Here is a 144,179-nt window from a genome sequence, read left to right on the forward strand (position 1 = left end):
ATTCACCCCATTCTGGGCATTCGCCTATGTCTTTCTCCTATGACTTTCTCTATAAATACTTACTTCAAATCAAATCAAAATATCTGTATTTGCAAATGAGGTGTCTATCTCGGTGGCAAATGGTACACTAAAATTGTCAAGCACTAAATTTTAAATTAACAGGAGAAGATGAACATTTTCCTAGAATACAAACAAAGTTCACTCATATACAGTATGTGGAATTACTTAAAATGATACTATACAACTTGTATAAGATTAAAATGTTCATTGCATTTATTTACTTATTTGTTTCTTTACCTATTTTGGAAACTATGTAGCATAACGACCTGCTGCGTCTTAACCAGAGCCCCTTTTGCCACCACTTTTCAGTGTTCCTGAAGTGTCTTCACAGCTACCGTAGCGGCCCCAGGGCCCTTGAAGTCCCCACTGTACTTTACCCCTACAGGCAATCCGCTACTTCGGCTGTCCAAACTCCACAGACCCGGGGGTGGAATTAATTTATTCACACAAATTTTTAATTTAAAATAACCTGCACTGGTCGAATGCCCTCTAACATTTCATTTTGTTGCTGTTTATTCTCTTCTTGAATATCTGTACAGATTTTGGAAAAGGATCAAACACTACCCCTGGTACACTGTTCCACTCCCTCACGCCCTTCCCATTGAATGAAAATTTACCCCAATCGCTTCTGCTAAAATTCCTTCAAATTTTATACTTGTGGTCAGTTCTGCCATTATAATTATTTTCCAACCAAAGCCTCTCACGGGTTTCTCCCCATGCTTCTTCTCTTGTACGGGCTCTATATAATTCTCTAAGTCTAGTTTTCTCCCTTCTCTTAATGTTTTCCTCCCAAGTTCCTGTAACATTTCTGATACACCACTTTTTCTCCTGAAATCCCCTGTTACAAGTCTTGCTGCTTTCCTCTGCACACTATCTATTTCTTTTATTAGGTATTCTTGGTGAGGATCCCAAACACTGTTTGCATATTCCAATAATGGACAAACCATACTTATATGACTTTTTCCTTTTAATTCTTTGTTGCATCTTTTAACTAGCCTCATTATGACATGTAACAATCTGTGTGCTTTCCGAACAATGTCATCAACATGACCCTCCAAGTGCAAATTACTTTCAAATCTCACACCTAAGTATTTGCACTTGCCATCTTTTGGGATAACTACCTCATCCAAAGGATATTCAAATTCAGTTTTAAAGCTCATGTTTGTAAATGTTGTAACAGTTGATTTGCCTCCATTAACCTTCATATTATTTTCTTCAACGCATTGTTGGATACCCTCAAGGTCCGTTTGTAATTCTGAATAATCCTCAATGTTATTTATTTCCCTATAATCAATTATGTCATCTGCATACAATCTTATTTATGATGTTATATTATTCCCTAAATCATTTGCGTATATTAAGAAAAGTAACAGACTGATTATACTACCCTGTGCGATTCCCTTCCAAACTTTCCCTTTCTGTGATATATTATTTCCTACTTTGACTTTCTGAACCCTTGAATTTAGAAATGTTTTTTCCAATGTATAACTCTTACATCCAATCCTATTCCCTCCAATTCCTTTAATAATATTCCATGTTCCACTCTATCAAAGGCTTTGGAAAGATCTATGCCTATGCAATCTAACTGGCCTCCTGAATCCAACTGATCTGACATGTCATGCTAAAATCCCACCAGTTGTGCCTCACAAGAAAATTTCTTTCTAAATCCGTGCTGGCTCCTCATGAACCAATTTTTATCATCACATATCCCTCTGATGTACTTAGCTATTAAACTCTCCAATATTTTACAAACTATACTGGTCAGGCAGATTGGTCTGTTGTTCTCTGGTTTCCTTTTATCACCCTTTGCTTTATAAATTGGTATTATTATAAATTCCTTCCATACTTTTGGTATTACACTATTATTTTTAACATAGTCAACGTGAAATTTTAAATAAGGCATTATGTACCACCCCATTGTCTTCAATACCTCCCCAGTAATTTGTTCAGTTCCTGCTGCTTTTCCTTGCTGAAGCAGTTGGATTTCTCTGAAAATATCTTAATTTGTGAATGAGAAGCTTCTTGTTTACCTATGTGTGTCGCCCTCTCTATCTTCTGTTACAGTTTCCAAGTCCTGACAAACTTCTATTGAATCTCTGAATTACTTTGGAACTCCCTCTTCTTCCATTTTCATCATGTGTCCATACCATTTCAGTTTACTGGTCTCTGTCTTGCCTTTCAGCTCAGGGAATCCCATTCTCTTCCTAATTTCTATGTTTCTGACTTTATCCCTTCATGCCCTCCCTATTATTTCACTGAGGAATTTCATCTTGGCCTCTTGCATTCTGCTTTCATCATGTTCTGTTGTTATCCATGTTCCTGATGCATATGTCAAAATTGGGGTGTAATACATTGGGTGCAAAATTTTCTTGCATTCCTTTGGGATGACCCAGTTACAGACTATACATCTCACACATTGATAAAACTCATTGTCTTGTTCAATACTCTTTCCAATTTCTTAATTTATTTTCCCATCTTCTGCAATTATTCACCATGAATATTTGAAGCTTTAGGTCTTCCATTTACTCTTCAATATTTCCACTTCCTTCTCCTTTACCTCTCGTCACCACTACTATCGTACACTTTTCCATACTTATTTTCATTTTTATGTTCCTTATCTCCTGATTCCATACAGTATCTTGTTCCTGTGCTTCCATTTCATCTTCTCCACATATTATTGTGTCATCTGCGAGGAGTGACGCCTTTGCCTCCTTTTTTCCCATTTTGTGTTGAATACTTTTGTGGATTTCATCCATGATTGTAATGAAGATTGGAGGGGATGAAACACATCCTTTTTGAATTCCTGTTTCTACTTTGAACCAGTTTGTTTGTCCTATCAGGGTATTCATACTACTTACTCACTTTTCGTTCATGGGTTTTATAACTGGTTCTGCTCCTCTCCCTGCCTTCTTTTTTACCAATGCATCTGAGAGCACTTGCCTTGGTACACTGACATATGCTTCCTCAGTATCGATAAATATCATCACTGAAACCTACCTAAATTCCCATCTCTTCTCCATCACATTTTTTAGGTTCAACAGATTGAAAAATTTAAAAATTATGTTTACACAGAGTAAGGAGTACAACTCCATATGAAAGTGAAATATAGTTAATAACTTGTGCCAAGAAAGAAAAGAGTTGAAGCCTTTGAAAGGCCATGTTATCAGAGGTTATTGAAGATCATATTGATAGAACATGTCTCAAATACAGAGATAGTGTATCAGCTTGTCGAGAGGAGAATGGTTTGAGAGAATTTGATCCTGGGAAGGAAAATTTCTGATAGAACAAACCTCAAGAACTGTGAACACGTTCAGTTAGTTTTGAAGCTGATTGCAAAGGATATAAATTGGTAGGAAGATTCCAAGGTATGGGCCCGGGTGATCAGAGTGATATGCAAACAGAATAGTGACTGAATTTTCAAGAAGTTTTGTGCATTTTGATCACAAGCGATGTGCGTTGAATTTTTAACAAGAAAGGTCATCTTGTTGTGGTTTCAGTTCCATATAAAACTGTATGTTTTATAGCTATTAATGCGATATGTGTCGTGTAATACTAAGGGTCCTTTGGCTTTAATCTTCATATCGACAGATATGTTAACTTATATTCCTATGGAAGTGATCATTGTTTCAGAAGTCATGTAAAACTGGAGGTCCTTAGCTTTGACCAAAGTATCAGTCATGGTCATAGTCATAGGTATGATCACAATATCAACAATCATGTAAAATTTCAAGTTTTTCAGTGTGATCACAATATTCACGGTCATATAAAATTATAAGCTTGTTGCTTAGTCTGTTGACAAACCACATAAGTAGCAATGACAGCAATAAGGTAATATATTTTTCTGGCTTATGTTTCAGTGTAAGCTCATTGTAAGTAATCAACAATCCCAGTACCTTCTGACTACTTCAGTTTTAGTGCAAAATGGACCTTGAAGTAAAGATCAAAGAGGAACCAGCCTGGCTTGAAGGAACAACAACTGCATCACTTGTAAGCTCATTCTAGATAACTTTATAGAGGTCAGAAATTAACCCTTAATAGCTGAATAAGTTTGGCAGCGGAATAAATTTCTGTGTGCTTCCACCATTTGCTGCATGAGCATCTATGCGTGATATGACTCTCTTTTGTTTCTTTGTCTGGGAATACACCACCAAGCTTTACACAAAGCTGCCAATATTTAGGAACTTAAGGTTGGCACTGGATTAGTCTGCACTTTTTACTGTCAGTGTCAAAATTACTTTGGTTTAAGGGTTGCACCTCTTCTGTTCTTCCTCCCTGATTATAATAGAAAATGGTTGGCCCAATCACAAATATTTCGTTAGTGTTTTTGAGGCTGGATACACCAGTCTGCTACATAAACTGCCAACACAGGTGTGATTATTCTGGGTTAACCTCGCATCCTCAATGTGCTGGAATATGTGTGTGTTAAGGAAAGAGCAGATTTGCCTATGGCATACGAGGGATAAAATAGCTCAAAATCTGAATGCATGTTTTCTCAAAATAAGTATTTTGCTCAGACGTTGAACTCATTTAGAAGACAGAATAGTGATTAGTTTATTTTATTCCTAATTAAATGCAGGTCAGATTCTATGTTATGTACAGTACCTTATCTAAGGGGTCTAGAATACATGATTTCTGAGAAAAATGTGCTTAATATGCCCCTTTATAGTGGGCTCTGACACTTCAAGGACTCATGCCACATTAAACAAAAAAATTTCTTTCCTCTTTGTCATTACTTCCCTCTTCTTTTTGTGTATCCATTTCATCCATTCCATAGTTCCAGCTACTGTTCTCTTCTATATTGAATGGGTTAAGTCAGTATATTCTAGAACTTGATACTTAAATCCACTTTTATTAGTAAGTTAACTTATATTAGAACATAAGCTTTTGATCACAGTCCCTCCTCCCATTTAGTGCCGAAAAGGTTTTATGAATCCAAGTGAGGAATTTAAATATTTTGTAGTAGATCATAAAAGTTCTTCTGAAACAGTAGATGCACACACCAACACTGCTCACCCTCCACTGACAGTGTCCTCATCCCCATATACCTTCACAGAGCACTACATTACATGCTTGTAGTAGTGAAATATTTCATTTCTAGTTGCTTTGACTTCAGGCTTTGTCACATCTTTTGCTGGTATAAGGCTGTGATAAGCCTGCTCCTTTCATTTTTATTTTTATATTTTACAATTGGAAGCATTGAAATATGCTGTTTGAAACAGAAGTGTCTTAGTGCTTTTTGTAGTGCCTGTGATCTCGGCAAAACCAGAGTAGAGAATGTGATTCCATTATTTCTGTCTGTAAAGAAACTCTATGCTGAGAACAAAAAATTATTTAGAAGAGTTGTAACATTTTTAATTTGTTCAAACAACTTTTAATATTTGACTGATATGATTGTGCATATGAAAACAGTCATACAATTTTGTGTTTATGGCTATAGCTGCTTCCTTCCAAATTCTGTGTGAGATGGCCTCAATTCCATCCCTGGTAGTATATCTTCTGATATGGCTAGAAAATGTTTCGTATTTTATATTTTGTTCTCAGTCTCATCCTTTCCCTGACATAAGGAGTGAGCAATAATTGTAACACAATTCTCAGTACATCATTTGGTACCGAGCTCGATAGCTGCAGTCGCTTAAGTGCGGCCAGTATCCAGTATGGAATAATATCAATAAGTTAATTTATTGAATTTACCACCTAATCAATACAAAATGTCATACTTTAGTTGGTTTACTTTGGCATATTAACAAAAATGGTACATGTTTCGCCTTGAATTCAGGCATCATCAGCCATTATCTTAACTTTAAAATAGAAACAGGCATCTGATTTATATATACATGAAATAAAATTAAAAAACCTTGGAGAGACTAAAATTACAATTAACATATAGTAAAAGAATTAAAGTTAAGTTTGTTATAAAGATATTACAATGAGTCAGTAATAATTACAATTGGTGAAAGTAATGGTGATATGACATTAGAAGGTTTCTATTATAATTAAAAAGAAAGAACAAAGCAACAGTCTGTCATAAACGAGTGATAGGATTGCTAAAAATTATGTTGGCCGACCAGCGGTTACAACGAAAATGACAAAGATGGTCGTGTTTAATAAAAATGTAGCATAAGATAATAGTGAAATATGGTCATGTGACCGTCAATACTTGTTGACTAGAGATAAATCGAAAGTCAATGGCATATGGTGATATGGTTCAGTTTAATAAAAATACAAAGTTGAATAACGATGTTTAAATAGGGCCTTTATGGACCATCTCGATTTGTTGCAAATACTGCAATGTTCTTAAGAACGTGTGGATGATTGACATTTGAGTCGAAACAGAAGTGTTACAGTTGAATCTGTAAAAGGAAACAAAAAACGTGGTGTTAATTGAGTGAAAAATCGTAATTGAATGTTAATGTGAAGATTGTGTACACTTACCATTAGACTAAGAGAGGGTAGTTTGTTACGTTATTACGTTATTAACTGAGCGTTATTGTCGACTGTCTGCTTCTTACTGCGAGTGTTGTAACAGTATGTTTGAGTTGGAGGTGGAACTGTTTGCGAAGGTGTGGCTATGGGCTTGTTTGTAGTGCTTGGAGGGGAGTTGCTATTGGCAGAAGAGAGAGGGGGAAGTGTGCTTCTGCGCGGGTTGTAATAATGAGATGCCGTTGGAGGGAGCGAAAATACAGTGGGTGTGGCTCACGGTCTATTGGTTGCATTTGAATTAGAGGTAATGGCGGTGAGGGGAAGGGGGGATTGTGTTAGTTGTAGAGGAGGTAGGGGGGGCTTATTGAATTGATGTTGAAAACTTTTAGGAATATATTGGTGAGGGGAATTGAATCTTGTAATAGACATAAAGTCTGTTCGTACAAGGGGCTTTTTTTTATCAATGATATCGTTTAAGTTCTTATCTTTGTTGAAATGTTGGTCTAGGAAAATGAATAAATTTTCATACTCAGTCGTACCATGGAGGCCACTGCGTAGGCTAATTGTAGCTACCGGCAGTGCCAATGCACTATCCAGCGTCTTGGTAGGTGTGCTAGGTACCAACTGATGAGCCCAGCCTAGCACATGGGGGCGAAACGCTGGCAACAAGAATGAGTTAGCTGGAAAATTTATAATGTCCAATAACGGACCATTTATATTGGTATTATAAATTTACTCATTTGGAACAAATATTTCAGATTCCCTATGGGAATCAACATCTATAACATCTGATGGCCAAGCAGGCATCAATTTTTGATAATGAGACAAAGTCTCTCATAGTGCATTGGCACTGCCGGTAGCTACAATTAGCCTACGCAGTGGCCTCCATCGTATGCACTATCCAGCGTCTTGGTAGGTGTGCTAGGTACCAACTGATGAGCCCAGCCTAGCACATGGGGGCAAACACTGGCAACAAGAATGAGTTAGCTGGAAAATTTATAATGTCCAATAACGGACCATTTATATTGGTATTATAAATTTACTCATTCGGAACAAATATTTCAGATTCCCTATGGGAATCAACATCTATAACATCTGATGGCCAAGCAGGCATCAATTTTTGATAATGAGACAAAGTCTCTCATAGTGCATTGGCACTGCCGGTAGCTACAATTAGCCTACGCAGTGGCCTCCATCGTATGCACTATCCAGCGTCTTGGTAGGTGTGCTAGGTACCAACTGATGAGCCCAGCCTAGCACATGGGGGCGAAACACTGGCAACAAGAATGAGTTAGCTGGAAAATTTATAATGTCCAATAACGGACCATTTATATTGGTATTATAAATTTACTCATTCGGAACAAATATTTCAGATTCCCTATGGGAATCAACATCTATAACATCTGATGGCCAAGCAGGCATCAATTTTTGATAATGAGACAAAGTCTCTCATAGTGCATTGGCACTGCCGGTAGCTACAATTAGCCTACGCAGTGGCCTCCATGGTATGCACTATCCGGCGTCTTGGTAGGTGTGCTAGGTACCAACTGATGAGCCCAGCCTAGCACATGGGGGCAAAACGCTGGCAGCAAGAATGAGTTAGCTGGAAAATTTATAATGTCCAATAACGGACCATTTATATTGGTATTATAAATTTACTCATTCGGAACAAATATTTCAGATTCCCTGTGGGAATCAACATCTATAACATCTGATGGCCAAGCAGGCATCAATTTTTAATAATGAGACAAAGTCTCTCATAGTGCATTGGCACTGCCGGTAGCTACAATTAGCCTACGCAGTGGCCTCCATGGTATGCACTATCCAGCGTCTTGGTAGGTGTGCTAGGTACCAACTGATGAGCCCAGCCTAGCACATGGGGGCGAAACGCTGGCAACAAGAACGAGTTAGGTGGAAAATTTATAATGTCCAATAACGGACCATTTATAAAGGTTCTTTAAGTCGCGCTGTATTTTGTTTGTTGGATCTTTATTAATTATAGTATAGGTTTTGTCTGATAGAAAGGTTTCTGTTTTATCTATGTAATATTCTTTATTCATTATTACTATGGTGTTGCCTTTATCTGCTTTGGTTATTACTACATTACTATTATGGATTTTAGATTTCAGATTTAGGATTTGTTTTGAGATGTTGTAGTTGTTGTTAGATGTTATCTCATTAAACAATGTTGGGAGTCTCTTTTTTACTTCATAACGTACGTCCTTTTGCTTCTCAATCGGAATTTGTTTATCAATATTAGTTTCGGTTTCTGCGATGGTAGTAATTATGTCGTCTGCTTTTTTGTGATTAGGCAAATTATATTTAATACCCTTATCCAATAGATTCATCTCTTGTTTGGAGAAGGCAGTATTAGAAAGATTGACAGTAGTGGAAATGTTAGTCAAATGGGAAGGGGGCACTTTGTTAGTTGTGTTATGGTCGGAAGTTTTGCGTTTGTTTTCTTGTAAACAAGATAATTTATGGTTTAGGGTTTTCTGTTTCGTGTCTAATATGTAAGATAGTTTAAGGTCAGTGTGCCTTAAAAATGAATTCCATTCGAATGGAGATAGTTTTTGAGAGATGGTCAAAAGTGTCTTATATAATTGTAAATTCAATAGAGATTTCTTCCTGTATAATAGCTTGATTTCATTTTTTAACCATATGCTGTTTACCTTCTTTTGAGTGACATTAGATTTTGAATGGGGATGACCTTTTTGTTGCAAAGATTTGAGAAACTTAGGAACCAACTCTAATTTCAAGCAATCTTTAAGAAACTTAATATCTCTAGAAATCTTGCTTATTTTAATTCTTAGGTTCAAATACTTATTAGGTTTTATCATTGCCTGGTTGGCATTAATATTACATGTGATAAATATCATTCTTGATCCGTATTGATGATACTTGAATGGAATAATATCAATAAGTTAATTTATTGAATTTACCACCTAATCAATACAAAATGTCATACTTTGGTTGGTTTACTTTGGCATATTAACTAAAATGGTACAAGTTTCGCCTTGAATTCAGGCATCATCAGCCATTATCTTAACTTTAAAATAGAAACAGGCATCTGATTTATATATACATGAAATAAAATTAAAAACCTTGGAGAGACTAAAATTACAATTAACATATAGTAAAAAAATTAAAGTTAAGTTTGTTATAAAGATATTACAATGAGTCAGTAATAATTACAATTGGTGAAAGTAATGGTGATATGACATTAGAAGGTTTCTATTATAATTAAAAAGAAAGAACAAAGCAACAGTCTGTCATAAACGAGTGATAGGATTGCTAAAAATTATGTTGGCCGACCAGCGGTAACAACGAAAATGACAAAGATGGTCGTATTTAATAAAAATGTAGCATAAGATAATAGTGAAATATGGTCATGTGACCATCAATACTTGTTGACTAGAGATCATCAATACGGATCAAGAATATTTATCACATGTAAGCAGTATCCAGTAATCGGGAGATAGTGGGTTCGAGTCCCCCTGTCAGCAGCCCTGAAGATGGTTTTCCGTGGTTTCCCATTTTCACACCAGGCAAATGCTGGGGCTGTACCTTAAATAAGGCCACAGCCACTTCCTTCCCATTCCTATACCTTTCCTATCCCATCGTCGCGATAAGACCTATCTCTGTCGGTGCGACGTAAAATAAATAGCAAAAAAAACATCCTTTGGTTATATTATAACAATCCTCTGCTGGTAGAAATCTTCCTTAAACATTAGTGAAATTCTGAAAGTAACTGTAATACTGGAAATTAATGAATTAACATACACATTTGTTGGTGACTATATTTGTAGATATGTGCTATGAGCATACCTAATATATCTTATTTTCCACAGGAAAATATTGAACATGTATCAGAAGTGATAGCTCTGAAGGAAGAAGTTAAATCAGAGTTAACAGAGCCAGAGTCAACGCAGGAAAACTCTCTTGAGGTAATGTACATAACTTGATAAGCCATTGTCAGGTAATGGAAATGGTTAGAAAATTGCTCAACAGATATCAGTGTTTGATCCTTCATTTCATTGCACATGAATGATAGTCCTACAGAAAATATACTTTTTTATGAGATTGACTGTTTACTTAGCTATTTTCACTTTTCCTTCAAGTTGTTCCACAATCTTGCATTGTGAATTGTGCAGTAGTTAGGATTATTCCAAAGACCTCTACTCTATATCATTTGGGAGATGGTATCAATCCTACTAGTACTTTTGAATTTGTAAATAGTTTTGAACACAAAGTAATTATAAGGTGCATTGTTTTCTTACTGTTACAGGATATTTTACTAGTTGCTTCCAAATGAAACACCTTTTTTATCTTATTCCTTATATTAGTTATTGATTTCTGGATAATACTGTAATTTGTTGATACAAGTTGCAGGTGATATCCTTGTTTACTCTGAGTGTTTGCTTATATACTACACACATTTTAGCCATCTTTTGGCAAGTGAAAAATATTCTTATTCTTCCTAATGTGGTCTATGGTGATACTTGCCCATTGTGACTGATAATATTAATTAACCCATATCTGCCCAAATTATTTTTTTGTGGAATATTGTGATGTATTTCATAAATATAGTTGTTTGTAACCTAAGTGAAAGGGTTATGATGATTTTAGGTTTCATTACCATATTTTTGCGGAGATTTGCTGTGTTGACATATGTCGACAGTGAGCATGGATGGGTAGGATAAAGGACATGCTCAATAAAGGAACATTTCTTCGCATTTTAAGTTCATGTAAATGTAATAATTAATCACTTAGTAAATATTAGTCACATAAGTATTGAATAAGCACAAAATATTACAAAATATACTTTTCAAAACATAAATGAGGAACAGTTTTGTCTCAATATAGAATGCACGCTGTTTCAAAATGAAAGGACAATATTTGTGTGTTTGTAGTACTTGTTATACACTTAATACCAAATTTTGAGCAAGTATGATCACTCTGAAAATAGCAAAAGAGGAAAACTACGAGTAGTACTTTAAAACAGTTAAATTTGTGTTCTGAGGTTACACTCTGCTTTTTATCATCCAGTCTGGTTTAGCGTGAGTGAAATGCCTCGAAACAAAGGACGTGGCAGCCAATATTACATTTTTTGCACTGTTTCCTGGCAGTTTTACCACATTGAGCACACCGCACTTGATTCTCTCTTGTTTCGTGTTAGTGGGATACAGCATCGAAACGCACTTCTGGCAACACGCATGAAGATACTTTTGTACTTGGTCTTTCTGCATTAGAACGCGTAGCGGCACAAGATCGGATATATGCCGTAACAATGTACCGTGTGAAGCTGAGAAGGTCTAAATTTTCCTGTTTGCAATTTGGGGTCAAACGGTAAAGTTGCCATGCATTGTTCATGCAGACGTTCAGAAGGAACGCAGTTAGAGGCCAGTACCATTTCTTGTTTTTGATGCTGATGCGGTAACAGGATATATTTTGATCCAAACGATCGATTTCCTCCATGTGCATATTATACAAAATTATACATGCTAGATGAATTACTGTTATGTATTTCTTTTCAGCATTACCATTGTACCATTTTCACTTATTTTTGTGCACACTAGTTCAGCACAAGCCCGGAGTTGATTACCAGAGAGTCTGTTTATATCTGCACGACTCATCATCATCCCTATCTCCGTCACTATCTAAAGCATTTTGGGGTGGTTCTATGTTTGTATTAGCATCTAGGATGTCTTGTGAATCCTCCAGGATGCTTACGATCTGCTTGATGGTCAATCTGAGAAGGATAAATGAAAATTCTATATCAGTACTGAGGCAGTCCCATTCGTGCCCGCTGTTGACATATGTCGACGTGGAACTTTTGTGTTCTGCTAGACAAAAGCAACTATATATCAGCCATGAATGAATTCAAAATCTGTTAAAGGCATGTTTCATTATTACGTTTAACACAACAGTCCGATCTTATTTTCAACTGTAACAATATTATAAGAAAATATTTCTCACCGTGACAGAAGCTTCATCCCCTTGTGTGTATATGATCTTTTTTACGCAGCCACGCGATAAGGGGTGAAACCAAGTGTTTCTTGTTTTCGTGCAGTGCAGTAAGTATCAAACAATGAACGGTAAATAATGCACCTCAAAAATATTCTTCCGGTTTACCGATATAAGTTCAACAGTATTCAGATATTAACGTCGGCAAATGTCGACAGTGGGCACATATGGGTTAAACATGCAATGGAATAAATAAGCCATTCAAGAGTTATCTTGCCTTTCCGTTTCATACTTCATAAGGGATAATGTTTGTGATAGGCCTTGTAAGTTCATCGTTACTCACCTGAAAATTCGTTGCGTGAATGAATTCTTCATTACCACTGTCATTGTCCACTTCATAGCTTGAGTATCATCTTCTTTCAGTATGACTATGTTGCTATGGGGTCTTTCATTGCCCGTTTATTGAGATACTCATTTCACCATCTCTTCCAGGAGTTCTTGGTTATCTGCTGAAAATATAGCCATGTGGGCAAGGTTGTGATGAGAGCGGAAGTATAATCATGATCAAGGAGTTTTGTAATTGGCTCTCCTATGAGGAAATGGGATGTAGTTAGGTAAGAAGTGTCAAAACGATCATCATTTAGCTTTGGTGAAATAATGTATATGTTGTAAGAACGGTCCATTCTTTGTTGGTGAAGCGAGAAGAATCCATCACTCATCTGAGGTGTTATAACAGACTCTTGACAGCTGCTTCCCAGATTCCACCAAGGTGTGTTTTTGCACAAGGGATGAAATGCCATGTCAGTCCCATGCCTGCAGTTGTGTGCAAAGTTGATTTTCTGTGGATTTTTTTTGCAGGAAGGCCTTATTTTCTGTACCTGATCCGAAGAAGTTTGTGCCTTAATTGCTGTAAATGTTGAGGGTTTGACCTCTATGATACCTAAGTTGATAAAGTGCAGAGAGAAAATTTGTCGTGGTGAGATCAGGTATCATATCTATATAGACAGCCTTGGTAGCTAGGCAGTCTGGTCTTGTTCGATTTCACATGATTTTTTATTAGAATTTGGCTAGCAGTTTTAAGGAATGGGTAATTGTGGGTTACAGGCAACATAGGTGTATTTCGCATTAATTGTTCAGAGGTGTCTGCATTCAACTTAGAACACTTGAGACGTGTATGAGTGTGGCTTCTATCGGTCCCCCTTGCTGATGAGATCCTAATCTTGTCTCTCAGAGAGTTGAGTGTCAGGATGAAGTGGACGAAGGTGTTCCGCCATCATAATTATATTTGTGACATGAAACGGTATTTCTGATGTTTCCACTCCATTAGTGTTGGAGTATTGTACAGTCTTCCGTTAACAAGAAGATGGCCTTCTTGATCTATGATTGGATTTATAGTCTTTAGTTTCCTACACAACATTAATCTAACATTTGTATACAGGGTTCAACTCCAATACGAACAGTGGACTCTGTTTCACTCTGTGGGTTGTTTACGACAATTCTAGATAATTATATGTTACAATTCTCATGACTTGTCCGTATTGAAATGTACATTAATTCAACAATGTAACAAAAGCTTATTGAAATCCACATATTGAATACACATTGGGTTCTTAAAATTAAGATTTATCTCTCGTAATACTAATTTAAGGGGACATGTTTCGCCTATTGCGTGGGCATCATCAGTCGTGATCTCATGCCTGAGGGGTAAAAATCAGGATCCTGATTACTTTGGTCAACTTGTTACGTAGAGGAATGTATGTTATAAAAATGAGGAAACTCTGTAAGTCAACAAACGACAATTTACACAATTAAGACACGTCTAAAAAATATTTGGTGAGAGGATGTGAGTATGTGTTATAAGGGTGGTCCATTCATTGTTGGGGAAGCGATAAGATTATTTCACTCTTCTGAGGTGATATATCAGACTCTTGACAGCTGCTTTCCAGATTCCACCAAAGTGTGGTGCTGCAGGAGGGATGAAATGTCATGTGAGTCCCATGACTGCAGTTGTGTGAAGAGTTGGTTTTCTGAGGGTTGTTTTGCAGAAAGGCGTTGATTTCTTTAGCCGTCTCGCAGGAGAAGAATTATAATAAGAAAGTATCATGGGTTAAAGAATAGAAGGGACAACAACTCTAGCAGAAGATTTAGGGGTGGGTTTAAAAAGAAGAAGACCTTTGGAAAACAAAAAGGGACCGCAATAGGAGGGGTCAGAAACTGAAGTATTCGTCTGAATGCAGAAATCATCCTGATGTTGATGAGTTTGGAAAGAATGAAAAGATAATGGGAAATCAATTAAAGTACAAATTAAATTATCCAATGAGGCTGAATTAGAGGTGGTAAACGACTGGAAAACGGTGGGAGGAAGAGAAGCATCGGATGAAGAGGGATGAAATAAACGAGATAGAACATCCGCAACGCAATTATGGGTACTAGAAATGAATTTGGTGGAAAATTTAAACCGAGAAAGACGGAGCAACCAGCGGTCAGTTTTGCCAATCTTAGGAGCATTAGAAGGAAGCCAGGAGAGGGCTTGGTTATCGGTTTTAACAATAAATTTTTTGTGATTGAGGTACTCAGAAAAATGTTCAAGGGTGGTCACTAAGGCTAGGGCTTCTCGTTCATAGAGGGAATAATCACGTTCATTGGGAGAAAGCAGTTTACTAGAATAAGCAATAGGCAAAGGGGTACCCTCAACAACTGGATTAAGAACTCCACAAATAGCATAATCGGAGGCGTCAGTGTGTATATCGAAGGGTAAAGAAAAATCAGAGAACTGCAGAATGGGGGCATTGATAAGAAGAGTCTTAAGAGTAGAGAAAGCATACTGTTGAGTAGGGGTCCAAACAAATTTAACATTTTTATGCTTGAGATATTGCAATGGTTCAGCAATATGAGATAAATTTGGAACAAATCAGTTAAAAAAGAAACCATTCTAAGAAAGGTATGCAGTTGTTTAATATTTTTAGTGGGGGAGAGTTGCATAATAGCGGCAATATGATCAGGATTAACAGAAAAACCTTGGGAAGAAATGATATGGCCAAAGAATTTAACAGAAGTTTGAGCATGAGAATGTTTGAAAGGGCTGGTAGTAAGACCTGCCGTACGAAGACGAGAAAGTACTTCGGTAAGTTGAATAATATGGGAGTCAGAATCAGGAGAAAAAGTCAATAAATCATCTACATATGGAGTTTGGTAAATTGATAGAGACCATTAGGCATGGTGAACTAGCAGAATCTAAGGGAATTTGGTGAAAAGCGCAATTACAGTCAAATATGGAAAAATATTTAGCATTAGTAAAAAAATTTATTGCGTTTTTCAGCTTGGGAAGAGGATGAGCATCATATTTAATTTTGCTATTGAGATGACGATAGTCTATGACAAAATGCATGGAATGATCAGGCTTATTGACAAGAAAGGCAGGTGAAGCATAATTCGATGTAGAAGGGATAATTAAACCATCAGCAAACATCTGAGATATGTGCTGCTCTTGAAGTTGCATACGAGCTGGTCTAAGATGATAAGGTGGAGATCTGACGGGAGAAACATCGAAGAGATCAGTACAAGCTTCATAATTGCGGACAGTACCAGTAACAATGTCAGAAAATTGGTTGAATAGCAAGCTTAAAACTTCCTGCTGAGACTCAGTAACATAAACATGTGAGTTAGAAAGATGTAATAAATTGGGGTAAACAGAAGGGTTAATCAAAGGAATGCTAGTCACAGAATCAAAACAAAAAGAAATAGAAGAGGTTTGAGTGTGGAGAATTAAGCCGTTATTTGAGAAAAAATCATATCCGAGTATCAGGGGTATAGGAACATCTTGAGCGACGTAGAAGGGAAAAGACCATGAAAATTTAGAAATCTTTACAGTAAGAGTAAGTTGACCAAGAATATTTAAAGGGTGATGTGACACTGAAGAACACAGTAAGTCCGAAAAACGTAATTGAAAGTGTGGATGAAATTGAAGTAATTGCTGAAAGAAAGTGGGACTGAGAAGTGAAATAGAAGCTCCGGAGTCCAATAAGGCATGGGAGTGAATATTGTATAATACAGTAAGAATATAAGCAGATCGAGCCTGACACGTTGGTAAGAAAAACAGAGAGACGGATGGCAGATTTTGCCCCACAGACCGAATGCTGTCTACATATGGCGGGAGAAAGAGTTTATCGGTCATAATTGTAAAAGCAATAGCTGACAGATACTCTATTGAAGACTTTCATGCCCATCTTTTCCCTAAATTTATTCCAGGTAGAGCAATGTCATCCTTAATACAGAAGTACTACTTCTGAGTACAGAGGTTGGACGGGAATTTGGCCGATTTTATTCAGGATATAAAATTTTATACGCGGGTATTCGCTCTCCATTTTCCCGAAGATAAAATTGTGCAAACCATTGTCGAAGAAATGTCACCAGCTTATAGTTCGTACTTAGTTTTGCTTCTCGACGTCAAACCTTCTCCGAATGGCATTGTCAGCCGAGGGAGTGAGGTACGCTGACACCTTACGAGTAGGCAGGGAGCCCCCTCCGTCATCTAACAGTTCTCGGCCACTCCCTTTTCGAACCTTTCCCACACGCAAGTATTATGCGTGCAGATTGACTGAACACCTCAGGAATAAGTGTCCTTTGCTAGAATCTAGTGGAACTAGGAAACGAGCAGGTCCGTCCCAAGGTTGTTTTAAGTGCAGGTCGTTTTCCCATTGAGCAAAAAAATTGCACTTCACTTAACAGCACAACTTCCTGTTCTTCTTCTGGTAATGCCTCCAATAACTCAGGCGATAGGAAGCGACTAGGGTCGTCGGCTGAGTCACAAGGTTCATCTTCTCCAGGCTCAGCGCCCGTTAAATCAGGCAACGAATCCTTCAAGGAAGAAACCCCTTCTAATTTATCATTTGAAGGCCCTAGAGAATGCCTTACAATTGCTTTTGAGACCCCGGGGTACGTGCCATTTCTGAAAATTGAGGTAAATAAGGAACCTGTCAGTGTACTATTAGATTTCTGATGAGTGGTACTCTAAATTGACAGCCTTTTTTTAAATTTCCAGACTATTGTTTGTCTTCTATTATATGCATTTCGGCAAATTCTTCACCATTAGAAATTTTAGATTTTATTTTTAATAAAGTTCGTATCTCAAAATTGACATGGAAAATTATGTTGTTTGGGGCTAAACAGTTGTCTTGCCCTGTAATATTGGGTGCCGATTTCATGTCTCATTCTGGACATTTGCTCGACCTTCAGAGCAAGTCGTGCACATTCATATTTGATAGTAACGTTAATATCTCCTTTTGAAATCTAATCCTTTGTCATTTTCATCTATTTCGCCTAGCCAGAGTGAGATGTCGTTAGATCTTAGGCATCTACCTGAGGTCCAGGCTGAAACTATTTGAACATTGGGTCAGACCTTTCCTGACGTATTTCCAGAAACCCTTGGTGTTACTGACCTGATTGAGTATAAGACTGAGGTAACGGATTCCATTCCTGAAAGGTTTCCTCCATATAGGCCATCTTCCGCATAAAATGAAGGCTCTTAACTCTTTCGCTGTGCTATTTTTAAACAGAACACATACAGAAAGATGTAATCTTTTTGTATTGCTAAATAAACTGAAACTTTATCTTTTTAAAGTTAGTGACATTCAACACCATTGCACCATTTTTAACTCAACTTTGGCAAACTAGCAATGACATTTGACCTTGAAACGCACATTACTCTGATACATTCGAAACATGGAACTAGGCACGTTGCTGGCTGTCCTGGGCAAGTCTTACAAAAAATATTGTCTGTTTTCTCTTGCAGGGTCCCTTTCTTTTCTTTGAACATTTAGCTGGTAATATGGAGCAAACAACACACTTAGGTTTTTGACTCTTGTCCTGCTGCTCCTCAAGGAAGTTCCCATCCATCAGGCGCGCTTGAGGTATGTAATCAGAAGGTCTTCCTCGTTTCGCCGCCGGACTGCGCTGATACTCTCGTAGAAGTCCCATTATGACAGAATTTCTGAAGTAAGGAGCACTCTTTTTGGAAGCTTATTGTACAATATTCTTCCATTTTTAATGCAGTTTCAATGAGAAAATACCACAAGACCTGATACCACTTGAGTTTCTTGTGTAGAAATGCATAGTTAGTTTTCAGTTAATCAATTTTTATCAACTCCGTTCATTTCATGGTTGTAATTTACAACTAACTTGAGTTTTTCAACAGTCACATAGCCACTTTCACCTTTTTTGACATCTTATGAATCTTCACGATCTCAGATGTGAACGATCGATAACATGTTTACCCGGCCAGTATCTTGCCACGCGCATGCTAGCATTTCTTTGGATGGAATATGCCAGAGCTTAGGTTTTTGCCCTTTCGTCATTTTCAGGATTTTCATCTCTTGAGCTAGTCCTTTGCGGTTACATCTCACTGTCCTGGAGGCACCTATGTTCTTCTCAGAAAGCTGGGTGAAAAGAGCTGGGCTTGATAAATAATTGTCCGCATTCACAATTCTGCCAGTATTCTCAAAACCCTCTCTCAGGCTTTTTACCACTTTCTCTCCCAAAGTTTCCCCGGAAACTGACTCATCGCTGTCCTCTCTTACCTAAGTCTGAAACTTGCAAATGTAACCACTTTTACTGTCGCATAGTGACCACAATTTTACACCCCATTTTGTCGATGGCTGTGAAGAAAAGTGTTGCTTACACCACAGCCTTCCCGTAAACTTCAGCATACTGAAGACTCATCAACTGATATGCATTTTTCAGGTGTAGCATGCTCCAGGTACGTATTTTCTACAATAGGTATGACAGGTCTTACCTTGAATAATGGACCATAACCTGGCGACCCCTTAGCAATGTGGTTTTCATTGTTATTGATATGTATTGTACCGGAAACGCAGCTACGCGAAAGCAAATTCGAAGTATGAGAGTTAAACTTCACGTGAGGGAAAGGGTAGGCAATACGGCTGATCTCGCTGACGTAGACGTGGCCGCCTCGGGCTGACCTCACGCCCCAAGGCATGATGTTCTGACCCATCTGTAAAGTCTATTTGGAGTTACTGTAGGATACAATTATTTTTGCACTGCCAACGTTAAGGCCATAATAACAGATGCAAACTAGCAGGTTCTTGAGCAAATCTACCATGTACTTTAGGAGTTACAGGGGTGGATAATATCCATGTTTCGAGATACTTAGTCGGCTCCAGGTATAAAAGCATGGCGATCTAGGCTACTGGATCAATAATACTCCACCGTCTCTGCGATACGGGAGATAGGTGGAGCCCTGCAAGTGCGGCAAACCGAATCTATGTCCAGTCGGGACTCTGCATCTCTGGTGCTCGGTTCCAGTGGAAGCGGAACATACTGTAGTATTTTTCTTCAAGTGCCATATTAGGACTCATGTTTTCTATACTAACAGTAGCGTTCTAAAGGAACATAGAATTTGTCTTGTGAGTGTTATAATTTTTCCAAGTGTCATGTTTGAACTTGTGTTTTGTAACAAATTGTAGGAACTTAGAATATTTCTGAGTGCCACATTTAAACTGGTGTTTTTGTAACAAACTGTGGGAACCTAGAATATTAATGCCATATTTGAACTTCTGTTTTCTTCTCGTGAAGTTCCGAGGGAACATAGAATGTTTTGGTGCCACATTTAAACTTATAATTTATACTTAGTAATAATTATCCATGGACAGTGTTAAACACTCTTCAAGTGCAGGTAAACTTTTATAATGATTTAAAGACAGTGCTGAACAGTCTTCAAGTGCACGTGAATTTAATAATTAATTACAGACAGTATAGAACATTCTCCGAGAGGTATTAAATTTAATTTAATACTTATATGTCCTGAACTTGCACGAACTGTAAATATTACGTTCAACATTGTGTTCCAATCATAAAATTGACAAAGGCAGTCAATTAGGAACAGTAATGATAAAAGTTAGTGAACTAATAGACTCAGACTGTCGTGCCATTATCAGCGGATTTACATCGCGAATTTGACATTGTAAATTTGTACATAATTTTCACAAGTGTCAATTTGGCTGGGGGCCGATGACCTCGATGTTAGGCCCCTTTAAACAACAAGCAACAAGCAAGCAATTTGGCTGGCATGCAACGTGTGATCAGTTACTCAGTTTAATTGTTTTCTATTCAAGTATTAACTTCATGAATCTTTGTGATTCAGCGAGGTGTTTTAGTCATAGATTCAAGTGTCATTTTCATTAACATTTGACGTATCTACATGCAATGAATTAATGCAGTATTCAAAGGTCAATGTTAATTTATTCGATTGTGCTAAAAGTGAGTTGAATGCCATACAGGGGACTTGTGTGCTTGGCACGCCTGACCTCTCAGTATTGCCGTGTGAGATCGGACCCTGCAACTTGTGCACTTAGAAATTCGAGAACTTCCAGATATTCCAGAAATTCGAGAAATTCAAGAACGTCGAGAACTTCGCATCAAGGATGGGCGTGGTCCCCGTCCAGACCGTGCGTAGTAACCATCCCGAAGTCTGGAGATTCCCGCCTGCAACAACGCATCAAATCAGCTTGTGTAAAAGGTGATATGAATTTGTTTCCAATGAACAATAAAACCACATTTTCAAAAGAATATAAATTCAATGAACTAATATTCCTCTCTGTTGCAAGTTCAGTGCTTACGTACCACCACCTTAGAAACATTCCATGCTCTTCAAGCTAGCCAGACAGACTTTTTTCCTGGTACAGCATGGAGCTTCGAAGAAGGCGACACCACTTGGCGTAGCAGTGAGCCAATATTGTTCGGAAAAGTAAGTCTGTTTTTTTTTTTTTTGTTAGTTGCTTTACGGCGCACCGACACAGATAGGTGTTATGGCGACGATGGGACAGGGAAGAGCTAGGAGTGGGAGGGAAGCGGCCGTGGCCTTAATTAAGGTACAGCCCCGGCATTTGCCTGGTGTGAAAATGGGAAACCACGGAAAACCATCTTCAGGGCTGCCGACAGTGGGGTTCGAACCTACTATCTCCTGAATACTGGGTACCGGCCGCACTTAAGCGACTGCAGCTATCGAGCTCGGTAAGTAGGTCTGTAATGTTGATTTATGTTACAATACTATCCCAATATCAATAGCCACCATTGCCTGATTACCTTCTGTTGTGCATTCAGTCCATCGATTATACCTTGAACGTGGATGAAAATCATTTTTTTAATCTAAGCACTGCTCAGCATATCTATTTGTTTCCATTACTGTATGCTCAAACACTGAGCGCATCATAAATTGAAGTAATGCCTTGTATGGGTCATCAAATTAGAAACATTGCTTTTCACTGTTATATCAAAATTAGCCCCGTCACATAATTTCATTTTTGTCATTCTTATTTCATCACTGATATCCCGCCAGACCGATACAACTTGAACATCTTCCTCGTTGGCACTTTCTTCCGAACAGTCACTATGCGCATCATCACCTGTTCCATTGTCCAAATTTACTGAACAGTCTGAATCAGAATCTGCCACTAAAAGATTGAAGATTTCTTCACTGTTGTTCCGCGCCCTCATAGCTGCTGAGTGAAGCCTGCTATCAGCCAGACAGCTGACAGGAATGTTGTCGGGCAGGCTGGTGAAAAATAAATAAACATAGGTTCAGTATTAGCAGCAATGTTTGTATTATTAAATGTGCCTTTTTTAAAGAAGCACGCTAAACTATAGCAGGAAATTACCAAGTTGACAAAAGTCTATTACAGCAGCGAAAGTGTTTAATGTTAAAGGATGGTATTATTCGACTTTCAGAGTCGGCGTATTCATCACCCATTTTTCTTGTACCGATACCCCAAGGTGGTTTCAGGCCTGTCATCGATTACAGAACTTTAAACTGTAAGGTTGTATTATAATCAGTGCCCCTTCCTGACTTTCATTCTTGTTTTTAATGATTTCATAAGGCTAAGTTCTTTTCCATATTGGATCTTAACCAAGCATATAATCAGATTCCGATGGCGGAAAAATCCAAACATTTGACGGCTTTCACCACTGATTGGAAATTGTATGAATACAACCGTTTGCCTTTTGGGCTCCCTACGGGCGCGGCTGTCCTTACTAGACTGCTGGATAGGGTCTTCTCCGACATCAAATTTATCTTTGTCATTACCTCGACGATGCCGTGGTGTTTTCTGAGACCTTTGAAGAACACCTAGATCATCTTAAGGAGGTTCTAAATCGCCTTCGTAAGGATGGTTTGACAGTTAAGTTATCTAAGGTAGATTTTTCTAAGCCTTGTGTCATTCTTAGTTCATATTGTGTCGCCCGATGGTGTTGTTATCTACCATTCCAGAACGCAGGCTAACCGCAACTTCAAGTGGCTTAAGGACGTCAGAGGAATTGCTAGGTTCATAGGCATGGTGAATTTCTTCAGGAAATTTACTTCCAACTTCGCTAATAGGGCGGCGCCCCTAAACCTACTTCGTAGGAAAGGTGTCGTGATCGAATGGGGACCCTCGCAGCAAGATGCATTTGAAGATCTTATATTAGCTCTTTGTAATGCCCCAGTATTAGCCATGCCTGATTTCTCTAAGAAATTCATAGTTCAAACCGATGCCTCTTCATCTGCCGTTGCTGCTGTCCTCCGTCAAGAAACCGAACTCGGAAGGCGGCCTATTGCGTATGCGTCTACGACCTTGTCGGTTTAAGAAGCCAAGTACTACATCTATGAATTAGAAGGTCTGGCAGTTCTGTTTGCCTTAGAGAATTTCTGCCTTTATCTAAAGCATGGTAAATATGAATGAGAAACTGACAATCAGGCTTTGAGTTGGGTTTTGGCTAGGCCTCGCCGTACTGGGCGTATCACTTGTTGCGCTATCAGAAATTCAGCTTTTCAATTCAACGTGCAACACTTTACAGGATCAGAGAAAATGGTCGTAGATGGACTAAGTCGCATGTTTTCTAGTGACATTGAGTCCAATGAACAGGACGATAATTAATCTCCTCCCATGCCCATACCTTCTTGTGTTAATGCTATTTTGATGGATGCCCCTATGTTGTTTTGTGATATCCGGAAATATCAACGGGAAGATCCATTGCTGGCTCCTAGTATTTAAACCCTTTCTTCTGGGGAACATCTTGTCCCTAATGTGCTGAGGATTGGGGTTTTGTGCTGCCGTTCGAAGCCCGATCACAAGATGAAAGTAGTTGTTCCAGCTGTTATTGTGCCCATGATATTCAAGTACTATCAAAAGACCCCATTAGGGGGGCTCTTAGGCATCTTTAAAACTAGAGAGAAAATTAGGGAACTGTTTATCTGGAAGAGTATGGACAGTGAAATCAGAGAAATGGTTAAATAATGTAAATCTTGCTTACTTAGTGATCCCATATAATCTACCTAGCTAGGGCTATTTTCATCATTCAAGCGTCTCGCCCTATGGAGCATTTCTACATAGACTACGTTGGATCCTACGGGAATAAGTTCATCCATCTATGTGTAGATGGCTTCACTAGATTTTTATGGTCATTTCCGACTAAGCTGGCTACTGCTCAGATGACCATTTCTTGCCTTAATACTATCTTTGATTCATTTGGTCCTTGTCAGTATATAGTTTACGATAATGGAAGGACTTTGACATCTATCTTATTCCGAAAATTCTGTTTTGATTTGTCCATGTCACATGTAACTACTTCTCCTTATTACCCTCAGCCACCTCTGGTTGAGCGGGTCAGTCATAATCTTCGATCTGCTTTTATAGTCTTTCACCAAGAAGATTATTTTATGTAGGATACTTCCTTGCATTGGTTAGCCTTTTCACTAAATTCAGCTGTTCACGAGTCACATAATTTTACGCCTGCCTCTCTCGTGTTCAAGTTTGTACCTAACATGCCATTGTCAAATGAGGTATTGCCAGAGAGCATAGATCCCGATAGCATCAGGGACCTGTGGAAGAAGGCTAACAGTAACCTCAAGGCTTAAAATGAGATGGTTAAAGGGAGACATGATCGTGGACGGAGACCCACCAATCTAAAGTTTGGAGTTCAGGTAATGGTTAAGAATTTTGTGCCGGCAGGCAAGCTTGCCTCCAGATTTCTCGGGCCATGCATTCTTTTGGATTTCTTAACACCGGTCACTCTTTTGGTGAGCAACCCAGCCACTGAAAGATTATTAGAGTGCACCTCTCTCAGATAAAACCTGTAAAATCTCTTTGTTTGCAATATAGGCCACTAAGTTATGACAGTGAGAAAGTAGTTATATTCCTTTCCTTAACAGCTCAGAGACTTAAAATTTTAAGTTGGAAAGTGGAGACCTTCTGCCCCACTAATATGCCGCTTGTGTATTGCGTTTTCTTGTTCCACCTGTGTACAAACCTTCCTCTCTAAAATAATTCTTTTTCCTCCGTTGCTCGGCTGCGATTACTTTCCCCCTGCCTCCAAAACCTAGCTTGCATTCCACACACTCATCATCGATGCCGCCCACCTCATCTGAACCTGCAGCTTAAAAATAAACATACTCTCGCTGTCCATAAGAACAATCTCTGTCACCAAGTTAATTACTCTTTCAATGCCCTCTCTGCAATCTGCGTCCGAGTTACATCTGGCGAGTGATGCTGGCATGGGGTAAGGGCCCACCCCGCTCTGGCCCAGTCTCCTTCATGACAGCATACTTGAGTACCATCCTTGCCGGCAAAGGGCTGAGGTGCGGTAACACTACTGTCTACATTATTTCGGAGCAGTGTCTCAATATCTGGCCTTGGGTGCATCTAACCTTCTCACGGTAGTGGGAGAGATGTATCTGAGTGTACTTGGTGATTCGGGGGACCCTACCCAGGTATCGGCATTGGCAGCCGCTCTTGTTGTCAATCGTGAACTGTGCATCTTGGACTTTTATGGCTTCAGGAAGACTTCAACACTTGTATTCGACATAATTACTTACAAATGAACTTTCATCAGCCAATTTTCCGACTACCAACTCAATTTCAAATTTTTCAAAAAAGCAAAATTTTCTAAAACGTGTCACCTGAGGGAGGACGTTTGTGGGGAGGTCTGTACCGGAGGTAGATCTGCCCGGTTTATTTAATTTAAGTGCCTTCGCTAAGGCCCTCGTTAAAGTAAAGTTTGAAACAACTATTACAAGAAGTTTGAACATTTCTCAACAGATGTCTCTACTATAAACTTTACGATGTGCCCTCTGATGTGAAGATGAACTATTAAAATTTTTGATACATTTTGTATATGAAGGTTTCCTAAACTAGAATGTTCTCTTTTGTTTTTTCATGTCCACATTTTTTTAACACTTCTATCTCTTCCCACCAACTTAGGATGTTGGCCAATGAAAAATTGTGTATATCTTTCTACCAATCAAAATTTCCTGGTGTTTATTGGATTATCCTATAAAAATTGGGGGTGTGTCGAGTCTTAGCCCAGAATTTTCTGGAGCTTTCCCTCTACTATAAAATCTGGAACTTTTATACCACTTCAAGAGGTCCACCAGCTTAAGGTAATGGAAGATCCTGCTTAAAATCAAGTGGTCTTCCAAAGCTAGCTCCAGGGGAAGGTTTCATATATTTAGTAATGTAACTTCATTTTCTAAAAATGGAAATTTCAACTTAACCGAAATCAGGGAACAGAACGTGGTGTACCCTCTTATGTTCCCTCTCAACGTGATTGTAAGGTGACTATGATTTTGTGACCTTTCCTGTTTTGTAAATTCTGTAACTTGAACATTTTTCTCCTTGTCACCTCCGTAATATAGGCTTAGCCTCTGTAACGTTGGGCCGTAAGCTCAAATATGGTTTTATGCATGTAATGTAAAATTCTAGGAGATCCAGAGTTCGCATCCTTACCTGTTTGGTTTATGGACCAGTAAATTAACCTTTTTTAACCATAGGCTTTGTAGAATGGGTACTTGTTACCCCTGTTTAACTCCATTTATTTCATATTAAAATTATCAGACAGTTGAGCAGGATGTACATAGGTAAAATACAAGTATACATGTACAAAAGGGGTCCTCTACCTGTTCTAAGTGTATACATTGCAACGGTAGAGTCTACGAAAACCGTTAGTTCATCACAAATCAAGTTCCTTTCAAGGATATGGTCTACCACTGTGCTTGCGGCGTACAGGGCCGCCGCTGTTTCAGCTACATTAATCCGGGTTGGCACTTGGAAAGGTTGGGCCCAAGCCAAGTTCAATTGAGGCAAAAAGTAAGCTATACTGTGCGGAGTGGCGTCCGCATAAACACTAATTACATGGTTATTCACACGCACAGAACAAACACTTGCAAGAGTTACTGGGTTGAATAATTGTCGTGGCCAGAACCATTCTCTTGATAGAATGTGTCGCACTGGAAATAGAGGCCATGACATGACATAGCATAGCCAAGCCAAATACCCGGCAATGCGTGCGAGGTCATCCGTTTGCACTCTTGGGAGCACTGTCAAGTAGGAAGTCACTCTTCTCTGCACATCCTGCATCAGTTGAAGAGTCTGCCTATTGGTGTTGATAACCATGCTGAGGAAGGTGAGTTCATTCGTTGGCTGGAGATGTGATTTCTGTTTGTTGAGCGTAATTCCTAATACCCATTCCAAGTACATTATTGTATCGTCCACAAGGATCTCGTTGCCGTAGATCAGCCAATCATCTAAATAGCAAATAGTGTCAACGTTAAACTGTGCCTTCAGTATCCCAGAGACCGCTATTGCCACCTTTGCATAATAGATGGGATTAGCGTGTGCCCCATCGGGAGGCGCGTCATGGCATATGACTGTCCTCGGTAATATACACCGTAGAACCTTCGGTGGTGGTAGTGAAGAGGCACTTGGTAAAATCCGGATTTTAAATCCACTTTTATCATGAGTGAAAAGGGAGGTATACGTTGAAGTGCCCATGCAGGGCTGTGAAGAGAGAACTTTGGAATATTATAATACTGTGTCCATCGCGACAAGTCGTGTATGACTCGTGCGGAGCGGTCAGGCTTAGTGACGAGAAATAAAGAGTGAGCGTTAGTGATCTCCTGTCGTTCCGAGAGTCCCGTTGCCTGCATATCGTTGATTACCTGGTCCATGAGAGGAGATGCCTTTCTGGGTACGAAGACCGGTGGAGCCGCTGTGAGTCGTGGAAGGCGGGCGCCTTCCCCGATGAGTTGTTCCGCAAAACGTCCAAGGGGGGTGTCCATATAGGGCACTGGAAGCACAGCAGGCACTGCTACTGAGTGATAATGTGTCGGACGGTGTGCTGCTTGTTGAAACTCTGGTATCGGTGGAAGCGGTTGGCTTTGTTAAATGTAGTGTGTGCCTTTGATAGTCCTTGAAAGTGTGAATTTTCGTAGAGGGATCCTTAGGTGTAAATTGATGGAGCAAGGGTGCTCTTCCTAGTAAAGTTATTGATGTAAAGGTTGAATGGTGTCTAGTTAGGCTGTAATGGTGTAATGTGTGGATAGTAGTCTCCTAGCTAGATTCGTTGAGCAAATATGCTCTTACTGATGGTGTAAAAGCAATTGGGAGAGCTGTCTCCTTGACTATTGATTGAAAGGGAGCAGCTGTGCTTCAAGCTCATGTTGTAAATAGTTGTTCTTTTTTCTAATTTTGTCGCACAAGATTACGGGCTAGCCTCGTTGCTAGTCTATTGTTATTTGCTCAGCAAAGTGTGAATATTTAAGATTTGGAAAAAGATAGAGGTCAAGAAAAGAAATTAAATGGCCAAAATAATGTTGCCAACTTTAAGAGTTTAAATTAATCTATCGATTTTCGTATATCCGCCCATTCATGCCCGCACTTTATTTCAATTCTGTATACCACGGTATCCCCGTAACAATTATTATTATTATTATTATTATTATTATTATTATTATGATTATTATTTATTTTCCTTAAATTGTACACATACACGGCTTCCATCCCCATATGTATGTGTACATATACTCTGCTGAAATTCACAAATAAGTAGGCAAATTTAAATTTACATATTTACAAATGTTCCTCCTTTTCTATGCTACCTTGTGTACTGCTATCCTACAGTGTGTTCCTTTTCATCTTCTTTTCTCTCTTATCAGTTGTCCAAGAAGCAGTGGCAAAAGGGACTCAGGTTAAGACACAGCAGGTTGTTATGCAAGTTACGTTCCAAAGAGGGTAAAAAAATTAATGTAATGTAAATTTTAATCCAATAACTGTTGTAAAGTATTATTTGAAGTAATTCCACATGTTATATATGAGTTGATTATGTTTGCAAATACAGACAATATTATAAGTAGAATTTTGTAAATAATATAAATTTATTAAGGATGAGCTTTGTGTTAATAAAAAAAATGTGTAAATTGTATAATGCTGAATTGTGTGAAATTGTCTTCTTCTCTGTACATTTAAAATGTAGTGTTGGACAATGTATTTTTGTGTACCATTTGCCACCAAGGTAGACACCTCTTTTGCATTTAAAGTGATTTTGATTTGATTGTTCCTTTCCATTCTTATATATTTTAAATGGGAAATAAATTAATTATACTCTTTTTTGCCACTATGAAATTTATTTTCTCAGCTGTTTATTGTTTAGGCTTATATATTTTTATTCCTTTACTTTTCTTATTTGTTACTTACAGACGTCCAATGATATTAAGGAGGAAATATTCATAGAAGAACATACTGATGATCAGTTGTTGCCATACATCAAAGCAGAAACAAAGTACGTACACTCCAGATCCTATACAATATGGAATATGTTGTACCTATTCTCAGTTGTGTCCAGTAGCAGTTGGTTTATCTCCAAAAACTGCCCATTTTCATCAGTTTAATCCTTTTTTTACAAGGTTACATTTACACACTAGTATCTTAAAATTCTATTTGTTAAAATTGTTTAAAACCTTCAGAAATTTTAAGATCGTATTTAATGTTCTGTCCTGTAGTTTTATTGAATATATATCTACAAAAATAATCTCTGCTAAACCTAGATATTATTGAAATATATTTGTTTACAATACCGTTAAGCAACCATGAAAAATGTGTTCTTCCTTTCACTTTTACCACATCATTTGTTCATCACATTCTTATCATCTGAAATGCCATCTTTAGCTATTAACCCCAGATATTCTCAGTATTTGTGTACTTTCATACCAACAGTGACACACAGAAACAATCATGTTTGTAGGTTATCAACTAAATCTACAAATTCAAAATGGTTAAGTTTGATGAACATTGTAAACAATATAATATTTTCAAACTAATGTAATAATTTTCATGTTATCTTACTATATATAAAAATGGATGTATGTATGTAAATGACACATCCCCTCCTAAACCACTGGAGCAATTTGAATCAAATTTTGAACACTTATTATTTACTATCTGGAGATGAGCACTGTGGGGGTAAGCCACCTCTAGCCCCCTTAGGAGTGGGGGTTAGGGGGGTCAGGTAAAAAAATTAATCGAAAATAGTGTCAAATCCATAGTTCATGGGGTGAATAGTGACACTCCCGATTTTTTAGAAGTCAAATTTCTGCTCCCATTTGGGTGGGGGGCTAGGGGGCCTGATGATGGATGTATGTGTGTAACTGACACATCTCCTCCTTAACCACTGGAGCAATTTCAATCAATTTTGAACACATATTATTTGCTATCTGAAGAGAGCACTGTGGGGGAAGCCACCACTAGCCCCCTTAGGGGAGGGGTTATGGGGTTCAGGTAAGAACATAATCGAAAATAGTGTGGAATCCATAGCTTTTGGTGTCGCTGAGGTGAATAGTGGCACTCCCGATTTTTAAAAGTCAAATTTCTGCTCACATTTGGATGGGGGGGAGGGGGGACTGATGATGGATGTATGTGTGTAAATGACACACCTCCTCTTAAACCACTGGCGCAATTTCAGTCAAATTTTGAAACTTATTCTTTGCTATCTGGAGACGAGCACTGTGGGTTAAGCCACCTCTAGCCCCCTTAGGGTTGGGGGGTTAGTGGGTCAGGTAAAAAATAATTGATAATAGTGACGAATACATAGTTTTTGGGTTGTCGAGGTGAATTGAACACTCCGGATTTTTAGTATCAGGAGACGAACCACGTGGGGGTAAGACAGCCCAGGAAAACTTAGGGGCAGGGTGGGCAAGGGGGTCATATATACAAATAAATGAAAATAGTGTCGAATCCATACGTTTCGTGGTCGCTGAGATGAATAGTCACACTCCGGAATTTTTTTAAGTCCAACTTAGAGCCCCCTTAGTAGTAGGGGGCGATGGGAGAGTGTTACATGAAAATAATCAAAAAGAGTGTCGAATGCATAGTTGTCGGGGTCGCTGAGATGAATAGTGAGACTCCGGATATTTTATAAGTTCTTTCCCTTTTGGGGTGGGGCGAGGGGGGAGTGATATATAAAATAAATAGAAAATAGTGTCGAATATGTATAGTTTTCGGGGTCGCCGGGGTTAATTGTATGCTTCGGATTTTTAATATCAGGAGACAAACCACGTGGGGGTAATACACCCCAGGAAACATTAGGGGCGAGGTGCTGAGTTACACAAATCATCAAATGTAGTGTCGAATCCATATTTTTGGGGGTTGCTGAGGTGAATAGTGACACTCCCAGAAATTTTTAAAGTCCAATTTGAGCCCCCTTCATAGTGGAGGAGATGGGAGAATGATATATAAAAATAATCGAAAGTGTCAAATCCATAGTTGTCAGGGTTGCTGAGATGAATAGTGAGACTCCGGTTATTTATAAGCCGAAGTTCATCCCCCTTTGGGATTGGGAGCGAGGGGGGAGTGATATATAAAATTAATCAAAAATAGTGTCGAATACATAGTTTTCGATTTTGCCGAGGTGAATTGTACACTTCGAAATGTTAGTATCAGGAGACAAACCACGTGGGGGTAGGACACCCCAGGAACCCTTACGGGCAGTGGGGGGCGCGAAGGGGCTGTGATATAAAATAATCGAAATTAGTGTCGAATCCATACTTTTCGGGGTCACTGAGATGAATAATGGCACTCCGGAATTTTTTAAAGTTCAGCCCCCTTCGTGGTGGGTGGCAATTGGAGAGTGATATATAAAAATAAACGAAAATAATGTTGACTCCATAGTTGTCCGTGTCGTTGAGATGAATGGTGAGACTCCGGATATTTTACGAGTCCAAGTTCATCCCCCTTTCTGGTGGGGGTGAGGGGATTCAGATTTTAAAATAATTGAAAATAGTGTCGAAGCCATAGTTTTCGGGGTCGCTGAGATGAATAGCAACACTCCCGATTTTTAAAACTCAATGTTTAACCACCTTTTGGGGGAAGTGAGATATAATAATAATTGAATATTCTGCCTAATCCATAGATTTCCAGGTCGCTGAGGTAAATAGTAACATTCCGGATTTTTTAAGTCCAGTTTCAAAAATGCCCCCCTTTGGCATAGAGGCTGAGAAAGGGTGAAAAAATAAATGGCCAAGAATGCCCAAGGTAATAGATGTGTGTACGTTCCAGTATGACTTTCAAGTATGACTTTCTACCTGGAAAACATACTGTGGGAGTAAGACGCCCCTAGAACCACTTCGGAAGCGGGTGAAATATATAATCCATATTAATAAATAGAAGTCAGTTTGGCCCGATCTATATATACTGTACTATATATATATAAATTAAGGCATAAAAATGAATACAGACGTGAATTAATGAGACCATTCTAGGCATCTTAAAAACTTAAAACTGGTAGCAGACAAACTGATGACTTCAGGATCCCTAGAAAAATCTAAAATTCTCAAAATTCTCTGAGAGGGACACGTTGGGATTTTCAAATCTGCATAGGAACACAGTCGGTGATATTTATCCTGAACGATAAACTATAGGTTTCATGAGCTTAAAAGTTTCCTGAAAGTCCTAATGTTTAACCCCCTCCCCCATATCAAGATGGCACCACAACCTCCCAGACGAGTTCGAAAATAGAAATTTGGCAAAATTATAACTCTTTGCCTGTAACCGATGGAAATTTTACGAGATGTTAAAAAAATTTATTTTTTAACCCCCCCAAAATATCGGAATATGGAGGCAATTTTATGATGGTGCAGAGCTTCCTTTTGAAGTATTTGGTGGCTAAATGGTAAGTCGTATCACAAAACGGATGGCACAATCTCTGTTCAATTTGGAGTGATCTACAACATTGGTCCTATGACTTTTTGTAGTATCTCTATCCCTTATGTTAAATTTGTCTCTATTTCTGGATTTACCTAAATTTTGCACTTTGTACACATATAATTGATGATTTGAGTCAGTTATAGGAAAGATGTGATCATCAATTTGTACATGAATATTGGCCCACCCAGCCAAATTCTATGTTTGAAGCTGTCGCATAAGTATCTGAAAAGTAATTCACTGTGTGAAAACCTTACACAAATTTCGCCCTATTGAACGATTCTAAAATAATCTTGCCTTTAATAGATGAGATACGAGGAAATATCATAGGGCCAGCCATTTAGATAGCTAAATGAGGCCAGAATCATCTTTTTATACAATCCGTTTTTCCAATATGAATACACCGTTTAGCAGCAGTCATTCTGTAACTGAAGGTGAACATGCATATACTTCTGTATGTCGATCTACATTTATTAATTTAAGTCGATTTGTGGTGATCTAGAAAGGGGTGTGTCTTACATTGTAATTAATACTTTATAAATCAGTAGTGACTCTCAGCAGGAGGGCATCTGCTGTTGTAATCAGTACTCCGCATATCGACGAAATAGAGCTAGGAATGGCTGTGGAAGTAAGGAGAAATTGAAGGAACTTACTAGAAAATTGAAGGCAGCTAAGGATAACATGATGGCAAACTTAATTGGCAGTCATACAAATTTTAGTGAAAAATGGAAGGGTTTGTATAGGTATTTTAAGGCAGAAACAGGTTCCAAGGAGGACATTCCAGAAATAATTAATGAACAAGGGGAGTGTGTATGTGAGGATATTCAAAAGGCAGAAGTATTCAGTCAGCAGTATGTAAAGATTGTTGGTTACATGGATAATGTCCAAATAAAGAAGGAGACTAAGGCTAAAGAAGTATTAAAATTTACATATGATAACAATGACATTTACAATAAGGTACAAAAGTTGAAAAAATAGAAAAGCAGCTGGAATTGATAAGATTTCTGGGGATACACTAAAGACAATGGGTTGAGATATAGTACCGTATCTGAAGTACTTATTTGATTATTGTTTGGTTGGAGGAGCTATACCAGATGAGTGGAGAGTTGCTATAGTAGTGCCTGTGTATAAAGGAAAGGGTGATAGACATAAAGCTGAAAATTACAGGCCAGTAAGTTTGACATGCATTGTATGTAAGCTTTGGGAAGGCATTCTTTCTGATTATATTTGTGAAATTAATAACTGGTTCGATAGAAGGCAGGTCGGTTTTAAGGAAGGTTATTCCACTGAAGCTCAACTTGTAGTATTCCAGATATCTTGGATTCAGGAGGTCAAATAGACTGTATCGCGATTGACCTGTCTAAAGCATTTGATAGGGTGGATCATGGTAGACTACTGGCAAAAATGAGTGCAATTGGACTAGACAAAAGAGTGACTGAATGGGTTGCTATATTTCTAGAAAACAGATCTCAGAGAATTAGAGTAGGTGAAGCTTTATGTGACCCTGTAATAATTAAGAGGGGATATCCTCAAGTCATTATTATTGGACCTTTATGTTTTCTTATTTATATAAATGATATGATTAAGGAGTGGAATCAGAGGTAAGGCTTTTTGCAGTGATGTTATTCTGTATAGAGTAATAAATAAGTTACAAGATCGTGAGCAACTGCAACGTGACCTCAAAAATGTTGTGAGATGGACAGCAGGCAATGGTATGTTAGTAAACGTGGTTAAAAGTCAGGTTGTGTGTTTCACAAATAGGGAAAGTTCTCTCTGTTTTAATTACTGCGTTGATGGGGTGAAAGTTCCTTTTGGGGATCATTGTAAGTATCTAGGTGTTAATATAAGGAAAGATCTTTTTTTTTTTTGCTAGGGGCTCTACGTCGCACCAATACAGATAGGTCTGATGGCCACGATAGGAAAGGGGTAATCACATACATGGGATTGTAAATAAATGTACAAATCTCTGTACATGGTTATGAGGGTGTTTAGGGGTTATAGTAAAGATATAAAGGAGAGGGCATATATGTCTCTAGTACGACCCCAACTAGAGTATGGTTCAAGTGTATGGGACCCTCACCAGGATTACCTGATTCAAGAACTGGAAAAAATCTAAAGAAAAGCAGCTCGATTTTTTTCTGGGTGATTTCCGACAAAAGAGTAGTGTTATAAAAATGTTGCAAAGTTTGGGCTGGGAAGAGGTGAGGGAAAGAAGAAGAGCTGCTTGACTAAGTGGTATGTTCCAAGCTGTGAGCGGAGAGATGGCATGGAATGACATTAGTAGACGAATAACTTTGAGTGGTGTTTATAAAAGTAGGAAAGATCACAATATGAAGATAAAGTTGGAATTCATTTATAGGAAGGGGAGTGAGGGATTGGAATAACTTACCAAGGGAGATGTTCAATTAATTTCCAATTTCTTTCAAATCATTTAAGAAAAGGCTAGGAAAACAACAGATAGGGAATCTGACCTACGTGCAGATCAGTATCGATTGATTTAACTAGCAATAGGAGTGGGGTAGTTTTCCAATGCCTGTGTACCACTGTAATGCATAATTCCCTTCTTGATGTGACTAGCAGAAGGCAAGGGAGCGTGCATTTTTTTTTAAACTCCTTTACCAGGTTCTCTTTATCATTATGTGTAGGTGCTCCCGATTATAAACAAATTTACCCATCAAAATGTGACTGACGTTACGCATAGGGAATTGCGGCAGTCAAGTCGACCTGTCGTTATCATCACAACTCTGCAACTCGCACTTCACATTGGAAACAACGTCTGCGGACCGCCCTATGCTTTTTGTCGGATAACGCCAAGGGACATACAATTAAATTTTTTTATTCACTTCATGTGCAGCAATTTACTTTGATATCCGTATACATTGTAGAATACCATAGCGAAGCACGGGTACATTTGCTAGTTAATCAGTATAATGCTGGCTGAGTTCATTAGTGCGATAAATTAAATATGTCATTTTAAATTATTTATTTGGTTAGATTCCTTTTCTGTTCTCTTGTGTGTTAAGTCAGATTCCTCCATTTGTGGATGCATAAGCAGATAATGTTTTGTAGTAATGAAATGTTCAGATCGATAGTGCTACATCTTAGATATCATAGTTATCAAGCAGTACTTCCACATTGTTGTAAGCATTAAAAATTTTGGTACCCGGTATTGAATTTATGTTTGCTCCAGTGTTGTGCTCACACTTGCTGATTGTCACCAATTCCCACTTTTCATTTTAGTCAAGTGCTTATAGTGTGTTGATTGCAAACACATTTACGCAATTAGTATAAACTAATAAAATGGGCAGCTACAAGTGAAGTTTCAAATTTGTGCAGGTTCCCTAAAAAATTCCAAATTCTTCAAGTAAGTGAATTTATTATCTCGTAAAGTTAGATAAATAATTAGGTAATGATATTATTTCAAAATTGTTATCTTAATCACTGATGTTACAAAGTAGCACAAGTGCATATCCTGTTTTCAAACATTTAATGCAGTAGTGATTTTTGAACTGTAGGTTACCTTAGCTGGCTACTATGTGAAACGATCTTTGATAATCCTTGGAAAATAATTGTATAATCTTGGATTGGTGCTCTTAACCGAGCCCTTGTATCGGCAGGATCTGCAATTGCTCGCCATAGCCTAAGGTTTGACTCACAAACATGATTTGTGATGGAAACTATGAATTCTGAAAGTTTTATTTGATTTTGTAGGTGGTTAGAGTCATGTCTTCTGTTATGTGATGCATTGACATGTTCCTACTCTATATTCACAACTAATGGCAAGAAATATTCATTTCAGTCCTCAGAACTACCCAGTACCTGCTTACACTCTCTCATTAGTCAGAGTAGAACCATGCACACAACTGAGAATTGCTCAAATTCGTTAACTCTTTGAGGTTCAAATTTTGCTGTTTGCAATTCTTGACTAATAGGACACAATAGGCTACTTTACAGTACAATCTTGTATTATGATCACCATATAAATGTTGCTTATAAATACTTTTCACACACTAAATGCATGTTTCTATTTTTGGATGGAGTTTATATTAGCTTTCTTCTTCCTAAACATGTCTTGTGCAGAGACACTCTCAAACCAGCAAAAGCCTTTTGTGTGTATTCCTTTTTCCGTGGCATAGGGCAGTCCATTGTCTATGTAGCTTAGTCCATTGTATATCATAGATTTTAGATGCTTCTGTAGGATTCAGTCGGCCAGATCTTATCTACTGCTTCCCACTTTGATCTTACCTCAGGCACTATGTTATACTGATTGTCATTTCAGCAGTCTACAAATATCACGCAGCAACTTAAATGACTTCTTTTAAAATGTCTAAGAGAATTGCCGTGTCAATTTGGTACTGAATTACATAAGAAGAGGTTTTAATATTCATAAAATTTCCTAATTGCTGACTTGTGCAAAGACACATATTTCTGATCTTACCAATTAGTGATGAGATTACCTGCCATTTGTGGAGAGACACATCACCCTGTGTTAAATAATTAGTGATGCGGTTTCCTTCCTCTTGTAGAGTGTCATATGGCCCTGAGCTGACCACTTTGTGCAACTCCTCCATGGTTTTCATATTTATAGACATGATCGGGGTGAAAATAACAATTATTATGGTCGTCTGCCATCTGCGACTGATGTAAGCAGAAATATGAATTGCAAAATTCCATTCAGGCTAGATTTCACTTACGAACTCCCCACTTGTGGATACTAGTAAAAATTTTACCGGATATTCAATCTGTCACTCCCGATTAACACAGATAATCCTGAAATTTCTATTTTGTTGAGTTATATATTTTTATTTATAATGCATTTTTACGAGTTACTTAAACATGAAATCCAGAAGCGTTCTGTCCTTCAAATACTATTTTGCAAAAATAATGCTTTATTGGTGTAGGACAAAGGCTTTAAGAGAGAGAATTGAGACACAGGAAGTTAAATGACAGGATATGTAAAATATCCATTGTATCCCATTTTTATAACAGAATATTCATCAGTCTGCTACTTGTTATTCTGCTTCTTTAGTGTTAGTCCTGCCTGGTCCATTGTTGTGATTCATTGTCTCCTGTTAGTTCAGTCTCGGGCCATGTCTGTATGTAGTCTCACAGCTTTCAGGTCGTTGTGCACTTTATCTGTCTTATGCTCTCTTGTTCGTCCCTTGCGCCTCTTTTCACCGACTATCTGTGTATATTCTGACTGTCCCAATATATTGTCCTCTGCAATCAACACATGCCCAAACCAGTGCACAGGCCTTTCCTCAATTTTCTTCTGGATCAGTGCAATACCAAAATATTTTCTTAAAACATCATTTGAAATGTGATCCAGCTCTAGTTATGCCAGCCTTCCACCTAAGCATCATTGTATCCATGATGCTTAGTTGGCACTGTACCTCCTCTTTAGCTGGCCAGCATTCATTGCTGTAGAAAACCACACAATGAATAACAGTTCAGTAGATCTTAGATTTCAGATGGTCCTTCATCTGAGCGTCGCAAGGGCGCACGTCATTCTCAGCTTCAGCCAGGCTTTGTTTATCCTTAAGTTGACCTCTTCAGTAAAGTTGGCCTTCATCAGAGATTGTGGAACCAAGATACTCGTGCTATACATTCACTGTCAACATGCATTGCTCCAACTTCTCGACGATGTAATGTCAGGTATTCTGTCTTCTTTTTGTTGAAGCGTGGGACATATTGCTTAAGTCGATTGTTCCAGTCTTCTTTTTGGCGCCTATTGTCTGCAGCCAGAATTATATCATTTGCATAGAGAAATGTCCATGGCATTGGACTGTGCATGTCTGATGTAATGGTGTCAGTCACAAGAATGAACAGCAGTGGTGATAAGGCATGGCCTTGGTGGAATTCTGCAATTATGCGGAAGTCATCAGACGCTACTGCGGCAGCTTGAACATAACTCCTTGGTTCTTCGCAGAGCAATTATACCCTCTCAGCAAGATGCTCTGGAATGCCATGTTCTTATAGCGCTGACTGATAAGCTTATGAGGTACCTGATGGAAGTTCTTCTCAGGGTACAGAAAGTCGTGATGAAGCCTCTTATTGTTTTCACACTGTTTTTTAAATAATAGCCATGCAGCGTGGGTTGCTCCTGTTGCGCCACAGTTTTACACAAATCCAGTTTGGCCTGTTGTATGATGGGCTAAATCGCTAATCCTTTTGTGGAAGATTTGTTTGAAATCTGTCATTACGTGGTTCAAAAGCATGATTGGCGGTAATTTGAAATCGGCAGGGCATCCCTTATTTTTGAATGGATACTCCATCACCAATTTGTTGGTTTGGACCTTTTTTTGATTTAATGATTGGAAAGCTTGCTTTAGCCACACTGCTACATCCCCCCATTGAGAGAAACAAAACTCTGCCGGAAGATAAGCAGGACTGATGGCTTTCCCTGGTTTCATTTCCGTCAGCATAGCCTGGATTTCGGTGACGTCAAATTTCTACATTGGTCCTTCAACAGCGGAGGGGTTTGGGATTGGGAGATACGGAGATTCCTAGATAGATAATTTGACGAAGTAGTTCTGCCAGTTAAATGTAACAAAGGCTTTTCAGTCTGTCAAACACACAGCAAATACAATGTAAATTATAACACTATCAACATAGCTGTAAAATACACACTAACATACAAAGAATGACATGTTTCGTTCTACAAGATCATCCTCAGATTCTATCAAATCACTTAATTCGGCCTGTCAGGCAAATTACGAAGCCAACAACCTCAAATCACTTAAAATCAAAATCATGAACATTGACAGATCAATTACTTTCAATAATAAATGTCTAGAATTGAAGCTCGTTCCTAAGTACATGCCCATAAAAGCTAAACCCACAACAACTTCGGCTAAAATATCAACATCTCAATCACAATTACTATGGATCAGAAACGAACTCAAATTCGCGTACATAAAGAAACAGGAAATCAATAAACAAATTCTACACATCCATTTAAAGTTAAGCTACTTCCGGCACCACACACAATGGACGTCCTACTTTAACTTTTTACACGATTACATTAAAAATGAAGCAATCCGGAAACAGAAGGTCATTGACAATAAAATACGTAACCTAATGATTAAACAGAAAAATCCAGAAAACGCTAAGCACAACAAACTCGCGAATTTTCACCCTAGATGAATTAACAGATCAGACACTACCTTTTCAAAGAATGAAATAAATCTGCTAGAGAAAGGTCTCAAATTCAACTGCCAGGAACGTCATAACGAAAACAACATAAAACAGCTCATCACTAACTTAGAAATTGCTTGCAACAAAATACCCTCTCCACAAAGAGAAATAATAAAAAACGTAGCCACCTACGAAGCCCTAAAAATAATCGCACCTGAAAATTTCACCAAACAACCGAATTACGCCACACAATACTTGACATTGAAAACGGTTAAGAACAAAATTAAAAACGACAACCTTATCATCACGAAAGCGGATAAAGGTAACACATAATGAAGGAAGACGATTACATAGAAAAAACGATAGTATTTATCAACAACAGCGGTATTCAAGAACTGCAACGCGACCCTAAAAATAAAGCAAGCTATCAAGAAAACGGTCTTCGTTTTCACAAACCAATGAAAAGAAAGCCTCACCATCAAAAATCCTAAACTCCCCACACTAAGAGCCCTGCCCAAAATACACAAAGAGCCGTGTCCCATTAGACTAACAGTAAATTTTAAAGATGCGCCAAGTTACAATTTAAGCAAACAACTGAACCTAATTCTAAAAGAGAAAATTTCACTTAAAGGAGACAGATCAATTAAAAACAGCCTAGAACTACTTAAAGACCTAAATAAACTTAAAATAACAGAGAGCACACATATGATATCTTTTGACATCACTAACATGTACACCAACATACCAATAGATGAATCCATTAAAATTATCGAAAAACTTCTTAAAGAAAACACCTCTCTACAAGAAATCAAAGAAGTTATTAACCTTCTTAGAACAACACTACACCAAAATTGCTTTGCATTCAACAACAAAATATATTGCCAAAAATAAGGGTTAGCCATGGGCTCACCGTTATCAGGTATAATAGCAAACATTTTTCTGAATAACTTCGAAAACATCTTCTTAATGGGCCAGCTTTCGAAAGGAATCTTACATTGGAGCAGATACGTGGATGACGTCATATGCATATATAATAAAGTAGCTAACATTTTCAAGAAACAAGGTGTAATGTAGCCTTTCGAACGAATAACACACTAAAGAGACACATCAGCAGGTGCAACCTAAACAAAAAGGACCCTTTCTCAAAGTCAGGAATATATGAACTCAAGTGCCAAGAACCTAACTGCAACGCCACATATATAGGTCAAACAAAATGTAATTTCCGTACAAGATACAAAGAACACAAATACGCGATCAGATATAATCGGCATTCAGCCTTCGGGGAGCACATATACGACTGTTCACACCATTTCACAGACATCAACACTGATCTAAAAATGTTACACTTCGAAAATAAAAGTAAATCTTTGAATATAAAAGAAGCAATAGATGTTTACGTCGCAAAAAATGCTAATGCAAATAACCTGAATGAGCATTTACATTTAAATAATCTCCCCTATTCGCTCTATATCTGGCAACACCTACTCATTAAATTGCGTTTATAATAATAATAATAATAATACCGTACCTTACTTTATTCACCTAAGTTATTAATTTGCATTCATCCATAGTCCATAAAAGTACATTTAACATGAAGTAGGTCAGTAACCTCCCTCCCCTCTCCAATGTTGATGGAACGTTCCACAGCGCTCCAGCCGCTCCGCCCTACTTCTCTCTCCCTTCTCCGCTGTACAGTATACTCGACTTAATCATCCAATAGGAGAGATCCACATCGCTCTACAAGGCCCCTCCCATAACCATCTATTATTCGCTCTGCGAGTCTATCCCACTCTGTATCGGCTCCAAAACCAAGTTCCACTCCCTGAGGTCCTACTCATGCCCTTTACCCAAGAACTTTTCCCGGTACAGAGAGGATAGAATATATAATAGATGGCGCCCAACGTGGGGCTCGATTTGGAGCCGTGCCATAATAATAGATGATGCGCCAGTAATAATAGATATAACCGCAACATTCAGGGTTCGATTCAAGTCATAATAAATTGCAATTTGAGTACAGGATTCGACTGCAACTATTACGAACACGAAGAACTTGTATTTGACTTATTCGAATATTCCGGAAACATAGATAACTTACTTGCAGCAATCGAAGCTCTTAGGCTTAGCATTAATGATCAGAATGCTAAGATCGGTAGGTCTAACAGCCAGATAGCACAAATGAATACGCAAATGGTAGAGTCTAATAACCAATTGCAGACTCAAATGAATATACAAATAACCGCACTACAGTCATAGATAGTTGACTCTAATTCCCAATTGCAGGCTCAAATAATAAATTCTAATACTCAACTACAAACGCAGTTAAATGAGTCAAGCAGCAAGGTCGAAGACTTAACTTATAAAATTCACCGGACCTTGAACACTAAGTTTGCAGAGGCCGATAAAGTCATTAATAAAAGGCTCACTGAATCCAGTGCCCTTATCGAGCAACGATTCCGTGAAGCTGGAACTCGCCTCGAAAAGAAACTTACTGATTCTAGTGCACAAGTCGAAGCCACATTGAAAAACATGCGGGATCAGTTTGTTGAAAACTTAGAGTCTATCAAGGAAGACATAAAGACAGAGGTCGTCAAGTCTTTAGACAAAGATCTTAGAAATGTTCTTCCTTCCGTTCAAGCATTTTCCACCGAACTCAAAGATTTACGGACTGAATTTCAAGAATCCCATGGTAACATCTCACAAGCTCAAGTAAAGCTAGCTCAGGTGCAGGAAAACTTGCGAGATGCATTAAAGAACGACGTGGGCAAATTACGAAACGAGATAGGATTAATTAAGAGCACGCAAGGAGAACTCGACAAGCGTATTACAGGACAGCTAGACAGCACGAATACCCAGATAGCTGCTTTCTGTAAAGACGTACAAGTCATTAAAACTGACTTGAGAAATGAAATAAAAGATTTAGACGCCTCAATTAATTCCAAAATTTAAAACTTGTCTGAAGAAGTGAATCAAATTAAACTCAAAGAACATACGACTGACTTCACAATCCCTGGTTCGTCGAGGGAAGTACACAACATAACAACCCTCATTAAAGTACCAGATGACAAACCAGTCAAATTTTCAGGACGTGGCGAGTATACTGCTCGAGAATTTTTGTTAAATGTCGACGATTACCTGGAAGAGAATAGGTTAGATGACGATGGAAAACTTAGAGTAGTATCCAAGCTTCTAGAAGGACGAGCCTTGTCATGGTCGATAGCTTTTAAGAGCAACTTTAAAAACTATGACGACTTTAAAAAGGCACTTCTTAAACGCTTTTGGGATTCTGAAAGACAACACCTCGTCAAGATGCAACTCTACTCTAGTAAATACAGTACTTCAGTCAATACTTCCCGATATTCAGGTTATTGTTTAATGCAATTAAAGAAAATACAATTTTTATGTCCACCTTTGACAGATATCGAACTCATTCATATCCTGACACTTCAATATCCGCCTCATGTTCAAGAGATACTAGTCGCTGCCAACATTAAAACATTGGAACATTTCGACGCTACTTTGCGCAGGCTAGACACGGCTAATATCCAATCTAGTCCGAAAACTAACAGGAGTCGAGAAATAAATACGAACTCTGCGGAAATAAAACCGCCGGAAAGAAAGGAACCCAGGACACGTGAAGAAGGCAGATTAAGCCCTACCAACCCAACCAGATTCCGGAATTTTAGACGTCAGAGGAATCAGGATAGACACCCTTACCAACCTAGGAATTTATGGAGACAGCGTGAAAGCACTCCTGAAGGAAATCGTGAGTCCAGACGACGAGAACTCGAAAGTAGATGGAAGGATACACGGGAATACGTCAGGGAGAGAAATCGTAATCCTGATGAGCTTGGAGCCACATCCCTGGAATACCAACGTCAATTCGGACCAAGTGAACAAAGATCACCTGATCCTGAATCAACAGGTGCTATAAAAAACGCCGATCTCACAATAGGGAGATTGACTGCAGAACACGATGAGGACGAGAATACAAACTATTGTACTGCTGTTATCAATTACTGGCACATTGACAATTCCGAATTACTATTCGAAGACGCACAAACACCAAGGCCAATCATTACACGTTCGTTACCTGTCATAACAGTACGCACATTCAACCTACAGGTGATTACGCTCATCGATTCTGGAGCACAAGCTTCTTTAATTTCTGATAGGCTTGTAGACTCACTTAAAAATCAGAACAATGTTTTGTTATTGCCTGCAACTCAGATCAAAGTAAGAGGGATAGTTCCTGATAAAGTTGTTAAGTGTAAATCCCAGGCATTTTTAGAGTTTGAAATTAACAGTCAGTCATTCGAACACATATTTTTGGTAGTATCACGTCTTAACTTCAATTTAATACTTGGATCAGATTTTATGATCAAATACAAAGGAACCATTGATTATGATGCCAACCTCGTAAGATTAAAGAATAATTCAGTAGGACTACAGCTGGTAGGACGAAGCGACCTGGAAGTTCAAGAGAATGGAGCCCGTTTTGAAGAAGCCGGTGGTGACATAATTAAGCCCGCTGTAAGCGAGGTTGCGCCAGCCGTAGCAGAATGTGGAAAGGGTGACCAAAGTGAGGACGATGCAGAGTCCCTATTCAATGAGAACTCCATCATAGGTCCGGATTATATAATATAATAATGTGGTTGAAGACCTGGAAATTAAATTGAAATTGGAGGAGGCCAAAAATGATGTTCTACAAAAATTTGCATGTGTGTTCGATGACAAGCCTGGAGAGATAGCTGGCTACGGATATCATCTTGATGTAAATATCTTGTCTCCTTATCAGAAGAAGCTATATCCCATTCCAGAGAGCCAATTTAAAACAATATGTACCACAGGAAGAGTAAAGCCTGGAAAAGAAAATCCTGCGCATTTTCTTTTCGTCCAACCAAGGGGAAGATGTACCAGGAAAGCCTAGGTCCTGGTCCATATCAGTCGAAATATACGTCATTCCAGCATAAAATATCCGTCCGACGTACGATCATCTAAGTAAAGGAATGTTCCAGCATGTGCCAGACTCCACGAGTGCACTAGGCGGAGTCAAGTGACGTCACCTGTCGTTCGAAGTTCACCTCCCCTAGAGATATTTCTCGAAAATAATTTTCTTTTCGCAAGATTTTCAACGCCTGAACCAATTTCAACGGGACAAACGCTGAATTGTAGCGGGCGTCATAAAAGTTAATCCCTGTGAATTTCAAATTAATCCATCCCATGGTTGTTGAGTTATAATAATTTAAAGTCTAAGAAAATTACGCACTCACGGTCACACGGCCAAGAGATACCACCCCTCCCAGCGCCAGTATATATGTCAAGGCTAACAAGCAGAGCAGAGCAGTACAAGGACGAGTACACAGATGTGTGTGAGTGAGACAGAGGAGCGACCGACAATCGTACAGTATGTCCGCACAGTCACGGTGAAAGTACTTGCCGTCGCGTTTCCGCAATACGAAGTTATATCGCCGACAAAATTATAAAAGATGTCGCACTGTATTTAGTATATCACGTCGCGACTACGGTCTAATTCTAGAGACATTTGAGAATATAATACGAGTGAATTTATTGAAGTGCAAATCCCAAATATTTAACGTTCACAGAATATATCATTACGTGCAGACTTAGTTTACCTCACCTTCTACCATGAACAGTAACTAATGTGTAGAATTACCAGAACTCATTTCTTTTCGAGCATCGAATTGTGTTTCTTTATTCATATAGTGTTCATGCCATATTAGTATACAACTTACAGTAGTAAACTGGGTGAATACTAAGAACTTTTTCTGAGGTAATATGACGTTATAATAAGAAGATAATCAGAAAATAATCCTTAGTGACTTAATGACCGTGTTCAAAGACTGTGATTATAGACTGTGCTTTTTCAAATGTGAACTGTGTCATTATGGACGTTTTCAGTAACGACTTTAAATAGTATTTCATACAGAAAGGACTGTGATTATTCATTTAACGTCTTACAGTTCAATTACACCATAAACTGTGTTCAACAGTAAATGACAGTGTCAGTGATAACTACTCGCACCAAGTGAATTTTCCGTGTGCGCAAAATCACCTTAACGAGCTGCAATTCTACATGATCCAGTTCCAGCTATCATCACCTTATCGGGGGACGTCAACATGGTATGTTAAGGGAACATCGCTGATCCTGATTCTCCACGGAACATTCTAGATGTCCATCCTTCAACTTTTGTAGCAACATTTCTTTCATTAATTGAGTAGTAACAAACTGACTAAAATTTTCTCATTAATTTGAACAGTGGAAACTTCAGTGCCGCGTGTGAACAAATATTTCAGAGTTCTCATAATTTCTCAGAAGTTCTTCTTTTGTGATTAATTTAATTTTCAAATTTAATTTTCATATCTCATGGACAGACTTTAGGCTTTTCTAGTGTGCTATACATCAACGTTTACAAACTGAAAAACTGAAAACATTTAACAGAAATTTAATTTCTCATGTCAATTTGCAGTTACAAGTGTGTGCTCATATTTAGAAAGACTTTAGGTGGAAATCTAATTCTCACATATGAAAGACTTTGGAATCTGATATTAATTTAATTTTCATGAACAGAATTCGAGAAGATTACGTTTAAACTTTTAATTTCAATGCCAGATTTGAGTCCAATAATCATATTGCAGGGTGATGAATCAATAAATTGTTTATAAAAATGTATAACCATCTATTATTCGCTCTATTATCCTACTCTGTATCGGCTCCGAAACCAAGTTCCACTCCCTGAGGTCCTACTCATGCCCTTTACCCAAGAACTTTTCCTGGTACAATATATATATTGTGACCGTTCGTGGGACGCCTAGTTCGAAGATGATAATAAATTTCATAATGCGCTCGACTAGAATTCAGTGGTTTACATGATCTTCCACTCAGGGCATGACCCTTCTGAAAGAAAGCGGTCACATCCTATCAATAATTAACCTGGTAATGATCTAACATCAGTCTCAAAATAATAAGTTCTCTTAAATTAGGCATAAATGAAAATTGCAATGAAAAATTGGAAGTGTAATAAGTTTAATAAAATGAAATTAACTTACTACAATTGAACAACTGAATATGCAACGTAAAAATAAATTATCCTTGTGCATCTCTTATCGCACTGTATTAAAAGAATCAAGTCCATCTTGGAAAATAATTGTCAGTCATTAAATTAAAATCTCATCATTAAACAACATTGATTCACTTAAATAAATATATAATTAATATAATGGAAAATCAGCAATTTCAGTTTCTATTCATTCATCTTGTTTATTCATTCGCTGACGCATTTATTAGACGAACCTGTCCTCCCTGCTCTACTTTTCCTATTACTTCATTATAACCTCCTAACTAACTGAATAATAACTTGAATTTTCTAACGGCGCATGATGAACACCAAAAATCCTTCAAATACATAATAATAATATCATTGCTCCATAATTAAATAACTGCATGTCTCCATCCAACCAACGGCATCATATGGCTGCACCTGAAATAAAGTACTAACTACTGTCATAAATAAGTGAACGATCAAATGCCAGACGATCTGCGTTGCATCGGCTCCACTCCATCCTGCTGGAAAATACTTCTACAGCGCCAACTTACTACATCTAGCAATGCCACAAGATGATCTACAGTACAGGTGACAATATTCTCACAATCTAATTATCGTTCGAGTAGCTTGTCGAAGATCCTATTCGTGTGTTCGTAAAATACATTCCGCTATCCATGTGATACCAAATTAAACTCAAGTCAGCTCGTATGCCTATCCAATCTCTTCGAAAAACATCCAATCAACGCTACGAAACTCGCTCATCTAATGAACTCAAATATACGCGGCGGAAATACCTCTCAGTAACACTATCCAAACCATTGGCCATCTCAAAGAATTAAATTACTACCGCAATTCACCACTCAATAAATCATTCTCTAATTATACCGTCAACTATACCTTTAGATGACCCTACGTATTTTACGCCACACAATGTCCACCACATAATGAAAACAATCATCATTCCCTACATAAATGAGCTAAAATATCTTTGAAGAGTTTCACTATTATTCATACAACCATCACTGAATCGATCCACTAAACACATCACAACACTCCGCGGAATTATTCATATTATAAGATCACCACATCAAATATCTCACACATCGGTACTTAAGAACTTAACTGTGGCATTCAAGATCACACTCGCTTCATAGCTAACACGGCAAACAACGAAGGAAAGATCGCATTATTTACCATAATAATAATGAGGCTGCTTTCCATGAACCACATAACTACAATCCTGACTTCTTTGCATATGATTTTGACATTTGAGGAAACGTTATCACGGAGATTCACAAAGGAACTCATGCTACTATTGTTTATTCTTCTCCACTTGAAGTACGTCATACCACACGCCTGTTAGATGATTAACTGTGTATAATTCCGGCTCAATCCATGGCCTCCTTGACGTCTGTAATACTAGATGTAATGTCTGGCCTTTCTTCTCCTCAGCTGTTACTGCAAATATTTATTGATACCCGCTTGTGACTACACTGTTTTCATGCGGTCCGATGTATACCACGGGGTTCTGAGCTTGATCTACCGATTCTCTTCCATAAGATCTACCATCAGTTCGCGAGTTGTGTCGGCTCATATATTACGAATATATTTAAATTCGCCGTGCATCAACAATTTATCTTACATCCATACCGTCCATATGCATCTATCATACTTATGACCTTATGACCTTCAATGACTCCCTGACATGTAATTACACTTCATTGGAAGGTCATAATATATATAAGCTTTAAGTGATTTGATAGAATCTGAGGATGTTCTTGTAGAACGAAACATGTCATTCTTTCCTTGTTTGTGTGTATTTTACATGTATGTTCATAGTGTTATAATTTACATTGTATTTGCAGTGTGTTTGACAGACTGAAAAGCCTTTGTTACATTTAACTAAGTCAACACTGGAAAACATGTCTTCACTCTTAACAAACAGTTCCGCTAGTGTACTCGCGCTTCCCGCCAGTCCAGTAGCAAATCGTCTGCTTCCTCATTGATGCTGTAAAAACGTTGGACTTCTGCCGTTTCGCAATGCTACGATTTGAGTAGCCGGTAAATATTCCGCGCGTGTCATGTTTCACATATAGACCTCTTTACCGGTTTGCCTGTGATACAGCAACGACCTCCTTCACTTTACTAGTTGCTGCTTTGTAGGCATTCCGAGGAGCATGAAACTCGTGGTACAGTTGTTTCTTCAACCTTACTGCATACTTAACATGGTCATTTCGAAGCCACATGTCATAGGTAACCCTTCGTTGTCGTCGCCCTGACTGAGTTGTTTCAAGATTAGTGCGTGCGCCTTCCGACTCACTTCAGCTATGGTGATTTGTGGCACTGTAACATTTCCAACAAAGTTGGCCTCCTTCTTCAGGTGCCACGATTCGATTCCCTTTGACCTATTTCCTGTGAAGTATTGGGCTCCTGATGACTTTATCCGCAGCTTACAGATGACTGGTCGACGTTGCATCGCAGCGGTTTCGTAAGGAACAACTGTTGTCTCTAGAACATCTTTGAGATTCCTTCGTCTCACAAGGATGTAGTCAGTGTAAGTTGGATGGGAGCCACTGTAGTATGTGATTAGATAAATATCACGCTTTTTGTGTCCGCGATAATCAGTTTCTGCATAATCGGGAATTTGTTGCCATTGTCGTTTTTCTGTCCATATTCATGAACGCCATGGACTGTGTGTTCTTCCTCCGTTTGACACTTCCTTTCAGATCACGAGCAACGATGAGATTGTCTGCGGTCTTCTCGTCAGGCAGTGCCTGGTAGGCATGTTTGTTCTCCGTGCCCAGGCCAGTGTGTGGAGCATTCCACTGAAAAATTTGAATTTCCTTCTCTCTCCAATGTGGACGAGTTGCATCAAGTGATTGTCATACTTTTGCACCTCGGTGACTGGACCGTTAAATTTTGCCGATAAAACAGTGCCACCACCATTAGTGGTTCTTCGGCTTCCGTTGAACATAAGTTAGTAACTGCTCCCCATTTCGCATGACTTTTCTCCACTCCACCTTTATTCCTGCACCTCACTGATGCCTATATGCCTTCTCTGATGTGTTGTGGGTAATTTGCCAGTTCATTCAGAGGTAGTTCAGTGATGGGATACAGAATGGGGGTACTCGCTTGCTTAGCCGTCAAGCCCGTGCGACGGCAACCCTTGCATACTTTTCATGGTGACTGGGCCCTGCCAATGCGCGTCCCTTTCAGAGGACATCCTAGCATTGGTTCCGATTCCATGAGACATATTTCTGTAATCATGTGTGTGGTGTTATTTTATGGCTGGCTTGTCTTGAGGCATTTCAGAGCTCATGACAGCAGGGAGTTACGCCGCTCCGGACATGGGAACAGACGCCTTTTTTGCAGCTGCTCCTGTGGAGATGAAACGCTACGCTCCTTTCTGAATTAACTTCCCAAAAGATAGAGTACCTCTTCTGTCAACTGCTCCGTACGGAACGTCTCCATCTCTGCCAAAGTTGTCATTAAGTACTTGTGCGTGTTTGGTCCGCGAGAGAGATTCAATTTCGCTCAATTCTACCGGCAGGCCAGGGCGGAACCTGTATCCTTCACCTGGGACGCGTCACGTGTTACAGCAATGTAGCTGGTTCGTGCATCAAATTTGTCAATAAAAAATGAAATGCCATATTACTGAAAAACTAATTGTGAACCTAATAAATCACTTGTCACAAAAATCACAATCTGGTAAAGAAGAATGACCACAGACTTTTGCACCTTTTGCTTGGCATGATATGCCACAAAACGTATGACGTACAATCAAGTGTCGTATTTTCTGCCCCTGTTGTCTACATCAATATGTTGTGTGATGATCAAGGTGTCTATCCTGTCGTATCTGGAATCAATGTCCCCCTTTTATTTATCCACTCATTTTCTCCTAAGTGTGCAGTAAGAACATGTTGTCGAGCCTCCCATTACTTTGCTTGAGTAGAAGTCATGCATTCGACTCGGGCATGTGAACTCAGTGAATACAATATGAATTAGAAAGTACCAGTTCATGTTACGATGTATCCTGCTCTGCGTGACTGTTATTTCCCATGTGCCTGATCTCACCTTTAAGCAAGAAATTATTATTTTTTGCTCTTCTATCGTAGAATATGTAGATCCACTTGCGGTGGGGAGACAGGCACAGACTTGGATGCCGTCTGACTGTGTTATCAATCCACTAAAAGTAATTAGGTTGTCAGTGAACGTTTGAAATAAAAGGCTTCTCATTCGTTCCTTTACATAGGAACAATATCCACTAAGGTGCAACTCATCGTTCTGTCATCTCGAAATTTGGCTCAAGTCTTGTTTTTCGTGCTCCTTCTTACCGTAGTGTTAGGGGGAAACTTGTGTGAATGTTCAAGTACATGAGAGCTTGCATTTGGGTTCAATTCAGGATATGAGAACATTGTACAAAGGGCACTAGGAAGGTTTTGCAATACGCAAAAACGGTTGGCCGGTCACCCCTGTTATGGTGAGGGATGAAAAGAGGGGTGAAATCCGCTCTAGAGGAGAGCATGGTGCGACCTTCACACCAGTTATTACCAAGCAATGGAATTGAAAGCAAGTTAAGATGTCAGTGTGTTCTAAAGGTGAATATCACGCAATTATCCGCTACAGATTTGCTCATGGATTAACTGTTGACCAGTGCCTGGAGGAAGTGACTCCTGTACTGGGGAAAGACTTTCCTCATCGGACAACAATTTCATGCTGGTACAAACAGTTCCAGAGGGGAAATTCTGGGGTTGAATACGATCATCGTTCTGGGCGACCGTCTGAATCAGTGACCGAGGAAAACATTGAAGCTGGGAGGAAAATGTTGCATCAAGAGACGCGGTTGCTATGGGCAGATAGAAGAGTCCCTCCACATCCCTGCAGCTGCATTTCATTCAATGCTACACGACCATCTCCATGTTAGAGGGGTTTGTTCCCTTTGGGTACCCCATTCACCTTCAGAGGAACAAAGGGCACATCGAGTGAAACGGTGCGCTTTATTATTACGATGTCCCAACAAAATCTCGGAAAAAGGTGTGGCTGTGTGAAGATGAGGGCACCCGTGCGACTGTGCGAAAGTCAAGGTTAGTGAAGAAAAGGATGATTGCAGTATTCTTCACTAAACGGGGCATATTGACTCGGGATGTGCTAGAAACACAAAGGAAAGTTACTGCGAAGTGGTACAGTGAGACTTGTCTGCCTCAGGTCCTCCAGGCTATCAAGCAGCTCTGTCCAAGGTGACGCATCAACACTTGGTTCTTGCATCATGACAATGCTCCAGCACATCATGTTAATGTAACTGGATTTTCTTGCCATATCCGCGTTGACTGTGCTTGATCACCCTCCATAGAGTCCTGATCTTGCCCATGTGACTTCTCACTCTTCCCAGAAGTGAAGATGAAGCTGAGAGGGCGGCGTTTTGCATCCTACGTGGAGCTTCTGGCACCACTGGATGAAGAGTGTGAAAATGTAACTGAAAAACGTGACAGAGTTGGTTCAGTGACTAGTTTCGACAAGTGTATTGAGTGTGGTGGAAATTATTTTGAAGAAGTCTAAACGTTCACTCACATTGCAAAGCTTTCCTAGTGCCCTTTGTAATAAAACACTAATATAAAAGCCATATTGTTTGTTGCATTCATAATGTCTATGACAGCAGTATCTGGGTGAGAAAAAAAAGTGTCAGTGTTAGGGTACGAGCGGTCATCTGCTTGTTCTATTTCAGCCTTTCCAGGATTTCATCAGGATTAGTGGTTTCCATATTGCATACGGCCTCTGTTAAAACAGCAATTAAGAGGTAGGCTGATGTAATAGAAGGTAGTAAGTATGAACTTCCTTGTATGAACCTACTGTCCTATATATAGGTTGGCTCTGTTTGATCGCACATCAAAGCTACCTAATTAGAAATAACCGCACTGTGACATAATAGAATGCTATACACTGATATGATATCAATGTACAAATACAATATGTGTGTTTGCATGACAGTAAATAACATTCATAAAACATTAGCCATGATTCAGCAGATCTAGCTGACTGTCGGCAAACAATTTTCTCAACTTTACTAATATCTACATCACTGCGAATCTCAACCTTAACAGAGGTTTTACAAAAAATGTTACTTGCATGCCACAAAGCACAGTGTGGAAGAAGAAGATAAAAACTCCAAACCATGTGCCATCATTTATGTAGAACAGAATATACAGATTTCAATAGCTAAATGTGTGCCGGATTAAAGGGCTTGTATTTTTCCTTTGAGGCTGGACCACTTCTCATGCATTCTTTAAATGAGGTCTGTTAACTCGTTCATTCCAAAATGGTCAGAAGTTTCTTGCGCGTGATATCGTGATTCGAGAGAAAAGATGCAACACAACCTCGTAACAAATGAGAGCTTTTGAAATTTAAGTCTACACTCTGAATTTAACCTAAGATGATGTTTACCCTCAGGAATGTGATATTCATGAGTAACAAGCTCTCTGCATGGGGTATCAGTGAGCGGAATGTTCATTAGGAATTCCTTTATGTGATAGGTGGCTATTGAACTATTGTTCACATGGTATTAATTTTTCACTGCAGATCGAGACCTGAGGTAAGCTATGCAGATCATCAACCTCCGGATGGTGGAGCACCTTGTTTTTGCTGTAGTGTGTGCAGTGATGTCCTGGCCGGGAATTTAGACCTCTTACGACATCTGAAGAGACACAATGAAGATCGTCCCTTCAAGTGCGGTCACTGCGGAAAGCTGTTCGATAGCGGAAGCATCTTGTCGGAACACTTGAGGATCCACCCGCTCCTAGAGTGCGGATTTTGCCATAAATGCTTTACAGAGAGGAACATGCTGACAGACCACATGCGGTTACATACAAGTGGTATAGCAAACGAGTGCTCAGTATGTCGTAAAGGATTCAGGAATTGGTGTAACTTGACGAACCACATGCGTTCTCACGTGCTACATTGTTGCAATATCTGTCGCAAATCCTTCAGCTGGAACAGCCACCTAGCAGATCACATGCGGTTGCACACAGGCGTTAAGCAATATTGGTGCAATATCTGTGGCAAATTCTGCAGTCATTTATCCACTCTGAAAGATCATAAACGGACTCACACAGGCGAGAAGCGAAACCAATGCAATGTTTGTGGCAAATCCTTCATATCTAAAGGCAACCTAACTGGACATATCCGGGTTCACACAGGCCAAAAGCCATACTCATGTAGTATCTGTGGTAAAATCTTCACCCATAAAAGTACTTTATCGAATCACCTGGTAACTCACACAGACGAGAAGCTCCATTGTTGTAAGGTCTGTGGGAAGTCTTTCAACAGTAAACGTCATTTAGCAGTACACGTCCGGACTCACACAGGAGACAAGCTCCACTGCTGCAATGTCTGTGGTAAGTCTTTCAACAGTAAAGCTCATCTAGCAATACACGTGCGAACCCACACCGGCGTCAAGCCGTTCTGGTGCAATGTCTGTGGCAAGTCCTTCACGCAGAAAGGCAACCTAGCATGTCATATGCGGACTCACACACACGAGAAGCCATACTGTTGCAGTATATGTGGCAAGTCATTTAGCAGTAAATCCTACGTAGCACTACATGTGCGGACGCACACCGGCGTAAAGTCAACTGATGCAATGTCTGTGGCAAATCTATCCGGAAAGGAAACCTAGTAGGGAATTTGCAGACTGACACGACTGACTGACTGACTGAAATGTCCGTGGCATATTTTTCAGCCGAAAAATCTATCATAGAGCTCGCACCCGAATGCACAGGGATGTTAAGGCACACGACTGTTCGGTATTCCGTAAAAAATTTCAAAGGATCATGTACTCGTAACATTATTATTTAATCTCGTGCAGCTTCATTCCGGCGTGAAGTTATGCTGGTGCGCCGTCTCGGCGGTGTACACCAACTGCGTGCGAACGATGTCACAAAACACGGAGCAGTGCAGCAACTCTCCGCGTTCAGTTTTAGCAACCGACCCTCAGCCAGGCGTGGAACGGAATTCATGGACAGCAATGTGAGTTCGAAATGTCAATATTAATATATCCTTCAGTTCAAATATCGACGCGCAATTTTCTGCGTTCTTCATCGACTCACGAGCCGAGTGATCCACTGTTCAGGGTTGTTTTTTCCTGTTTTGATCGTTCTCTCCACGGTGAGTGAGAGGGGAAACAATTATTTTCATGGGTCTCTCGTCGCAGAACTAAGAAGTGTTTCGAGCATGGGCGTTGCGTTCATTTAAAACCTGCCCGCCGGGCCGAAGCCGCACATGTGAACAGTTTTATTCGTATTTTATTTTACATCCCACTAACTACTGCAAGAGAGTTTGATGTTCCGTACGACCTTCTCCAATTCTGTAGATACAGCCACGAACATGCGATCGCACACAGCGGAGAAAAAAAGTTCCTCGGCCAGAACGGCACTTTTTAGGCACACTCTTGGTGTACGCCGGACAGCGGTTCGTCCGTTTGTGCCATTTTCTCTGAGATGGAATCTTGTGGTGACATAATGCCAGGTCCGTGTGCGGAAGGATCAAAGGACATTTCATGAGTTATCTCCTCATCAATCACAGATATATGACACCATGGACGACGCTTTTTCTGTTTTCGGACTTCAGTAGAAGTGTGCTCATTAACACTCATTGAAGAGCCGTATAGGTTCGAGAATAAGAAGTAATCCGTATGAACACGGAAGAATCATATGGCAAAGACAGTTAGTAAAATAGTAGAAGCGCACGAAATAATATTCAAACGTTTGAATAAATATTTCAGGGGAATAAATAAGTGCCAAGTCAAGTCATAATAGGGTATGCAATTGAAGAAATTGTTGCTGAAAATCAAGCACTCCTTTTGCTCCCCTTCCTATGTGTCACTAGTGTGTTCTTTTAATTATAAGTAGACCTGTAGCTCAAAACTGTACCTGTTTCCGCAACTCTAGAACAACAATACTTTGTCAACCTGTTCTGAATGAAAATTGAAAGTTCAGCTTTAGTGACCATAGCCGTTAATCAAGATCACGTACTTCTGGAGGAGGCGTGTGTAAGCAAAGGTTCGTATGTGAGAGTTGCAGTATACTCGTCCGTAAGTTTCTTAATTTTTAAAGAGTGGCGGAGAATTGGCCACTCGCTTTTCTCTACTGGAACCTCAAATAAGTCACTAAGAATCTCTTATATCTCCGAGTTGCATGTGTTGAAGGGACATAGTGAATACTGAACCCTTTCCATCATGTCAAACTGATATTTGCCTGTTAAAGGCCTTCAGCATGAATTGTCAACTCTTGTGTATGGGGGGTTGTTAATGGCTCTTTGTCACTTCCAGACATTACAGTCGGGTACCAAGGAAGGCCTGCTTATTTAAATTAAGTACTTACATTATCTGACTATGTTCAATCAAAAACAATGAAATGTGATGGCGGGCATGTTTACAAATATGGCCTAAACAGTGGTATGTGGTCAGTGACATTAATATAACTCTGCGGCTGGACGATTTCAGGATGTAATTAATATCCACCACAAAGAAAGCTTGAAGGGCTATTTATAGGAAACCACTTTGTGATTGACTAGAAAATAACATCTTGGGATTTAATCTGCTTTGCTCCATAAACAACTGTGCACTATGCTTCCTGTTTCATAATCATCTAATTATCAGGAAGTTATCGCCACACCTTTTTAATTGGGGCTGTCCACTCTCTGACCATCAGTATAGGATGAGTTACCTGGACCCTAAAATTGAATCTGAGTAACCTCCAATGTACATCATTCAGCTATCATGGTCATCCAATAAAATTAATGTATTTTGTTGCTATTTTGCTTTACGTCGCACCAACACAGATAGGTGTTATGGCGATGATGGGGCAGGAAAGGCCCAGGAATGGGAAGGAAGCAGCCGTGGCCTTAATTAAGGTACAGCCCCAGAATTTGCATGGTGTGAAAAAAGGAAACCATGTAAATCCATCTTCAGGGCTGCCGACAGTAGGGTTCGAACCCACTATCTCCCGGATGCGAGCTTACAACTGCGCGCTCCTAATCGCACGATCAACTCGCCCGGTAAAATTAATGTTTAAGGTTAAGGAAACGTGCCTGATGATGAAAGTCAAGTCTCATTGAATTTAAGTTAATTGAACATAGCTGATGACCAAAGTGACCCTTCATTGAATGTAATTGAACGTGCCCTGTGAACAAAGTGGTTAATAACATGGAAGATTGTTCTGTTAAATAACTCCATGTGATCCAAGGAGAGGTGTTGGAAGCGGAAAGCGTATCCTAGCAACCAGAAACATGAGAGAGAAAAGAGGATAGGGTATGTATGTTTAGATATTTAGCTATGACATTTTCTACTCTACATTAGTACTATTTTGAGTCAAAGCTGTAATGTAAACCACCATCTGGCAATCATGTTTATTATTGTTACAGACATTCTGCAAAGTCATTGCCGCTTTATCCAACTTGCAGTCATGCTGGGAAGCTACGTCGAGCATTTCAGTGTAAGCGCCTGACTATGCACGATATCAAACATTTCAACATAAAAATGCTATGGAAGCCTCCACCTTATCAATACAATGTTTATTTACTATTAATTACAGTAAATCCAGTACTGGTTTCGACCCCTATGGGGTCATCCTCAGCTGTCATATATCAAACTAGTTTGCAAAAACATCCCATTACAAACGATGTACATGCATAAAAACTGACCCGATTTGGCAACTTATTAAAGACAAGTTAGTGTTAAAATGATGAGAATAAAATGGATCTTTCCTTTTAACTTTAAAAGTTACATGTTGTGAGAGGTATACCACTTCATTACTTCATTGATCTAGTGAAAATCAATTAAAATTTACATTACTTATGTACACTAATATTTGTGAGGTTGTTACTATTTACATTTGTGATGTTGAGATATACAATATTTAAAGTTTGTATCTAGATAAAAATGTACCCAATATAACTGGCCGTTTAAAAAATGAATGAAGTAGTAAAAACAGGATAAATTGGTCCACTTTCTACTCGTTATCCGTCGTTCAACAACCCTCGCAGTTTTCTCCACACGCTAATAATATGCATACAGGAAACTCGCCGAAACGAGAATCTTCGCCATCCAAAAATCAAGGGCATGCATTTAGTGGTTGAACACCCTCAGTGCTATCCAACATCCAGATCCTCTCCCATGATCACATTGAAACTCACACAGTAGAGCTCAATTAATAAGCTACCAGGTACTGTACTTAGATTTGTGCAGCCTTCCAGCATCAATATGTGAAGTTTGTTGTTGGTGACTTCAACAGTCATAATACAACATGGGGCTACGCACGTACCGACAGAAGCGGAGATGCTGGGGTATAATGGGCAGATTCATGTGATATAATTCTACTGCATAACAAACTTCCAGCATCATTCAACATTGCAAGATGTAGGCTTAGATATCATCCAAATATTAACTTACTGTATATGGGACATATCTCAGTTATCAGCGATATCAGTGGGTCAAGCAATCCTGCATAGTCCTCTTATATGCCAGATATATGCTGGAATCTGACCACAGACAGTTCCTTTACAGACATCTTCATTACAGACTGTTATGCCTTTCAGCAATCAGTCTGCGACCCACTGTGAATTTACAAAGCGCCACCACAATCCTCTATTTGCAGCTAATTCTGTGGCATCGTCTTCTATACATCGTACCTCTAAATCATTAAAATCTGAGTTCCTTTTCGAAGAAGATATCATTTTAAGAAGGCTGATTGGGAGAAATGTACCATTACACTGGACGATAAAATTCTGAATATAGATTCTCTTCTTGAATCATATAATGATTTTGTAAATATCATCAAGCATTGTTCTCGTATCTCATTTCCCTGAGGCTGCACACTATATACCTATACGTAAACTAGGGAAATATTGAGAAACTAACGTGATCTCATAGACAACGGTCCTTTGAGCTCCGATTCCGTCCAAGCTGGGGAAGATCTCTTAAAAGCGATATCTAATAACAGGAGCGATGGAGGAGACTGATCTGAGGAACAGTATCCAGAAATCCTGAAGGTCCCTTAAGCGTCTGAGTTGTTACCCAACAGCTAGAGATGATCAGGCGTATGTAACAGCTAAACAGATTGCCCGCCAGCTCGTGGAAAATGGTCAACATTATTACATTCGGGGATGTTCTGCCACCATGTGGTGACCATATACTAGGCAGAAGCTACTGCTCAGTGAAATAGTACAGGTTTAATAATAATAATAATAATAATAATTGTTATTATAACTAAAAACTTTGTTCGCAGTGGAATATAGCCAGAGGGATCCGGGGCGTGAGGGATGGTAACAAGGTATACAACTGAATGAAAAGATAATTTCAATAATCATAACAACAACCTTTTACTAGAATAGATAGACGTGTGTGTACACAACCGACCATCTAATTCGATGTATACTGAGACAAATATTGACAGTGTATTGTACGTGTTTGGTTTAAATACATTATATAGTTAATGCAGATCCATAGATGTGGAAACTCTTACGCCAAATCGTTAACAAGTGATATAAATTTAACTGAATGTGCAACACAATTCAAAAGAATCAACAGTGAAAATGATCAAGCGATAGTTAAGTTCATTACAAGTCAGGCCTAAATTTCAAATACCTAATACCGTACAATCGTACGAGGTTTAAAGAAAATGAGGGGTCGAGGCAGGACGCGAATGAGGGAACCGAGAGACACGATTGACGCGAAAAGAGTTCCAATATGAGTAATGGCAGACACATGGAGATAACATTTCCTCTAAGAGTGAAGTAGTTCAAAAATACGATAAAGCGTGTAAGTTAAGGCTCACTAGCCAAAAGCACAAATGAATTTTGGTGCCGTGCAATTGCGTGACTCTCCCAAGTCCGTCATTGTTTTGAAATATGAATGCACGATGTTGTACATGAATTGATCTCTACGTCTCACCTGAAACCAAAACAGCAGCAGTCGAAGGGAATGATCGACAATTTATTCTAAAATGTGTGAGACGTTAGAGCGACGTCAGGTGAGCAGGACAGTCAGCTGATTGTTCAAAATGGCGGTCACTCTGTGGAAAACATGTCCGGTGGATGGTAGTGTAATGTGCTTGGCTGCTACACAAGGTACAGCACGATATCCCCACGCTCGTAGAAAAATAGTTGAGGCCACAGAAACTCATTCTTTGTGCAAGCATCAGAAGCAGGGATCCAAATAATTGATTTATGCGATGATGCAACGTAGTAGGTAGGAGATGGTAAATGCTTGCAGAGGTAGGCGAAGAATGGTGTTCCTGAACGAGATATCGTGCATAATCAATGGTGGTGCCAACAAGGAGACAGCAGCATGTACGTCCGTAGAGAAAGAAAATTTTACACTGGGAGCAAAATTAATTTACGCTTAAGAGTCCAAGGATTTCAGGAGTGTTTTGGGGGGAAAAGGGCGACAGGGATTGTGGAGCGCTCCAAATGGTAGAAAAGTGAGAAGAAGGGGGATATAATAAACATGATGTAACACTTTAGCTACATTCGGCATAACAATTGAGCATGGACTTTGAAGATCATCTTACATATTTTACATTTTTTGGTATAAGGAGTAAATTTGAAGTAGAAACATTGTTGTTAGATGGAAATGCACTGTACATTTTTTTTGTGTTTTACTTGAAAATTAAACTTTTAAGAACATGATATTTTGTTGCATCAGAATTAAGTATAGAAGAGAGAAATGTTTTTGACATGAGAATGAAATACCTGAAGAAAAACGTGAGGAGTGATAATGTAAAGAAGGCCATGGATGAGTGGATGCACGAGCACACACATGAAGGAAACAGGTGGGAGATAGAGGATGTTTTTTTACAAATATAAACTATGCTGAGAAAAAATTAGGGAAATGAACATTGCATACAAGAGGGTTGGATCCGGAAGAGTCGTACAAGTAGAGGGCATAAGAAACAAGTAAAACATGTCATCAAAAGGACATATAATAGCAGAGACAATAACAAGCGCCGACGTTCTCCCGGGGGAAAGGTGGAAAGGGGAGATGAAATTGGGTGGATGGAAAGAGAAATCGAGTTGGAGAAAGCACAAGATGAAAAAATAACAAATTACTATCTGCCAACAAAGGGTTAAACAATTTTATAAAACTTTGACTCGAAGTTGAGGATGTTGGGACTTAAAACTGAACTTACGACTAAACGCTTGTAAAGCACAGTATTATCAACATTATCAGTAGTATAATACAGGGATTCTGCGGCCACCACCTCCTCCGGCTCCCAGAGGCCACCACCACCACCACAGGCTCCCAGATGCCTCCACCACCACCACCACCACAGGCTCCCAGATGCCTCCTCCACCACCACCACCACAGGCTCCTAGAGGCCACCACCATCACAGCCAGAGGCCTCCCAGATGCCACCTCCACCACCACCACCACAGCCAGAGGCCTCCCAGATGCCTCCTCCACCGCAACCACAGCCAAAGGCCTCTCAGAGGTCTCCTCCACCACCCGCGGGAAATTTGAATTTGTAAACAAAGCCACGTGCTTTTTGACAGCTGTCATCGACAACAACGCATCGCTAACCTCAGTACTGCCCTCTTGACGGGCCTAAACCTCAGTAGTACCAACTTAACCTAACTAGCGTGCGGTAAACAAAGCCACGTGCTTTTTTGACAGCTGTCATCCGCCATCTTTAAACCACAGAGCACTGTGCTGCCCTCTTTATCGTAGTAGATGTAAATTCGTCACCTGTCATCGGCAGTGCTGCTATCTTGGCGGGCCTAAACCTTAGTGCTACCAACTTAACCTCACTAGCGTGAGATAAACAAATCCACGTGCAGCTGTCATCCGCCATCTTTAATCCATAGAGCACAGTGCTGCCCTCTTTAGCTCCTTACCTTCGAAATGTAGTACGTCACAGCTGTCATCCGCCATCTTGCATCCGAAACCTCAGTGCTGCACTCTTTAGCTAGATACCTTTGAAATGTAGTGGTGGCGATTTGAAAAATTCTTTATGCTCTTGTTTGGAAACAAAGCCACGTGCAGCTGTCATCCGCCATCTTTAATCCAGAGAGCACCGTGCTGCCCTCTTTAGCTACTTACCTTTGAAATGTGGTACGTCACAGCTGTCATCCGCCATCTTGCATCGCAAACCTCAGTGCTGCACTCTTTAGCTTGATACCTTTGAAATGTAGTGGCGGCAATTTGAAAAATTCTTTATGCTCCTGTTTGGAAACAAACCTATGCGCTTTTTTGTCAGCTATCATCCGCCATCTTTAATCTAGAGAGCACCGTGCTGCCCTCTATGTGGTGGTGGTAAATTCTACACGCTCTTGTTTGGAAACAAACCCATGTGCTTTTCTGACAGCTGTCACCCGCCAGAGAGCACCGTGCTGCCCTCTTTATGCCGGTGGCAAATTCCACGTGCTTTACAAACTCACGTGCTTTTTGACAGCTGTCATCCGCCATCTCTAATCAAGAGAGCGTCGTGCTGCTATCTTTAGCTAGATACCTTTGAAATGTGGTGGCGGTAAATTCCACGTGCTCTTGTTTGGAAACAAAGCCACGTGCTTTTTTGACAGCTATCATCCGCCATCTTTAATCAATAGAGCACTGTGCTGCTATCATGCGGGTAATTTCGTTAGCCGTCATCCACCATCTTTAATCTACAGAGCGCCGTGCTTCTCTCTGTAGTAGCGGGCAATTTGAAAAGTTCTGTTACTTGTCATCCGTCATCTTTAATCAACAAATCATCATACTGCTATCTTTAGCTACATACATTTAACATGTGGTGGCGGATAATATGAAAACAAACTTCCGTTAGCTATCATCCACTATCTTTATTCAACAGAGCTTCGTGCTTTTATCTCTAGCTACATACATTTAACATGTGGTGACGGCAATTTGAAATTCTATCTAGATGCCATCTTTAATCAACAGAGCACCGTGCTGCTATGCCTTTGAATTATGGTGACGGATAATTTGAAATTCCGTTAACTATCATCATTAAACATTAGTGCATTCGCTAACCTAACCACTCATCTACTATCATGAAGGAGACTATACGCCTCCTCCTCCTCCTCCTCTGTCAAGGCATAACTTTATCGAACCCGCATCGCGAAGGCAAGAGTGTGCAGCGATATGCATGTTTAGACTTGCGGATTACGAAAGAAACATAACAAGACTTGAATCGAACACTGCACTCGATGTCGTTAACTTCAACATGTGATTAAAACATTGTCTGGTGTGTTCAGAACACTACATAAGGGATCAAGACTAGAATCGAACGCTGTACTTAATACAACATGTTAGGGGATACCTTTGTTCTAAGAAGATCAGATTGAAACATAACAAGGCTAGAATTGAACACTGCACTCGATGTCGTTAACCTTAACATGTGATCAGAACATTGATTGATGTGTTCAGATCACTAAACAAGTAGAACCGAACACTGTACAACATGTTAGGGATACCTTTGTTCTAAGAAAATTAGATTGCAAAATAACAAGACTAGAATCGAACACTACACTCGATGTCGTTAACCTTAACATGTGATCGGAACATTGATCGATGTGTTCTGATCACTAAACAAGTAGAACCGAACACTGTACAACATGTCAGGGGATACCTTTGTTCTAAGAAAATTAGATTGAAACATAACAAGACTAGAACCGAACACTGTACTCGATACAACATGTTAGGGGATACCTTTGTTCTAAGAAGATCAGATTGAAACATAACAAGACTAGAATTGAACACTGCACTCGATGTCGTTAACCTTAACATGTGATCAGAACATTGATTGATGTGTTCAGATCACTAAACAAGTAGAACCGAACACTACATCATGTTAGGGGATACCTTTGTTCTAAGAAAATTAGATTGAAACAGAACAAGACTAGAATCGAACACTGCACTCGATGTCGTTAACCTTAACATGTGATCCGATACAACATGTTAGGGGATAACTTTGTTCTAAGAGAATTAGATTGAAACATAGCAAGACTAGAATCGAACACTGTAAGAACATTGTTTGATGTGTTCAGAGCAAAAGTACAACTTCAATGATTTACCTAGTGTAAAAATCAAAAACACACACTGTGCACATATCGCATAGCTATCTCGCCTATCACTTGCCTAGTATGAAAATCAAAAACACACTGTGCACATATCGCATAGCTAACTCGGCAACACTTCAAATGATTTGCTTAGTACGAAAATAAAAAAATCTATACCGCGTAGCTAACTCGTTCATCGCACTGCTAAGACGCTTAGTAATTGCAAATACACTGATATATGTCATACGAAAATCAAGAAAGCACACTGCATAGCCAAATCGCTCGGTCACTCGCTTAGTAATTGCAACACGACTAGAACACTGATACACGTTACTCTTTTTTTCTCGAAACACACACACACACACACGGATAAGAATGTTGCGAGATACTACATACTTCCATGTTTTTTTAAAAAAATAGGGGGATGAAGGATCATAAATTATATGTACACATGTTGTCTCCTCCAAGTTGTAAGACGAAATAGACGCAGTACTGTGAATTTCCGCTATAGCTGGCGAACGGAAGTAGCATGATATCTCAGCAAAAAATACGCGTGAGCTTGCATACACGCAAGTCAGACACAATGATGGATACCGCGATTCAAATCCTGGCTACTTATGCCGTCAGTTAGGGCATCCAGCTAGATCATGTTATGACGATCGCGCAGGTCCCTCGCCTAACATTTGCTATTTTTTGCGGCTTCCAACAGTAGGAGTTCGAACCCGCTATCTCCCGAAGTAGCGAGAATGATTGCGAGTACTGGAGTGTTTGAGGGTGATTCATTTGTCGGATGGAGGCGTTAAGCTGTGTGCAGGCTTCTTCGGTAGGAGTAGGCTATGTGCCGGCACTGGGATATCTAGTTATAAAACCCGCTACAACAAATTTATCGCGTATACTGCGATTTAGATTCCTAGTCAGGAAGGGTAACCGGTTGTAAAACTATGGTGTATGATCTAAGAGGCGGGGTGTGCAACCTTGTACAGGCTCTTTCAACAGGAGTAGCCTACATGCCGGCGCCGTGCAGGCTCTCTCGATAGGGGTAGGCTATATGCTGGCACTGTGTTTTAACCTCTCCGTACAATCATCATATTTTATGTTAGGAACTTACACCAGCTAAATGCTTCACGGTTAAGAAGACGTTCCGTGAGTTACAAGTGGCTTATCAGCACACAGTGTCTTCGTTCAAGGTTAGTGCAGCCGGAAGATGCGTGTACAATTTCAGCCAACACATACATTCCGTACCTCGCTCTGAATGACTGCGCCGATACAAGTTCAAAGACTGTAGAACAAAAAATATGTAACCCATAGCTTACAGTTTGGTTTAGTGTGCTTGCCTCTCACCCGGTAGTCTCGGGTTCGATTCTCTTGGGAATAAAAGTATGTTTTACAGATTTTAAATCGCAAAAATTTGTTTTAAGACTAGTTGCCCTTCCTGACGCAAAACTGGCAGTATCTAGCCTCTTACATCATACACTATTGTTTTCGACAGGTTGCCCTTCCTGACGTCAAAGAACTAGGATTAAGAATCTGTTTTACAAATAGTTACCCTTTCTAACACGAGAATCGGGTTTTTACAGCTAGATGCACTTCTTAGATATTAAATCGCTGAATCACGAACTATTGTTTTACAGCCGGATGCCCTTCCTGACGCAAAACTAAGATTTTAAATCGCAAGAATTTGTTTTAAGACTAGTTGCCCTTTCTGACGCAAAACTGGCAATATCTAGCCTCTTACATCATACACTATTGTTTTCGACCGGTTGCCCTTCCTGACGTCAAAGAACTAGGATTAAGAATCTGTTTTACAACTAGATGCTCTTTTTAACGCGAGAATCGTGGTTTTACAGCTAGATGCACTTCTTAGATTTTAAATCGTTGTATCACGAACTATTGTTTTACAGCCGGATGCCCTTCCTGACGCAAAACTAAGATTTTAAATCGCAAGAATTTGCTTTAAGACTAGTTGCCCTTCCTGACGCAAAACTGGCAGTATCTAGCCTCTTACATCATACACTATCGTTTTCGACCGGCTGCCCTTCCTGACGTCAAAGAACTAGGATTAAGAATCTGTTTTACAACTTGTTACCCTTTCTGACACGAGAATCGGGGTTTTACTGCTAGATGCACTTCTTAGATTTTAAATCGCTGTATCACGAAGTATTGTTTTACAGCCGGATGCCCTTCCTGACGCAAAACTAAGATTTTAAATCGCAAGAATTTGTTTTAAGACTAGTTGCCCTTCCTGACGCAAAACTGGCAGTATCTAGCCTCCTACATCATACACTATTGTTTTCGACCGGTTACCCTTCCTGACGTCAAAGAACTAGGATTAAGAATCTGTTTTACAACTAGTTACCCTTTCTAACACGAGAATCGGGGATTTACAGCTAGATGCTCTTCTTAGTGCAGGAACTAAGATTTTAAATCTCTGTATCACGAACTATTGTTTTACAGCCGGATTCCCTTCCTGACGCAAAACTAAGATTTTAAATCGCAAGAATTTGTTTTAAGACTAGTTGCCCTTCCTGACGCAAAACTGGTAGTATCTAACCTGTTATATCATACACTATTGTTTTCGACCGGTTGCCCTTCCTGACGTCAAAGAACTAGGATTAAGAATTTGTTTTACAACTAGTTACCCTTTCTAACATGAGAATCGGGGATTTACAGCTAGATGCTCTTCTTAATGCAGGAACTAAGATTTTAAATCTCTGTATCACGAACTATTGTTTTACAGCCGGATGCCCTTCCTGACGCAAAACTAAGATTTTAAATCGCAAGAATTTGTTTTAAGACTAGTTGCCCTTCCTGACGCAAAACTGGCAGTATCTAACCTCTTACATCATATACTATTGTCTTCGACCGGTTGCCCTTCCTGACGTCAAAGAACTGGGATTAAGAATCTGTTCTACAACTAGTTACCCTTTCTAACACGAGAATCGGGGATTTACAGCCAGATGCACTTCTTAGATTTTAAATCTCTGTATCACGAACTATTGTTTTACAGCCGGATGCCCTTCCTGACGCAAAACTAAGATTTTAAATCGCAAGAATTTGTTTTAAGACTAGTTGCCCTTCCTGACGCAAAACTGGCAGTATCTAGCCTCTTACATCATACACTATTGTTTTCGACCGGTTGCCCTTCCTGACGTCAAAGAACTGGGATTAAGAATGTTTTACAACAAGTTGCCCTTTCTAACATGAGAATCGGGGATTTACAGCTAGATGCTCGCCGGATGCCCTTCCTGTCGGCATAAGTTGCCAGGATTTGAATTGCGGTATCCATCATTGTGTCTGACTTGCGTGTATGCAAGCACACGCGTATTTTTTTTTTTGCAAATCATTTGAAGTGTTGCCGAGTTAGCTATGCGATATGTGCACAGTGTGTTTTTGATTTTCATACTAGGCAAGTGATAGGCGAGATAGCTATGCGATATGTGCACAGTGTGTGTTTTTGATTTTTACACTAGGTAAATCATTGAAGTTGTACTTTTGCTCTGAACACATCAAACAATGTTCTTACAGTGTTCGATTCTAGTCTTGCTATGTTTCAACCTAATTTTCTTAGAACAAAGTTATCCCCTAACATGTTGTATCGGATCACATGTTAAGGTTAACGACATCGAGTGCAGTGTTCGATTCTAGTCTTGTTATGTTTCAATCTAATTTTCTTAGAACAAAGGTATCCCCTAACATGTTGTACAGTGTTCGGTTCTACTTGTTTAGTGATCTGAACACATCAATCAATGTTCTGATCACATGTTAAGGTTAACGACATCGAGTGCAGTGTTCAATTCTAGTCTTGTTATGTTTCAATCTGATCTTCTTAGAACAAAGGTATCTCCTAACATGTTGTATCGAGTACAGTGTTCGGTTCTAGTCTTGTTATGTTTCAATCTAATTTTCTTAGAACAAAGGTATCCCCTGACATGTTGTACAGTGTTCGGTTCTACTTGTTTAGTGATCTGAACACATCGATCAATGTTCTGATCACATGTTAAGGTTAACGACATCGAGTGTAGTGTTCGATTTTAGTCTTGTTATTTTGCAATCTAATTTTCTTAGAACAAAGGTATCCCCTAACATGTTGTACAGTGTTCGGTTCTACTTGTTCAGTGATCTGAACACATCAATCAATGTTCTGATCACATGTTAAGGTTAAGGACATCGAGTGCAGTGTTCAATTCTAGTCTTGTTATGTTTCAATCTGATCTTAGAACAAAGGTATCCCCTAACATGTTGTATTAAGTACAGCGTTCGATTCTAGTCTTGATCACTTATGTAGTGTTCTGAACACACCAGACAATGTTTTAATCACATGTTGAAGTTAACGACATCGAGTGCAGTGTTCGATTCAAGTCTTGTTTTCTTTCTTAATCCGCAAGTCTAAACATGCATATCGCTGCACACTCTTGCCTTCGCGATGCGTGCTCGATAAAGTTATGCCTTGACAGAGGAGGAGGATGAGGAGGCGGGGGTGGTAGGGGTGGAGGAGGAGGAGGAGGTAGAGGAGGTGTCGTATAGTCTCCTTCAAGATAGTAGATGAGAGGTTAGGTTAGCGAATGCACTAATGTTTAATGATGATAGCTAACGGAATTTCAAATTATCCGTCACCACAATTCAAAGGGATAGCAGCACGGTGCTCTGTTGATTAAAGATGGCATCTAGATAGAATTTCAAATTGCCGTCACCACATGTTAAATGTATGTAGCTAGAGATAAAAGCACGATGCTCTGTTGAATAAAGATAGTGGATGATAGCTAACGGAAGTTTTTTTTCATATTATCCGCCACCACATGTTAAATGTATGTAGCTAAAGATAGCAGTATGATGCTTTGTTGTTTAAAGATGACAGATGACTAGTAACAGAACTTTTCAAATTGCCCGCTACTACAGTGAGCAGCACGGCGCTCTGTAGATTAAAGATGGTGGATGACGGCTAACGAAATTACCCGCATGATAGCAGCACAGTGCTCTCTTGATTAAAGATGGCGGATGACAGCTGTCAAAAAGCACGTGAGTTTGTAAAGCACGTGGAATTTGCCACCGGCATAAAGAGGGCAGCACGGTGCTCTCTGGCGGTTGACAGCTGTCAGAAAAGGACATGGGTTTTTTCCAAACAAGAGCGTGTAGAATTTACCACCACCACATAGAGGGCAGCACGGTGCTCTCTAGATTAAAGATGGCGGATGATAGCTGACAAAAAAGCGCATAGGTTTGTTTCCAAACAGGAGCATAAAGAATTTTTCAAATTGCCGCCACTACATTTCAAAGGTATCTAGCTAAAGAGTGCAGCACTGAGGTTTGCGATGCAAGATGGCGGATGACAGCTGTGACGTACCACATTTCAAAGGTAAGTAGCTAAAGAGGGCAGCACGGTGCTCTCTGGATTAAAGATGGCGGATGACAGCTGCACGTGGCTTTGTTTCCAAACAAGAGCACGTGGAATTTGCCACCACTACATTTCAAAGGTATCTAGCCAAAGAGTGCAGCACTGAGGTTTGCGATGCAAGATGACGGATGACAGCTGTGACGTACCACGTTTCAAAGGTAAGTAGCTAAAGAGGGTAGCACGGTGCTCTCTGGATTAAAGATGGCGGATGACAGCTGCACATGGGTTTGTTTCCAAACAAGAGCACGTGGAATTTGCCACCACTACATTTCAAAGGTATCTAGCTAAAGAGTGCAGCACTGAGGTTTGCGATGCAAGATGGCGGATGACAGCTGTGACGTACCACATTTCAAAGGTAAGTAGCTAAAAAAGGCAGCGCTGTGCTCTCTGGATTAAAGATGGCGGATGACAGCTGCACGTGGCTTTGTTTCCAAACAAGAGCATAAAGAATTTTTCAAATCGCCACCACTACATTTCAAAGGTATCTAGCTAAAGAGTGCAGCACTGAGGTTTCGGATGCAAGATGGCGGATGACAGCTGTGACGTACTACATTTCAAAGGTAAGTAGCTAAAGAGGGCAGCACTGTGCTCTATGGATTAAAGATGGCGGATGACAGCTGCACGTGGATTTGTTTATCTCACGCTAGTGAGGTTAAGTTGGTAGCACTAAGGTTTAGGCCCGCCAAGATGGCAGCACTGCCGATGACAGGTGACGAATTTACATCTACTACGATAAAGACTGCAGCACAGTGCTCTGTGGTTTAAGGATGGCGGATGACAGCTGTCAAAAAAGCACGTGGCTGTCAAAAAGCACGTGGCTTTGTTTACCACACGCTAGTTAGGTTAAGTTGGTACTACTGAGGTTTAGGCCCGTCAAGATGGCAGTACTGAGGTTAGCGATGCGTTGTCTGTCAAAAAGCACGTGACTGTCAAAAACACGTGGCTTTGTTTATCTCGCGCTAGTTAGGTTAAGTTGGCACTACTGAGGTTTAGGCCCGTCAAGATGGCAGTACTGAGGTTAGCGATGCGTTGTTGTCGATGACAGCTGTCAAAAAGCACGTGGCTTTGTTTACAAATTCAAATTTCCCGCGGGTGGTGGAGGAGACCTCTGGGAGGCCTCTGGCTATGGTGATGGTAGAGGAAGCTTCTGGGAGGCCTCTGGCTGTGGTGGTGGTGGAGGTGGGATCTGGGAGGCCTCTGGCTGTGGTGGTGGTGGAGGTGGCCTCTAGGAGCCTGTGGTGGTGGTGGTGGAGGAGGCATCTGGGAGCCTGTGGTGGTGGTGGTGGTGGAGGAGGAGGCATCTGGGAGCCTGTGGTGGAGGTGGCTTCTGGGAGCCGGAGGAGGTGGTGGCCGCAGAATCCCTGTATTATACTACTATTATCACTCTTAATATACGAGAACCTAACGTAAACCGGCAATCACTGCCCGGTCAAAAAACACAGAACCTCGAGTCAAAGGTAACAAGCACAAAATAAGGAGGCGCAAATAGATAGAAAGTAAGTAACTGTGGAAAATGTATAAGGAAATGTGTTAGTTTATCAAGGTTGAGCTTACTCTTAACAGTCGAAAATATAAAAGAGGGAAAAAGACGCAGAATAGGAACGAATGACTGGCGATCAGAAAGAGCAAATTAGATTAGCGATCGTTGTCATAGGTGGAGGGAGTATTTAACTCATGAGGGAAATTATGTTTCTATTAATATGAGGTTAGGTAACGATTGACCTTGAGATAATTGCCGGGGTTGAGTGTTATTAATGTCAAACAATTGACGAAATCGTCGGAAAAGTGATTGATTTAAAATATTTCGTAAGGTAATGTGAGGTTAAGTACGATGGAAATTACAGCGAAGCAAAGAAATGAGTTTTGATTTAGTGAATCCCTGCTACCATGTTACATTTCGTAGTTGTTGTTCCTTTTCATGTTCTTATAAACTGTTAATACGTTATCATTTGTTACTAGGTTATATTGGTATTCTGGCACGATGTGATGACCGTATGTTATACAGGAGCTATTGCTCAGTGACAGAGTACAGGTTTAACATTGCTGATAATATTAATAATAATTAAACACTTTTGTGCGCAGTGGAATACAGCCTAGAGGGAACCGGGGCATACAGGATGGTGATAAGGTATACAACTAAATGAAAAGATCATTTCAATAATCATAACAACAACCTTTCACTAGAATAGATATACGTGTGTGTACTCAACCGACCAGCGGGTACAATGTATAACAAATATAATTCGATGGATACTGGGACAAATATTGAGAATGTATGGTTAGTGTTAGGTTTTAAAACGTTATATAGTTAATACAGATGCATAGACGTGGAAACTCTTATGCCAAATCGTTAACAAGTGATATAAATTTAACTGAATGAGTAACACAATTCAAAAGAAGCAACAGTGAGAATGAACAAGCGATAGTTAAGTTCATTACAAGTCAGGTCTAAATTTTAAATACCTAATACCGTACAATCGCACAAGGTTTCAAAGAAGATGGGGGGTCGAGGCAGGACGAGAATGAGGGAACCTGCTAGGGTGTCGTAGCAGGAGGAGAGCTGTGACTCCCACGAGCTCCATCCCAGGTGACGTGTAGGGTGTCCCACCTGGTTTTCCGGCCGACATGAGCGAAATAAAATAGCTCTCGTGGACCAAACACACAAACACCTGCGGGTGGGAGAAGACACCAAGGCATGCTGAATTTTGAACCGAATTACCTGTGTTTTGATCCATCATCCTTGTGATTAGTACCACAAAGAGACGAATACCATTGGTCTGTTGGGGGATGACTATTTGTTTAATGTGCCAGTGTATAGTTCGCACCATAATGACGGAGGCTATCCCTTTGCCCGCATTAGGTTGGCTAATCTCGCTCGTGTGTTTCAGCATCGTCTGAGAACATCATGGGTCTCCGTTCCGAGGAACACCACGGGATAATACGGGTCCCTGAAATTTCTACAACTACGTGAGGAACACCATGGGTCCGCCTTCCGAGGAACACAACGGGATAGTACACGTCGCTGAGATTTGTAACACTATGTGAGGAACACCACGGGATTGTACGGCTCCCTGTGATAGGTACCACTATGTGAGGAACACTACAGTATAGTATGGGTGCCTGAGACGTGTACAACGATATGAGGAACACCACGGGATAGTACGGGTCACTGCGAGTTGTAGATCGATGTGAGAAACACCACAGGATAGTACGGGTCCCTGTGATTAGTACCACTATATGAGCAACACCACGGTACAGAACGGGTCACTGAGACATGTACAACTATATGAGGAACACCAGGGTACGGGTCCCCGTGATTAGTACTACTATGTGAGGAACACCACGGGTTTGCGTTCCGAGGAAATTTACTGGTCTACGTTTTACCTGTCATTAGTACCCATATGTGAGGAACACCACGGGATAGTATGAGTCCTTGAGATTTGTACAGCTATGTGACGAACACCATGGATTGTCGTTTCGAGGAACACCACTGGATATTACGGGTCCCTATGATTAGTACCACTATGTGAGGAAAACCACGGTATAGCAGGGGTCCCTGAGACGTGTATAACTATGTGACGGACACCATGGGTTTGCGTTCCGAGCAACACCATGGGTCGGGGTTTACCTGTCAGTACCACGATGTGATGAACACCACGGGATAGTACACGCCCCTTTGATTAGTACCCTTCTGTGATGAGCACCACGGTATAGCATGTGCCCCTGTGATTAATACCACTATGTGAGGAACAACTTGGTTTTTCGTTCCGAGGAACATAAGAATTCTGGGGATTATCAGTCGTTAGTACACACTATGTCAGAAACTCCACGGTAGAGTACGGATCCCTGAGATTTGTGCAACTATGTGAGGTACACCATGGTTTTTTGTTCCATGGAACACCACGGGATAGTACGGGTCCCTGTGATTAGTACCCACTATGTTAGGTGCAACACGGGATAGTACGCCCCCCTTTGATTAGTACCCTTCTCTGAGGAACACCACTGGATAGTACGGCTCCATGTGATTATTACCAGTATGTGAGGAGCAACATGGGACCGAGTTCCAAGGAACTCCACGGTTCTGGGTTTTACCTGCGATTAGTCCCCACTATGAGGAACACCAGGTCCCTGTGATTAGTACCACCATGTGAGGAACACCATGAGTTTTCGTTCTGAGGAACTTCGCGAGTCTGGGGTTTGCCTGCCATTAGTTCCCACTATGTGAGGAACACCACGCGACAGTACTGGTCTCTTTGATTAGTACCCACCATGTGAGCAACACTACGGGATAGGACGGATCCCTTGATTAATATTTGTGAGGAATACCACGCGATAATACGGGTCTCTGTGATTAGTACCACTATGTGAGGAACACCACGGGATAGTACGGGTCACTCGATTAGTACCCATTATGTGAGGAACACCACTGGATAGTACGGGTGACTGCGACTAGTGCCCATTATTGAGGAACACCACTGGATAGTACAGGTCCCTGTGATTAGTACCACCATGTGAGGAATACCATGAGTTTGCGTTCCCGGGAACTTCACGGGTCTGGGGTATGCCTGTCATTAGTTCCCACTATGTGAGGAACACCACGCGACAGTACGGGTCTCTTTGATTAGTACCCACTAATGTGAGCAACACTACGGGATAGGACGGATCCCTTGATTAATACCCATTTTGTGAGGAACACCACGCGATAATACGGGTCTCTGTCATTAGTTCCCACTATGTGAGCAACACCGCGGGATAGTACTGGTCCCTTGATTAGTACCCATTTTGTGAGGAACACCACTGGGTAGTACGAGTGACTGTGATTAATACCCACAATGAGAGGAACACCACTGCATAGTACGGGTGAATGTGGTTTTTACCAGCTCGTACCGGCACTCACTGGTACAAGTAAACAAGGCCATGAAATAGCACAACCAGGAAAAATATTTAAACAGGAATCGTCAATACTCACCAAAATGCAGCAACGGGACCGCAAAACAGAGGCAAGACGGATCGTAACCTAGCGGTTTTCGCTGTGGTAAATAATAGAAGAATGAAGGAAAAACACTGCTTAATTTCTTTTAAAAATAGATTATTTAATTGCTGTGATTTAAAAATATTAACACATGATAATAGAACAAACCTACATTGACTAACTCTAAAATACTATCGAATTAATTGCCTAAGGGTCAATAGATTAATAAAATAAACTTTGAACTGAATTAATGTAACAATAAATTGTTTTAACAAAATAGATTAGATTTGAAAAATCAATAGGTACTTGCAGTAGAGGGACGTCTTTAGATTTCAAAATGAATTAAAGGTAAACTTGAAAGAAAATAAAGTACAAGGTAGTTAAAAGTCAAGAATGTCCATGGTCACATCTATTACTGATCGTCAGAAGTGCTCAAGAAGGTACCTTGCACTTACAAGGATTTACTTGAAAATTAATAAATAAAAAAACTCTTTCCCCAGGAATTATTTGTACATCAGGTGAAGGTAAGGTGAGACCGCGAGATACTTCTCTTAAACGGGTTCACAACGGATACAAGTGGAAAACAGAATTAACACGCACGGAAGGCATACCCAAATCGGAAGGCACACTTCAAACCAAATAGCCACGAAACAGGGCACCAAATGACCTCTAAAAATCTACCACACTTCAAAATAGGAAAAGATATCACCCAGGTGGATAACGCGCCCACCAAATCAGAGTTCAAACGTTAGTTCACAGGGCGAGCAGCTCAAATCATAACAGAGTGAGCACACATTAAATCAAATGGTCATCAATCAATCAATCAATCAATCAATCAATCAATACTGATCTGCATTTAGGGCAGTCGCCCAGGTGGCAGATTCCCTATCTGTTGCTTTGCTAGCCTTTTCCTAAATGATTTCAAAGAAATTGGAAATTTATTGAACATCTCCCTTGCTAAGTTATTCCAATCCCTAACTCCCCTTCCTATAAATGAATATTTGCCCCAGTTTGTCCTCTTGAATTCCAACTTTATCTTCATATTGTGATCTTTCCTACTTTTATAAACGCCATTCAAACTTATTCGTCTACTAATGTCATTCCACGCCATCTCTCCGCTGACAGCTCGGAACATACCACTTAGTCGAGCAGCTCTTCTTCTTTCTCTCAATTCTTCCCAACCCAAACATTACAACATTTTTGTAACGCTACTCTTTTGTCGGAAATCACCCAGAACAAATCGAGCTGCTTTTCTTTGGATTTTTTCCAGTTCTTGAATCAGGTAATCCTGGTGAGGGTCCCATACACTGGAACCATACTCTAGTTGGGGTCTTACCAGAGATTTGCACTCTACTTTACATCCTTACTACAACCCCTAAACACCCTCATAACCATGAGCAGAGATCTGTACCCTTTATTTACAATCCCATTTATGTGATTACCCCAATGAAGATCTTTCCTTATATTAACACCTAGATACTTACAATGATCCCCAAAGGAACTTTCACCCCATCAATGCAGTAATTAAAACTGAGAGGACTTTTCATATTTGTGAACCTCACAACCTGACTTTTAACCCCGTTTATCAACATACCATTGCCTGCTGTCCATCTCACAACATTTTCGAGGTCACGTTGCAGTTGCTCACAATCTTGTAACTTATTTATCACTCTATAGAGAATAACATCATCCGCAAAAAGCCTTACCTCCGATTCCACTCCTTTACTCATATCATTTATATATGTATAAGAAAACATAAAGGTCCGATAATACTGCCTTGAGGAATTCCCCTCTTAATTATTACAGGGTCAGATAAAGCTTCACCTACTCTAATTCTCTGAGATCTGTTTTCTAGAAATATAGCAACCCATTCAGTCACTCTTTTGTCTAGTCCAATTACACTCACTTTTGCCAGTAGTCTCCCATGATCCACCCTATCAAATGCTTTAGACAGGTCCATCGCGATACAGTCCATTTGAGCTTCAGAATCCAAGATATCTGTTATATCTTGCTAGAATCGTACAAGTTGAACTTCAGTGGAATAACCTTTCCTAAAACCGAATTGCCTTGAATCGAACCAGTTATTTATTTCACAAACATGTCTAATATAATCAGAAAGAATGCCTTCCCAAAGCTTACATACAATGCATGTCAAACTTAGTGGCCTGTAATTTTCAGCTTTATGTCTATCCCCCTTTCCTTTATACACAGGGCTACTATAGCAACTCTCCATTCATCTGGTATAGCTCCTCTGACCAAACAATAAACAAATAAGTACTTCAGGTATGGTACTATATCCGAACCCATGGTCTTTAGTATATCCCCAGAAATCTGATCAATTCCAGCCGCTTTTCTAGTTTTCAACTTTTGTATCTTATTGTGAATGTCATTGTTATCATATGTAAATTTTATTACTTCTTTGGCCTTAGTCTCCTCCTCTATCTTGACATTATCCTTGTAACCAACAATCTTTACATACTGCTGCCTGAATACTTCTGCCTTTTGATGATCCTCACATACACACTCCCCTTGTTCATTAATTATTCCTGGAATGTCCTTCTTGGAACCTGTTTCTGCCTTAAAATACCTATACATACCCTTCCATTTTTCACTGAAATTCGTATGACTGCCAATTATGCTTGCCATCATGTTATCCTTAGCTGCCTTCTTTGCTAGATTCAATTTTCTAGTAAGTTCCTTCAATTTCTCCTCAATTCCACAGCCATTTCTAACTCTATTTCTTTCCAGTCTGCACCTCCTTCTTAGTCTCTTTATTTCTCTATTATAATAAGGTGGGTCTTTACCATTCCTTACCACCCTTAATGGTACAAACCTGTTTTCGCATTCCTCAACAATTTCTTTAAACCCATCCCAGAGTCTGTTTACATTTTAATTTACCGTTTTCCACCGATCATAGTTACTTTTTAGAAACTGCCTCATGCCTGCTTTCTCAGCCATATGGTACTGCCTAACAGTCCTACTTTTAAGACCTTCCTTTCTATCACATTTATTTTTAACTACCACAAAAACAGCTTCATGATCACTAATACCATCTATTACTTCAGTTTCCCTATAGAGCTCATCTGGTTTTATCAGCACGACATCCAGGATATTTTTCCCTCTGGTTGGTTCCATCACTTTCTGAATCAGCTGTCCTTCCCATATTAACTTATTTGTCATTTGTTGGTCATGCTTCCTGTCGTTCGTATTTCCTTCCCAATTGACATCTGGCAAATTCAGATCTCCCGCTACAATCACATTTCTTTCCATGTCGTTTCCCACATAGCTGACTATCCTATCAAATAATTCCGAATGCGCGTCAGTGCTACCTTTTCCCGATCTGTACACTCCAAATATATCAAGTTGCCTATTATCTTTAGAAATGAGCCTTACACCTAGAATTTCATGTGTCTCATCTTTAACTTTTTCGTAGCTTACAAATTATTCTTTCACCAGAATGAACACTCCCCCTCCCACCCTTCCTATCATATCACTACGATACACACTCCAGTGCCGTGAGAAAATTTCTGCATCCATTATATAATTTCTTAGCCATGATTCAACTCCTATTACAATATCTGGTAAATATATATCTATTAAATTACTTAATTCTATTCCTTTCCTTACCATACTTCTACAGTTCAACACTAACAATTTTACGTCATCCCTACTTGATTTCCAGTTCGCTGTTCCCTTATCACCGCTCCCTAGGCCATCCCGTTTCCCTGAATGTACCTCCCTATTACCCTTCCAAACAAATTTCCTAACTTATATGTACCACTGCGGTTTAAATGAAGGCCATCTGAGCGCAGATCCCTATCTCCTACACACCCATTAGGATCTAGAAATTTCACTCCCAGTTTCCCACATACCCACTCCATAGTCTCATTTATATCCCCAATCACCCTCCAGTCAGTATCCCTTCTACACAGTATTACACTGGCATTAAACGCCAGGCAGCTCAATCCACCAGGAAAAGCTCCCGTAATTAAATCACAGATCACTTAGGAAGAAGAATAAATAGCCCACAGCTCTCAACATAAATACGCGCACATCACCAATTAATATTCAAGGGCCATAATAATCAAACATTTTTCAATTATCTCGAGCAATAGTTCCTATGGGCGACAATAACCGTAGGAACGTAAACAAGATGGAGCGTTTACCCAGCAATAAGGAAAATTAACACCAAGAGAAAATAAGGTCAAAAAAAATTAAGCAAAAACAGATTCCGATCCACAGAGATAATCTTGCAATCTCATACTATATAAATGATAGCATTACATAATTTTTTTAAAATAAAATTTTCATAACTCCAGACTTATTTAACACCGTTGAAACAGAAAAGTCTTTTAGTCCGATAAACACTTAGCCGAAAGGTGTAACTCCCACACAGATGCGGTTTTAACCGAGCAGTCAGTAAGCTGAAAGTTTCTTTATGCCAAGAGGCTCGAAATGAAGGATTACCAGAATAGGGGATCGTATAACCTAGTAATGTCCACGAATTAAGTTTGGGTTTCGAGACGATTCAGTCCAGCCCCAGTGGAAAATTAAATAAAATATATTTGAGTAACATAACTTACATTTGGTCTTTGAAGCCCAGCTAATGCATGACGTCAGATAGAAAAGCAGCTTACTTACCTTCTTGAAGAGCTCAAAACAAGTTAAATAATGCACGTCCACTCCTTTGAAGAAGATAATAGTATATTAAAAGAATAAGGCACTTCATTACATGTTACCCAGGCAAATGCTCTTGTGAAGAGCGACGGCACAAAGCTTGCAAACAGCGTGGCTCCCGACAAGGCGAGGTACACCAACAGAGCAGACTCGCTCTCTACCCGGCCTGAGATCAGACAACTAAACAAAAGACGTAAAACCAGGGAAGAAAAAAGGAAACACATCGCATATAAACGATGGCAGTTACAATTAGCGACCTAAGTTGCACCAAAAAAAAATTACAACAGAGTACGAATAAGATCCCAAAGTGATACACATTTCAATGGCGAATTGCCCAGGTCTATAATGTTGAAGGGAAAGGCTTAAAACCTGTCCCCTCTGGGACAGATTATTACCCACAATGCGAGGGACACCACGGGATAGTACGGGTTACTGTGGATAGTACTGACAATGTGAGGAACACCGCGGAATAGTATGGGTTACTGTGATTAGTACCCGCTATGTGATGAACATCTACTCGATAGTACAGGTTACTGTGATTAGTACTCACTATGTGAGAAACACCACGGGATTCTACCGGTCCCTGAGATTTGTACCCTTATGCGAGGAACACCGCGGGATGATACTGGTACCTGTGATGAGTACCCATAATGTGAGGAACACCACGCTTTAGTACGCGTCCCTGAGATTCGTACCCGTATCTGGGGAAGCCATTGGTTTGCGTTGCCTTTGGGTTGCGCCCTTATGTTTATAAAACACCGTGAGTCTACGTTACTTGTAATGAGTACCGCTACGTGAGAAATAACATGGTTCTGCTTTACTATCGATGCGTACATTTATGAGGGGCCGTTGACCTGGATTTTACCTCTTTAGACAAAAAGAATCATTGATTCAGGGCTGTGCCTTGGAGGCAGCCCCTTGGTTAGTGCATACCATTGTTATAAGTTGGCATCAGGGAAGGTGGGCCATTGCGTATCGGTTCCGCTGATTGTTTTATGTTCATAATCGTTGTTCATCGTCGTGCTTGTTAATTCTAGTCTGAGGATTGATTTTGGATTTTTTAAATTTTGAATATTGTGATTTCGATCCGCTGATTATCTTACATTCGTTTCATCCATTCATTGTTCACAATCAAAATTTGAATTCTGGTCAGAGGATGAATTTTTGGACTTTTAAATCTTTTTACATCGAATTGTTGGAGTAAACTTGGCTGATTGTTACACACGTTGTAGTTCAGTCATGGGAAAAGTAATCACTATACAGCTCAGGAGATTTCTGGGTGTGGCTGTTATACGTTGAGTGCAGTTTGAAATATCTACACATGGCCGGGTTCTGAACAGTCCTTCCTCTGTTATATATAACGGACGGGTGAGGTTAGCTGAGCCACAGCTTGTAGGAACACGTCCATTCCACTCGACGGCCACAAGCGTTGCCAGATTCGCACTTTCACGGCAGTTTCGTTCTGCTACATCGTCAGGCCTACACCAACAAAGTGTTTTAAGTTTCCTTTCAGAGAAATTTCTTGCACTTCGGCTTGCTCTTCCATTTACTGGATGCCACACCTTCAGTACGCTACAGACCTTCATACAGAGTGGATTCCTGAGAATGCCTCGCTCAGTTTCGGGCGAAACATTGGCAGCTACTAACGCAATTCGACCATGGCATACAGCGAAGATACCGGCCGTGAAAGACTAAACGACAATCTCAAAGATCTCAGGAAGCTCTCGAGCCTAAGGAGCGGGCTGTGCTGAAGTGACCACCCGCGTCACAAGGACATCTTAAAATGTCTTCCTTACAACACGTTTACCAAAACTCCAAATTCTCTTTGTCTCTTGCCTATAGCTCCACATCTCCCTCTCTAGTGTATCTGACGATAAAGATCAGGGGACATGATAGTCTACAGTCATTGTCGCTGAGCTGGCTGCGGTTGGAGTTGCGGCCACGGAATATGTGAGTTATGAGATGAAGAAAACAGCCTTTGGTTCGGATTCCACATTAAACTAGAAACCAATGGTCATGATCAAGTTATCATTGTTCATGAAAGGCAGGTTGTTTCCTTGCAGAAGAGACTAATTCATCTTGGTGTTGTTTTATTCCCGGTTGTCTAGAGACTTGTTGGTTTACATGGTAAACTGACTATACTATATGGTATTGGTCTTGATGGAAAAGACAAACGAACCGTTGCCAACCTATATTAGAATCTGTCCGCATCTGTTAACGTTGATAACACCAACATCTGTGCTTTTGAAATAAAGTCGGAGATGAGGCAAGGCTGTGCTACAACTCCACTCCTCTTCAATAATTGCTGTGAAAGGGTGTTTTTTTCTGAAGCACTGCAAGGGAAACAGGATATCTGTGGGGCTACAGTATTCGTGTACAATATCATAACGTAGAGTACTTTGGTCATGTCACTCGAAATTATAAGCTACTGAAGTGGTTTATACCTTTAGAGAATAATAATTTCAAACCAAATCCATCAAACACCCAGGCACATGCTTTTCACGTGAGGAATAAAGGAGCATCTTTAAAGTTGCAGGTGAAGTGATTGGGAAATTTACTGGAACACATTGATACACTTGAGTATCTAATGACACTCTTTGCAAGTATCAATGCATCAACGCCAAGGAAAAAATCCTGTCCAACGTAGTATGTGATAAGCCTGAATTATTCCGCATCGTGTGGCTTAAATACTGTTTTAATAATAGACAAGGCCTAACTGTCACTGCTGAATGTTTCGAAACATCCACACGGTGCAGTGCATTTTTGGAAGCAGTGTGTCGACACACGGCGCACTTCCGTCTCGGAATGCAAGAGAAACAGTGCTTCGCGATGGCGTGACGGAACTTGAACCACGCTTCCAATTCACTGACTAAAATGTTCGACGTCCTGATACAGATAAAATATGAGGTTCGTGAAATATTTAATGAGCAAATGTACAACGTACAGTATGATAAATGTATGATGCACAATATATTTGTACCAGTATATAGTACCGGTAATAAACAGCGTTTCCTTCTTCCCTAAGCGCTTACATTGGTATTAAAAGGAATCAAATTTGCCGTTAAATGCACACTAAAACAGTAACTAATTTGAATAATTATAAAATGATTAACGAAATTTAAGAACATTTAAAAATATGTATTTTATGTATAACTTACCTAATCCAGTTGCACAATCATGCGGTATCTATTAGTCTAAGTGAGTGGATTAACTTCAATAATTAATTATAAAATGATTAATTAAATCTCAGAACAGCCCAAGATCGGTATTATGTATACAGTAACAGTCTTGACCTATTCCAGTTTAAAAATTTACTTCAAATTGAAGTTTTAAAACGTAATTTTAGAAACTTTTGCACTTGACAAACGGAAGCGACTTTCTGTTATTATATGACCCTGGTTTGAGAACAATAAATCCTTTTTCCATATGAAAGGCCCTACATTGTAGAGTACATTGTTCTTTTAATAATTTGACTCACGATTCGGAATATGAAGAGTCTATTAACGAACATCGGCTTATCTTCAGGGCAGTCTCACGCTGTGTGAGGCGAGGGGATAAGCAAAGCTGCGTCACTGTTTCAAAGCTTTGCTGTTCCGAATCATCGATGTACCTGACGAGTGTGGGTTCCTGTTAACGCGACACGACTGACTGCATCGGCTCTGTGTTTCGAAGCATACTGTTCGTTATAAATGTGAGGTGATCCACAGACGCCTCGTGTGATATATATAAATGAGTTGTTTCCGCTTATGAACATTCAGAGCGGATACATCCCTGTAGTTTGTAACATCACGCAGGAGTGCAAATTATTCTCAAGTGTTGGCAGATATCCACTTTGTTCATAGGCGCATTACTGTTATTCAAAGTGTTTACTCGTAGGTAAGTACAGAAATATTAGAGCCATCACCTCACAACATGTGTCAAGTGCCCTACACGATGGGCCCAGAGGAGGGATGACATCTGCTCCGACTGGAGGTGTACGTGCTCTCCTCATGCAACAGAACTTGCCGACGAACATCCTATGGCAGGACACTGCAGCCTGTTGAGCACCTGTTGAGAGAGACTATGCTCCATCTACGGTTGTACCTTGTTCACAAACGAGGTCTCCATAAGGCGGATGTGTAAGAGAAGAACAGTTCCCAAACTGTGAGGTGAATGCTGAGAACATTACTGGTGTGTCCTTCCCGCAGTTTCTCACAACACCTGGATAACAACTATCTGCAGAGGAGGAATGGGCGTTCATGGCCCCTTGCGTGGTCGGCAGGAAACCGGATCCGAACCCCTTAGATGTCATCTGGGAACATATGGAACCTGACGTGTGTCTCAGAGGAGTGAAGTACGACAATATCTGTTTTTAGTGGCTGAGGAGGTTACAAGCCGGTTCCAAGCTGTTTGAGTTGTCGCTCTGTCTGCAGGTGTACCCTGTAATCGGATAAGTTATCTCTCATTCCATTTTGTGTTATGTCTCAATGTACATTTAAGTGCCTAAGGTATTGAATATAACGCAAGGGAATTTAAACAATTTAATTTCACGTACTCAAATTCCCGACCACGTTCCATACGTGCAGTCTCGTCGTCATCCTGCTAAGGAGCATACGCGACGCGTGGCCAACAGTAATTGTGTATTCTCTCAGTTGTAACCATGACATGGATCTGTTATATTCACCGCTTTTCCCACACCAGTGGGTGCGAGATATCTCTCACAGGTGGTTTTATGATCTGATGCTCTTCCCGACGCCAAGCCTACGTGATGGGATGTAATCACTATTGCGTGTTGGTAGTGTTGCGTAAATTTCAAGAGAAGAGTGCTGGGACAAACACAAACACCCAGTCCCCGAGCGTGAATCAAGACCAAGTACAATATTATCAGACCTGAATGCATACAGTTGCGGCTCGTGATCAATTCCGCCAGTGGGGCCTGATATAAAGTTTTTGGCCATGAATGTGGGACTGAGGCAGGCATTTTTGAAAATTGGTTTTCTATACTGTACTGCACCCATATGACGATTTAGCATTAAATAATGAATTATTTTATGCAACATTTGTGCACATGAGGCAACCACTGCGGTAGATATTTCGGCAGGCGGCACGGCAACTCTAATAAAAGTTGGTGACACAAATTCGAGTCCTGTCACCAAGCTTAAGGCACGTTCCAGGGTGCAGCGAAGATAATTGCACTCAAAACTACTGTCAAGTAAAACTTTGAAGCCGACAGCTTAGTGCTTGGGTCAGCGCTTTCTCACGGGTACCATGACTGCACCCAGTAACTGAACAACGGTGACAGAAATAGAGGGGAAAAGGCATGTTTTGTGCGAGAGAGTTGGAGTGATGAAAGACCTCCCTCAGACAGAGATGGTTCGTTCCGAACAGACGAAAAGCGCATATCCTGAGGCGATATCCAGCCAATCAGAGAGCGAAAAATTATTCTTTCATTTCTAGCGCTCAAAATAATATAGCTGATCGTCGACATCAGACAAATATTAACACATACTCTTGGTGCTCCTGAAAGCAGTCAAAATTAATATTTTCAGTGCAGTGTTGGTAATTAAAATAATGTTCTGTGACATTATTTGTGAAGGTGTGGATATCCCGCGCTACAAGCCACCGGCAGACGTTTTACCCCGAAGTAGATTGCATCGCTTAGATGAAATAGCACCATCCACGCATCTCAGTTTTTGATGAGAGCTACGATCAATCGGCGATAAAACACTGGTGAAAGGAATGTCAGCAATATTGCAATTCCAGTACAAGTTTAGAAATTCTGGAAATTACAAGTGCAATAGAAATAATTTTTCGAGGGAATTTCAGTGCGGCAAAACCCCCGAGGGCCCAGATGGGCATTAGCAGCCATATAAGGAACCCCACAGCCCAGCTCGAGGGGAGACATGCAGAGTCAGTTTTTAGTCTCGCTCAGAGTGTACGTCAGTTCTCAGTGTTCGCGAGCTCTTCGTCGCGTAATGTCGCACCAACATTAATCATTACATGAGTCGCTAAGATTAGTGCCGAGTAGTCTTCAATATTCAACGGACGCGCAGTTATTTCTGCATTTCTACGGACGCAGACTTTGCTGTGTCAGTTCATCTTGAGTCGTCAACCAATTGAGTAAGTCAATTGCAAATTTTGAATTGGATGTTATGGGAAACAATAACTTTGATTTCGCGGTGTTAACGCATAGACAGTTTTGGAGACAGTAACTTCCAAACATTCAGAGTAACATAGATTATTAGAACGCAGTGCTCAGTGAGAGTCAGAGCTAGGAATTCCAGTGGGATAATGAACATTATATCTGACTTACATGTTATTGAATTCAGGCCTTATCATATAAAGTGTGACGCGGCAGCATTTCACATTGCCAGTTTTCTTAAATAACTACAAAACAGATACATTACGAAGTGGGCGGGAAAGCAGAGATTTACTGAAGGACAGACTTTGCTTACTTGTTTGGTTAAGCCTAGGTAGTGGCCAGGAAGGGAATGTGTAATTACCAGTCAGTTCATGGAATGGCAAGGTGGTCGACCTCAAATGTCCACAAACATTCAGAAATCTCGTGCTAAGGGATGGTGCAGTCGAGATACCGTTACTTCCTGGAAAGGGTCTTGCAGTCTGCGGTAGAGTTCATTATTGGAGTATTAATGAAGTCGTGTGCCAAGCCCAATATTGCCAGTTATAGTGCTAATTTCAGATATAATTAGTATATAAGAAGAATCAAGTGTCGTGTGTAAAACTGGTGCTCATCAATCATGACCGGATACAGCAAGTTAGTGACCACGTCCTACATCACTGGAGCCATGGCTTAAATTCCACTGGCCAGGGGACGACAGAGGAACAGCCGGCAAAGTGATCATACCAATCTCACATGTTGTTTCTCTTAATTATGTAATATATTTGTTTTGGACGCGAATTGTCAGAAATTATAGCTGTGTAAGTTTAATTTTCTTGTAAGTTTAGGCGTATAACGTGTACATCGCAGTCGCCGCCACTGTAAATAGAGTTGTTTACCATTCGCGCACAATGGTTGTGTTTATTTCTTTGAGGTGTTGGTGATATTTATTTTTCTATGCCAGCATTTAGATCAGATTTTAATATGCAGAGTTATGTACAGTTCACGTTGGTGAAGTTATTATTTGACAACATATTCATGTATCGCAATCAGCAGGAGTTTTTATTCTCATGGTGTCACCAAGTAGTTGGTGATAATAACATTTGTTGTGTGCAGGGAGATGTTTTTGTTGTTGTTGTGATATGCTACTCAGCCTGTTGAGATTTCATTTTTTAATCATATCCGCATGGTTACCCTTGAAATCCACTTGAGATTGTTTTATTGCATTTTATTAGAGCAACGAGTAATGAAGCCATTGTTGCTACATCGAAGCTGATAAATTGGTTGTGAATGGGTTTAACGTCGACTTGTCCGTCATAAGGAAAATTACGAGCATTTATTGGGAAATTTATCCTGAGCAAAAGAATAGAGGTGTTGTTATATCAGTGGGTTTAGCTTAGACGTATATGATGAATAATGAGAATGTAGAAGGAAATAATCAAAAAGTGCGCTAAATGATGGAATAGCGCAGTAATATGGTATATCGAGGTTATGAGAATAATTTGAGGCATTCAACGATATAAATGAGGATAAATAAAATATGTAGAGGGTTAACGTGTAAAGACATTGCTCACTACAACTAGCACTTTCAACACTATGCCCGTAAGGGATGCGGGCGCGCTGCTTTCCTGCATCTGGACGTGATTTTCTCCTGTGTTTATATCCAGCTGCACGTATCAGGTACTGTTTCCGTCCCTTGGTTGGAGGTAATAGTTCTTCTAGTGACCACTAGAATGCAGCAGTTATATAGAATTTCGAACTGAAACGATAAACAGTGTACTTTCTCCTTGCCGTGATCTCAACCGAAGCACTCGGTGTGCCGTGTCACGCTGTCAGCTGTGTTACTGTGTAAACATGTCTTCACGCCGTGCCGGCTCAGTGTTAGTAATATTTTTGATATTTTATCGGGATGAAGCGGGTTCAGAGATGGATGAAAGGGATGACGACTCTGCTTACGAATCGTATAACGTATCAAGCGATAGTTCAGGTAAGATTATTATTTATTACGTCAGTTTGGAACGTAAGTGTTTAGCTGTATTATTTTAGTCACGAACGAGACATCGGGAAGTGCGGACGTGTGAGTGAGCTGAGGTGCGCAATATGGGAATAACGCTACAGCAATAAAGGCTAAGAATTGGAAGATGGCATGGTGCAAGGCGGTGCTGGAAGGAAGGTGGAGCTGAGAGAGGAAGAGAAATTAGTGGTTATAAAGGACTGCTGGAGATTATATTGTGTGTGACGGTTATTGCGACGTTGCTGGTGGTAGGAGGTATAGAAAAGAACCCAGGTCCAAACCAGGGACCGTTCGGTTGGGAGGAGCTTGAAGAGATCAAGAGAGTGGTGAAAGAAGCGAGCAAAGGAGAAGAAATAAAGGAAATGATGCAGGAACATCAGGCAACCCAAATGAAGGAGATGAAGGACTTAAACATTTTTATAAAAGAAGAAATTGGAGGGATAAATGACAAGTTAGCGGAGATAGAAGATGAGGTAGGGAGCTTGAAAAAGAAGGTGGTGTACTGGAAGAGTAATTAACAGCAATGAAGAGAGAAGTGAGGTTAGCGAGGAACGAATCAGCAAGAAAAAATGTGTTTGTGTATGGTGTACCTGAGGAAGGAACAGAATCAAAAGTGGAATTAGTATTGAAAGTGGTAGACATAGTTTCGAATAAAATGAAGATAAACTTCTCTGAGGTTGATATAGATGATATATGTAGAGTGGGAAGGAACAAGGGACATAGGCCGGTGAAGTTAAGATTAATATCAACACTGATGGTTGATATAATTCTGAGGAATGCTGGAAATTTGAAAGGACCGAACATTTATTTGAAGGCTGAGATAGAGAAAGAAGACAGGATGCGGTTGGATGTCTATATACGGCATATGTGGCGTGCTAGAACTCAGGGATTGCGAGTCAAGATAGTGGGGAGGTGTCTGGTAACTTCAGGCAGAAATTGGTCGCGATCGTGGACACAAGAAGAACTGCTGAGGATGGAAAAATGTGAGGAGGAAATGAGTTGCAGAAATCGAGAGCAGGGCGACATCAGTACGGAGAAGAAAGAGAGAAGACGGGACTGCGGTGTCAGTGGGCAGTTAGCGGAGACAGCAGAGTCCTTGGTGAGTCAGAACAACCCAGGAAGGAGTGAATCAACAAGTAGGACACTAAACCGAAGTGAAGTGGATATAGGTAGTGAAGAGATGGCGGGAAGGGAAACGAGTCAGGTTAGTGACTCAACCTCCCCGAATAAGAGAAATGCAGAAAGAAACCTGGAAAGAAAGCAGGCGTTGAATAAGGCAGGATCGTTAAGTTTAAAAGATCTATGGGGTGGGAAAAAGGCTCTGGCACGGAAAAGGGGAAAGATGGGGGGAGAAGAAAGAGAGGGAAGGAGAGAAGGATGGGTTGGAGCCAAAAGGAAGAATCACGAGAAGTAAGGGGGGAAGTGGTGAAATGCATAAGTATAGGGAGGGAGGGGAAGGAAATAAATAACTAGAGATGGTGATAGGGGTGCTGAATATTGAGGGGTTGATGGGGAAGTTAGGGAATAAGGAAATTGTGGATTTAGTGAAAGATATTGAATTTATTGCTCTAGTAGAGACGTGGTTAGGGAAGGGGGTTGAAATTACATGGGACGGCTATAGAGTAGTTAACGTGTTAAGAAAAAAATAGGGAAGAGAGGCCGAAACCCAGGGGGCATAGTAGGTTTAATAAGAAATGAGATAGCTGAATGGGTGGAGACGTTACAGACTAGGGTAGAAGGGGTAGTGTGGTTGAGAGTAAAAATGGGGAAGGGGGCAGCGGAAGCAATTTGTCTGGCACTGCTTTATAACCATCCAAGCGATTCAGTTTATGCAAATAAACATTTTTTGACGAACTGATTGAAGAAATAAACACAATTAAAGGGATGTATGTTGAAGATGGGATGATTTTATTGGGGGATTGGAATGCGAGAGTGAGCAATAGGGTACCGGTGTACGGTAAAGAAGTAAAAGTAGACGGGGAACTGCAAAGAAAGAGTAATGATAATAGTGTAAATAGTTATGGAGAAAGGTTATTAGAGTTATGTGCTATAGAACATTTATTTATTTTAAATGGGTGGATGAAGGGGGATAGTGTGGGAGAGTTGACGTATATTACAACAAATGGAGGGAGTGTAGTGGATACAGGAATAAGCTCAGAGATAGCGTTAAGGGGAATAATAAGTTTTGAGGTGTTAGAATGTGGGTTAACGGAACATATGCCTATCAAAATAAAATTGAGAACTGTGGTTGCAGATGAGAAGGGAAAGATGGAGGAAAGTAGGGAGAGATACAGGAATGGAGGATGGAAGTATGTATGGGATGATAATACTAAAGAGAAATTGAGACGGCATTTGAAAGAGGAGGGAGATATATTAAGGGTAGGAATTGAAAGTGCGGCAGAAGGGAATGATATGGATGACGTGCTAAAATTAATAGAACAACCTGTATGGAGGGTGGGGAAGAAAGTGAGGAGAACGGTAGAGGGAAAGAAGAGTAAAATGAATGGATGGTTTGATGAAGACTGCAGGAGAAAAAGTGAGGTTGTAATGAGAGCCCTAGCGGAGTTTAGGAAGGAGGGTGTGCAAGAAAAAAGGAAGGAATATTGTAGATTGAGAAGGGAATATAAGGAGGTATTGAATGAGAAGAAAAAAGGATGGAAGGAGGCGGAAGCTGAAAAAATAAATAGATATTGTAGAGAGAAGAAATTCGAGAGGATTTAGGAGTCAATAAACAAGATCAGAAGAACGAAACCGGTGGGGAAGGCGGAAAAATAGGAGAAAACGAGTGGGTTAGGCATTTTAAAAGGCTTTTTAGAAGGGGAGGGGAAATTGGGTAGAGAAATAGACAAGACACATATGGGAAAGGAATTGGAAGTAGTCATTACAATATTGGATGGGGAGATAACAAGGCAGGAGGTAATTAGAGTATAAAAAAATGCTAGACCCAAGGCTGTAGGAGGTGTGAATGGTATTTCCAATAGTGTATGGAAGGAGGTTGGGGCGAATGAACCGATGTTGAGGGGGATTGTGAAATTCTTTAATAGGTTGCTGGAAACGGGGAAATTTCCTAGAGAATGGAGGAAAGGGATATTATGCCCTATTTATAAAAATAAAGGAGCTAGTAGTGATCCTAACAACTATAGAGGAATTACACTCCTAGACTCGTTGTCGAAGGTGTACACAGGGGTCTTGGCGAATAGGATAACAAATTGGGCGGAACAGTACGGTAGGATATCTGAGTTCCAAAATGGATTCAGGAAAGGAAGGAACACAGTCGATAATGTTTGGATTCTGGACACTTTGATTACAAAGTATGTGCGGATAGCAGGGCGTAAATTATATATAGCAGCAATCGATTTAGAAAAAGCATTCGATACGGTCAGCAGGGGGGGCGTTATTTTTGAGATTAAGGGAGATTGGAATGTCGAAGAAAATGAGGGTGGCAATAGAAACAATTTATGAGGAAGTGTTGGTGATTATTAAATTGCAGGATGGAAGGTTGAGTGTTTTGAATCAAAAAGCGGGGTGAGACAGGGATGTAAGCTATCCCCGATATTATTTATATTATCTATAAATAATATTTTAGAGGGTCATGGTGGAGAGGCATGGCAATGTCCTTGGGTAGGGAAAATGGAGGTTCTGGGGTTGCTATTCGCAGATGACCTATTGATTTTGGCTTTGACTGCAAATGGGTTGCAAAAAGGGTTGGACAAGGTAGTTGAGTATACTAGGAAATGGTCTCTCAGAGTAAATGTAAGAAAGACTCAGATAATGGTGTGTAGGAAAAGGGGTGGGAGAAAGAATAAGGAAGTCTGGAGGCTAGATCAGGAAGAAATTAGACCAGGGGGAAAAATTGAGTATCTAGGTGTAATAATTATTAAGAATGCTTCTTGGAAAAATCAGTGTAAGAGGGCAAAATTTAAAGGAAGAGGGGCGCTTGCGGCAGTACGGGTATTAGAAAAGAAATTTCCAGATATTAAATATAAAATTCAGAAAACGGTGTTTAAATCACTTGTAATTGGCAAAATGCTATTTGGGATCGAAGTATGGGGAATGGAGGAGGGCAGGGGTGAACTTAACCAGGTGGTGGCGAAATTTTGTAAGATCATGATGGACTTTCCGAACTGTACTGCCAATGTCGGTGCTAGATTAGTCTGTAAAGAATCGATAGAGGTTGAAATAGCTAAGAGGGTGTTCAAGTATTGGATTAGATTGGAGGAAGGGAAGGGGGGAACATTAGTACAAGAAAAGTTTCGTTTTCAGAAAAGTATGACGAATGAAGGTTACTGGGTGAATAAGTGCAAAAAATGGTTACAAAAGTTTGGATTGGGGGTATATGGTGAGGTCTGGAGGGGTGGTAGAAATAAATGGGTATGGGAAAGGATAAAGGGAAAACAACTAGCTATTGAAAGACAGAGCTTAATAGGGGAATGTAGAGAGAGAGTCTCTTTATCAGTATTAAATAAATTGGTGGAAGTAATAAACCCGAAAACGGAGTTTGAGGGTAGAAGGGATAAGAGAGGTTTGTATTGGTGTGTATTGGATATTCCGAGGAACAGGGGATGGGTAGGTAGTGAGAATAGTGATAGATGTGTGTTATGTGGAGAGAAGTGGGAGGACCTGCATATTTTTAATCAATGCCGAGCTTTGGCGGAGATAAAGATCAAATTACTAAGTAAGAAGGAGCTGACATGGTAGGGGGAACTATAAGATGACATCTTGGTTATGTAGAGAGTGGAAGAAAGGAACGAATATAGCGAAATTCTTAAATGTGGCCAGAGCTAGATTTATACAGAAATTGAGGGAGTAACAGGGGTTGTGCAGATAATGTGGTTCTTGCCGAGGGAGAAAGGGGGTGGGCATTCTGCTCAGAGGAATGGATATCCGCCTTGAGCAGATGCGGGAAGGGTATCAGGGTAACCATGGTACCAGAAGAGGGGGCTGTAGTATTAGGGAAAAGGGGAGAACACCTTGCCCTGTGGAAAAAAGACCCGCCTGGGGCAAGTTGTTGGGAAGTAGATAGAGACGTAGTAGGATGGGAGGAGGTGATAGATTAATGACTTGAGGAATATGAGAGTGGATGTGTTTATGAGAAGAGTTGGTAACAATGGAAAGCCTGAGAGAATTTGGGAAGAGTTTAGAAAAGGGGAGGTTGAGTAGGCTTGAGGGTAGTGTGAATTTAAGAAGCTGATATATAGTGTAAGTGGATAGTAAAAAAAACTTGTGAGATGACTGAGTGAACTAATGGACCAGGAATGGAGTACTGTCTGTTTGTGTGTAAATGAGGAGTAAAAGATTGTTTAAGTGTCGCTTAAGTGTATTTGTGTGAGGAGGGAGTATAAAGAAGGTGTATGTAGTAGAATTGAGATAGATTAAGTGGGACGGGAGTTAAGGAGAAAATGTTGGCAGTATGGACATTATGAAAGTAAGTCATATAAAAAAAGTTAAATGGTGTAGATGCCTTGATGAGGGGTGTAAAATTGATTGGATTCTTGATGTTTATGTACTAAGTTTAATAGGATGGAACAAATGGGATAAATTTAACAGTTTGAGGTAAATGTGGTGCTGTAGATTGAGAAGACAGTGAACTAATGGACTTGGAATGGAAACTGTTTGTTGTGTGCAAGTGAGATGAAAAAGAAAGTTATTTAAAGTGTTATGATGTGGGATGTAAAATGGTTGGTAGTTGATGTTTAAGTCTTGAGAAAATTAGATAAGAGTTGAGAAAAGGGGAGGTTGAGAGTAGGCTTGAGGGTATTGTAAATTTAAGAAGGCTGGTGTATAGTTTAAGTGGATAGTTGAAATGAAAAAAAAAATTGTGAGATGACTAAGTGAACTAATGGACCTGGAATGGAGTACTGTCTGTTTGTGTGTAAATGAGGAGTAAAAAAAAATATTGTTTAAGTGTTGTTCAAGTGTATTTGTGTGAGGGAGTATAAAGAAGGTGTATGTAATAGAATTGAGAGAGATTAAGTGGGCCTGGAGTTAAGGAGAAAATGTTGGCAGTATGGACATTATGAAAGTAAGTCATATAAAAAAAGTTAAATAGTGTAGATGCCTTGATGAGGGGTGTAAAATTGATTGGATTCTTGATGTTTATGTACTATGTTTAATAAGATGGAAGAAATGGGATAAGTAATAGTTTGATGTAAATGTGGAGAGAGGAGAAGGTGACGTATCGAGGGAAGAGGGAGGGGTTGGGCCTTGACCCAACCCAAAGAAGTAATGTTCGAGCATGTCTGCACGGGAAGAAAAAGGGGAGGGAAGATAGACAGCTGACGATGAACAGAGTAGGTGTGACGTACTTAGCGGAAGTGTGTGACAGGCTATGTGTTAGGTCCGGTTTCCGCCAGCTGGCTTCTCACACATGGTAGGGTAGGAATACATTGTCAGCAAGTGTGGGTGAGATATGAAATCAGTTCTGATGTGGCCAGGCTGGTTGCTGCGGTCAACGGGTTGGTGGGCATGTATTCCATACCAGGGCTGACGCAGCGACCAGTCTACTAGTTTTCTTTTTTAGGTGGTAGGTTGGAGTAGGGGATTGGGGTAGTTTGTAGTGCGGTGCTTCCTGCACGTATGCTGGCTATCCGCGTACGTATGGGAGGACACTGGGTAGATGTACAGGTAGATAATTTAGTTAAGTAGTTTTAGGAGAGATGTAGTGCCTATTGTTTGTTTGTTTTGTGTTTCGCTCTGTCTCTGTCTTTATTACCTGTAAACCGGTGGTGTACACTAGGGTGGGTAATAAAGATATGTATGTATTATTTTACTCCGAATACAAAAATTGAAATACTCCGCCTACAGAAATTTGTGTTAATTTTTTTGTTTAGGCGAAGAGACGCAGGCTGATGATTCACCTGTGCCGGGAACATCTGCTAGATCATCTGAACCTGATGATGAGTGGTCAGAAACAGATGACCAACCACAGCTACCTGTCTTCCAATCGGCATCTGGTTCTACTCAGTTTTGCGCGGGGAGTGACGAAATGGATTGTTTCAGTAACTTTTTAGTGACGATGTGATCAAAAATATAAAAACAGAAACTAACAGAAAAGCAGGTACGACAATTGCGGCAATGAAACGTCAGGGCAAATTGAAGGAAAATTCCATATGGCATCGGTGGTCGGCAGTAAAACTTCACGAAATTTGTTGGTTTTTGCAACAATTTTGCAAATGTGTGTGGTGAAGCTACCCAAACTTAGTGATTATTGGTCTACTGATCCCTTCTATCAGACACGATTTGCCAGTCGATTGTTGAGTCGTGATAGATTTTCCGGAATTTTATTTATGTTGCACTTAAATGACAATGCCACCTTCATCAAGAAGGGGGAACCTAATCATGACCCACTACATAAACTCAGGCCTTTCTTTGATTTTTTGTGCACAAATGCATTGCCAGTTTTCAGCCTTATGAGAACCTAACAATAGATGAGGCAATATGTACCTTTCGTGGTGGAGTAGGTTTTAGGGTTTAACACGTTGGCTGCCAAAGCGGTACATTGTACCGCTGAGTGAGTGTCTCATGAGGCCACGGCGGTACAAAGTACCGCTGACAGGTGTTGCTATATGACTTTCCCTGCTGGGCCGGTGGACCGCTGAGCTGTTGAATTCGCTATGCTAGCGTACCGCTATGACCTCGGAGCAAATCCTGGCGTGCTTGGTTTCCAAAATATAGTCTTTATTTTTTATTAATCCATCCTCTTTTTATTGGCAATATGTGAGTATTTGTCCAATCAGTTTAGCCATGCGCTTAGCTGTGCCGGGTTAGTTAACTGGCAAGCTCAAGATTTTGGAGATTGGGTTTGAATCCTACTGTCGGGAAACCTGGTTATGGTTTTCTGTGATTTTCCATTTTCACCCCAAGCTTATGCCAACCTAATCAATAGGCCACACTGATTCCTTCCAAATTTTTGTATCCATACCTGAGCTAATTTCTTCGCATATTGCAATGAATATAGCGTAAACATGAGCTTATTTGCATTTTCTAAATTGACAACATTCATTGACAACATAGCAACATTTTACACTACCATTGAGCATTTGGCAAGGAGTAAATACGAAATGAATATATTTCAAATTTAATTTGGTGAAGAGTTTTTGTGTTGCAAATCGTAATAGATCAGTTTGCTATATACACTACATACTAGAATTCTCATACTGAAGAGCTAGCGTCATTATCTTCCGAGTCCGAGAAGAAAACGGTTTCATTTTGTAACTAACCTCTCCGTTCACTGGTAAAATAACTTAGAAATATCTCGCAAGTATTTCACACACACCCTACTGTAAAACAATGAGTGTCTTGCGATTGTAGTCCTAAGCGCCAATAAACAAATCGTGGCACGCTCTGTTATCTATAATGCGTACTATCAAGCAATGCAAGCTTCTAGTACCGCTAGACTGTACCGCTCTGGCCGTCTAGGCAAAACCATGCAGTGAACTTTCCTGTGGGGCCACGGCGGTACCTCGGGGTGCTGGGAATATTTATTGTATTTCGTACGTACATTGAACACCTAAGTGAAATATCACTTCGATTTTTGCTTTATTGCTTATTTACTACATGCATGAAAGAAAAAATGCTTTGGCCACCGGGACTTTTCTTGCTATGTGTCCTGGCAGTCAACGTGTTAAATGAAGAATAAGCCCAATAAGTACGGTATGAGAATGTATGTACTTTGCGATGCGACAACAGGCTACGTACTGAATTGTGAAATATATACGGGATCCGCAGGGAACGTTGACAACAGCATTCAGGCTCTTGTAGATAGATTATGCTCACAGTTTTTCGGTAAGGGCCACTGTATTTACATGGACAGGTACTATACTAGCCCCTCCCTACTGAATATGCTGTGGCAAAAGAAAACCCTGGATGTTGGAACTGTCATGAAAAACAGGAAAGGTTTACTACCAAAGTTCAAGACAAAGAAATTGAAGCTGAAGATGGTTTTCCGGGGTTTCCCATTTTCACACCAGGCAAATGCTGGTTCTGTACCTTAATTAAGGCTACGGCCGCTTTCTTCCAATTCCTAGGCCTTTCCTCTCCCATCGTCGCCATAAGACATATCTGTGTCGGTGCGACGTAAAGCAAATGGCAAAGAAATTGAAGAAGGACGAGATGATATTTTTGAGAAAAGGGCACCTTCTTGCTGTGAAGTGGAAGAGCAAGCGGGATGTTTTATGCCTTTCAACGAAACATAAGGCTTCCACTACACTTGTTTCTGGTAGATCGAAGGATGGTGTCGTACAGAAACTAAAGACTGACGTAGTCATCGATTACAATATAAATAAAACTGGTGTTGATAGAGCAGATCAACTGAACAGTTATTGCCCATTTGCACGGAAGACAATGAAATGGTGGGAAAAGCTCTTCTTCCATTTGTTCCTTATGTCTGTTGTGAATGGTTTCATTCTATATAAAGATATCTCAAACTCAAAGATACCTTTTGTGGATTACATGAGAGTGATCAGTTCGCGGTTAGCAGCTAAAGGAGAACGAGACATCTCAAGGCTGGAACGTACTCGCCATTTTCTAGAAAAGGTTCCTCCAACGAACAATAAACTGAATGCTACTCGTTATTGCAAGGTATGCTCAGACAGGGGCAAGAAGGAAAGTGGTAAGAGCGTCAGAAAAGAGAGTAGATGTTGGTGCAAGGACTGTGTATAGTCCAATGTTTTGAGGACTACCATACGAGAACAAACTATTCCTAAATAGAAAAATATTTTATTCCCCTGCATTTGTCTTTATTTGTGGCCAAGTAGTCGCATCAAATGATTATTTTTTATTGTTTGAGCAAGCTTATTGGTATAACCTCAATGTAATTTTTTCCGTACTATTTTTTCACGTTTTTCATAAGACTAGTATAATTAAATTACTTCAGATATTCACTTGTTGATTAACACATTCATTTTGGATGGTTGACACCTTCATACGGTACAAAATTTAGGCCTGCAATATGTTTCGCTGATCCATAATAACGTGTTAAAATTAGCAAAAAGACCCAGTTCACAGCCAGGATCCATGTTAAAATATGGCAGTGTTGAAAGTGCTAGATAAAGACAAAATTTGAATAATACAAACTACACAAGAAATTATCGGATGTTTACTTATGTGAGGCGTAAGTGAAGCACACTGGCCGTGCAGTATGGCTAAGTTCATTTAATTTTAAATAATATCAAGTGGTTCCCAATGTGATCTTTGTTGGGTATATGATGTCGCCGTGATCCACTATAATTTGATGTGGAGTAGCGTCATCCGGTGATCTTTCTTGCGTGAAGTATGATTGATTAATAGGCTTTGTTTTACCATGAGAGGTTACTCGAGTTATGTGAAGCAGGAGACAGCCATTAATAACTTGATCTTGGACATGGTCGCGGCTGATTTCAATGAAGGTACCCATGGACATAGATATCTTGTGGCTTACAACGATGTGCGTGAATCGGATGTAAATACATTAGTAAAGGGTATTAGCATATTTATTGTATTAGTGTTTCAGATATATTTTCTTTCTATTTTGATTTTGTCGTAGGGCACGCAGTGGCCGACTGTGATGCGCATTGTAATAGATTTTCTTTAAGACGGAAGCCTTAAATTTAAATGTTAGGGTAACGAGAGCTCGCGTTAACTAAACCAAGCGACATGTAAGATTCATTTCATGGATAAATCATAGCAAACAGCAAACATAATAAATGTTAACATCACTGAACAGCGCACCTTATAAATTGGAAACTGTATTTGTGTTAGATTAAGATCTGTTGATCCTGTAATTGTGAAAGTAAGAGACGTATTTTGTCATGTTTAGGCACGCTAATTTACGGTTTCGTGAGGGACCCAGTATGATCTACAACTTCTTATCAATAAAGATGTCAGACGTAATAGCTGTTCAGATGATTAGGTGAATTAATTTAGCTTAAGGTAATTGACATCCTACCATTTTATTTTGACAGTAAAGTTAGCAGTAAATTTGTAAAGGTATTATGATAATAAGTTGGCTAGTAATGTCCTGAGTAAAAATTCTAAATGTCCGATAGAGACATCCAGCCATTAAAGATTACTTGAATTTATAACATGAAATATGTGAATCCCGGCAATGTTCTGAGTTATAGGATCTTATGTGCAACAATATTAACATTTTAATGGTGAAGGAGAATAACAAAGCGTTCTGATCAATTTACATATATGATTCAGATGAGTGAGTAGCCATTGAGTTGGTGAGTGTCATTCATTTCTAATCACGTGATATTATAGAAAACATTTGCATTTGATTCAATTACTTTTGAGTGTATTTAATCAGTGAGAAAAGTCATTTTAGCCGTGATTATTCCACTTTGAATTTATCTGGTACCGATTCACTCGTCTTTGTTTATGTTTGTGGTTGATTTCACCGCTATTTACACTGGTCTCTCTCACACAGAGATACACGCGCGCGCGCGCGCGCGCGCGTAAGAATGATAATCACCAGTTTTCTTTTATAATAAATGATATACATATTTAACCTCAGTCGTTTATTTATTTCAGTAGTATAGCTTAGCGTATCCCCTTTGTAGCGAAGCACCTAGACAGTCAAGAGAACGTGACCGCCCCTGAAGAAGAGAGTCATCTGCGGTGAGTATATTCTTTTTTAAGAAGCAGCTGTGGCAGATCCCAGGAAGTTCGAGTCGTCGCAGACAACACATTGCGAAGTGTGCAGTACTATCCTGTACCACAAAACTCCAGAAGAGAGTACGTATACCAAAATATATCAGCCTAAATATATACACTAAATCTACATACATAAAATAAGAGTTGTGTCTGTACATTGCTCGGAATATAAAAAGAATGGCATTTCTGTATCGGTCGTGTCCATAGTAGCAAGGAAATGCACTATTTAATTTTCCGTAATTTCTCTCTGTCTGTCTGTCTGTCTGTCTGTCTGCCTGCCTCTCTGTCTGTCTGTCTGTCTGTCTGTCTATCTGTCTGTCTGTCTGTCTGTCTGTCTGTCTGTCTGTCTGTCTGTCTGTCTTTATGTATGTACACGCCTCACGAGAAAACGGCTGAAGAGAATTTGATCAAAATGGTTATGTAGTGTCCGGGAACAAGTCGCTACAATCTAGACCATAAACAGTCCTATTCACGCTGAAAAATGTAGTTTAGGGGAAGGCCAAAAATTTAATTCTCAAATATGTATGTTATTAGTGGTCTTATCTTAATGAAAATCGGTATGCAAAGTCGAGAAAGAAGTTGCTACAATCTCGGCCATAAATAATCTTATTCATGCAGAAAGAAATGGTAGTTTAGGGGAAGGCCTAAATTTTAATTCTCAAATTTTTATATTAGTGTCCTATCTTAATGAAAATCGGCATGCACAGTCAGGAAATGAGTCGCTACAGTCTAGGCCGTAAATAATGTTATTCACTCTGAGTGGAATGGTAGTTTAGGGGAAGGCCTAAATTTAATTCTCAAATATTTGTGTTATTAATGATCCTGTCGACAAATACTACATTACTGAAGTTATATAGTAATAAATTTCCGATCATTTACATCATACAATTTTACTGTACCGGTTATGATAACAGAGATATTCATGAATTTGGATTTTTGTTGCAAAGTCCATATCAGTGCCAAGTCACGAGAAAATGGGTAAATATAATTTAATGAAAATCGTTATGTAAATTCGGGGAATAAGGAACTACAGTCTACGCTATAAATAATTTCGTAAGGCGCCATAATATCACAGAGTCGAAAGAAAACTCAATGTTAAGGCCTACAATACCGAAAGCTCATAACATTGAACAACAATAACATTACATTGACCATTGTTTGTTTTGATGAGCTTTGTGTGTTCTGTTGCGAGTCATGTCCGATAGATGGGATTACTGCTGTATACCGAGTATTTTTTTAAAATTTGCTTTATGTCGCACCGACACACACAGATATTATGGCGACGATGGAATAGCAAATGGCTAGGAGTGGAAAGGAAGCGGCCCTGGCGTTAATTACGGTACAGTTCCAGCATTTGCCTGGTGTGAAAATGGGAGACCACGGAAATCCATCTTCATGGCTGACGATAGTGGTTTTCGAACCCACTACCTCCCGGACGCAAACTCACAGCTGCGCGCCCCTAACCGCACGGCCATCTCGCCCGGTCGTACCGAGTATAACAGCCAGCCTGAACATTGGCGGGAAGTAGCTGGGGTGTTAGACAACTTTCTTCTTAAGCATGCAATTCCTCTGGTTCATACATTTTCTGATACTACTGGTACGTAACTAACTGTTTCATCATAGCATTCGAGCTGTTCAATCCCTGCCCTGAGGCACTGATTGGAATGAGCAGAGTGTATATTTAACGGAACAAGGGCAGAGGAGTATTCACGGCAGTCTGCAGCCTGGTCATTCCAGTAGTGGAACTTTGGACTGTTAGATCGGCATCGTAGTACTGTTTGATAAAAGTGAGAAAATGTGCGCTTTTTCATTTGAGCGAATATTTTATATGATAACATTGTTTTTAATCCCTACATTCCTACTGACGTTTTTTTAATGGTCTAAGTTCACTGTAGTAAGGAAAACCACAGAGACAGTCTTTCGGAGAATCCCGTATCGAAGCACGGCTACAGTAGCTAGTAGTTAATAATGAAGACATAGAAGTGAACTCACCAAATGGCACATTACTTATCCAACAGTTGAGCACGCCTGTTCTTCTGACTGGCAAACATTTCAATGACTCTGTTGTTGAAGTTGGGCATTTCACTAGATTCGTCCTTACGAACTGAATAAACAGTGAAGGAATTCAGTCCGTTTTGACCCATATTATTAAAAGATAACTATTGACTCTTCTTAATGTGCTGAAATGAGGAAGGCACTCTGCGTTTCGTTCACCTGTAGCCAAATTTCTCTCACTGTTGATGGAGCACATTTATACCCATATCTCAACGAACAGGAAACTTTTAAAAGCACTTGGATTGTCATTCAAAGAGAACTTAGGTACTGTATCGACTAAAATTAATATACCGTACAGTTGATTCAACGTATTACCCAAATGCAGAGACTCAACACTGGCGAAGTGTAATTGGTATTGTTCATTCCTTAGCGCGATGATGTATACATTTCCATGGAACTTCCGTAAATTGTTCGTTTCTAGTAACGGCTAGACTTGATAACGTTACTGAGAGTTCCTCGTTCTACTGCTAACGAACTGAGTTCTCATCTCTGGTGTCAGCTTCTGTGGTGGACAGCAAAGTCTCCTGACGTAAGTCAAGCTGAGCAATTGGCACAAACTGAGTCGGTCGTCTGGAAAAGGGGACACGTCCACAAAATTACATTTAACAGGGGAGACACAAAATGGAATGAAGCTTGAAATTATCGAAATTGCATATAAATAGTAAATGAAATGGCGTATGGCTTTTAGTGCCGGGAGTGTCCGAGGACTATAAATAGTAAAAGGCCATTTATTCCTATAATACGGATTTCAGATTCCATGCCTGATGGTAGGGAAACAAATTTTTTTCTGGATGCGTACAGTTTTCCGAGTGAACTGAGTTTTCTTAGAAAATGAAAAATAAATTTTCATACCTGTCCCTTAATTTTGTTTTTAATTCGATTTTATCATTACAATGTCTCTTTTCAATCAACATTTAGAAATTAGAGAATTATGAAGTGATTACAAACAAAGCACATATTGTAGTTCTGACAAACAAAATCTCCAAGCATGTTCATTCCGTGTTATAGGATATTATATTGTTCAATACGGTTCATGTTCTCTTATCAAGAACTGACCTTGTAAACATTGTAAAGAATGAATTATAGTCCCTGACCGTAGGTTAAGAATAGAAAATAAGAACTGCAAGTAGCTTCTCTGTAAGAGGATCAGAATTCTTCTTCATGCAGAGCTTCCTGCTCAGTAATTGGACAGTTGTTGACAGTGTCATGGTAGAAACTGACATCTTATCACCAATATACCGTATAAGTTTCCTCATGTCGTTGAACTCCTTAATATTAACCACCTGATAGAAAAATGTTTGGAAGCTTTTATTCTTGATGGCAAAGTATCATTTGATGAGAACCACGTATTATGGTAATGGTGGCCAGGGTGGAAAGTTCACGTACCAAGCAAACGACCGTGTTTCGGAACTGAATCTTAAAAATGATGCGATATCGGGATGAACATGTTCTGCTTGTGTGTGTGTATCATAATGAACAGCTGTAAAAGACATAACACTGTGAAGACTTTAAATACTTTAAGTATTACCTGTAGTGTAATATAGTCCGTGTATGTCACTTATGAATTGTAGGTAGGCCTATATAAATTGGATCCCTCAAAAGAGCTAACCAACATAGAAAATGCCGTGACTATTATAATTTATTCCATTCAAGTTCATATAAACATTGTAAATCTACAATTTACAAGTACATAAAATTTATTTCCATGCGTAGATTGTTAGTAAACTGCCTAAAATATTTAGGTATAAGTTACTATTTAAAAAAACAGAGCTCAACTATTATGGAGAAACAAGCTCTGTATCACAGTGTGAAAGCTCTTAGAACTTCTTGCGTAAAGGATTGAAAAATTACAATAGGATTTTTCAACTATTAAATACACTATATTCAAATAGATATTTGTCTTAGGGCACTTCTATAGTTCGTTTCAGTCTAAGATTGTTTCTACGCAAGTAAATACATATTTTATTCAATGGGGTAAATCCCCTGGGAGTGAGCCGGATTTAAGTAATATATAGGGAGAACCATGTGAAGCATATTTAATTCCTTATCATTTTAAGTTTCAATCGTGGGTGCGCTTCACTTTATTCAAAAGTCTTGGAAAGTTGTGAAGCAGACTACAATTTCAACTCTTGCCTGCCAGTGAAAGAAGGAGGCCTGCTTCCTGATGTATAGAGTATGCTGCAGTCAAACTGCACTGTTGAGGACTTCTTTCGTGGGGAGGATTCTGTGATAACTGCAGAGGAAAGAAGTGTGGAGGAGTTTGTTGCATAAGAAGAAGAAGAAGAGAACAGTGAAGTGATACTTACCAGTACTGAGGCAGATGCTGCAGTGGACACTTAACGTACACATCTGTCATCTGTAGAGGGGCCTGAGAATTATTTTCATAACCAACCGTTATGTAGTTGAAAAACCAATAGAGGATGTTAGAGATAAGAAGTATAAACATAAATCTATTCCGGTCTCTCTCGGTAGGAAGCAGTGTTTGAGTAGCTTTCTGTCAGGAATAAGTATGTGTTAATGTTGCAATTAAAAGTTTTCAGCATCTCAAATTTTACCCTGAATCAGTACATTATCTCCTGGGCTTTATACACTGACTGACAGAGCAAATGCAACACCAAGAAGGAGTGGTCAGAACTTTATGCCAATTGCAGGGTAGACTGACGTCACTGAGGTATGCTCATGATGTGAAATGCGCCGCTGTGCTGCGCACGTAGCGAACGATAAATGGGATACGGCGTTGGCGAATGGCCCACTTCGTACCGTGATTTCTCAGCCGACAGTCATTGTAGAATGTGTTGTCGTGTGCCACAGGACACGTGTATAGCTAAGAATGCCAGGCTGCCGTCAACGGAGGCATTTCCAGCAGACAGACGACTTTACGAGGGGTATGGTGATCGGGCTGAGAAGGGCAGGTTGGTCGCTTCGTCAAATCGCAGCCGATACCCATAGGGATGTGTCCACGGTGCAGCGCCTGTGGCGAAGATGGTTGGCGCAGGGACATGTGGCACGTGCGAGGGGTCCAGGCTAAGCCCGAGTGACGTCAGCACGCGAGGATCGGCAATCCGCCGCCAAGCGGTGGCAGCCCCACACGCCACGTCAACCGCCATTCTTCAGCATGTGCAAGACACCCTGGCTGTTCCAATATCGACCAGAACAATTTCCCGTCGATTGGTTGAAGGAGGCCTGCACTCCTGGCGTCCGCTCAGAAGACTACCATTGACTCCACAGCATAGACGTGCACGCCTGGCATGGTGCCGGTCTAGAGCGACTTGGATGAGGGAATGGCGGAACGTCGTGTTCTCCGATGAGTCACGCTTCTGTTCTGTCAGTGATAGTCACCGCAGACGATGTGGCGTCGGCGTGGAGAAAGGTCAAATCCGGCAGTAACTGTGGAGCGCCCTACCGCTAGACAACGCGGCGTCATGATTTGGGGCGCTATTGCGTATGATTCCACGTCACCTCTAGTGCGTATTCAAGGCACGTTAAATGCCCACCGCTACGTGCACTATGTGCTGCGGCCGGTGGCACTCCCGTACCTTCAGGGGCTGCCCAATGCTCTGTTTCAGCAGGATAATGCCCGCCCACACACTGCTCGCATCTCCCAACAGGCTCTACGAGGTGTACAGATGCTTCCGTGGCCAGCGTACTCTCCGGATCTCTCACCAATCGAACACGTGTGGGATCTCATTGGACGCCGTTTGCAAACTCTGCCCCAGCCTCGTACGGACGACCAACTGTGGCAAATGGTTGACAGAGAATGGAGAACCATCCCTCAGGACACCATCCGCACTCTTATTGACTCTGTACCTCGACGTGTTTCTGCGTGCATCGCCGCTCGCGGTGGTCCTACATCCTACTGAGTCGATGCCGTGCGCATTGTGTAACCTGCATATCGGTTTGAAATAAACATCAATTATTCATCCGTGCCGTCTCTGTTTTTCCCCAACTTTCATCCCTTTCGAACCACTCCTCCTTGGTGTTGCATTGTCACTGTCAGTCAGTGTATTATGAAAAAGTCTGCGAATTTCTTCTGAACACTCCCAGACACAAACGAATATTCAAGGCAGTCAGCAACGATTGCACGTGAATTTAACACAGGTTCTGGCACATCACATCGTTCCAGAAGAAAATCCTGAAGACTACGTGCCATGTTTGCTGCCTGCACAAGAGTCAAACTCTGTTGAACACTTTGAGGCACATCTTTCTCTTGCTACTCATCATCAGACGGATTCCTATCACTTATTATATCTATTGTTTGAGAAATTGATAAGTTAGCACATACGTCTTTTATGTTACTTATAAGTTACTTTGTGTTACTTTCCTCTAATTCAGAATCCTTGGTTCTATTGCAAAATACAATTTTGTTGTTGAGTACAGCTGTCAAAGTGAACATAACATATTTCTTTAAAAAACTGGATAAAATTTGCCATCAAATAGGTTGGACTATTTCTAAAATTTACTGTTGAACTTACAGATGTGTTCATTTTATGAATTATGAATAGTGTAGTTTAAATATTCTTTTATGACATTTATGACAGAAAAAACTTCGTTAAGACGTCCCTACAGGGGACAACAAGAAAGAACGTGTTGCGCAGGGAAACTTACTACTGAATATACAAATAAACATTATCCAACAAGGATATAGAAACAATAAATACGACTTTTTCCTACATGAGGGCATTTTACGTTGTGTATCCGCGGGTACAGTGTAAACTATATCTGCCATGTCTAAAGATAAGAGGAAAGTATTATTAAAAGGTATGATAAACGCGAGAAAATAAATATGAAAACCTTTTCCGCTGGGGCTCATAAAATAACAAATGCCCTGAGTAGGGAAAATAGGCGGAGCTGGCCCAGGGGCTACGGCGCAAGATGTCCGCGACGCGCAATCCACCTCTAGCCACGCGTTACGTCCTCTGACAACTTCAGACAATAGGAGGCCGTTATTTTATGGAATACTGTCGAAGGAGGCTATTATAAGGGGGCACCTGACTTGAGAGAACATGGGTTAGCGAACTACGGGGCTTTAGCTGAGTCTAGGCATTATGTATTCTAAGTTGTTGTCTATCTAACCTCCCTTGGCCAACTCTTGTAGGACACTTTATTCTGGTGTGGTGGAGATTGAGCAGAATAAAGCTCCTCCAGGGGCACCCTTGCCTTACGTGCGAGCCGAGCAACATTTGCTGTTGTTGTGTCTGCATTGGCGAAATTGCGGGGATCTTTAGCTGAGTCTATCTAACCTCCTTGGCTAACTCTTGTAAGGGGCGCTTCAGCCCTAGGTGAGCAGAGTAAATGCCACTCCTAAGGATTCGAACGTGGAGTTGACATAAACTCAAAAACTAAAGAGCGTATGTTCATTTCAAATATCCTCACCCTGACTGAAATATGTGTACGCTGAAGGTGAACTTTCTCAGTAAATGTGGAGACGTGTACATATCAGCAGAAAATTGACTTTGCGAGCTAAGCTGTATTTTTCCGATCTGGTGTTGTAAAGGAATGAGACAGAGTGTTAGGGCGCAAGACACCTGACTTGAGAGAACTCGGAGTCTTCAGCTACAGGTCAAAGCTTGTTCGCTGTGACGTCACTACAACTCTTGCTACTATGATGACGTCATTCCACTCAGATCCTCATTTTTTATGAGGTGAGGTGGAGGAGTAGAATTGCATCAATGGTGTACTGTCAGTCGTGAGGGTGACTAAAAGTGAGGCCTAACTCAGGGGAGAGCTGTGCTACGACACATAGGTAAATAGGCATACACGGAGCCTTATGGAAGCATTCCCTAATTCCTTCTTCTCCTTTTTCTTTATGTTTACCCTTCAGGATCGGCTTTTCCATCGTCCTTAGCGAGGAATCCTACCTCTACCGCCTCAATCGCAGTGTACTGGAGCTACAGACTCTGGGGGTCGGGGGATACAACTGAGGAGGGTGACCAGGAACCTCACCCCGCCTCGTCCACGCGTTAACCTCTCAAGACCTAACTGCTGACGTGATTATGGTCAAAAGTTCTAGGTTAACCCATACATTTGACACCAGGCTTAAATTTACAAGGGTGTTACAGTCTCAAGTTTGATATTCGATCCTACGATCAATAGACGAGATGAGACATGATCCAGGGACTTTGAAGCTCAGATTGGTGGAAGCTGATGGCTACACATAGGACTATAGATATAGTGTAATAAATGCTTTATTCATAGGGTGTGTAATATTGGGAAGCATCTTCGAAGTTCTAGAAACGGAGAGCCTAGCATGCACATATCAGCAAAAAATAACTGCACGTGCAAGTTGATTAGCTTTGGATGTATTTGCTGACACATGGAATGCAAAGTTAATTTTCTCTACAAGTTCGTAACTTAGGTACAACCTATCCTCATACTGAATACCCGATATAATGCGTAAGAAATAATGTAGTGCCGGAATTTAGCTCTGCAGGATTTCGCGTATTGTCAGAAATCCCGAAAACAGAATAAAATCCCCACCTACACTTCACGTTCGATGCCCCTGAAGGCCTAACGTTGCGTTGACCACGCGTTAACCTCCAAAGGACTTGACATGGTACCAGGGAGATGGTGTAAGACTTAATACATATGCTCTATATATTGAGGCGTAACGCTGAAAAGCGACCTTATGTCTTGGAGAGTTGACCATCTGCGCAAGGTATCAGCCAAAGGAAGGCAAACGCTACGAAAGGCGTGAAAATTAAAGACTTCTTAGCCCTCGTAAACCTAATAGCGTGGGGGCTCGGAAAAGAACAAGAGTTAACCGAGGAAGGTCGGATAGGATAGATAAAAGTGAGTGGCCTAACACAAGTAAGTAGAAGCACACGTATACATGGGCTCTTATGGCACTAACCCGGCGGAGGCTGTGCTAGGGCTTCTTTCACGTATTACCCTAATTCGAGGTTGAATTCCCCTAACCGGATGCCCTTTCTAACTTGCGACTCTCGGTCGAGTGATGTAACATACGTAGGAGGGAGATGGAATACTGCTGTTTGAAACGACTAAAAAGGGGTGTTATGAGCTCTTAGCTTCCGAGTGTTGTATTAGCGGCTACAGAACCTCAAGCTGAGTCTGGCATTAATTATAGTTGTTTAACTTACTTTGAATAGGGAATCGAGGGTTGCTATTAATTTGAAAGGATGAACTATTCCCTAGACAAACTGAGCAGTCAAAAAACCTAAGACAGCATATTCATTTTTTAAATAAAAATTTAATAACTTAAAACTAAAATTAAAGAGTGAAGAATATCAATTACTTTCACAGTAAAGAAATTCCCAAAAATTCAGATCATAGATAATTGACAGGTCGTAACAACCCTGGAAGTAAACATTCAACCGTCAAAATTGAAAAATACAGGTAATTTAATACAATACGAGTGGCATTCAAAATGACAGGTGAAGGGGCTACATTACATTACAAAATACATTCAATGTTTAAGTCATCCTTTTATCGTGAAATTTGTTCTTTCTTTCTTTGTTGGCAACCTGACTACAGTGCCACTCAGCACTTCGTAACCTAATCAATTTCCTTACAGGTAATTCTCATGGTGGCCAGTTTCATTAACATGATCCCATGTAAACCGGCTCTAAGGAGGACTCTCTGTTAATTTGTGGTGTTATTGTGTGTTCCAGACTCGGTGCGACTGTGTGCGGCACTCTATGGGTCACTGGCGGAACATGTGGGGATGAGGGAACTGCAGCTGAGAGAAGACACCAGAGTGGTGGAAGAATTGGAGAGAACCCTTAAGGAGACAGGCAACAGCCCGAGTTTATGGGAAGAAATGCTGAAAAAGAGTGAGATGGGGATAGAACAGAGGGAGAAAGCATTTGAGAAGAAAGCAAAGGATGCGGAGAAAGCACGTAAGGACAGAGAAGAGGAGGTGGAGAGAGCACGTAAACAGAGAGAGGAGGAAATGGAAAGAGCATTTAAGGATGGAGAGAAGGTTGTTGAGAAGAGAGAGCTTGCGTGCGGGATGAGAGAGAAACTTCCTCCCCAGAGAGAGAGGGGCTGGCGGAACAGAGGGGAAGGTCCACGGTGGCGGGAACTGCTCGTCAAGTACGAACCAGATCACGAATTCCTTCAGCAAATTCCTTATTAAGCGAATTGATGAATTTCCTTCTTGCAAGAAATCCCTGTGTGGACTTGAAGCGCACCGATTTGAACTGTGCTGCAGAAGGGGACAGCTGCATGTTGTGGAGGCTCTGGTAGGAAAGGAGAAAATCGAGGTCGAGAGGACTGTCTCTCCTTTGGAAGGAGTGTCATTGATGTAAACATTGGTACCCACAGACAAGGAGTGCCTGCACTTTCCTTGTCAGCCGTACAGGGCCACGTGGAGGTGGTGATGTACCCGGTGGAGGAGGCAGGTATTACTGGGGAGTTGCTGGGTACTACTCTTGTACAAGCTGCTCAGTGGGGTCACCTCGATATAGTGAGGTACCGCACCACACTAGACCCCACTAGTTTCACTGCAAAGATTATTCATGGTTGCATTCCATTACACCTGGCTTCTCAGGGATTTAACCTTGAAGATACGAAGTACCTCACTGCACTAGACCCCACTAGTCTCAATGTTAAGTCTAGTAGTTGTTACACTACACTACATGGGGCTGCACGTTAATGTCACCTTGAAAAATGATGTACCTCACCGCACTAGACCACACTAGTCTCAATGTTAAGACTAGTAATGTTTACACACCATTACACTGGGCTGCACTTGGAGGTCACTTTGAAGTAGCGAAGTACCTCACCGCACTAGACCCTACTAGTCTCAATGCTAACACTAATTGTTGCGCACGCCTGACCCTTGACAAACGGAGGGGGGAAGGCACCATGAGGTGGTACGCTTCCGAGAGCAGTGCTCACTGAACAGGTAAGTTATTTGGACACACAACAGTAATCTAGTGTGTGTCCCTCTATCCGTAGTACGATCCTTACCTTCGCCTTGGAGGTGAGGAGGAGCCCTTCATTCTCTCAGGAGGTTCGGTGCTACAACAGTGAGGGATCCTGCCGGTAACAAAGAACTCTGTGTTGTGTCGTTGCCTGGAAGCGAATGGTATTATGTGCTAAGGTTTGTACCAATGCAAATAAATTATTTCAAGGTAATAAAACTGTTAAATGTGAGTTAGTGTTGGCCCCAGCCCCATCTTCCTTGTGATTAAATTAGCATCTCCCTCCTCCTTTGTTCGCGAGGGGTGCAGACCATATGACTCTCCCTAATTGGGAGTTGACTAGAGTAATATACTTGCACAGTATCGTCCAATTAATTGGTGAAGCCGCTCTACAGGCTGAAGACAGTGTGGATAGTCAGCACCATAGATCATCCAGGTAGGTGGTCTCGAGAAACGTTTCCGTTGAAGACACTGGCAACGAAATATGCAGCATGATCTCACAAAGATAGGTGGCCTTCAGATGAGGCAGAGATGGGAAACTTGAAGTAGTGTACGTAATTTTCCCATCACACAGATGACAAGCACTTCAGTCATCTTATAATTTTCATGTTTTCCCTCCTCACCACTACATTTATGCTTTCAGCATTGATCCCTGCAGAAGTATTTGAATTATTTTTTAAACAGTGGTGAAAGTGAAGGTTGAAGCAAGTGGCTGTGTCAGCGAAGAGTGAGACAGACTAATGTTCCACTTATCCCAGTGCTTGAAATGCGACTTTACCAGAGTATAAAATCAGGCTTGAAATTAGAAACCATATTCTGAGATTAATTACATAGTATTTATCAAAATAATAATTAATGATGTCAATTAACTTATGACGATAAAATACCTTTTGCAGTGAATATTTGGTTTGAAAGCCGTTGGCTCAGTAAACTCGCGTCCTCACCCTGAAGTAGTGCAGCTAATTTCAGGCACACCCCCAATGGAGCCGCATATACCTTTTTAACCGCATACCTGGAATGGGACCCGAGCTAAATATTATTCTGCCGTGGTTTCATTGAAATGGCAGAATTGGTTTGAACACAACACAGGTTGAACGGACTGAGCTGACGGCTGTCATACTGAGCTATGCACAGGGGGATAACGGCCAATGACATAAGAGGCCTGTCGCTACAAAGAAACTATTGATCCCATACGAAACTTGAGTGGGTCACTAGTTGCACTATGCGATATTATGTAGTTCAAGCCAAACATTTTAACTCTTACTTGCAACAAATCCTTTGCGAATCTTCCAACAAGAAAAGCCTCATTTGATTCCTTGATGCATTTAGGACTAACCGTGGTATTGGAACAGGAGGGAGCAACCTTCAGTCAGTCGCCACTGATCTGCATTTAGGGCAGTCACCAGGTGGCAGGTTCACTATTAGATGTGGACAGGTCTTACGGTGACAATGAGATGGCGAGGGAAGTTACTCTGGCCTTAGTTTGCTTGGTGTGGAATTTGGTAACCACAGAAATCAATATTCAAGTTTCCTGAGGTGGGGTTTGATCCCATTTTCTCCCGACAGTTATGTGGTCACTAGCTCTGTGGATACATTTTCGTTATGCTGTAACTAAGATGTGACGGGAAAAATGGGAAAAAAGTGATTGGGCACAATTAGTTACCCGAGCAGAAATTAATTTCTGAATGTAATCAGTAAAGTTACGATCATCGCAGAACGCGAGTCTTCAGAGAATCACTGACTTATTTCCAGTGGGTATGCCAGGGGGAAATGCATTAGTCTGTTTTGTACCTTTTAGTAAAAGGACGTGAAGTGGCTATCAATGCTGCGTTAGACTAAACCGACATTCAAAACGATAGATCCCGAGTAAAATTAGAATGTCACTTTCGAGTTTTCAGAGTAACTTATTCAAATATGAGAGTGGAAGTGCCTTAACACGTGTTTATTCCGGCTCAGTTCTCCAAGACGTGGGGGCTGTATTGCCTGCCTGTAGTATGAGGCAAATTTAAGGGAGACCAAGGACAGTCAACTTGGGAGTGTCGTTTTGTGACCACGGTTCCGCTAGCTGAGTCTGGTATTAAGCTCCTCCACGGTTTGAGGTGCTCGAGTCCTAGGGAATCTTCCCTCTATTTTGCCGATACCTTCACTTCTCCTCCAGTTGTACTTCCTCTTAGAACAATAATCACCACCACCGTCTCACGATTACCTAAATATCAACAAGCTGTGAGTAAATGAACGAGTGCTGGGGCTACAAAGTTACCAAGCTGTAGATGCGATGTATATCGTTTACTACAATGTATCGATTACAATTTTATTTGCAGAAGTAAATTACGACTAAAAGTTACTAAGAAAGTAGTCGTTACAAGTAATTCAATTACTTGCCAACTCTATAAGTAAGATATTCGTGCTCTTGACACAAGCTCGTATTACTACGTGTTAACGGTACTGATGTCGGACCAGAGTACAGTTTACTGTATTGTTACATACTGATTGTTACAGAGCACTTCACAGGCAAGTAATACCGGTTCTACGGATTCCATCATCATCATCTTAGCTTTCTTCCCGCAATGGAGCAAGGTCTGCTGTTTTTTGCAAGCCAATCTTTACTTGGTTCTATAACAATTGGTTCTATAAGAACATCATTTGAAACAAGATGAACATCCCTCGTGTCTCCTTGAAGGTGTTTCTAGGACCGACCACGTGGCCTGTTTTCAGACGGTGTGATGCGAAGTGCCCTCTGTACAACAGACGAACCTTCTCTACGCAATGCATGGCCATACCAAGTAGGTTATAAAGGTAATAGCAGAAACACTCTCGAGAGTGCACAGCTTTCCGCAGCGCCACTACCACTATCTAGCGGCTCGCAGTGTAAAAACGTACAGCTGTCGACTGCTCCTTGTGGCTGCTATAACATAATACCTGAACCAGGGGTCTCGAAATTTTATTGTATTGTATTGATTTTCAGTTTTAATTTTTAAACGAATTATGGAGTAGCTTTTCAAATACAAAATGTTTGATCTGCGGATATAACATTTCATTCGTCACGAAATACCCTAAGGCATGGAAAGTAACATCAATTTTAGGGCTACACCTAGACCAAAACTAATGGATCATTCATGTGATAGCCTACCGTCCACTTTTTCACATGTGTCATATATATTCAAAAGTATATAATCCTACGGTACACATGCTATTTTCCACAAATTGAAGTTAAGTCATGACAAATTTCTGTAACAATTTGCATATAACTACAGGATAGGCAACCATATGTACTGAAAACCATGCACATACCATAATTATATATATATACTATATTATGTACATATCAGTGCACTTGAACATGAAATTACATATGTGTTACATTCTGTAATTTGGCATTTTTTTCTGCTGAGATAAAGACATGGAGTATGGCATTTAGTGCCGGGAGTGTCCAAGGACAAGTTCGACTCGCCAGGTGCAGGTCTTTTCATTTGACTCCCGTAGGCGACCTGCGCGTTGTGATGAGGATGAAATGGTGATGAAGACGACACATACACCCAGCTCCCGTGTCAGAGAAATTAACGAATGATGGTTAAAATTCCCGACGCTGCCGTGAATCGAACCCAGGGCCCCTGTGACCAATGGCCAGCACGCTAACCATTTAGCCATGGAGACGGACTCTGCTGATATGTGTATAAACCATTTTTTATTTACAAAAGCTGTATTGTGGACTGCAAAGTATTTATGTGCCAGCAAGGAATAACAACTGTCACACATACCTTCTACACTAACATATTCATTCATTAAGGTCTTCGCTAACTTGTTCTTGACATCCTGAGTGATTTCACATATGAATTAATTTAGATTATTCTGAAAAACACGGTACATTTTAGAACACAACATGTGAGAACAATCATTGGGGAGAATCATGTTACTTGATTCATATTTCTTCACTAGTAAGAGGAAATTTTCCGGGTCATTGGAATTAAGGTCAAGGGACATCAAAACATTTTCACACTCATTGTGTGGCAGTCTTGTATTGCCCAAACAATAACATTTGTCTGTGTAGTTTACAGTCAATGATCTCACTTTTCCATTACAATCAGATCTCTTATCACTAATATTTAATCTTTCGTTCACAACGTAACTCATTTTCAAACAATAGTATTTGTTTAGGAATACTGCAGCATCAGCCTCACAATTGCTATCTTGTGATGGGGATAGTAAGTTATTTATCTAACAGTTCTTAATGCACTGTCAATATTAGATGCACCTGGAGCTGTATTATTGCTCTCTTTACTTCTGACAATGGCAAATGAATTTTCCAGACAATCTTGTGTCAGTCTTCTAGTGAAGAGAAATTGAAAATCCATTGCTCCATCAATTCTGACCACAAAATCGTAAGAGCAGTGATATTATCTACCCAACATTGAATACATATTGGGTTGAGTTTACTATTAGCAACTCTGTTTAACACAATGATCTGCCTCAGATATTTTTAATTTCGACCACTTTTTTCTAAATGATTAGAATTACTGCAAAGGTGTTGTCTATACTGCTTAGGGCCTGTGATACTACATTTTGAGGAATTCAAGATGTCAAATAGTATGTCACATATATCAATCAAATCAGCTCTAATAGCTGCAGAGGTGGTAGTGAATTAAATAGAACATGCATCTTTATGCCACAAGCAACAGAATGACTCACAGTCCGAACAGCTGAACAAACTCTCATTGGTGAACGGAGGGAAGTGAAATACATTGTTTTATTAATTTTGGGGCTAGTCTGGGAACAATGGTTGAATATTTATTATAAAATTCTTCAGTATGAGACTAGCTACAAATTTTACCTCCTACATTTAAATCATACTTCTTTAGATTGTATTTGAGTGATTTAATCAAGTGAGGGGCATCATAGAAAATGTAAATATTTCATCATTTATTTCTGTTACGGGGAGACCGTGGTGGACAGAGAAAGTTCCGACATGAATGGGTCTATCCACAACAATCAAAAGATTAATTAAAAGCTTAGAAATTAGAGGTATATTAATTTTTTGGCTGTTTTTATGCTATGTTTTAACAAAACATGTCGCTCAGCAACAGAACAAGATTTCGGGAACAGAACTAGCTCGTTAGCTTAGATACAAGGTAGGAGAAATCAGAAAATCAACCAAAATTGCTAATTAACAATACGAGCTCAAAGCTCCCAATTTTACAAATGTTACTTGAGCACTATTGCTCCATCCACTCAGTGGTCAAGGAGACAGGTCTCCCAATTTCATTTACAGAGTACTCACACCGTACAATATGCCGAGAGTACCTCTTGCTCTACAAAGTTACCGCCTTCCAAAAGGCACCATTCAATATTTACACTAACACCTCTACAAGAATAGAAAGAGCATCTATGCTCTATGAATTTATCTAGGAGGCTGCGCTCCGAACCTTATACCCTTACAGCCTTCTCAAGGCAACCTTCAACTTTTACATTTACAACCAGTGTATCTTTGCTCATTAAAATTAACACTTTCCAGGCCTCTCGAGGCACAACCTACATTTTAGAATTCAAACCGTATTCACTGTCTTAAACACTCAACAGTCTAACATCTTAACATAAATAATCAATTTTACACAAATATAGAATACCCATTCTACCGGAACTTGGTGGGAGACAAAAATCACAGATTAAAGTTACTGGCCCAAAAATCAAAATGATGCGGAGGTGGACACTTATACTCCTTGAAATTTGCACTCAAAACATCAAAACCCTATTTGGGCTTTGGCCCGAAGTTACAGAGGCTAAGCCTATACTACTGAGGTGACTAGATGGAGAAAATGTAAGTTACGAAAGTTACAGACAGAAAACGGTTACAAAGTCATAGTCACCTCTAAGTCAAGTTGATAGGGAACTCAAGAGGTGTCACATGTTTAAAATTTAAAATTTACATTATACGTAGATATTTACATTTTAGAAGAGTGAAAATTTAATGTTACATTATTAAAGATAGGAAACCCTCCCCTCGAGTTAGCTTTCAGACGCTGTCACATAGTTGTTAAAGGGCTGCCATTACCTTAATCTGCTGGAATACTCGATGAAGGGCGAGACGCCGCCGCCTCCTCTATTAACACACACTCAGTAGACTGAACGATCAATAAGGCAAGGTAGCTCGAAAAGGTACCAGATTGTATATCCGAGAGGAAAGTTCTAGAGAGCTCTGGGCTAAGGCTCAACACATCTCCAAAGTTTATTGGATAATCAAAAAGGTACAAGATTGATCCTATTGGCTAAAAGGAAAATATACGAAATCTTATATTGGTCGATATTTGAAGTTAGTGGACAGAGATAGAAGTGTTGAAAACTGGAATACACCAAAAACAAAGCATAATCAACTCAGTTTAGGAAACCTCAAAATAAAAAATTACTTTAAGATTTGAATAGTTCCTCCTCACACTAGAGGGCATAACATAAGTTTTTGGGTAGAGACATCTGTAGATAAAAGTCCAAACTTCTTGCGCTAGTAGTTGCGACATTCATATATCAGATGGCATTCTTCAAGGCGCTTCGTTTAAATGAACGGGGCGGGTGTACCGTGCAGTATAGACCTTCCCTCCCTTAAAGTATCTCCTCATAGTTAAGGTTTGACATTTTACTTGTTAGAAGAAAATATACCAAGTTGTATTTTACAGACAGAAATTTTCTTGAAAAAGTTCATTTTTAAGAAATTGCGTTAAAAACCAGTCTTTAAGTCTTCTTTCAACCGTACCAGTACAAGATATACAGTTAAAGTTTTGACGGCAAGAGCAGCCGCCGCAGCCTGTTGCCTGGTGGGGTCGCCCGGATCCCCAAGTACTCTCAGATACATCTCTCCCGCACTTTGAGAGGGGTAGCCTAGGTGATGGTCGCCACAGACCAGATATAGTGATAATGCTCCAAGGTGGGCAGGCGGTTGAGTTACCGCACCGCAGCCCTCGCCGGAAAGGATGGTGTTCCAGTACGCCGTTGTGCAGGAGACTGGGCCAGAGCAGAGTGGGCCCTTACCACACGCCAGCATCCATCGCCAGATGAAGCTGTCATTTATTTGGCGACAGAAATTGTCTTTGTGGGGAGCGAGAGTTGTGTATTTTTCTAAGTTGGAGTTTCAGATCAGGCGGGCTGCATATGTGACTAGCAGGCTTGGGCTTAGAGGCGGGCAGCGGGATAAAATATACCTCACTAGAGGGGAACGATGTATAGCATTAAGTATATGCATAGGATACTGCCGTTAGGTGGATATGGGGTGGTGGTGGTGGTGGTGGTGGTGGTGGTGATTATTGTTTTAAGAGGAAGTACAACTAGGTAGAAGGCCTACCCATATACCTTACAAAGTGATATTTAAAAAATTTTGTTACAGAACTGACGCCGAAGAAAGATAACAGTTTTCTTACTGCCATGACTTAGTGGCCTATGCTGCAAAACAAAAGATTATACCAGTTTAATCTGCGAAAGTGGGCTCTAAATAACCCCTCAGTGGCTAAGAAACTGACCAAAAGATTGACGGGAGTTAAGAAGTCCAAAAAATATAAGACCCATGAAATCTGGGGGCAAATTTTCCTGCAGGTACGAAATTCTTAACCATAACTTGATCAAAAACCTTTAAATTGGTGGGCCTACGTCTACGATAATATCTCTATCTAACCTTTTCATGAGAAGCCTTCAGATTACTTTCAGCCTTCTTCCATAGGTCTCTGATATTATCAGGACCTATTGCCTCTGGTAATCTGTCATTGAGTGACGAAAGATTAGACAGTGGCGTGTTGGGAAAAAATTTAAAGACGAGAGAGGCGGGAGTGAACTTGTGAGACTCATGAACAGCCGAATTTAAAGCAAAACATAACCAATGCAGAGAAGTATCCCACTTGGAATGATCTCCATGATGAAAAGCGATCAACGCAGATCGAAAATTACGATTGATCCTCTCAGCCAGAGATGATTGAGGCTGAAGTTGTTACATGGGATATGGACAGATTGAAACTGAATTTCCCGAATAAGTTAGAAGTGAAAGCCTTTGCATTATCTGAAACTATATACTGACAGGGACCAAAAGAAGCTAAGATAGTATTAAGACAAGAAAGAGTAGACTGAGCGGTAGTCAGCTTAGTGGGAAACAACCATGAAAATCTAGTGAATCCGTCTACACATACAATAATAAATTTATTCCCGTTCCTCTTTGATCCCTAATGGGGTCTCATTATAATATTTGAAGATCATTGGCACAAGAAAGGTTGGAACCATAACTTTCTGATCATGCCTCGAAGGACAACACAAAACCCCATTACTCAATACATAAGGAGCAACATGTTCCCCAGAAGAAAGGGTTTCCATTATCGGATCCAGCACGGGATCTTCTGGTTGATAATTCTCAGTGTCACGAAACAGCGTAGGGGTATCCGTCAAAATAGCATTAATACTAGGAGGTGTGGGCATAGAAAGAGAAGAACTAACTTCCTGTTCACTGGTCTCAATATCATTAGAAATCATGTGACTTAGTCCATCAGCAACTACATTTTCTGATCCCCTAATGTGTCGTACATCACATAGGAAAGCTGAGATCCTGATAGCCCGACGGGCGTTACGTCCGTTACTACGAGGCCACATTAAGGCTGCTTGTGTATTTCCAATTCAAATTTGACATGTTCCAGATAAAGGCGTAACTTCTGCAGGGCAAGCAAGACTGCCAAAGCCTCTAATTCATAGCTAGAATACTTTACTTCTCGAGCCGATAGGTCCTAGACGCATAGAAGGTATGCTGCCTTCCGAGTTCCGTTTCCTGAAAAAGGACAGCAGCCACAGCAGATGAACAGGCATCACTTTGGACAATGAATTTCTTAGAGAAATCGGCCATGGTTTGTACAAGGACGTTACAAAGAGCTAAATTAAGGTCTTCAAAAGCTGCTGGCTGCGACGGCCCCCATTCAAATTTTACATCTTTCTTGCGAAGTACGTTCAAAGGGCGCCGCCCTATTAGCAAAGTTAGGAATACATTTCCTAAAAAAATCACAATGCCTATGAATCTAGCGATTCCGTTGATGTCCTTCGGAGGCTTGAAGTCACGAATAGCCTGTGTTATGGAATGGTCAATATAAACACCATCGGGCGACACAGTATGTCCTAAGAACAACATAGAAGGATTAGCAAAGGCTACCTTAGATAATTTAACAGTCAACCCAGGCTTCCGAAGGCGATTGAGGACTTCCGTCAGATGATCTAAGTGCTCTTCGGAGGTCACTGAAAATACGACGACATCATCGAGGTAATGTTTCAGATATTCGAATTTGATATCGGAGAAGACCCTCTCCAGCTGTCTAGTAAGGACAGCTGTATACGTGTGGATCCCGAAGGGGCGCGGTAGTATTGATACAGATTCCAATCCGTGGCGAAAGCCGTCAGGTGTTTGGATTCTTCTGCCAGAGGTATTTTATTATATGCCTGGTTAAGATCTAACACGGTAAAGAACTTAGCCTTGCGAAACCATGAAAAACAAGAATGAACATTCAGTACGGGTACAGATTGTAACAGAACCGATATATAAGGCCCTCAGGCCTCCTCTTCCATCTAACCAGGAAGTGAAATATACATATATTACATTGTGTTACTTACAATAAGTAGATCTCATACAAATTAAATTAATAAAAATACTCGTCGCCATAAGACCTATCTGTGTCGGCGCGACGTAAAGCCCCTAGCAAAAAAAAAAAAATACAAGGATGGTGAGATTATATTAAGATGAAATAAATTAAGATTAAATTAAGATGAAATAAATCAGATATAATGAAAGGATAAATTCTTCAAACTAATATTCTACATGTAAAAGAAAGAGGCAGTACATAAAACTTGATTTTAAAAACAAGTCGGATAAGAATTTTAGACTCTCTACCAGGACATCCATAACAAGAGAATGGTTGTAAGTAGCAGCATCGAGTTTACAGATGATCCTTACTAGTGCATAAAATGTCTCCAATGTGCTTCCTTAAAAGTGCGAATAGCGCTTAACCCCCTGATACTTTCGAGAAGGAGGTTCCACTTACGGCAGGCAGTTACTGTAAATGATTTATCGTAGATGGCAGTTCTATGGGTAGGTAAAGCAAGGATGTAATTTGAAATATGAAGTAAGGTAAAATGGTTTTGAAGAATTAAGGATTTTATGGAGATGGCATAGGGTATGCACAGTGCGGCGGATTTCTAGTCGGGGCCAAGATAGGTGGTTATATGAAGGAGTTACGTGGTCATAGTACCGTAGGTTACAGACGTATCTCACACATGCATTTTGACCACGTTGTAATCTGCTCAATAACATGTTCCGAGTGTCTCTATAAATCGCGTCACAATAGTCGAAATGAGGGAAAACCAGAGCGTCTACCAGTATTTTTTGAGTTTTTCAGGAAAATAAGTATTTATACCCGCGCAGCATGGGCAATGCAGAGAATGTTTTCTGGGTGATGTTTGTAATATGCGTTTTCCATGACATGTCATTATAGAAAGTAACACCTAGGACTTTTACTGATGACATGAATGGTATGTTAGTATTACACAACCTTATAGATGGAATCTTTGGTGGATTGACCTTCGCGAGTATTTTCGGGTATCCAAAAATGATGGCTTGCGTTTTTGCTGGGTTTAACCTAAGACCACATCTCAAAGACCAAGAAGATAACGATGTTAAATCCTGATTGATTTTGTCTAGGGCCAAAAATATTAGATTTGGAGATGTATGGAGGCACATTTGTACACCATCAGCATAAATATGGTATTTGCAGTGTATTAGGATTTGGGAGACGTCATTAATGTAAATAGAAAAAGGAAGGGGTCCTAACACCGACCCTTGGGGTACACAACACTGCACAGACCGCCAAATTGATTTGCTTATTCTATCTGTAACACACTGCCGACGGCCTTATAAGTAGGAATGCAACCAAAGAAGGGCGCTGTCCGAGAAATGGAGGGAATACAATTTCGAGAGCAAAATGTCAATGTCAACAGAGTCAAAAGCTTTGCTCAAGTCTAGGAGTATTAAAACTGTCACTTCCTTGTTGTCCATGGCTTCTCGGATGTCCTCTGTGACCTTCAGTAGTGCCGTTGTAGTACTGTGTGCTTGACGAAAAACAGATTGTAGTGGGTCAAGTATGTTGTAAGTCGTCATGTAGTCTGTTATTTGTCTATGAGCGATGAACTCTAGCGCTTTGGATAAAGCAGAAAGTATGCAGATGGCTCTGTAGTCAGATGGTTCAGAAGGGGATGCTACTTTTTTTAGAGGACGTATAATGCCCACTTTCCATATTTCTGGAAATGTGCTCTCTACAAGGGAAGAGTTAAATTTGTTAATTAGTGCAGGTAATATCACACCCAGAATAATTTTTATCGTCTCTATTCCTATACTGTCATTTCCTTTTGCCGCTGATGTTATCCTATTTGTAGCAAACCTGACTTGTGAGTGGGTTGTTGGACGGAAGTAGAAGTTTTCTCTATCTGTTCGCGTCTTTGCATAATTCGCGTCTAGAGCTTCCTGTTTCAGGGCTGCATTTAATGTGCAGTTAGATGAAAAATAATCGTTCAGTTTTTCCAAGGGTATTTTTTTTCGTCGTCGTCTCGTCCTTTGGTAATTCCAAAGCTCTTTATGGATTTCCACAATACAGCTGTTAAAGCATTTGTTTGAATTAAACTGTGAGCGTGTCGTAGTTTCGCGTTTCTAATCTGTTGGGTCGTAGCGTTTCTTAGTCTCTTATAGTTCAGTAGATTGTCAGGAGTGCAATGTTTCTTAACTCGTCTGTAAGCAGCATCGCGTTCAGCCATTAGTGCTCTAATCTCATCTGAGAGCCAGGGAGCTGGTTTTCGCGTAACTCGTGCCTTTTTTTCATGGGCATATCTATCGTACAGTTCAGTCATATGTTGATTGAAGAGGGTCACCTCGTCATTTATGTTTTTAAGTTTAAATATGTCATGCCATGGCACTGCAACTGTGTCTTGTAAAAGTTTATTCTTATCAATTCTTCGTAGATCTCTATATGAAATTATTTTAGGTTTGAACTTGGGACTTTTAATAGAATAGGCCATAAATATAGCATCATGTCGCGATATCCCTGGGGCACTAATTTGACCGCGATGAAGAACTAATTCAGGTTGGTTAGTGGTAATGAGATTAATTAAAGTGTGTGATGTGTCTGTGTGATGTGTAGCGTTGAGAGGGAGAAACGTTAAATCGCAAGCTTTAAAAGAAGTCTGAGGAGACTTAGGTTCAAGAAGGTTTATGTTGAAGTCAACCGTTATAATTATTTTTGAGTAATCAGGGACTCAGTCTTGTATTTGAGTCTCTAGATCGCATAAAAAAACCGCTTTCGGTGGTTTATATGCTACATCCAGAAGACATTTTACTTCACTCACAGTTATTTCCAGGAACATGAACTCAGGTTTTAGCTCGTACGGACCTGGAGATCTACAGATTATTTTAGGGCGTAAGCTGGTCGTAACATATGCGGCAGTACCCCCGGAGGGATTACTTAATCTGTCGGATCTGAGAAATGTATAACCCGCCAGCTGCAGTCTTTTTATGGCGTGGTGTGGTTTTAACCAATATTCTGTGATTAATATTGCGTGGAAACTGGGAGGCATAAATAGGGCTTTTATTTCATCCATTCGCGCCTCCGCAAGGAAGATTTGAGCGTTTATATTGCAAATATTTAAAGCATTACTGTACGCAGAAAGCTAGTGGTTAATGATGTCCCTTGTCGACTAGGAATGGCAAGAAAGCTCAGATGACAATAGATGTGTGTTGCCTGCGCAGCTGGTTCCAGCGACAGTGGGGGAGGGTGGAGTAAATGAAAGGTTTTGAGGACTGGTTGCAAGGAATAGGGGAGCCTGTTCGTTTGTCTCAAGTTCATCAGGGGGACTGTAACTTACGTTGTTCTCAGTTGCGTTGGAGATGATTATGACAATAATGGGAATGGAAATAACAATTTACAGCGATCAATACGATAATGGCAATGTGTCAATAATGTAAGTGGAAATAAACACGACAAAAATAAGGCACTGAACCAAGTCTGCTGCTACTAACACCAATCTACCACTACGGCAAGCAAAAGTAAACTATATTACTAACTACGTTCTAATAGAGAGTTAAAGTTAAAAATTACGATATACTACAAGGATAACTCTAAAATTAAACTACAATAGAAAGTTACAAAATGTTGTGACCATTTCTCCCGCATATCACATTAGTTCATTTAACTGTTCCATAGTGCACACTTTATACTTCTTTGATCCTATTTTTATATTAATTAGCCCATCAATGGTCCATACCTGTCACAGAATAACGCGAAACACAAACAGACAGTTCTTGAATTAAAATAGAACAGAGTGTTTTAGGCAAGTAGAAATAATAAGTTAGGAGTATGGCCTCCAGTAACTTAGAAGTAGTCGTAGAAAACCAGTTTGAAAGATGAGCATGATGTGACACTAATTTCTACAGCGATAGCCAGTCCAAAACATAAATGGGGAAGGCTAAAAAAGTTACCTCGGTAACGGTGTGAGACACCTCCACGGTTCCGCTAGCTCGGTCTTGTGTGAATATCCTCCACGTTTTCGCTAGCTCAGTCTTGTGTGAGGCTCTTCAACTGTTCCGCTATCGGAGTCTTGTGTGAGGTTCCTCCACGATTCCACTAGCTCAGTCTTGTGTGAGGCTCCTCCCAGGTTCCGCTGGCTGGCTCTTGTGTGAGGCTCATCCACGGTTCCGCTAGTTGAGTCTTGTGTGAGGTACCTCCCAGGTTCCGCTAGTTGAGTCTTGTGTGAGGTACCTCCCAGATTCCGCTAGCTGGCTCTTGTGTGAGGCTCCTCCACTGTTCTGCTAGCTGAGTCCTGTGTGAGGCTCCTCCACGATTCCGCTAGCTGGCTCTTGTGTGAGGCTCCTCCACGGTTCCGCTAGCTGGCTCTTGTGTGAGGCTCCTCCACTGTTCCGCTAGCTGAGTCTAGTGTGAGTCTCCGCCACGATTCCGCTAGCTGGCTCTTGTATGAGGCTCCTCCAGGGTTCCGCTACCTCAGTCTTGTGTGAGCCCCTCCATGGTTCCGCTAGCTCAGTCTTGTGTAAGGCTCCTCCACGGTTCCGCTAGCTGAGTCTTGTGTGAGTCTCTTCCACGGTTTTTTGAGGTGCTCGAGTCCTATGGAGTCCACCCTTTCTTTTGCCGATACCTTTAAATGTCATATCTCCTCCATTTTCCCTCTGCTTAGTGTTAACAGAGGATGGTTGTCCAGTTGTACTTCCTCTTAAAACAATAATCACCATCACCGTCTGAACAATGTAGTACAAGCTGCGAGTGCTGGGGCTCCAAAGTTACCAAGCTCTTGTTGCGATGTATCTCGATTACTACAATGTATCGATTACAATTTTAATTTCAGAAGTGATTTTCGAGTAAAAATCACGAATAAAGTAATTTTTACATGTAATTCAATAACTTGCCAATTTTGGAAGCGAGTGTTCGTGCTCCTTACAAAGTATGGATTGTGACCAGGACGGTACAGCGCGCAGGTAAAACAAAAGAGAAAATAGAATGCAATGAAGACATGTCCACAGAAAATGAGGGATTCACTGTGTGTCGGAAGAGACCAGGACTTTACCAAGAGATATCGGACAGGGAGAGGGGAAACATTGTCTTACCCAGCTCGTGATTCCACGGTCGCCACTCTGACCTAACACCCCTTCTCTGGCTACAATACGAAGCTCATCATTTTAAATGTAGTATACAAACAACCAGACTGAACAGAATCACTCTGAGCGCGGTCGTAAGAAAGGGCTTAAAGGGGTGCCTAACTCTATGTAACCACCAAGTTATCTGATTAGTGATGCGACATGTTGAACTGATAGGGGACAGCTGTAGAAAATATCGTCCGTCTCTGAATCACATAATCCTAAGTAGGAGAAAGAAGAGGTAACCTCTCCTTGACTCTACGCTTGGTGACCACGAAACTCGTAGCTGAGTCTAACACACTATCTAGTTATTTTTGTGAGCCTCCTAACTTTCGTATTCACTGTCCGATCTTCCTTAGTCAACTCCTAATCTTTTCCGACTATGACGCTATTAGTTTTGTGTTTCCCTTCCTTATATCGATAGCTTCATTGTCCTCTGATTGGTGTTAAGAGAGGAAGGTTGTCATCAGTTCTGTAACATTCTCTTCACGATCTCCTGGTGCTCTGCCATGAGCATAACTATCTCTCCCTATCGTTCAATTACTTGACTGATACTGACAATCTTGTGCTCTCAGCCCACACACTGCCTGTGACTGATCATCGAAATATCTTCCCTCCATCTCCCTTGCTCATGGATTGGTGTTCGCTAGAGGATCTCTTTCCAAATGCCCAATACAAAGGGCACTAGGAAAGTTTTGCAATGTGAGTGAACGCTTTAGACTTTTTCAAAATAATTTCCACCCGACTCAATTTACTTCTACATACGTCGAAACCAGTCACTGAACCAACTCTGCCACTTTTATTCGATTACATTTTCACACTCTTGATCCCATGCTACCAGAAGCTCCTCGTCGGATGTAAAACGCCGCCCTTTCAGCTTCATCTTCACTTCTGGGAAGAGTGCGAAGTCACAAGGGCAAGATCAGGACTCTATGGAGGGCGATGAAGCACAGTCAATCCTGATCTAGCAAGAAAATCCATTGTTGCATTAGCACGATGTCCCTCTTGCTGCAACATTTTCCTCACAGCTTCAATGTTTTCCCCAGTCACTGATTCAGACGGTCGTCCAGAATGAGAATCATCTTCAACCCCAAAATTTCCCCTCTGGAACTCCTATTACCAGCGGAAAATTGTATGTGCTGGAGCATTGTCGTGATGCAAGAGCCAAGTGTTGAGCCGTGACCTTGGACGGAGCTGCTTCAGAGCCTGGGTGACCTGAGGCAGACAAGTCTCACTGTACCACTTCGCAGTTATTGCCCTTTGTGTTTCTAGCACAACCCGAGTCAGGATGACTCTTTAGTGAAGAATACTGCAATCATCCTTTTCTTCACTGACCTTGACTTTTGTTCAGTCACAGGAGTACCCTCATCTTCAAACAGGCACACCTTGTTCTGGGATTTTGTTGGGACATCGTAATAATAGAGTCAAGTTTCGTCACCTGTAACGATGCTATTGGCGTTACGCGAAGTCTCATTTTCAAACTGTTTTAGCATTTTTCAGTACCATTTCACTCGATGTGCCCTTTGCTCTGAAAGTGAATGGGGCATCCTAGGGGAACAAACCTTTCTAACGTGGAGATGGTCGTGTAGAATTGAATGAATAGCTGGTGCAGGGAAGTGGAAGGTCTCTTCTACCTGCCGATATGTCATCCGTCCCTCTTGCTGCAACATTTTCCTCAGAGCTTCAATGTTTTCCTCAGTCACTGATTCAAAGGGTCGCCCAGAATGAGGATTGTCTTGAACCCCAAAATTTCCCCTCTGGAGCTGCTTATACCAGCGGAAAGTTGGTGTCCGATGTGGACAGTCTTTCCCCAGCACCGGAGTCATTTCCTCCAGGCACTGGTTAACAGTTTATACACGAGCAAAACTGTAGCGGATATTTGCGCGATATTCACCCTTAGACCATACTGACATCTTAACATGCTATCAATCCCACTGCTTGGTAACAAATGGTGTGAAGGTCGCGCCTTGCTGTCTTCTAGACCGGTTTTCACCCCTCTTTTCATCCCTCACCATAAATACGGTGTTCTTCCAACTGGTTCCGCGTATTGCAAAACTTTCCTAGTGCCCACTATTAAGTTTATGATCCGAATGAGTGTTTCTATTATTCGTATCAGAAGTGCTTACAATCGAGTAATATAACTAATATAACACGAAAATAAACAAAGTGGACCATTACGGGATTTGGAAGTAGTTAATTATATTCTAAGTGGTTAAAACAAGCAATTGCCGTACCTGCTCAATGTCCGCTGTGCTATGAATCTCTTGTTATTGTTTTCATTGTGATGTATGAGAGCTTCTTTCAAGAGATGAGTAGCTCGTGCGGTAAAATGTACCTGAGTTGCAGTTTCTTCAACGTTTGTTACATGAATATATCTGGATATACTTTGTAGTTCTCATTCCTCTCACGATAAAAACAGATCTACACATTTTCTCGTTACAGATACCGTAATGTCAGCTACTTTAAGAAGTACAATCACACCCGCGATGTCCAATTGTTTATTACCAACGCCTTTCTTATGACAACGCTGAGGATATTTTCTAAAACACCTGTTTGCTCTTGTAACTGCTAAACGCGCAGAGTAAAGTTAAACATTCTTTCAATGTCAAATTACGACGAATAAAATGCAGTTTTATTGTCTATGAACACTTGTGTTGCAGTTAGGCACGCATAATAAATCGCCTAACACTTGGATGTCACTCACTGGTCGTCCGAGAGAGGGAGAAATATCCTGAATTTACACCAGTCACCTGTCTTCACAGAATTGAGACTCACCCTTACAGTAAGACCTCTATTTAACAAGGGCTGCATAGCCGAAGTTGCCAACACGTCCTTGATTCTCCTGGAAGGGTGTGAGTTCGAGAAACGTGAGAAAATAGATTTCATTTTCTGGAGCAGCACATGACCCAGAGGTTCACTCAGCCTGCTCCAGATATGAGTAGCATGTTAATTCGTGGGTCCAAAGTGATTTCGTTCTTCCTCGTAGCTGTACTAGGGAATGCACTATGCGTTTTGTTCACTTGTAGCCAAATTTCTCTCACTGGTGATGGAGGACATTTATACTCGTATCTCAACGAACAGGAAACATCTAAAAGCAATTGGATTCTCATTCAAAGAGAACTGAGGCGTTGTAATTGGCATTGTTCATTTCTTAGCGCGACGACCTTTCCATGGAACTTCCGGTAATTTGTACGTTCCTAGTAACGGCTAGACTTGATAACGTTACTGAGAGTTCCTCGTTCTACTGCTAACGAACTGAGTTCTCTCACCTCTGGAGCCTGTTTCTGTTGTATACGGCAAAGTTCTACTGCTAGTAGGTATCAGAAAGAACTGAGTTGTCTCACCTATGGAGTCAGTTCCTGTGGTGAACAGCAAAGTTCTACTGCTAGTAGTTATCAGAAAGAACTGAGTTCTCTCACCTCTGGAGTGAGTTCCTGTGGTGAACAGCAAAGTTCTACTGCTAGTAGTTATCAGAAAGAACTGAGTTCTCTCACCTATGGAGTCAGTTCGTGTGGTGAACAGAAACTTTCTCCTGACGTAAGTCAAGCTGAGCGATTGGCACTGACTGAGTCGGTCATCTGGAAAAGGGGACACGTCCAAAATATTGCATTTAACAGGAGAGATACAAAATGGAATTAACAAACGAAATTTTCGAATTTGCATATAACTAGTAAAGGGCCATTTATTCCCTTCATACGGATTTCAGATCCCATCCCTGAAGGTAAGGAAAATCAAATTTTGTTTTCCGGATGCGTACAGTTTTCCATGTGAACTGAATTTTCTTAGAAAATATAAACGAAATTTTCATCCCTGTCCTTTAGTTTTGATTTTAATTTGAGTTTCCGTTACAGTGTCGTTTTTCAATCAACCTATAACATTTAGAAATCAGAGATTTATGAAGTGATCCTAAACAACGGACATATTATAAACAAAAAAATCAGCAAACATATTCATTCCGTCTTATAGGACATTACATTTTTCAATACGGTTCATGTTCTCTCATCGAGAACTGACCTTATAACCATTGTAATGAACATATTGTAGTCCCTGAGCGTAGGTCAAGAATATGAAACAAGAACTGCAAGTAGCTTCTCTTTAAGAGGATCAGAATTCTTCTTCATGCAGAGCTTCCTGCTCAGTAATTGGACAGTTGTTGACAGTGTCATGGTAGAAACTGGCATCTTACCACCAATATACACTATAAGTTTCCTCATGTCGTTGACCTTCTTAATATTAATGGGACTTAGTATACCGTATACTGAGAGAACGAACGGAGAATAACGTAAAACAATTGAAGTATTATAAGAAAATTAAGTTTCAAACTTGACAACTGTTTTGACAACACCAAGTATGTCGTACTTTTCATAAGGGCACGCTTACATTCAGTGAAATCATCTATATCAGGAAGTGTATTTTCAGTTTCCGCAGTGGACTTCAACTTCGAAGACTGTGTCAATCAGCGGTAAAGGACTAACAGATCCTTGTACTTTTGCTTGGAAATCGGAAGTGCAGTGATGAAAAAATATTCGGCTGTAGTTTATTCGATACAAACAGGTTTGTGTCATCATTCATTGTGTATTCTGATTCTGATTCTGAAGGATTCACCTGATGAAGAGAAATTTCATTTTTGATCTCTTGTTCTCCTTAATCCTTGGCTAGCTTCAGTTTCATTTGTAGAGTTCCACACTTGTGACATGTTTGAAAGATATTCCCTAGAATATAGAGTGCGACCGACACGGAGTACATAGTGTTCAAATGAACGAACCTCAGCCACACATCGCATCACCAGGTGACTTTAATATAGAAAACATTTCTCAGCTGGCAATGTAGGGTCCCCATACTGCGAAAACCATTAAAGTGGGGGATTTCCTCAATTGTGCCGAGAGTTGAGGGGCTAACGTGTTATGTTGTGAGAACTGGAGAGCTCTGTCAAACTAAAAAAGCAAATTTCGAAAATCACTTTGAGCCTAAAACCACTTGGTCATTACTCGTTTTCTATCTTATTCAAATCCTAGCTGAAATATTCTTTCTGTAATGCGTTCCTTGGTTCAGCACTCTCAGGGATCTTTGATTTTTTTGAAAAATGGATCACGTCCAACGCAGGTTTTTCTATACCGGGACATCGATCCTGTACTACGCACTAACCAAGGGGTGGAGGATGGCTGTCCAGGTGAACAGCGCCACCGCTGATGACCTGGTCAACTTGCCGCCCGGTTTCCAGTTTCAGAACCCCACCACGCTACCCGCGGTCAGTCGCGGCAGGGGTCGCGGCGCTCGCGGGGCCCCTGGGGCGCCATCCGGAGGGACAACCTAGTGACGACGTCTGGGAATTGCCTGCCGCCCACCACGCCGTACATCAGCCATCACCAGTTGTGTCATGGACTTGTGGAGTGATTCTGTGTATTGTTTTGTTCATTACAGCCTATGCAGCCTTGATCTTATTCTTTTGTTAATGGTTTTCTCATGCATAATTTGTTTGTACTAGGTCTTCGCACCGCCCTCCTGTATTCTTTCATGTTAATAAAGCACTTGAAGGTTCCAGCTTGACGCCACAATCGACGTGCCGACTAAGCGAGTTTGGGGAGTACCCTCTGGCCGGACGCCCGATTGTAGGTCTCCAGCGGAGCCTCTCGCCACCGTCGCCCGGACGCGCGCGGCTGCGCCGAATGCTGCCCGGCGGTGGGAAGGTGACGCCCCATCGCCCCGAACCGACAGCCGACTGACGTCCCTCCCGGGGAGAGCCTCCTTATATAGAATTGAGGCTCGCGTGTACTGAGGACAGCACTTCCCGGGAGGGAGCGTCAGCAGGATTATCGGCCGACGCGATGGGCCGCCACGAGAGGCGAACGCCTCTCTGTGCTGCTTTGTTGAGAACTTGTACATACAAATCAAGAAGAAATACATTAGAATGGAGGGCAGGTCCGCGGCCCGACTGCAAAGTGTATCGGGCCACAGAACTGTCCGTATACACAAGAACATGATCATAGCCCAAGTGGGCAAAGTCCTGTACGAAGTGATGCACTGCCATGACCGCGGCCACATTGATCCGATGTGGCTGGTGGAATGCCTGCGCCCAGGCCTGGTTCACTGCAGGGCAGGCTGCTGCAACGCTTTGTGGGGTGGCGTCGCTGTAGAGAACCACCGGCCGGTTACCTGGGGACATCTGGCGAGGCGTCGACAGGAACTGAGGGATGAAGATTCGTCGTACCCAGAAGAACTCGCCTGAAAGGATGTGTTTAGCAGGGAATACCGGGCACCCCACGACCCAGCAGAGCCAAGAAAATTAGCCGGCAGCCTGTTGGAGTTGATGTGGGGACAGGTCGGGCAGTTCGCGCACAAGGGAGAGGGCGCGCTGCTGGGTGACGTGATGCATGGTCACCTCTTGGCTGGGGATGTCGATGGTGACGCCAAGATACCTCAGTATGGGAGTCGGGTGCAGCACCGACTTGGAATAGTTGAGGGTGATGCCGAGAATCTGGGTAAGATAGACATCGATCTCGCGCATGAGAGCGTCCGTGAGATCGGGGCTATGGATGAGCCAGTCGTCGAGAAAAGGGATCATCTGAACACCGAACTCATGGGACAGAAGTTACTGCATTGCAACGGCGCAGCGTTGCATGACGGATGGGGCCAGGCTATGTCCCATCGGCAGGCGGGTCCAGCGATACCGAACCCCGCGGTAGAGTATACCGTAGGGCTGTCGAGTGTCGCGGGAGATCGGGACACATGTGGGGCCATATGGACGAAGGCTTAAGTGAAACTCTGCATAGACTCACATTAGCGCCCGTAGTGGTGCTTAAGCGACACAATGCATTGGCTCACACTAGCGCTCGTACTGGTAGACAAAGGCAATGTGCTAAACTAATCGACCGGGTAACGATGATTAAACAAATGGTTGCAGTTTTTAGGAATCAATATAGAATATATTCTCATAGTTTATTATATTTTATTTACTTAAGAGTCGTAGCTCATATCGCTAGGATATTTTCAGCATTGAATTGCTTGCCAGAGGCCTAGAATTGTGGATTTTCCTCTCTTTTCTTCTTGCGTTATGCCAGATGTAGAAGCATTTTTGTTCATTACTGCCGATATGTTTATAAAACATCCTCCGCACACGTTTGTCTTAAGATATTAAACATACGACACAATTCTAAATGTCCGCTCATCAGGATCTCCTGTTCTGTATCAATATGTGGTGTTCTCCCCTGCGCAATTTTACTCATACTACATCTGTCTTAAGATATGAAACACATGACACAATTCTAAATGTCTCCCTATCAGTATCAACATGTGGTGTTCTCTTATCTCTGCTGCCAAGAGACCAATATTCTTTCAATAATCTTTCTCGTACGTCTTCACGAAGTCTCTCTTTACACTTTGATCGATAGTCGCTAAGTGGTTCCATTACTATGGCTCTAAAGTGGTATAAGATTTTCCATTTCCGCTGTTTTCAACCTGCGAACAGCATTCTTCTTGCGAGAAACCTGATGGAAAACATTAACATCTTCTCCCCTTGAGCTTTCAACTTACACAGGCAGAGAATCTGGATCGTTTCCCTGTTGCCATTCACTTCTTCACTTTCATCTCTGGCCATTGGCTGCAACACTCAAATGACCATGGTTGTACTCCTGAGCACGTAAGCCCGTACACTAAGGGTCAACCTTACTCTTTCTCCCCTGTAATGTAAAGATAGTGATTTATAGTTACTTTTCTAACTGTTGGGTTTATATTCAGTGTCGCTAACCATACAGTTTAGGGACCATACTTTCCGATACGACGTCCGGCACTATACAGTCAGGATTTATCTCGTGAATTGCCTGAATTACGTATTGCCACTTCAGTCACTAGTCTTACGTTTGCGGGTATAATTGTAAATCTATTTGGCTAATACCAGGTGGCACTTGATAACGTAGTTTATGACAAATGACGAACGCAGCATTTTATTAATTTTGGTTTATTAATTTGGTTTTATTTCGTTCAATACTTACGTACAGAAATCAGTTAGGATGTCTAACGAGCATGAAATGTCATCAAGGACTCCTACGAAATGAAGGCAACCTTACCTCGTTCACAAAAATCACTTCAGACATTGCTACGGGGTATTGAAAAACGAAGGCGATGAGTTGTCACTCTTAGTGATATGGACATTATGGCAAGAGTTTCAAAATTAATTATGGCAAGTGTTAATTTTAACTTTATTCCTGTGATAATTTTCTGATAATGAGAATCAGTTGAAATGGAAAAATACTTCGTTATGAACCTATCCTAACCAAACCTAACTTAAACATGTCTTGTCTCGAATTTTAATGCGGTTTGCAGACCTAGCCTTTGTGTATTCTTATTGACTTACGGCATATGCGTATGCAATATACTTGCTCATGTGTATTATTACAGCGAGGTTTCATTTATATTTCTATTCTGTTTACTGGGTAACATCTGCCGCCTGGGCGACTGTCCTAAATGCTTCCAGTAATACTGGGTGGTTTGCACACCATTTCTTGAGGTGAAATCCTCCACTCTCCAGTAAATTAATAGTTTCCGACTGCAACTGAAGAGCAACCTCTATATTTTCACAGCCGCTTACTTGGTCATCAGCATAAAAATCTCTGCGAACAACTTGTGCGTCTCTGGGGAAACCTTGATTCTTCATCTTCAGCAAGTTGCTTCTGTGGTCTGGTAGCTAGGAAGGCTGCTGCTGCTGTACCATATGCTACAGTTGTCAGTCCATAATGACAGGGTGGGTCCCTAGGAGATTCAGTCCAGATAATTTGCTGAGCGTTCCTATCATCTGCATGAACCATGACTTGCCGATACATTTCAGCAATATCTGCAGTGAAGGCAAATATATGAATTCTAAATCTTGGAATAATGCAGTAATGATCATCTTGTATTGTCGTTCCAGCCATTAATATATCATTAAATGAAATACTGTTAGAAGTTTTAGCAGGTTAATCAAATACAACCCTCGTTTTTGTATTTGAGCTACTAAGCTTAAAAACTGAATGATGTGGTAGATAATAGTTTCCACCTTCATTCCCTGACCTTAGCCATATACCACATGGCCTCATACTAGTGAAGAAGGTTACATAACTCGTGCTTAAGTGAGGGCCGCCTACTGAAATGCAGTTCTAGTTGTGCTAGTCTTGACATGGCATGACTGAAGGAGTTTCCCAGAATCTCAGGTTTGTGCTTGAGGGGTAACTAAACTACAAATCTACCTGTAGCTTCCCTAGTGGTACTGTAAAGTGCCTTTCTGTTGCTCTCTCTTTCTTGTCATGACTGGGGACGTAATCTCTTCTATTTCCCAGGACTGCTGTTGCTGCGTGTCTAACGTGTCCTCTGACTTCGAGAAACATGTGATTAATGTAAGACATTATTCTCTTCCCCCTGATGGTAGTGTCCAGCAACAATCCATCCTAGTTCTGTGTCTTGAGGAATAGGATAATCTGGTGATCGAGTTCTGTGACCAAGTTTCAATAATGAAAAGAACTGTTCTGTACCCATTAACAAATCAATGTCACTTGGCGGGAAGAACTTGCGGTCAGCGAGCAAGTTCCAATGTTCATGCTGAATGTAGAGCTAACACTCTACCCCACCAAGTGCCAAAGTTATGAACAGTGGAAGCCTTTACCTTTCACCATTCCAATGGCCCCCATTGCTTGTAAGGAGATGATTTTGTTTTTTCCTTTTTAAATACAAATACTCATGTTTATTATGTTTGTTTATTCACATTCCCTGCTCTGTAGGTAATTCAGTGTCCATGGAATGGCTCTTGATGTTGTAAATTACCGTTGATTTATTTTGTATTGCATACTTTTGTTATTATTAATAATATTACACACGGTATCTCTTAAAATGTAAATAAACTAATATTTAATATAGTAAATTATGCTTATCTCTTTGGATTCATTTATTTTATTGCATATTGTTATCGCTATGGCAACATGATTTCTTTATGATGTAGACACAGTAGAAAAGTATTTCTTCCCAAATAGATTTGTTATACACCCCGTGTGGGTGAGGGACGAAGATGAAGAATACACCCACGATGTACTCTGTCTGTTATAGGAGGCGACTATAAGGGGCGACCAAGGGATGATAGTGTTAGAGCCATGAAAATAATTGTGATTAGTACCATCATGCGGGGAATTCCATGGGTCACCTTTACTTGCGAGTGGTACCACTATGTTAGGTACACAGTAGGTTTGTGATTAGTAGCAACATAAGGTGAGTCTGTATGGGATTCCCAGTACCCGTGATTGGTACCATTGAGCGAAACACCACAGGTCTGGGCTTTGTCTGCGATTAGTACCACTATATCAGCGACACCATCGGTCTGCGTTGCCTGTAATTAGTACCCACTATATGAAGAAGACCAAGGGAATACTGGAACCCGTGATAAGTACACCTAGGTGATGAACACTATGGGTTTGCGTTGCCTATAAGTAGCGTCATAATGTGAGAAACACCATTGGTCTCCGTTACCTGTGCGAAGTACAATACTTTTGAGTCATACCATAATGTGTGGAATACTATGAGTCTACACTATTTTTTATTAGTACAGCAACATGACAAATACTATGATTTTACTTTACTAGCGATACGTGTCATTATGACGGGCCATTGACCAGCTTTTTGGACAGCTTTAGACAACAAGCATCCTCGATTCAGGATTATGCTTTAGAAGCAGTCCCTTGGTCAGTAATACTATCGTTTATGATAGTTTCTCTGTCGGATCCACCGATTGTCTTAAATTCGTATCCACCCATTTATTCTTCATCATCACGTTTTTATTCTGCTCTGTGGACGATTTTGAATTTTTAAATTGTCATTCTATTTCGTCTCATTTCATACTATTAGGGACTGATGACCTAGATGTTAGGCCCCTTCAAGCAAAAAGCACCACCATCATCATCACTCGGTTAATTATACCCGCACCAATTAGACTACAGGCTAGGGAAATGCCTTTTATTGCAGTACATAACGTTCTTACTTATTTGTATAATTAAAGATCTGGAGATCCATATACGGTTATAACTGGTATAAATCGAAACTGTAATTTGGGAGAGAGTAAGCCCATGTGGTATTGCGCGTCACAAGAAACTGAGTGGATTGGCTGTGCAGTTCGATTACACTGCTGTGAGCTTGCTTTCAGGAGGTGGTGGATTCCAACCCCTCAGTCGGTAGATCTGAAGTTATATTTGTTTTTTCCTTGGTTCCCTCGTTTGCACTTTAGGCTAATTCTGTGGCTGTACCTTTATTAATGCAAAGACCGCTTCCTTTCATTTTAGTATTAGCCCTCTTTCCTATCCCATTCTTGCCTTAAAACCTGTCCTCTATCAGTGTGACTTAGGCCAATATATTTAAAAAATCTGGTAATTTTGTTTGACTCGTTAGTGCCCCTGGAGAATTCCTGGGCTTCCCTAATGTGGTAAGCTTGAGATACACCAAATTGTAAGGTCAAAATATGTTTAAAATGACCCTCTTGTCCCCTACTGCTTATTGAAGACAGAAGAAGAATAAAACAACATCCAACCCAAAGGAAGGATGTATAGGTCCTACGTGGTAAGTCCTTGAACTTATGGAAATTGCAATAAAATATAAAATCCAGATCTCTCTCGCTCCCCCCCTCCCGTTGACAATACGGTTATACTAATGCCTAAATCAAAATAAATGCAGGAATTATTTTCATTTAGTTTAAGCTGATGAAGGAGGGAACGTATGACTAGCTCGGGTTGGCGGGTTCGAGTCCGGCAGTATTTGAGGGTGTTCAAATACGCCAGTCTCATGTCTGCAGACATACCGGTACGTAAAATAATTCTTGTGGGACGAAATTCTGGCTCCTCGTCCTTTATAAAAACCATAGATTTAGTTAGTAGAAATACACTGACTGTCAGTGACAATACAACACCAAGGAGGTGTGGTTCGAAAGGGATGAAAGTTGGGGAAAAAACAGAGACGGCACGGAAGAATAATTGATGTTTATTTCAAACCGATATGCAGGTTACACAATGCGCACGGCATCGACTCAGTAGGATGTAGGACCACCGCCAGCGGCGATGCACGCAGAAACACGTCGAGGTACAGAGTCAATAAGAGTGCAGATGGTGTCCTGAGGGATGGTTCTCCATTCTCTGTCAACCATTTGCCACAGTTGGTCGTCCGTACGAGGCTGGGGCAGAGTTTGCAAACGGCGTCCAATGAGATCCCACACGTGTTCGATTGGTGAGAGATCCGGAGAGTACGCTGGCCACGGAAGCATCTGTACACCTCGTAGAGCATGTTGGGAGATGCGAGCAGTGTGTGGGCGGGCATTATCCTGCTGAAACACAGCATTGGGCAGCCCCTGAAGGTACGCGAGTGCCACCGGCCGCAGCACATGCTGCACGTAGCGGTGGGCATTTAACGTGCCTTGAATACGCACTAGAGGTGACGTGGAATCATACGCAATAGCGCCCCAAACCATGATGCCGCGTTGTCTAGCGGTAGGGCGCTCCACAGTTACTGCCGGATTTGACCTTTCTCCACGCCGACGCCACACTCGTCTGCGGTGACTATCACTGACAGAACAGAAGCGTGACTCATCGGAGAACACGACGTTCCGCCATTCCCTCATCCAAGTCGCTCTAGCCCGGCACCATGCCAGGCGTGCTCGTCTATGCTGTGGAGTCAATGGTAGTCTTCTGAGCGGACGCCGGGAGTGCAGGCCTCCTTCAACCAATCGACGGGAAATTGTTCTGGTCGATATTGGAACAGCCAGGGTGAGCTGCACATGCTGAAGAATGGCGGTTGACGTGGCGTGCGGGGCTGCCACCGCTTGGCGGCGGATGCGCCGATCCTCGCGTGCTGACGTCACTCGGGCTGCGCCTGGACCCCTCGCACGTGCCACATGTCCCTGCGCCAACCATCTTTGCCACAGGCGCTGCACCGTGGACACATCCCTATGGGTATCGGCTGCGATTTGACGAAGCGGCCAACCTGCCCTTCTCAGCCCGATCACCATACCCCTCGTAAAGTCGTCTGTCTGCTGGAAATGCCTCCGTTGACGGCGGCCTGGCATTCTTAGCTATACACGTGTCCTGTGGCACACGACAACACGTTCTACAATGACTGTCGGCTGAGAAATCACGGTACGAAGTGGGCCATTCGCCAACGCCGTGTCCCATTTATCGTTCGCTACGTGCGCAGCACAGCGGCGCATTTCACATCATGAGCATACCTCAGTGACGTCAGTCTACCCTGCAATTGGCATAAAGTTCTGACCACTCCTTCTTGGTGTTGCATTTGCTCTGTCAGTCAGTGTATTAACATTATTATTCTCAATTCAGAAATGAGCTTGAAAGGTGACCTAATTTTCGTTCACATAGCTTAGCACATTAGTCCTCCTCTATGTTTCCTGGATAAGCTCTAAGATATAACCGACCTGTAAACTGAAAATATGACGAATAATCTCTCTTTCAGGTTATTGATGAGAGAAAGAAACTGAGAAAATAAAAAAGAAAGCAGCTTGATTTGTTCTGGGTGATATGTGACAAAAGAATAGCTTTACAAAAATGTTGCAAAGTTTGGGCTGGGAAGAATTGGAATAAAGGAGACGAGCTGCTCGACTAAGTGGTATGTTCCGAGCTGTCAGTGGAGAGATAGCGTGGAATGACATCAGTAGACGATTAAGTTTGAGTGGTGTCTTTAAAAGTAGGAAAGATTAAAATACGAAGATAAGGCTGAAATTCAAGAGGAAAAATTGGGGCAAATGTTCATTCATAGGACGTGGAGTTAGGGATTGGAATAACTTACCAAGGGAAACGTTCAATAAATTTCCAATTTCTTAATAATCATTTGAGAAAAGTCTAGGAGAACAACAGATAGGGAATTTGCCACCTGGCCGACTGTTGTAAATGCAGATCAGTATTGATTGATTGACTGATTGGTTTAATGATTGATTGATTGATTGATTGATTGATTGATTGATTGATTGATTGATTGATTGATTGATTGATTGATTGATTGATTGATTGATTGATTGATTGATTGATTGATTGATTGACGCTCGTACAAAAGAAAGTAAAGGCACTAAGTAATTTCTGGAACTTTCGAAAATCACACTGCAATGACTTCACGCAGAATCCCGAGGAATGTAATGCTATTCTTCAGAAGATGCTGAGCAAGCGGTTAGCTACAGAAGTAGTAGTAGCTGGTCAAGTTTCTAAGTAAGGATGCGTATATTTTATATTATTACAAAAGTTTTATAGTATGTACTTATTTGTATTAGACAATAATTTTATAGTTAATGTCGTTGAAAACACCTATTTGCAAAGCAATCCAAAAAAAAAAAAAGAAAATGCACTTACATTGTGACCAAGAGCTGAGACACACTGGCTAACGTGCGCCAGACAGCCGCCGATCTGACACCTATGAACTTAGAAGACACACTGGGCGCCTCCTTGTCGTGGAGACTTCTGGAAACCGTGCCGCCTAATGGGGAAGGGTGTAACTTAGGAATACTGGCTCCTTCGATTACACTGTGATGCGCCGAGACGAAACGGCGAGTTGGTTTCACATTTTACGGCCAACAGCCGCATACGCTAGCCGATGAATGATGGGCGATATCAATGCGAGAGTTGGAAACAGAACTGAAGTATTCGAAAGGGTAATTGGTAAATGTGGGGAATACATGGAAGCTAATGGGAACGGGAAACGTTTGTTGGACTTCTATGCTAGTTTGTGTTTAGCTGTTACGAATATATTCTTCAAGCATAAGGCTATTGAGATGGGGAGCTAAGGGTAACAGATCCACAAAATATACTATGTCTTAACCGATTTTAAATTCTGGAAGTCTGGTAGGAATGTATGAGTTTTACGGGGATTTTTCGGTGATACAGACCACTATCCGATCTGTAGTGAACTGAGTATCTCTAAGCCTAGGATACAGAAAATGAAATCTATCTGCAAACGAACAAGAGTAGAAAATCTCCAAGACGAGGAGATTAGACAGAAGTACATGGATATGATTAGTGAGAAGCTTCGAACAGTGGACAGTAAGCAGGTTCAGGATATAGAAAGAATAGGTGGCATACAGGGATGCTGTAGCAGGAACAGTAAGGGAATGCCTAGAAACGCGTATGTGTAAAGGTGGGGAAAAGCGAACATCTTGGTGGATTGATGAAGTGATGGTAGCTTGTAAACGTAAAAAAAAAAGGCTTATCAGAAATGGCTCCATACAAGGGCTGATGCAGACAGGGAATTGCACGTACTTGAATGAAACAGAGCGAAACAAATATTTGTTGAGTCCAAAAAGAAACCGTGGAATTTGGTAATAACCTGGAAAGACTATGTCAAGCAGCAGCGAAACCTTTCCGGACAGTAATAAAGAATCTTAGGAAGTAAAGGAAAAAGGAAATGAGCAGTGTTTTGGGTAATTCAGGTGAACTCATAATAGTCCCAGGGAATCACTGGAGAGGTGGAGGGAATATTTTGAACAGCTTCTCAATGTAAAGGGAAATCTTCCTGGTGATGTCGCGAACAACCTAACTAATGGGCAGGAAGAAAGTGATGTTGGTGAAATTACGCTTGATGAAGTGGAAAGGATGGTAAATAAACTCCATTGTCATAAAGCAGCAGGAATAGATGAAATTAGACCCAAAATGGTGAAGTATACTGGGAAGGCAGGAATGAAAAGGCTTTATAGAGTAGTAGGATTAGAATGGAGTATTGGTCAGGTACCTTAAGATTGGACAAAAGCAGTAATTGCACCTATCTGTAAGCAATGGAACAGGAAGGATTCCAACAACTATCGAGGTATCTAATTGATTACGCAGGGAACGGATTTATATGTAAATGCATATCTCTTTAGGAAGATAAAATTAATTATATTTTTCATTATCTTTACGAATCATGACGCGTGGAGTTGAAAAATGAAGTTTTAATTTTCCATATTTTTCCATATTTTTTAGTTTAGTACATATGTTCTATATTCTTCGTCATTAAAATCAATATAGTCCATGTTTCGGTTAAAAAGTATTAAATTATATTAAATTAGCAGTCATCTCAATAATGAAGAAATAAATTAAAAATCAATATTCGAAAAATTAATATTTTAAGTGGTGTGCAAGTCCTTATCACGCCTGTCCAGGTCTGGGCTGATAAAATAACTGATAAGCGGTGCGAAGAAAGAGAGAGGTCTGAATCACACTTACAGCACTGATAAGCTGCATTACATAACATCGACTGTGTCTGTGCCATAATTTCGTAACTAGGACCGGGCGAGTTGGCCGTGCGCGTAGAGGCGCGCGGCTGTGAACCTGCATCCGGGAGACAGTAGGTTCGAATCCCACTATCGGCAGCCCTGAAAATGATTATCCGTGGTTTCCCATTTTCACACCAGGCAAATGCTGGGGCTGTACCTTAATTAAGGCCACGGCCGCTTCCTTCCAACTCCTAGGCCTTTCCTACCCCAGCGTCGCCATAAGACCTATCTGTGTCGGTGCGACGTAAAGCACCTAGCGAAAAAAATCGTAACTAGGGAAATCTCATTCATCGACGATGTGCTAGTTGTTTCCGGATTAGTTCGTAATTCGGGCATTCCCTTTGATTGCTTCATAACTCCATCTAGTTCACTACCAGTCATTCACAGTTTGAATTAGCAGTGAGATGGATCATAGTATTCTAGTACGTTCAGTGTGTGCAGTTGTATATTGATATTCATTGAAGACATTAACATTGTTACAATGTGCCTAAAATAGCTCAGTCAACCAGTTTAAAATAGAAAAGTTACGTATCAGAATTTAAAGAAGATGGTTTATCAACTTACAGTAAGATATTATTTTGTAATTTGTGTCATTGTGCAGTGACATCTACTCAAATGTTCCTAGTGCAACAGCACGTTTCAACCAGTAAACACCAGGCTAACAAACAAGGATATTCCAAGCAGAGACAGTTGTTTCTGACACAACCAGCAACTTCCAGTGTAACGTTCGAGTTCAACACCGATCTCTGCCGTGCTCTCATCTCTGCTGACATACCTCTCTTATAATCAGCGCTTCAGGGAATTCCTCAAGAAATATACCAAACGATCCATCCCGGATGAGTCAACGTTCAGAAAAACGTACTGTTCAGCCATATACGATGAAACTGTTCGGAAGATAAGGCAAGAGATTAAAGACGGTCCAATTTCGGTTTCCATTGATGAAACAACACACAAAGATGGCAGGCTAATTGGCAATCATTGGCTTGTTAAGCGAAGATTATTGTAAACGGATTCTCTTACACTGTGATGTTCTAGAAAAGTGCGATAACAAAACCATAGCAAAACTGTTCAGTGAGGCTATGAGTAACCTCTGGCCACAGGGCGTTAAGTATAATAAAGTGTTACTTTTTATTAGCGATTCTGCACCTTATATGATGAACGCCGGAGAAGCATTATGTGCTGTATATCCTAAAATGACTCATTTAACATGTGTAGCACATGCCTTTCATTGTGTGGCTGAAGTGTTAGAAGGCAGTTACCCCAAGGTAAATTTATTGATTTCCTCAGTGTAAAAAGTGTTTCTCAAAGCCCCTCAGAAGATTTCATATTTTGAAAGAAATGTACCCAGAGATTCCAGTGCTGCCTAAGCCGATTCTAACTAGGTGGGGTACGTGGCTGCAAGCGATTGAATATTATGTTGAATATATATAGACTGTATTAAGAACGTTCTGCATACCATGGACTCTGAAGATGCAGCCTCAATTGAAGCCGCGAAAACAGTTGTTTGCGACATATATGTGAAAAATGACTTATGTTACATTCAGCATAATTTTTTATGCATCACAAAAACACTGAAAAAGCTCCAAACCTCGCATCTCCAACCTTCTGAAAGTTGTGAAATTGTGAATAAAACTGTGGAACAAGTAAATCCTGCAAATGAAGCAAACTGTGCTTTCAAATAACCCCGGACAAAGGTTGCTGCAATGCTGTGTGGAGATTTAACTGTAAGATTAACACTGGATTTAACGCCAGTAGGTATTGTGAAGTTGAATTATGCCCCCATTACGTCTTCCGATGTTGAACGCAGTTTCAGTCAATATAAAACTGTCCTTACAGATAATAGATGGAGATTCACTTTGCAGCACTTAAAAGAACATTTTGTAATCCATTCTTTTGGTAACAGAGAATAAAATATTGTGTGCTCTTCAAATATTTTAAAATGTGAAGTGCAACATTATGTTGCATGTAGCTTCTTTGAACTTTGATAAAAATTGAAATGAATGTTATACGTGCAATTTTAAGTCCATATATAATTCCATATTTGAATAAAAATAACTAAATATATATGCACATATTTCAATCAATATTAGTACATATAAATCCGTTCCCTGTATGATTACTATACCAAGCAAAGTATTCACCGGCCTCTCGGAAGAGAGGGTGCGATCAGAGAGGAAGTTGCATGAAATCCAGTGTGGTTACAGAGCACGGAGGGTCTGTCAAGATCCAATTTTCAGTACGCACCAGGTGAATGTAAAATGTTAGGAAATGAATAGACAGCTGTGTTTTGGTTTAGTAGATCTAGAGAAAGCATATGACAGGGTACCGAGGGAAATTATGTTCACAATACTGCGGGGAGGATGACATTGAGGGTAGATTATTAAAATCAATCAAAGGCATTCGTGATGACAATTGGGCTCCAGTAAGAATTGATGGTAGAACGGGTTCTTAGTTCAGGATACTTACAGGGGTTAGACAAGGCTGTAATCTTTCTCATTTGCTCTTCGTAGTTTACGTGGATCATCTGATGAAAGGTATAAATTGGCAAGGAGTGATTCAGGCGGGTGGAAATTTAGTATGCCGTATGGCCTCTGCTGACGACTTCGTCTTAATGGCAGATTGTGCCGAAAGCCTGCAGTCTAATGTCCTGTAACTTGAAAATAGGTGCAGTGAGTATGGAATAACAATTAGCCTCTCCAAGATAAATTGATGTCAGTAGGTTAGAAAGTCAACAGAAGTGAATGTCAGATTGGTGATACAAACATGGAACAGGTAGATAATTTTAAGTATTTTTGTTGGTTGTTCCCCCAGGATGGTAATATAGTAAGTGAGATTAAATCAAGGTCTAGTGAAGCCAATGTAGTGAATTGGCAGTTTCGATAAACATTGTTCTGTAAGAAGGAAGTCATCTCCCGGACGAAACTGTATTTACATCGGTGTGTTTCCAGACCATCTTTGCTTTACGAGAACGAAAGCTGGGTGGACTCAGGATATATTATTCATAAAATTGAAGTAAAAGACATGAAAGTAGCGAGAATTGTTGCTTTTAAAACAGGTGGGAATAATGGCAGGAGAGTAGGCCTACTCGGAACTAGCAGATAATGGCTATGTTAGGAATGAACTCGATGGATGAAGCTGCACGCGTAAACCGTCTTCGGTGGTGGGCACATGTGCGACGAATGCAGGAGGATAGGTTACCTAGAAAAATAATAGTCTCTATTATGGTGGGTAAGAGGAGTAGAGGGAGACCAAGATGACAATGGTTTGATTCAGTTTTTAACGATTTAATGATAAGAGGTATAGAACTAAATGAGGCCACAGCACTGGTTGCAAATAGAGGATTGTCGCGACGTGCCGTTTTGGTAAATTCACAGAGGCTTGCAGACTGTACGCTGAATGGCATAACGGACTTTAATGTTAATGCATGTATATATGTATTAAAACCGTATGATTTTATTTCCGTTAGTGTACGAAGAATTGGATCGTAAAGTTCAGGCAGTTGATTCCTCCTTCCATGGCTGTCCACATTCGTTTAGACTTACGGACCTGCTTTCGTATTCTCTTTCTTTCACCCGGAGAGGTTCCTTCTCCCTTATATATCCTCTTTGAGCTAGACATAGCGGGACACAAGGTTATTAAACACTACTCATTTCACTCAGTGCCAACAGTGCACTTTTCAGTAAGTGCCTCATACTACAATTGTAGACATTACGGATGTGTTCAACTACAACTCTCCCCACAGTTGTGTATTTTAGTATATATGAGTGTTACAGTGTGATTTATTACAAGTATGGAATTGGGTGATATAACAAGCCCAT

General features: G+C 40.6%; 1 protein-coding gene across 1 annotated transcript; it reads left to right on the plus strand.

Annotated features, from left to right (window-relative positions):
- The first annotated feature begins 3,915 nt into the window (after positions 1-3,915).
- LOC137503237 (uncharacterized) lies at positions 3,916-108,290 on the plus strand. The gene is made up of 4 exons (XM_068230777.1): positions 3,916-4,047; positions 10,332-10,427; positions 28,967-29,049; positions 108,176-108,290. Exons 1-4 carry the CDS (start codon positions 3,982-3,984, stop codon positions 108,288-108,290), a joined length of 360 nt encoding a protein of 119 aa, XP_068086878.1. The 5' UTR covers positions 3,916-3,981.
- The last annotated feature ends 35,889 nt before the right edge of the window (positions 108,291-144,179 follow it).

The sequence above is a fragment of the Anabrus simplex genome, chromosome X (assembly GCF_040414725.1).
Source record: "Anabrus simplex isolate iqAnaSimp1 chromosome X, ASM4041472v1, whole genome shotgun sequence".
In the NCBI taxonomy this organism is placed as follows: Eukaryota; Metazoa; Arthropoda; class Insecta; order Orthoptera; family Tettigoniidae; genus Anabrus; species Anabrus simplex.

Coding starts and splice junctions, on each gene's coding strand:
- LOC137503237 (XM_068230777.1), top strand. CDS start 3,982: ATGGACCTTGAAGTAAAGATCAAAGAGGAACCAGCCTGGCTTGAAGGA. Junction 4,048..10,331: donor GAACAACAACTGCATCACTT/GTAAGCTCATTC, acceptor TATTTTCCACAG/GAAAATATTGAACATGTATC. Junction 10,428..28,966: donor CGCAGGAAAACTCTCTTGAG/GTAATGTACATA, acceptor TGTTACTTACAG/ACGTCCAATGATATTAAGGA.